The sequence below is a fragment of the Oreochromis aureus genome, linkage group 3 (assembly GCF_013358895.1).
Source record: "Oreochromis aureus strain Israel breed Guangdong linkage group 3, ZZ_aureus, whole genome shotgun sequence".
NCBI classification, from domain to species: Eukaryota; Metazoa; Chordata; class Actinopteri; order Cichliformes; family Cichlidae; genus Oreochromis; species Oreochromis aureus.
Genome location: NC_052944.1, coordinates 46,067,499 through 46,211,677, shown reverse-complemented (window position 1 = coordinate 46,211,677; position 144,179 = coordinate 46,067,499). Strand labels below are relative to the sequence as shown.

Genomic DNA, 144,179 nt, shown 5'->3' with positions numbered 1-144,179 from the left:
ATATTTAAAAGTGTGCATGAAATAAGGGTGTATTGTTTTTAGACGAAGATTTAGTAGAACTAAAGAGGGTTTATAGACTGTGAATATAGAAAACAAGAGTTTGATTAATCTGTAGAAACAGGAAAGAGAGACAGAAAATACAGACTGCTGTGTGTGAGAGGAAGTGGTGGTTGTGAGAGGAACTTTGCATGCCCATAAAAAGGAGCTGACTGTGTCAAGACAGCTGACAGAGAGAAACAGACGAGTTAAACTCGAAGAAGATGAAGTGAATGAATGTCTTAAGAGAAAGTAATAAAATTATATTAATTATATGTTTTAGAAAAGAGAAAGACCGAGAAAATAAATAGAAGAACTAACAATTACATTAATGAATTGGAAACGCACGTACACAAATTGTTACATGTGAAATTATTGTTGGAAAGTTTAATACACACATGAAATAAAGAAAGCAGTTTACACTCCTTTAATTTCCAGAACCAGTGTGTCCCCTAACCTGATAACACTCTTGCCCATTTGGCCCCTGTATCAGGCGAGTATGGAAGGCTGGATAGCCCATGACGGGTAAGATCCCACCTGAAAATCCTGGGACAACCTAAGGCAGGCACAGTCACGACTACTTGACCTAAGTCCGTGTGAGCTTGGACTCACTGGTGGAGACGGGACTTTAAGGGTAAAGCCGCTGGGCAGAGGCAGAGGGGAAATGTCATTAACAATGACCAGTGATGAGCCAAAGAGAGAAAACACACCCTGTCTAAAAGGAGTCTGAAACACTGGAAAAGAAACATTTAAAAAAAAAAAACCACACATACAAACAGAAAATGCACTAACCTTACAGAGACAAGCTCATGAAGATTAATGCATAGATAGTGATTAAATTTGGCTAAGAACACAAACACATGTAATTAAATCAGCTTGCTAATTTCATGAGTGTTAAAATGGTGTGAATGTTGAAGAAAATACACTTGGATAAAATAGAGTTGAGGAATAACTCAAAAGAAGCTGTATGACAAGGGAGTGAGTTATGGAAAAAACAAAAGAAAAGTGATTAAAGTAGTTTAAAAGAGTGACTTAGGAGTGCTTTTGCACTGATTGATCAAAGCAAGTGATTAGTATAGAAAGAAAATGAAAATAATTGAATAATGTGATAAGTTTTAAACATGTATTTCTCTTGTCAAGTTGACTTGTTGAGATATGACTCAGTATGCAAATTAGCTGGAGTGAGTGGTGACGAAGACACTTCCTGTGTGCGTGTGTGACTGAGGCTTTCAGTTGAGGAAACAGAGCAGTGACTGAGGAGGATTATTGGGTGACAAATATAATGGTAAAGTAACAGGATAATTGATTACGGTGGTCAGGACTGTTCAGAGGTGTAGATTTGGACAGGAAATTTATAATTTAGTGATGATACGTTGTTGTAATGGGCTTATATCTTATGCTGAATCTAAGTATGGCACAGTGCTAAAGGGGGACATTGTTGTGTGCAGAACGGTGCAGCTTTTGATGAGGTACAGGGTGCATTGAACGGGTGAAATTTAAGATTGTTTCAGATTTTTGAGGCTGTTGTTTTTGGTAGAGGGAGTTTTAATAAACCCGGACATGTCTAAGAGGGGCCCATTGGTTTTGTAACAGTGCACTTAAAGAACCTGTCAGGTGATTTTGCTTTGTACTTTGATGAGCTAATAATCAGCTCTCTTTTCTCTCATTTTTGTTCTAAGCAGGCCTGGAAGAGAGTGAACTAACAGCGCTGACAAAATCTTGGGAGAACAAACATAAGGTGGGCTTTACAGATTATAATTGGCTGAGGAGGAGACCGGATTGGCTGTGAGTCTCTGTCTAAAAGGATTGTAGCGATTCAATCCAGTCAAAACCATAAAGAATTATTTTCTTAGAAGGAAAAAACAAAATAAAACAAATGAATGAGCTCAATTTGCTATTGTGGAGCATCTGATTTTGCACAGGACGCTCCGCAATTAGCAAAAAATCTTGTGTGAATGCATGGGAGCGAATGTGTGTGAGTGGACCAAGGTGAGGATTAATAAATATCGACAGACAATTCACCCAGGCGGTAAGAGAAGAGTGAATGTTTTGTCTTGCCTTGTTTTATAGGAAGATAACAGAGACTGGAGGGTGAGAATGTAGCTTCACATGAGAGTGTGGAGCTGAAGACTTAATCCTTTAGTTGCTAATTTTGAGTTACTGATGGTTGCATTAAGAAAATTGTGTTGTATTAGCTGTGTTTCGATTAATGTATCACATTATGTTGTTGGGAATGTTAAATGCTACAGTGGAGAAAAGGTTTGATTTTACTAATGACTGAACATGTTATTATTAACCATGGTAGGTCACTGTAAAAAGTCAATTAACGTTTATAGTGAAAAAGCAAAAAACTTTAACAATATCTATGAATAACAGGGAAATTGAAGACTTAACATTTAAACGGAGATATGTAATAACACACACTGGTCCATGTGAATTAGGTTCTTTCTTGAAACGGTCAGGAATTTAAAAAGTAGAATATAGCCGACAGGGGCATATGATAGGATGTGGTACTGGAAAAGGACAAGAGCAAAGTGAAGAAAGAAAACCTATTGTGTTTTGTGTATTTTAGAAATTCAAATTAAATGGTACCACTAGACTCAGAGGATCAATATGAAAACATGATATATGCAAATTCTGTATGAAGTACATGACTGATGACTGTTCTGTCCTGAGCTTTTGTTTCCTATAGCGCCCACTTGACCACACCAACAGCTTTTCGCCAACAAAAGGAGGGTAATTGCGAATATTCGAGGGAGAAATATTATCAGTAATGGGAAAGGTAAGCCCCGATGGGGGTGATAACACCATAGCTTTCATTTAAATTATTATAATTTGACACCAAACAAAACTTCTCCAAAACTCTGTCGTTGTTGTAAATCTAGTTTGTCTTGGATCTGAACTGCGCAAACATAGAAGTTATTATACATGTGGTCCACTCGTTAAAGGGGGGACCGAGGGCCTTAGATTTAAGAGGAAATACTGTTGTACTAGAAGAGAGCAGAATATACCGGAGAGGTTTCCTGGCTCATGTCATCAGGAGGAGATAAAACGGGAGCCAGGGCCACTACTTAGGCGCCGTGTGAGAGAGAGAATGTGCATGTTTAGGCTTTTACGATGGTTTATGCTCAAAAGTGTTGTCCTTGCTTTAGCCCAAAGACTGAAAGAATTGGGAGAACTTAACAACTCAAGATTCTTCAAATCTTGACAACAAGCATAAAATTTTCCAAAATGAAGAGACAGAGTGGAGATCTAGATAAACATAATTTAGCGAACCACAGAAGGATGGAGCGTTAGAACCTATAATATGGTAAAATAACACGCAGTAAAATGTGGACCATGTGGAGTATGTTTATACTAGTGTGCAGACATTGGCTAATCTGACCAGAGAATGCAGTAAAACAGGATTGTCGAAACAGTCGGCGTTAAAGTCACCTTTCACAGTCCAGACTAGGATGGCGTTGGACATGCTAAGGGTGGAGAGAGGCTGGAGTGATCAAGGTATGGTTATGTATATTTCAAAATGATACAGCTCTGGATAGCCCAGTTACCAGGGCATGGAAGGATGATAGACATTATTAAAGGAGGAGAAGAAATTTTCTGGGATTGAGGATCCTCTGGGTAAGTGGTTAACTTAAACATGCATAAATCAAAAGCTATCATTTTAGTATTGAATGTTAATTGATTGATAATTGGCCACGTTTACAGCTGTACTGACTTGTTATAGACACAGTCTAGTTCATGTTGAAGAACTGTAACTAACAGATTGAAAACAGTGACACTAAGAGAGGAATATGCAGTGCCACACCATCACATGCCAGTGACGGTTGGGCTCAGTGATGAATCAGGTGAGCTGGATTAATGGCTGAATAAAGACATAGATTCCCCTGATGTGGTCAGTGAGGGAAAACCAGGGGGAATAAAAAAAAAAAAAAAAAAGGGTGTTTTTATATGTGAAGTTCATATTAGTATAGGTTTTGTTTCCAGGAAGTTCCAAGGATCCAGACTTTGAAGGGAGCAGGAGTTCGAGGAGATGTGACATGATGATTAAATTGATTTTGTTCCTAAATACAGGTTTCGGGCTCGGAGCAGAGAGGAGGATTGCTGAGCTGTTTTGAGAAATGATATGACTAACTTTTTTCCTTTAATTTCCTAAGCTTGGGTGAAGTGTTTTGAGTTTTTTGCCACATGAGATGTGTCAAAAAGAGAGGGGTTTAAGGTTTAATTTGTTTAATTTGAAATGGGTTTTAGGATCATTTAATGACATTTTGTTTTTTTTTTGATAATTTAGATATGGTAAAACTGAGCCAAGAATGATTATTTTCATGTTTAAGCTAAAGGATTGAAATGAACTGAATTCTATTCTGAAGATAAAATGCTGGTGTTCATAAGATGCTGTACACCAAACTTAAAGGGAATTGCGGGACACTTTGAATAGAAGACATGCTTTGGGGAGAAAAGCATATGTTATGTCCAAGCAATTTATTGTGCAAGATGACAGAGAATGGGAGGCCGTACACGCTTACAGGCATACAGTTCATAAACACACATGACAGTATTGATTCCAGGCCAAAGGCCTCAAATCTCTTTAGCTTCTAACTGAATAGGAGTTTCGCTTGTAACTAAATTGTGTGACATGTAACATATTGAGATAACACATGCAGCTCCACATGAGTCTTATTATATAAAATGCAGTTACAGAATAACGAATGCTTGTTGAAGTGACCAAGATTTTTCTTTCTTGCTTTAAACCAGGAGCAAAGGGGGGAAAGCTTATATATATTTTGGTTAAGTCTGATAAAATATAATTAGAATGTACCATTACATTAAGAGCAGTAAAATGAAATAAAATGCTATACCAAAAACAGGTTATAACACTGGAAATGTGAGTTCTAAAATGAAGTTAGTGTCAACACACAGAAGTTGTTTCTAGGGAGCTTTTAGCTATGATGAAATTTGTTCAGGAGTGATTGATTATATGCTTAAACTTAGTTGATTAAAATGGTTGTTTTTCTTTGATCCTTTAGTAGAATAAGTGTTTATGATGATTTTCTTGTTAGAGGTGACTTTAGGTCAGAGCTACGTGCAGCTGAGACAGTACAGGATGTTGAATAGAGTGAACAACAGGAAACGTGTGAAACCAGCGCTTTAAGACTGTCAAAATGCTGTAGATTGAGATGAGTGAAGTTTAAGACTGTATATGAACAGAAGTCAGAAGTTCAAAACATAATTAGGTTCATGCTTTTGAATAAAGAGAACAATTGAGGAACAGAGTAAGTTAGCGAGCCGTAGGAGGAAAAGGTGTTTTGTTTCCTTTGCAGGAGGCCTGATGGACCACAAGAGAGGGATCGAGGAAGAACCTAACCTTATGCATGGAGTGTTCTTAGGGGGGAGCTGGCATTTTATTACTGGCTCACCTAGATGTCATGAGGTGGTTGTTTGATTTGCTGAGCCAGAGGACGGCTAGAGAGGGTCAGAGAAATGACACAGATGAAGTGTGGTGACCCTCAAAGAGGGTCACCAAGAGAGGGTGTGTAGGGTTAGATAAATAATTTTACTGTTATTGTCCATATTACTATTGCATTAATAATTAATATTGATATTGCATTCAGATGTTTAAACATATTGGCACCCAATTAAGCTTTATTACAGGTGCAGTTATAACCACTTTAAACTGTTGAGTTGGATTTATAATCTTAAATGTTTATATGCAGACTGCATGGTGAAAGAAAAGGCCTAACGCAGAGTAACTCTGTGCCAAAATGAGACAGGAAGTTACATGTTTTTGAAGTTACATGCTTTGCAGGAAGTGAAACCAAACCCAGAGTCTGAGTGAAAGTTATTCTGAGGAGCTAGTCGGTGAGGTGAAATGGGGTGCGATTGTGGTTAGCACATAGACACACACGTAACCACACACATACATACACATAGTAGTAGGCTCATTTTGCGGTAAGGAGTTCAGATTTAATTCTGCTATAACTGCAAGAGTGCCTGCGTACGTGACAGTTTGTTCCAGACGATAAGCGAGCGTCCGGCAGTGACAGGAAGCACCTGGCTTCGAGGCGAAGAGAATGATCTTTTTAAACTGTGATAAAGTCATTGTGGTTTTGATTTGACGTATCCATGTAATTTACGCAAGAGGGGGCGTTCTAATACCCCGATGTATAAAACTGTGTTCTGAAGTTTTGGAGATAGAGATCAATGCTGTCTGCGTACAGGATTTATCTCTCCACGTGTCATTAAATCATTCGTTGACTCCAACTGACTGGGTCAGTGTGTTATTCTAATCTCCACCATCTCTCTCTCCTCAAAATGAACCTTAACAGCGGGGATGCTTCTTGTTCCAAATAAACTCTCTGATTAATGATGCTAGTTTGGTAAACAATCCAGTAGGAGGAGCCAGTGGGACATTCTGAAACATATACAAGAGTTTAGTTAATGCATTCATTTTAAGAACACTTATCCTTCCAGTAACAGATAACTTATCAAACACTCCAGATCTTTGGAAATTTTCTGTAGAATTGTATTATAGTTAAGTAACACCACATTTTTTAATGAAGGAACTATTTTAATGCCTAGATAAGTGAATTCAGAATTAACAGTAAAGCCAGATATATTCTGACTTACGTTTTGATTATACGCTTGTTTAAGTAACATTAATGATGACTTTGTTACATTTACTTTATACCCTGAGAAGGTCCCAAACTGGTCTATTAAATGCTTTACAGCAGGCACAGAAGTTTTTAGTGGCTTTAAAAATAAAATGACATCATCAGCAAATAAAGCAATTCTATGCTCCTTTCTACCAATCTTAACACCTTGTAATTGTCCACTGCTTCTTTTGCCAAAGGTTCAATAGCTAAAAGGAATAAAAGTGGAGATAATGGTGAACCCTGCGGGCACCCTCTTTTAATGTCAAATGGTTCAGAAATTATCTCATTAGTCATAACCTGAGCAACAGACTGACAGTGTAGTAGCTTGATCCAATGCAGAAATGATTTACCAAACCCAAATCTAACAATGACATAAAAGAGATATGGCCGTTTGATTCTATCAAAAGCCTTCTCCGCGTCAAGCGAGAGAATGGCTGTATCTTCCTGTTCACTTTGATTATGAAGAATGTTGAGGACTCGTCTTACATTATGAAAACCCTGCCTATATTTAACAAATCCATTTTGATCATCTCCTATAATAACTGCAAGAACATTTTCTAATATTTAATGTAATGTACAATAATCCATAAACTTAATTTGATGGGCTCTTACTTTAAGATTTTTAGAATAAATCTATAGTAGCAACATTTCTGCATCTAAAGCAATCTTTGTATTTAAAATTTGGTTATTTTGGTTAATTTTTTCATCTAATTGAATACAATCTATTTGTGTATGATTGTCAGTCCAAAGAGGGAGAGAGGAAAGAGGGGAACGTGAGGAGAAAGGTCAAGAAGAACCAGGTAAGAAAACAGACAGGGAACAGTGACAGGCAAAACAGAAACTGTTAAACTGACAAAGAGAAAAAACCTGATTTTACTCATACAGTCTGGAAATTGTGTCCTCCCTATATTAAAGCTGCTATACAGAATCTGCAAAAAAAAACTGGGTTGAAACATTTTTGACCCTCTTTAACAACATTCCAACATAACATTATAATTGATTGGGGAGATTAAAATTAATGATATATTTTTATGTGGTTCAACCACAACTCTACTAAAACCTCAGCCAGTAATAGGTAGGCCAACCTTTGGACTGTCCAGTTGTCTGTATGACTGCAGTACATGCACCACATTTGCACACTATCAGAAAGTGCCAAACAGCCCTGGTGGAGTGATGAGCTGTAAAGAGAAGCAGAGTGCTCTGTTTATATTCTAAAAATGTTTTAAGCTAGCTTGTTTCAAAGATTCTGTACAGCAGCTTTAAATGTTTTCCAAAAGCACACATACACTTATCAGTGTTTCTCAGACTTTTTACAGTGTGTACCATTGGGAAAATGTCAAGCTCTCCCAAGTACCACTAGGAATGTATGAAACTCATAAATCTTACAACACAAAATTTGTATTATTAAATTAGTAAAATTAGTATCTGCAGTAAAGATTTTTTCATACATTGTATACATTCTACCACAGGCAAAGTTGCCTCCATTTTATTAATATTTAGTAATAATTTATTTGTAATAACTTATTCTGTTTTGGGAGTATTTTTTATGTATGTATTATATTAGAAAGAGTAAAACTAAACACGATGAACACAGGAACACAAGATCTCTTCAAAATAAAACAGGAAACATAAGTCGCAGACATGACAACCTGAACTTGACAACGCAAGACACAGACAAGAAACACATGAAGGGCAGGGGAGACTTAACAGGGGTTGGAAGACACAAGGGGAATCTAATAACAAAGAACTAGAAAAACTAATGAGCTTAATCATATAAACATCCAAATAAACTAAACTCAAAACACTGGGTCATAAGACCCAGGAACAGGGGTTTAAATGCACCAAGGAGACAGTCATAGAGAACTCAGGACAACTGGAGACATTTCAGGATGCAGGGACTGACAGAGACATCGTGATATGTAAAGTTTATTTTGCCTGGCTGGGCAGCTCTCTGGGTGCTCAGCACCCCCAAAGCTCTGATCCTAGAATCGCCCCTGATTTGTGCCACTCCAAATATTTCTGTCCACTATAAAGGAGAACATCACAGCCTGATACCTGCAGGTCTGACAGCAGCAGGTGTATCACTCCTGTTTTCTACCTGGAGACAGCAGTCGCCTCATTGTTCTGACACACAACACAAAACTATCCACAACACTACACACTAACTACATAAGACAAAACATTAACTACACACTCCAAACATGCTAAATGTCACAAATCTCACAACATCTCAAAACTCGCTCTCACACCTGGACAAGATGACGCAGGACCACAATCATCCCTGGATGAACAACGCGTGGTACAGATATGTATACAACCGCACGACAGAAAAGAACTGCTTTGTTTGCTCACACATGCCTGCAACTTCTGTCCATGCAACTATTTATGGGAAGGTTCCGTCACTTGAAACGAGCATGTGCATTCACATGAAAGTCATAAATGGAACTTGTTCACATAGAGACATGTTTATAGTGAGAGCCCTAGCGTTTTCACTGCTGACCTACGACGTGAATAACCTAACAGCTACAAACTGGACGTGTGACGAAGCGCACTGGGTGAACGTGAACGTGTCAAACAAAAGAATAATGACATTTCCAGCTTTCTTGCAGAGTGAAGAACGTCACCCGATATGTTTCGACTTCTCATACGGAAGGACAAAACTTGGTCGAACCAAGAACTGCAGTATAGTCTGGAAGGACAATGCCGATGCAGCTATGACTTTTAAGCGTGGCACATACTGGGTCCAGGGGACAGCTTGGGTGTGTGGACCAAAAACGTACTACATGCTGCCCCCCAACGCAACAGATGACGGCATTCAACTGACACCGGTCCAGAACCACACGATCGAATATGGGGCTCCGATGTCCCACAGGAATTCAAACTCTGGACCACTGGACAGAAAGTGGTACATGCCCTGTTCCCATGGGTCGGAGTTGGGAAACATGCCCTGCGTATCGAGACGTTGGACTATTGTTTTGGACTTTTTCTGAACGCTTCATGTAAAATCAACGACAAACAGAATCAAGAAATTGACGCTCTGCGCATTGCAGTAATGCAACACAGGGTAGCATTAGACATGATTCTCGCTGAGAAAGGAGGACTATGTGTCCTCTTTAACAACACATGCTGCACATACATTCCAGATAATGTACACTCATCCAACATGACTGATGCTCTGAACACACTTAGACAACTCAGGGATGCACAACAACAAGACTATGTTACAAACAGAAGACTGGCTCACGTGGTTTTTAAGTGGCTCTTGGAAGTCCCTGCTGATTAAAGGACTTGTTTTTGTTAGTGTTCTACTATTGTTATTGTGTCTTTCCACTTCATGCGTCATACCTTGTTTGAAGAACATGGTGTCAAAAATGGTAACTGCTTCAATTAATGCTTACATCACCCTACCACAGAATGAAGAAGATGATAATGAGATAGACATTTGGATATAACATATTCACAAAACCCACTAATTAATGATGTCCTGGCTAAAAATGTTTTACAAGTGGCCATAGACTGATACAGTGTTAGTGAGTTGTTATGTATATATATAGGAGAAAAGATCAAACAACAGGAGGGAATGTTGAAAGATTTTATTATGTTTATGTTTAGAAGTACATTTCATTTAAGGTTTTCTAGATGTGTTTGCTCTTTTTTATTAGGGAAGTTACGTTGTGCAAGCTCAGCAGGAAGCCTGCACACTGTGCAGGCTCAGCAGGAAGCCTGCACACAGCACAATGGTATGTTATCTCTTCCTGTATGTTTCAGAGACGCAAACATGCTTGAGTATAAATAAAGGCTGACGACTGCTCCAGGGTGTGTGAGTCTCCTTCGAGCTCTCACCCGTGTGCACGTTAATTTGTAAAACCTGTCTGAGTGTCATTTATTCCAACCTGAGTTGTATTACAGGGAAACTCCTCACACACACCACACCAACTTCAAACATACGTCACAACAACTTTGAACTTCGCCCTAAAATTAATCACAATAAATTTTGTCAAATATCCCCAAACTTTACTTTTATTTATCCCCAATTACCCAAAATTATCATGGACATGTCACCTGAAATCTACTTAACAGATTTTATAATTTACTTTAATTTCCACTACTGAGCCAATTTAACGGTAACGATCATCAACTCGACGGACAAATAATTTAGAATTCATTCAATATGCACAATTTTGCTTTTTCTTTTGTTAAGGTTCAGAAAGTGAGGAGGAAGACCAAAATAATGACCACTGATCCTGCCGGGTGCAATTAGACGACATTTTAATGAATACACATGTGGAGTCCAACACTGTGCAGATTCAGTGTTGAACTGTCTTACAATTGTCAGAACAAAGGCTTTATAGGGGTAAGATAGTACAGCCCCCTTCTGTTGCCAGGCAGACTCAAGATCTCCTACGTCAATCCAAAACCACAACCGTTCAGTTAACTTTTGACACAGTTTAAAAGAACATCGTCTTCGGCTCGAACCCAGGTGCTTCCCCTCAGCTCGCCTTCGCTGTCGCTTATCTCTGGGACATCTGGTGTACTTCCTGGAACAAACTAACACGTACGCACCCAAACTTTGCAAACTTAAGCAAAACACATCTTAACTTTTACCTGTTAAATGAGTCTACAAATGTATGTGTATGTGTGTGTCAGCTTCTGCTGCCCTTTATTTCACCCTTCACTTCATCAGCTAAACCTTGTAACCTTTCCACCAGACAGAAGGCCAGCACGTACACAACTGAAACTATGTGTGTGTATGTGTGTCTCGTCCTTAAATGCTCTCTCATCTCACCCTTTGCACTTCTGACCTTTCACCAGAACAGAGGCTCATCCTTACATGTAATACCCCAATTGGAACTATATATGTAATATGTTGAGTAAATGTTTTAATCAAGAGCCTCTACTAAAAGCTTAATCCAAAGATATAAATGCATAATAAAATAACCTGCTCTTAGCTTGCACTCAGACTCTGCTTTCAGTTTCACTCTTGCAAAGCATGGCGTTTCCTGTCTCCTTTTGCACAACAGGCTTGTGCTTACCTTTAAATCTTTTAGACCAGTCTGTTGTCCGCCTCATACCAGATCGTACCTTAAGCTCTGAATTAGTCCCCTCAGCCGCAAAAGAATCCGGGTCACGGCACCAAGTATTAAATCCCAGTTCTTTGTATTCTTTACGGCCAAAAAAAGACACGGCTCAAAGTGGTCTAATTCAAAAAATGATCTTTAATTTTACATATTCCGGAATATGGAGACTGAGCACAGAGAAGAAGAATTCGCTCCCGGCAGCACGAGGTATTTATATTCTCATCAAAACTATGATTTGGGAGGTAAACTGGTCGCTGGAAAATGTCAAATGTTAGAATTTTTCAGAAAACACAGCAGCCTTGAAGAGCATGTAGAGAAGGCCAGCCCACATCAGCAGCAGTTAAGATATGCTCTGATGAACGGCCTTCACTCACCCATTGCTGATTTTATTAGGAAACAAAATGTTAATCATAACTCTGAAGTGGTCCGTCGAATGCATTAACTGGACCCGCTGTGTGCAGGAAGGAATTAAAGAAACACAGAAGAAGTCACAAAGCTCTGCAGTCGCCGCTTCCTTAGCAGATGAGATCTTTTTCCAGGAACAGGCTGGAAGAGGGCAAAATAGGGGCAGGAATAAAAGAGGTGAAGGCCTGCGGAGACCCAGGTGGAGACAGGGCAGAAGAGATGGTAAATGCTATGCATGTAGAGAAAGGGGTCACTATGCTAGAGAGTGCCCTAACCACAAGCCTGAGTAACCCCAACTGTACCTGTCAACACTGCCAATACACGCATGTTTAGATTATTCTTTAGATTGCCCTGATCAACAGCAGCCTGCGCTCCAGACCATAGATTTAACTGAGGTGGATAATTGTTAAAAGTAATCTGCATTAAGCTTAGGGTTGCTCAAATCCAATGCAATGACATATGAGATGAAGACTACAAGGAAAATAGTTAAACTAATGAAGTGCATAGAGGCACTTGACCTGTTTGAAAAACGGCAAAGCACGCAACCACTGTGTGAGGTTGCGTTGCGGTCTCTTCTGAGCTGATGAGCAAGCTACACATTATCAGAGCAGGAGCTGGCTGAGAACTCATCAGAGAGAGGGAAACAGAACTATGATAACTCGAGTATGCAGCTATCTGTGAGTTCAGCTTCTTCCTCACAACTCAGATGCGCAGCAGTTTTCCTGCATCTTGACTCATGTGTGTAGAGTGTTCGTAGCATCAGCATCATGTTTTTGCTTATTTGTTTTGTTGGGTTGGAAAATAACTAAATAAACTTGTGATCATACTTATGGATCACCATGGCACATACCATTTGCCATATATTTATTTATGCAGATGAAAAAAGTGAGTGTGAGCACTGTTTAAAAGTAATTGTCTCCAACTGTGAGAGAGGTGATTCTGCAGGTCACCAGCTATCGTAGTGGAAAAACGAATAAAAAAGAAACAAAATTTACATTATAGATTAAAAATAATAATAGGGAAACGGTTTTGTTTCTCAGCCAAGAACAACTACAATCTCATTTTCTGCTTTTAAGAAAGGAGAGTTCAAAAAACAGAAAGAGAGATGTGTGTTGTTTTAAGCAGTGATGATAATAATGAAAATGTCTTAGTTTGTCACTTTCAGATGAAAAGCAGACCTGAATCAATTTTCCACATGCAGCGGTCGGAAGACAGTTATAGGTTAAGATCATTGGAAATGTTCAGGCCAAGTTTCTGGCTGACTTGTTTACAGCGCCATGTGTCCCTCAACCTCACAAGCGAGCTCTCACTCCTCCCTGAAGACAAGGAATGCAGTTCCAAAGAGCAATAACATGGCAGATAAAGAGACAGCAGCAAAGTCCTGAGCAAAGAGTCCCAGCAAGCAGCAGCAGTGTGGACAAACAGCATCGGAGAAGAAAAGCAAACCCATCATCCTGACTGATTGGATGAATATGGCACTGTGTTTCCAACAAGCTGCAACTTCACACGGCCTGTGAAGAAAACTTTTGAGGAGACTGTTGGAGTTTGACTTTTGCCACGTTTGGAGTAAAATGGCAAGAAGAGACAGTGGAACACAGGACAAAGCTGAAGAGAACTGTTTGCCATTGGACTGCAAAAAGTGGGAGAGGAGAATGGAGTGAAAGAAGCAGGTGAGAACACAGAGGAATGCTGTTGTTTAAGGTGGGAAATCAAAATTTGGGTTAGCAATCCTGGGAAAAAGAAAACTGACTGCTTAAGTGGGAAAATTGTGAAGGAGTCTGAAACACTGCATAGAGAAACATACACAAAATCACACACACACAACAGAAAATGCATTAACCCTACTAACACTTACAAATACAACAGAGCTCATGAAGATTAGACAGCATGTTAAGCATGTGAGTCTGTTTATCATCTTGTCCAAGTCACTTAGTGTGATGAAAAGTGATGCAAAGACCAGTGGACTAATAGCAAATTAGTTTAAAAAAAATGATCAAATAATAGCAGAGAAGTGTGTAGGAAAGGCAGCTTTAAGAACATGCCCTGCTGGAGATGCAGCTCCACAGACATTGATTAAACCTGCCTAATAACACAAACACACATGCAATGAAGATCAGCTTGTTATCTCTCATCAGTGTTAAAATAGTGTAAATTTAACAGACACTTGTTATCAAATGCTGAATTTATCCAATGCTGACAGTTAACTCTCTGGGTTACAGGACAACAGTTTAATTTTTGTGGGAAAAAAAGATTCTGGTTTGACCAACCAGTGATCAGACAATAAATTTAGTTGTTAATATAGTAAATTGGGAGATGCTTTCTGCTTGATTGATGCAGCACAAGTAATTTACTGTATGAGGGAAATTCTATTTTTGTGATAATATTTTGAACATGCATTTCTGTTGTCCTGTCAACTTGGTGGGTTAATAGCTGATATGCAAATTAGTTGATCGTTCTTAGATTAAAGAAAGGTGACTGAATTCTAGCACGAGTGAATGGGATGTGTTGGAGTGGAGACACTAAAACACTGAGTTTCCTGTTTTGATGTGCAAGTGAATTCTGCACCCAGATACACAACTCTGAATACATAAGAACAAACTTATTTTGTGAAGTACATGATGACATGTCACATGTTTTAGGATGACGGGGAAAAAAGGAAAACTGAATAAAATGGGTCTGTGGTCTAAATGAGTGAAAAGCACAGATCTGGGGATTAAACTCATATCTAATAAGACATTAGGGTTATGTTGTGTGTTGTGCAACTGATGGATGGATGTTTTGAAATTAATTCAGCTGGTGGTTTTTTGTTTTGTTGCAAAGTTGAGCCTACCAATTAGGTTTGGTATGATTTACCCTCCTGAGATGAGGAGAATGTGTCATGACTTAACAAGGCCTTTTTATTTTGTCACTTTCATAGTGCACTGAAAGTTTTGTTTGATGATCTCTGTCGTTTGAGCAGATCTGCATGATTAGAACAAAAGCGCTATACGACTCGTCGGGAAAACCGTTGCAAGTAAGTTTCTCCAAATTTACAATGGGCTCAGGAGAAAGTCACTTATTTGGGACAATTAGAAAATGAGTCCCTGTCCAAAAAGGATTCAACGAGGTAATCCGATCTAAAATTGTTCTTTTTCTTTTTGAAATGACGTCATTTTGCTGAGGGTGGAAATGAAATGTGACGATAAGTTCCACTATCAGCAAAGAAAGAAAGAATGAATGAATGAATGAATGAATGAATGAATGAATGAATGAATGAATGAATGAATGAAAAAAAAACAAATGGGGAACTGACTGACCGGTAAAAGTTCACAAAAGCTGACAAGACTTGCGAAGTTAACCCCCACCTGACAAAGGTGTGGATGTATATCTGTGTGTGTCTTCTGTTGCAGGAGCAGGAGGAGACCACAGGAGGAAACTTGGGTCACATGACTATGTGAACTCTGCAAATTTAACCTTTTGCTGTAATTTTCCTGGGTGTCTGAATTTACCAGCAGTGTGTTATTCATGACTGAGTGTTGCTCACAGAGATCACTGTGAGAAAGTGTGTATACACCTGCGCAGCGCTAACATTTCCATTTTCTTTTCTACAGCATTACAGTTCTTCATGTGAGTTGATCATGTGATTTATACCAGGACACAACTGGTTAATGTTTTTCTACCACAGTATTTCTGGGTTTATGTGTGAAGGAAACTATGTTTGCGGGCTATGTGTTGGTAATGCTGTTACACTGTGTTGCTGGGAAAATGTTGAAGATTACTTTAACTATGAGTATAACATGTAAGATGCATACTGTGTTGAAACCAGTGTCACTCCATTTCACAGCTACAGATGACTAACTTTATGGCCTTTTTACAGCACCGCGGGAATCTGTTGCTCCAGGACCGACCTCCAGGATGCTTCATGTGTTTTGCTAATGGTTGTTTTTGTTTTCTATGAGTGCATGTAGAGGATTCAGCAAAGACAGACAAGTGACATGAGGAAACAGCTGAGAGGTGCAGTGTTTCTGGAATAGTTTAGTATGGGGCTCATTAGATGACCACTATTGAGCTCGTAAGTGATGTAACGTGTGAGTGACATTACTTAGGGAAAAGTCACCGATTACTGTACTGTTAACTAAATATATGGGATGATCCATGTCTGGGGCAAATTATGGCAATAATTATGGTTTACTGATTTGAGAAACCTGCACATGATACTTGTCTTTGATGCTGAATACTTTATTACTCTTATGATCTACAATTGTTTGCAAGTGTGAAGGTTGATTTCACTCCCAGATCTTGTTTTCCAGGCCATGATGGTGTGTATGCAGGCTCCTGGCAGAGCCAGGTGTTAAGCAAACTTAATATGCAACACACACTGACATCTTTTATTGCAGGGTTATAGGTCCAGAGTGGTGCTGCTCCAGAGGAGACGTCCTGATGTTGCCTGGGAAATGATCTAACTAACCCTTTCCTTTAAGACAGGAATCTAGGTTTGATGAGTTGACTAATGGGACTGTCCATGCGTCAAGAGGGGTCCAGAATTAACATGAAACTATGTTTTCTATGTCTTATATGATTTTTGCAGTGATTTGTGGGATTAACAGTTCATTTACAGGTATTAAGCCTATGCAAGTGGTGCATCCATGTTCAGATGAGGCTTTGATGGCCTATGAGTGAAGTTCACTGAACTAAAGGGAAATGTGGTTTGATGATGGTTGACATGCTTTCCAAATAGAGGTTTTTCCTCCTAGTAAGGAGATACAGGTGCAGCAGTCAGAGTATTACTGGAAGAAATCATCCCAAAGGTCGGAATCTCCTGAGAAATCTTCAGAGGCCCGGTGAGAAACAAGAACCATTTGTCTCAGTTATTTTAAAAAATCAATAACTGAGAGAGTCACTTACATTTTAAATGAATGTTGACAGCATTTCTAGTAAATAAGGGCAGATGGCATGAAGATGAACTGAGGACGTGATTTTGTGATGGCCTCAGTGGGCGCTACCTGTGTCTCCCATGCCAGGCAGATCCCCTTCCACTAATATGAGGCGAAAAGGGGGAAGGAGGGCCACGAAAAACTGTGGTCCCACTCCTTAATGTCGGATAATTTATGTCCAAGTAATTAGAAATAATGTTGTGTAACAGAAATGTATCTAATTTTATCTTTGTTTACTGTCTTATCATCACATCCTGTGACTTACCTGAGCTTGGTCCACCTTGGTTGGTCTCCTTGTTTTTGTTGCAGGTCTCTGTAATGTCTCAGCATAGATGAGGTGATGTTGTTGAATCCAAGCTCTTTTGAACACAACAGAAATTAGAAGAAAGACGTTAGAACACATGATCTGTTGTGTTGTTTATTGGTATTTCTTAAGTTATTATTATTAATAATTTATTACTATGTGGGTATTGGGAGAAATCAGATCAAAATCAAAACAGGGGAAAATCTCCTCTTTCTTGCTGGTTCAATCTCAAAAAGACCATTGAATAGTTTCAAAAGGTTGATTGTGTTCCTTTGGACATTTTCAGTGGGAGAAACGTTTCGTCACTCATCCAAGTCACGTCTTCAGTCTCAGCTGACTGCAGGTTTCCCCAACCTTCACAAAAATCTTCCTGGATTACTCAACACACACTTTGAAGCCTCTAAAAGTGACGTGTGATACCACTGATGTCTTTTCTGAACTGATACCAAGTAAAATTCAAGGTAATGTCGGTGTTACTAATCTGATACTTTGTGCAAAAACCTAATGTGTTCTGCAATTAAAAATAAAATGTAGTGTATTTAAAAATATACCTTCATAATGAATGCAAGACATCAGACTACTTGTTCTTATTGTTTAATTATGAATAATTCTCATGCAAGAAATAAAGAACCTGAAAAGTCAATGCCAACATTTTAAAATATTAATTTAACAATCAAAAGCAAATGTGACTGATTAAAAATGATACTACAGCTGAGAAACATTTTATAGATATAAGCTATTATTCATCTTATGTATGATATATTTTTGAGCTGTATTTGTATTTTTAAAAGCCTGCAGTGACTGTTTTACTACAAGTATGCTGTACATTTTTATGATACCTGGCCTATTTAATCCACTTTAAATGCTCTATGCAACCTTACCTGACTAGGGATCTAGGACTCATGTGTTTTGTTCTTACCTCGGGCTGGCAATCGTCTCGTATCCTCCTGCCCGGGAGGTCCTTATTAATATATTTATTTTCCATGTTATTTTCCAGGATTGTCATTGTTCTCTCTCCCTTTTTCCTCCGTCTCCCCCTGTGTGTGTTTGTTCCTTCGCGATCCCGTAAGGGTTCCGCATTGGAGGCTGCCACACCTGCCACTCATCAGCCATCACCAGCTGCTGCTGATAGCCTCATCAGGAGCGCTTTACTTAAGGGTGTAGCAGAGCTCTGATCATTGTTGTTCAGCTCCAGCCTTGCAGCTGGCCCCGATGTGGTAGCCGCTTGAGATGATAGTGGTGTTTTCCTTTAGTGCAGGGGTCCCCAATCCCAGTCCACGAGGGCCGGTGTCCCTGCAGGTTTTAGATGTGTGCTTGATCCATCACAGCTGATTTAAATGGATAAATTACCTTTTCAACATGCCTTGAAGTTCTCCAGAGGCCTGGTAATGAACTAATCATGTGATTCAGGTGTGTTGACCCAGGGCAAGATCTAAAACCTGCAGGGACACCGGCCCCCGTGGACTGGGATTGGGGACCCCTGCTTTAGTGCAAACAACTGCATGTCAGTTTAACAGTTGGTCTAATTCTTTATTTGTTAAAGAAAATGCAGATTTAAGACACTTTACCATGGCTTCATTTTCCAGACCTGTCAAGTAGATTAATCTTTTTTTATGCAATCGAGGGTTTTACCAGAATTTGGTTGCAAGTAATTCTGAAAGCAAGCTCTAGTTTTGTTTTCATATTAATATTTCACCTGCCGATGTTGTGATTGGAGGCTCCATCTTTGCATTGATCTTTCAGCAAAAATGTTTTTGCTTGACAAGTTATTTTTCTACAAGTGTATAATACGTATAAGGCATGACAAAAATTGAGTGAATTCAAGTATGTTTTTTTAAGTATATATTTTCTAGTTTTGTACTTGTTTGTTGCTTGTTTGTTGCTTTTATTCTCTGGTGTCCCGCTTCAATAATGTTTATCTGACTCTGATATTTTATTGGATCACAGATTCAGTCTTAACTGTATTTACTGATTGCATTAAAATTCATGTTGTCAGTTTTAGTTATCTTGTTTCAAAAGGCAACATCAGTTGTTAAAATGACCAATAATGTTTTTTTAACAAAAAAATATGGCTGCACACATATTTCTCTTTCTTTTAACAATGTGTTTTAACATGGTTTTAAAATATAAATACAAATAAAACCTGTAACGTGATCAACGAGTAAATGAAACAATGATGATTGCTTTAAATGGTCCATTTTGCTATAGAATCAATTATAATTTTAAATGTTCTTAATTTACTTTCAGTGAAATCGAGCATTTAAATACTTTTTCAGAATAGTAGTAATAAACTGAAGAGTGACTTTTTACTGCTTGCTTTATTCTAATTTGTTCTCTTAGAATTTCTCCACCATAGCTGATTGGGGATTTGAACAGTGTACAATCGTCGATGTATTGCATTGCATCTTCTGAGTGACCATCCAATAGGGTCAGTGTGCCTGTACAGGGTACAGCAGCTAACCTCTGAGCACATTCCAATGTTTTGACAGTTTATTCATTAGAGATACTAAATGAGATATTTGCTCTTTTGAAATGCTGTTTCATGGTCAACCTTAATATCCAGTCAGGGCTCTAGAGTGCGACCAATTTGGTCGCAAATGCGACCAAATTTCTCAAAAGTGCGACTAAAAGAAAATACTTGGTCGCACTGGTGCGACCAAGTATTTTCTCGGGAAAAATAAAAATAAAAAGTTTCCGCAACTCTGAAAGTCTCCGTGTGTTCAACAACAGACACACATTGTGCCCATGTCGTGTTCTAAACCAATCAGATAGTCAGAGGCGGGGACCTCTGTGATTGGCCGTGGTCCAGATATTCCTGCAGGCCTACGTATGTTTACGTTTGAAAGTGCGGGCAGATAGAGAAGGGTGAGTAGCCAGGTCCGATAGAAGTGTATGAAGTTGGTATTGAGAAAATATGAAAAGAACAATTGATAACTTTTTCGTTAAGTTAAGGCCTGATCAGTCCAAAATTCTGAGCCAGCGCTCTGACACGGAGCCATCAACCTCTCAGTTTTTGTCAAACACTGGTCCGGAGACGGCATCAGAAAATGAGCCACATACGATCGACTCCCAGCCAGAGCCCACTGAAAGTAAAAGTGAGAAAATGTATAAATTTCCAATCGAGTGGCTTGACCAGTTTCCCTGGCTAAGATACAGCCAAGCTGACGCGATAAATGCACTGCCCAAATGTCCCCTCTTCCCACTGCCTTTCAGCGGCAGGCAGCAGTAAACAGGTCATCGGAGGCCGAGATGATCATTAAGTTTAACATCGCCTACAATATTGCAAAAGAAGAAGTTCCATTTACTAAGTTCAAGTCAGAAATAACTCTTCACAAGAAAAATGGCTTGGACATAAACCCCACATACAGCAATGATGTTGCATGCGCCCAGTTTATAGGCGTCATCACTGACACACTGAAAAAAAAGACGTCAGTGGAAATTGCGAACAGTGCATACATGGCATTCCTGATCGATGGAGACAGACATCGCCACAAAAGAATGCGTCATTGTGTACGCTCATATCTTGCAAAAAGGAAGACCAGCGAATATACTGATTGGACACATTGAGGTCGAGCATGCCCATGCCCAAGGTAAGCCATGTCATGTCACGTAGCCTATATAGGTAAATAATATGATCAATAATATTACGTCTTTTTACTGCATTAACCATATGTAGCATATTCTTATCATTGAAAATTAAACATAGCAATAATACATGAATACAGAAACTGAAACTGAAAAAGACTGCATTGTAAACTCTTGATCTGACAAGTAAATGGTATTTTTTTTTATTCGTTTAGGAGTTTATGCTGCCTCAAAGAAAGCATTTGCTGCTCTTGGGGACCAGTGCAGTAACTGGTTGGAGAAAATCATTGCTATGGGGGCTGATGGTGCTGCTGTTAATTTGGCCAGCAAAGGGGGTGTCATAGTCCTTCTGCAGCAGGAGGCAGGTGACCACATTGTGCCATTCCACTGTATGCCTCACAGGTAAGACTAGAAGACAAGAAATGACTGACACTCTAAAGTCACTGTGGGTTAATTTCTTTTATAGAGCAGATATATCTACATTTAAAAGTTTACTATCTTTTCAGATTGGAATTGGCAATGTTGTCAGTTCAGAGGGACATTCCAATGATCAGGCAGTTGTATGACCTTCTCCATTTAATTTGGAAGACGTATCGTTTCAGCCCAAAATCAATGAGAGAGCTCAGGGTCATTGGGGCTGACTTGGGAGTAAATGCGCTGGTGCCCAGTGGGGTGAAGGGAACAAGGTGGCTCCCACATGTTTCAAGGGCCCTGGAGACCTTTCTGAAACCAGGGCAGTTCACTACTGTGTACCGCCACATGGACTATTTGGCAGGTTCCTCTGCCAATGCAGACATTGCAGGCCAAGCTACGAAGGTCAGTGCATTATTTCTGAATATTCTTTTTATTTCAGCAAATTACGCAATTGTTATTGACTTTATATTTTTTAAGAATGTAGTTCATCAATGTTCTAGGTGACTAATTTTTATTGTTGTATCATACAGGTTAAGAAATCAATGGAAGATGCCACTTTTGTGGCCTTTTGCCATTTTATTACAGATGTGTTCAGTGGCATTAGTAAGTTTAGCCTCCTACTTCAAAGGAATGATGTCATCCTACCACAGGTAAGTGAGATAAAGTGGGATGTGTATATTTGAATTGTGTTTGTGGTCATCTTCAACTTTTTTAAAAATACAGCACTGTTATACCCAAACAGGTCGTTTGCAGCCTGGAACAACTGCTGGTGACCACAGAGGTAATGGTTGCAAGACCCAAGCCTCATGGAAGACTGTCAGAGTTCCTGACTCATATGAGGCTGCAGAGGAGGCAGCAGGATAAAGAGGGTGAAATGGCAGTGTACAAATTCCAGGTAGACCTACATATAGCTGTGTCTCGTATTTAAACAGAGAACACTATTTATTATTTTATGATTATTTCTTATTTATATTTGCACAAATATTTCTAATATCAATATCACAATCTCTATTTATCGTTTATGCAATACACAGACAATAACACTTAAAGGAGAGGCATCAAATCTGGCTGAAGATGGTGTTGCTGCCACTAAACTTAAAAAAGTAATGGATGCAACAATCAAATCCACTGTGAAAAATCTAAAAGCAAGATTCAGTAGTCTCCTAGGCAAGTGTATTAAATACATGTAGATAAGAAATATTTTTATTATTGTTAACAGCATTGTTATATTTTTATTTTCATTTATTAAAATGTATTTGTTCTTACAACAGAGGAGAGTGCTTCTGAGTCAGCCACAACCAAAGCTGTCAAATGCTTCAACATTTTCAATCATGATAGCTGGCCAGAGAACAAAGAGGATTTAGTGGACCATGGTGCTGATGACCTTGCTTTTCTCTTGGATCACTTCTCCACAGTGCTGAGAAGGTAGCTGGTGGATTGCTACGATATCATGTGTGCTGGTCGTATATATGTTGTTTATGTGAACACCGATTAGCTGTGTAAACCACATCATTTTCAGAAATGGTGTAAACGCAGAGCTTGCAAAAGAAGAGTTTGTAAGTTTGAAGCTGTTAATTGCCAAGATGTTCAAAGACAAGACCTACCTCAGCCTTTGGGAGCTCATGTTGACCAGAGAGCCGTACTGCTCAGAGCACAAGGTCAGTTTTGGTTGATGTTCTTTCCTAAGATTGTGTGAGTTTTGCTATCTAACACACATTGGTTCAATAAATCTCTTGAATGTATTTTTCTCTCAGAACATCCTGCATCTTGTACACATTATGCTGGTCCTACCTGTCTCAGCTGCGGTATGTGAAAGAGGGTTCTCTGCACAGAAGAGAATTAAATCAGACACAAGAGCATCCCTTCATTCAGAGACAGTGGATGACCTGATAAGAATCAGTGTGGAGGGGCCAAGTCTGGAAGATTTTGATGCTAGAGAGAGTGTGGCAAGCTGGTTCACCCAAGGTGAAAGATCAAGAAGGCCAAATTACAGGAGCTGGCCATCTGAGGGGCATGTGCCTGCAATGGAGGACAGTCCATAAGATATCAAGTTGTTCGGATATTGAAATGTTCAGATTGAAACCTTTGACACTTTGAGTAACTTTTTAATTTAGATGGGTTTTTTTATTTAATATATCTTGAGATGTTTTAAATTTGTTTAATGTTGAAATTTCAGCTCAGTGAAGCACTTTAAGCACAAGCATTTTTAAGTAATCTTTCTTGTAGAACTTTGCTACAAATAAAGAGCTTTGTGTTGAAAGGTTGTTAGTTAATCATTTACAAATCAATATTTACAAATCAAAAAAACGTGAACATGTAAAACTGCGGTGTTAAGCAATGCAGTTAAAAAATTTGGGTACGCCTAACTTTTGTGCTGGTGCGCCTAAAAATAAAATTTAGGCGCACCAGTGCAACCATGGCAAAAAGTTAGTCTAGAGCCCTGCCAGTGATGAGAGGTGGAGGCACCAAGATGTCTTTTCTCGGATGTAATTCTTTGCCTTGTTTCATAAGCAGTCAATAAGGTAGACAGAATTCCAAATAAGGTTTGAATGTGATCACAAGTTCTCTGTAGAGCCTCTGAAGAACAAAAGAATCTGTAGCTTCTCTTTGAAAGTATTCAATACTTTCGAATAAATTATTTAATTAATTGAATCATTTCTGTAACTGTGAGACACTTGCTGCTGCTTATCTTGGCCACGTCTCCTTTGAAAAAGAGGTTTTTAATCTCAATGGGATCTTCTTGGTTAAATAAAAAATTTGAAATGTTCTAATGTCATTTTCATAACTACTTACTCCCCAAATTAAAGACAATATTAATAAAGAAAATGCATGACTTTTAAAAGCTTAATTGCTTGGTTCATCTGGTTCAGGTGAAATAAGTTTTCCAAGTGTATAATATTTCCTGGTTTAAAAGTGATTCCTGCTTAAGGGGGAGCTTCCTGTGCTAGTAAATGCATACATGAGAATGCCAGAATGCATGTGTGTAAAGGATAAATAATGGGATTGTATGTGTATATGAATATAGGAGTACAGTCGTCCCTCATTATAACGTGGTTCACCTTTCACAGCCTCGCTGTTTCGTGGATTTTTTTTTTTGTTTTGTGCAATTTTGGATGTTTTTTGTTGTTGTTGTTTTTGGTTTTTTTACAATGCATTGTGTTCTGCGTCCTGATTGGCTGTAGACCATTGTAGATCAATCTTGTGCCGTGTCCCCTGTACTGTACAGAAAGCGTTCAGCTTGTCAAATTTACATAAATCTTCGATCGCTAGCAGTGTGACTCTGAAGTGCTGCACTGTATGTTTGTAAGATTTCTCCCCAACAAACACAACAATGTTGCTGCTTCACTCGCAGTTTCTACTTGATATCTGTTGATTGTCTGAGCACTAAAGTTGCTGAGATTCAAGTGAACATCTCATGATGTGTTTTCAGTGCTCTAGTCTGAGAGTAAAACTATATTTAAAACACATGAAGTCAATCACTTATGTAACAGATTCATCCACCAGTCCTAACAGCATCATTTAAAACATTTCAATAGAAAATGTTTTAAAAACAGAGACTATTATTTTCAACACAGAGCAGAATACAGGAGGGATATGCACCATAAGCCCAACCCAGTGTGAGGGTCCATGTTTCCACAGTGAGTAAATAAATGCAGTACTATATGCTGCTCAGCTAATAGAAAAGTTAGTTTAAAATACACTTAATGACAAAAGATACTTGACTGTTGATTTGGTTTAGCATTAATAATCTTGGAAGTTAGACGACCACTGGAAGATGGAGAAGCTTTAGATGAAAACCATTTTCATGTCTCTCCTCTTCTGCTTCTTTCTAACAGCAGACGTCCTTCAGGATCTCTCTCCACCCAACCAACATGGAGTCTTCTGCCTTTAACAGATGCTGCTCTGCACTTAGTTTCCTTATAAACTAAGTGCAAAGTGACCACTGCATGAGAACCATGAAATACTCTTCAGCCTATTACACAAATTTCACTCCAGAATTCACAATGTTTAGTTGCATAAGTATTATATGTCTAAATCATATAACACAGATATTCACTTTTTCATTATCCACAAACATGTCTGCAAGACAAATGTTATTTTCTGCTCTCCCTTTGTCTCACTGAGCAGCCATTTCAACTCTACTACGTTAGGAAGATACACAAAAAGACCAAACAATAGATGTAGGGCGGGCAAAGGCACTTCCATGCTCACAAACAATTAGAGACAGTAAAGTGAAGATAATACTTAACTGAAATCAGGAAGGCTTCCAGAAGAGCTTTGGAAAGAGAGACAAGAGGAAGAATGTGTGTTTATTAGTGTATATGTGTGTGTGAGAGAGAAATGCAGAGATAAGTACAGGAATGACTCTTAAAAGAACCGTTTGTGTTTGTACGAAGAAGGAACATGTGGAGGCAAAGGGACAAAGGGGACCTCACGACAGGTGATGTTTGTACAAAGAAGGAAAAAGAAGGAAAGAATGGTTATTTTCATCTAAAGTATTGCATTATAAATGCAAAACCAAAACAAAATGCAATATTAACTTATATTAACTTTTGCAGTTATATCTGGAATTACATGTACAGACACTGCTGATTTTAGAGCTCTCATCTTGTTACAGCATCATCTTTTCCTTCTTTCCCCATCAACACACCCATTACCACTTCTCATTGGTCCTGCAGTTACCTGGCTCTAAAACTGCTCCTCTTCCTGGAGTGAAGCACAGCCTGATAACCCTCCCTCTTCTTCCTGCTCTTAAACACAGCACCTCCTCTCTGTCCACGTGTTTCCTCGTTCCCTCCCCTTCAGATCTGCAGTTTGAAGATGGGTGTAACCAACATGTGGTGACGTGTAAGAGCTGACAGGCTCCATTCACTGCAGAAACATGTTGTTGAGATCAGAGCTCAGACTAGTTTCAGTTATAAGGAAGAGAAACTCACACAGTCACTGACACTGAGAGGAGAAATGGCACAGAAAGGAGTTCAGCTGGACCGAGAAACCTTCTCTTGTTCCATCTGTTTGGATCTACTGAAGGATCCGGTGACTATTCCCTGTGGACACAGCTACTGCATGAACTGCATTAAAGAGTTCTGGCATGAAGGGGAAGAGAAAAAGAAAATCCACAGCTGCCCCGAATGCCGAAAGGGTTTCATACCGAGGCCTGTCCTGGTGAAAAATGTCATGTTTTCAGCTTTAGTGGAGCAGCTGAAGAAGACTGGACTCCAAGCTGCTCCAGCTGATCACTGCTGTGCTGGACCTGAAGATGTGGCCTGTGATGTCTGCACTGGGAGGAAGCTGAAAGCCATCAAGTCCTGTTTAGTCTGTCCAGCCTCTTACTGTGAGAAACACCTCCAACCTCACTATGATGCAGCTCCATTAAAGAAACACAAGCTGGTGGCCCCCTCCAAGAAGCTCCAGGAGAACATCTGCTCTCGTCATGAGGAGGTGATGAAGATTTTCTGTCGTACTGATCAGCAGAGTATCTGTTATCTCTGCACAATGGATGAACATAAAGGCCATGAAACAGTCCCAGCTGCAGCAGAAAGGACTGAGAAGCAGAAGGAGCTTGAGGTGAGACGACTAAACATCCAGCAGAGAATCCAGGAGCGAGAGAAAGATGTGAAGCTGCTTCAACAGGAGGTGGAGGCCATCAATGGCTCTGCTGATAAAGCAGTGGAGGACAGTGAGAAGATGTTCAGTGAGCTGATTCGTCTCATCCAGAAAAGAAGCTCTGATGTGAAGCAGCAGGTCAGATCCCAGCAGGAAACTGAAGTGAGTCGAGTCAAAGAGCTTCAGGAGAAGCTGGAGCAGGAGATCGCTGAGCTGAAGAGGAAAGACGGCGAGCTGGAGCAGCTCTCACACACAGAGGATCACAACCAGTTTCTACACAACTACCCCTCACTGTCAGCACTCAGTGAGTCTACACACTCATCCAGCATCAATATTCGTCCTCTGAGCTACTTTGAGGATGTGACAGCAGCTGTGTCAGAGACCAGAGATAAACTACAGGACATTCTGAGAGAGGAATGGACAAACATCTCACTGACAGTCACTGAAGTGGATGTTTTACTGTCACCACCAGAGCCAAAGACCAGAGCTGGATTCTTAAAATATTCACATGAAATCACACTGGATCCAAACACAGCAAACACACATCTGTTATTATCTGAGGGGAACAGAAAAGTAACATTTATGGAACAACAACAGTCTTATTCTGATCATCCAGACAGATTCACTGTATACTGTCAGATCCTGAGTAGAGAGAGTCTGACTGGATGTTGTTACTGGGAGGTGGAGTGGAGAGGGGAAGCAGCTGGTGTAGCAGTCGCATACAAGAATATCAGCAGAACAGGGAGCTTCAATGAATCTGTATTTGGAAACAATGACAAATCTTGGGCACTATATTGTGACACAATCAGTTTTCAATTTTGGCACAACAATGTCCAAACTGTCCTCTCAGGTCCTCGGTCCTCCAGAGTAGGAGTGTACCTGGATCACAGAGCAGGTATTCTGTCTTTCTACAGCGTCTCTGAAACCATGACTCTCCTCCACAGAGTCCAGACCACATTCACTCAGCCGCTCTATGCTGGACTTTGTCTTTCATTTTCTGATGGAGTTACTGCAGAGTTGATTAACCCTCTGGGGTCCACCGATTTAAGACGGCACAGCAACAAGATGCAGCGGCCAGAGTCTCCGTTTCAACGTGTGTCGAAAGCCCAGACTTCAAAGTATATACCAGTTTTTAAATCGTGTTGATTGGCCATGTAAAACCAGAGTTAATTACGATCAAAAATAAATGCAATGTTTTTTCTGAATAAAACAGTGGTGTTTACTGCGGGAAGAAACAGTAAAAACTGTGTTTTCTACGGACATCGCTAGCAAACACTCTCCACTTGCGAGCAAAAAAGAAATAACACCCCTTCTCTATTGGTGTTGAAGTGTACCATGTCAACCAATCAAAAAATTATATCGCAACATGTGGCATTTGGTTGTTTAGGTAGAGGGGGAAGATTTAGGAGAGAGAGCAAGTTTTCGCATGTGAGACTTTTAGCATGTTTGGAGTCTATAGTTAGTGTGTAGTGTAGACATTGTTTTGTTTTGTTTTGTGTGTCAGTTATACTGCTGAATGTCACAGTTGGTGCAAAAAGGCAACCAAAGACAGACTGCAATGTGAATCCTGTCTCCAGCTAGAAAACGGGAGGAGTGATACATCTCTTGCTGTCAGACCTGCAGAGTTTAGGCCTGTGGTGTTCTCCTCTGTCTTATAATGGACAGTAACTTTTTTTTTGGAGTGGCACAAAAAATGTCTGTGCCTTCTTATTTGATGTAGAACACCTATTTGTCGTGTTAATAGTTATGGTTATATAAAAAACACCTGAGGCCTTGGCTGCATTTTTAGCTAAATAGTACCATATAACTTTGTTGTTTGCAAAACCTGTGCATAATTTTTCAAAATGCACAATTTCTATTTGCATTTCAGTGAAATTGATTCATTAACATGTTTGTGGTTTTTACAGCAAAAATTTGTACTTTTTTCTACTCGGATTTTATGGGGTTTTTTGTCTGAATTTAGATCAATTGTGTTAATACAGTATGTCAAAATGAAAAAATAACTCCTAATTCAGATATTTGAGGTTGTGCTGAAAATAATGATACCAAACAAGGCAAGATGAATAGTTTTTAAACATGAAATATAGAGGTCAAATCAAAAGTAGGGATGGGTATCATTTAGGTTTTATCCAATACCGGTGCCAAACCGGTAGTTTTGAAACAGTGCCGGTGCTTAAAGAATGGAGAACACAAACTTTGTCCAAAAACCTCTCATGTTTAGCTGTTTTCCACTTTTTCTTTGGTCATTTTAGCCTTTTTGGCCAGGGTGAAGGGAGTATCTGCCATCAAACAAGAAGACAGCCGCATGTAACTACGACGGTGTTTGCTAGTTCACCTTACATGCATTAATGTAATAATGTGGTTAGCCTACTCAACATTAATTACACACGAACAACATTAAGCTACTGACCCAGAGAACAACGGCGTCTGCTGCCATCATCATCCGTCATCATTTCTGCTACACTGACAGGGCTAGGGGCCAGGACTCTCCTCTTCGGGTTTTTGGGGGATGTTGCTAACTCCGGGGCTGATAACAGGCACCACACCCGCAGTAGATGTGCTCAGTGTGAGGTCTTGCGGCAAGCTATCAAATACGGTGCATTTCTCAGCTTTTAAAAAACCGCTATGCGTCGCCAGGTGTTTCATCAGATTCAAGGTGTTACCTCCTTTGACAGTATCACAGTATCACCTTAAAGCACTTGTTGCAGGCTGCTGAGTTTTCATCTTTTGCTGTGAAGTACAGCCAGACTTTTGACCGCTTCGCCTTGGGCATTTTTAATCTGTAGCTCTGCTCTAAAAGAACGTACGTACCTGGCCCCGCCTACTATCCTTAGAAAGGTAAAATGATTGGCTAGAATCCAAAGTGTATGACATCTAAGGGAAAAAAAAGCACCGAAATGTGCGCTGCTTTTCGGTCTGGTTACTACTGTTTATGTAAGAACCAGTGCCATAATGGCACCGGATACCGGTACCCATCCCTAATCAAAAGTAGTAAAAAATGGCCAATTATACCCTGGACCCCAGAGGGTTAAAGTCAAATAGACACAGAAGACAGGTTCATGTTGATCCCTGACCATTATATGTACTTGTGTAGTTTCTAAATGAGGCTTTACATTTTAGAAGCTGAGAAGTTCAGTGGTCCATTGATGTGTGAAAATAATATTGCACTGATTCAAACTGTACTTACATTTATATACCTTACATCAATATAAATCTGAATTTGTTCTTATGGCTGATAATCATGTGAGTTTAAATGATACTACTCTTCATATTCAGCATGTTTGAAATCTGTCATCAGTCTGGTTAGTGGTTTTATTCTGTAGTTGCTGTAGTGGGTTGTCAAATGCAACAATATATTGGAGCTGCAGTGATATACATATACATATATATATACAAAAAACTTGAATCTTACAGTGTTTATTTATCGGATAAAATAAGTTAAATGTCACCGTTATTATTGTCCGGGGGTGTCCAAATTCAAAGGCTGCATCCACCTGAGGACCTTGCCTTCGCGATCTAAGTGGGCTGGGTCCTCCGAAAGCCGGGTAGACCGAAAATGAGTGACTGTGAAATTCTGAAATTGGACGGTCTAGCCTTCAGAATTACGTCACGAGCTCTCTCAGTGGAGTGAAACTTAGCCGCCTGCTCCTTGCTATCTAAAATATAACCGGATGCTTATGGCGTTATTTTTGTGCCACTATTCTGAGTGCACGTAAAAAAAAATTGAGCGCATATAAAAAAATTTTGCAGGTGCAATTTATTTTGAGCGAAGAATAGGCATCTCCGAAAACGTCAGAGCACTTTTGCAAATATGTGATGTCTTGATAAATCGAGCAGATATCTGAAGTTTACACAGCTACATTCTCGCATGAAAATATCTTAAAAGTTTAATTTGTGACCCAGAAAGAGTAATATTTCAAACTCCGCCACTCTGTGTTCCTCCGCCACTGCCTCGTTTGAGTTTTGGACGAAATAGATTCTGGGATATTGCATTTCGTCATTTCGAGCTGTTTGGAGACCAAAACAGCCAATCAGATATTTTTGCATCCAAGTCTGTGATTGGCTGGTTTTGTGGCACAAATATAACGGTGTGCAGAAAGAGTTGAGCACACACGGGCAGAAATGTTGAGAGCGCAAGCAACACATTGCGAGCGAGCGCAAATGCAAAAACTGAGCGAGAGGGGCTGCTATTGTGTGTGTGTATGGATAATAGACGCACGCAGCAATTAATTTTGTTCACTCAAATTTAGCTTTTCTTCACTCAAAATAAATTTCTTCTCAAAATGCAACACTTGCACCTGCAATTTTTTTTTTACGTGCACTCAGAATAGTGCACGATCTGATATCGTCGTGTTGGTGTTGTTCCAGGATCAACATTGCAAGTGACCAATCAGAATGTAGTGATGTCATACTTTTGCGACTTCGGGAAAAACCGCTGTAAAACAAAAAACTGTACTTAAGCTACGACAAACCGCCTCTGTCCGCCGATCAACGGACCCTAACCCTAACCCTTTAATAAACAGTAAGCAGAATTGATATTGTCCTTGCAACATTGGAATTTCATAAATGCAGGGATGGCTTGGCGCGCAAAAGAAGAACGTCACAACAATGTGATTGGTCACTTGCAATGTTGAACCTGGAACAACATTTTCATGATGATCTGGGAACAACACCAACACGACGATATCAGATCATCCCAGAATAGTGGCACAAAAATAACGCCATAGACACTGGCGTAAATTCTCGACTATCTCACACTTCTGTTTAATCAGTTTTCTGTTTGACGTTTATTCAGCTGTGTGAAAACCCCAGAGGAACCCTCCTGAGGGATTAATAAAGTTTTATTTAATCTAATCTAATCTAATAACTCAGCCAAACCGATTTACTCACAAACAAATAAAACACTGAAAAAGGCCAAACAATAACATGTTTAAGTTATTTAAGTGACTTATATATCATGTTTAACCTGAGTACCGAAAGACTGCGGCGGTTTGAAAACGATGTGCCGGTGTTCCAGATTAACTGGCGTCGCAGATTAACTGGCTGTGGTCGAACAGATGTGTGGCAGACTTGCGTTTCAGGAGCTGCTACCGACAAACCACCAACAAACGCCAAATGTGTCATCTGTGACACTTGTGAGGTTATCTCAAACACACTCGGTCAGTCTTGATGCTGTTGAACAACAAAATGTTTAAAAGTGTCGCGAGTTTACCTGGTGATATTTTCATGCGCGACGCGATCGCAAAAATAGCAAACAATTAACACCACGCCGATGTTGTTCACAGGACAGCGACGATCGGGAGAATCTTGTCGTCGTTATCGTTCCCCTCCTACGTTTGATTACTCCGATTTCAGCGTTTTTACTTCACAACTAAAGCGTGCAGTTTACTTTGTGTTCACTCAAATGGAGTCGAGTCAACCAGCGCCACCTCTGGCCAAGTGCCACAGCCTACAGCCAGATTAACTTGTGACACACATCTGCACCACGTTTGAATTCGTTTCATGCACAATACATTTGTAACTTTCAATTGTGTCTATTTATGCGTCATGCAGATAAACTTTTGAACTGAATGAAATGATATCATGTATTTATTTTTGGCCTACATCAGTGAGAAATGCCACATTATATACACAAAGTCATAGAAATCACCACCCCTGTTGTTCATCATGATTTTAATATTTTGGTTGTCCATAACAATGAAATACGCCTTGGACAGATATGACACATCAATATTTCATTAGTGTTGTCCCATCACATCCTGTAAGCATCGTCTGCCTGTGTCTTTTCTCTGGAAATCAATATTTCCAGCGAATATAGGCAATCCACCAACATGGCTGGAGACGGTAGTTATATACAGTCTGTAAGTGTGGTTAATATAATAAACATTTGTAAGGAGATGGCAGTTACTGTGAATTTACAACAGTTACACAGTGATTAGTAATAAACAGAGCCAGTGAGAGTGAGTGGAGCTTGTGAGAGTGAGTGGATTTAAGAAAGTCAGTGACTCAGGTGTGTCGATTGGTTTGTCATCTGTTCTTGAGTCTGGAGGAGACGTAGAAATCTTTTGTTGTAAATCTAAGTTAGGAAGATTCATGTTTTAATACAAGCACTTTTTGTCAGAAATGCAAGAAGTACATCTGCAGAAAGCACACAGTTACATTCTGTTTATCATGTGGACAAAATTGAAAATGTTGAACATTGAAAAATTGAGAACATCGGGCAAGTTAAAAAGAAATGTTTGTATGAACGAAAAACCATTACTAAATTGTTCCTAAACCAGTTAATCTGCAACGCCAGTTAATCTGGAACACCGGGAGTTCGCTGTTCTCGCCGGCTCAGATATTTGAAGTTTACACAGCTACATTCTCGCCTGAAAATATGTTAAAAGTTTATTTTGTGACCCAGAAAGAGTAATAAGAGTAATATTAAAACTAAGTAGCTGCAGTAGTAGTAGCCATTGTTGGAAACTGGAATTGGCTGGGCCAATCTGGGATAAGGTTTTTTCAATTTTGTTGTCCGGGTGGAAAATCGGGAGAAATTGGGGAGAATGGTGGCTCCGGTAGATTTTCGGGAGGGTCACTAAAATTCGGGATTCTCCCAGAAAAAATCGGGAGAGTTGGCATGTATGGCCTAGCATAGCCTGTAACGTTATTATGACGGACACATTATATGAGTGAACCTGACTTACAGTTTTCTTTGAAAAATACTTTCTTATATCCAGGTTCTTCCCTTTTGCTGCCATCCTCCTCTCCTCCTTGCAGGTCCTCACAGTGCAGGCTTGCCACTGCTAAAACTAAACAGAGCTCCCTGAAAGGCACAGCCAATCACATTGGCCATATTTGTCACATGAGGTAGGACTCCAGTAGACAACGTAATTTAACTCTTTCTGCACCGCTAGGTGAATGAGATGTTGACAGATCGTTTTTTTGCTTTCTATCGGTTTTGTTTTTCTTTACTCGAAGAGATCAAATTATTGGTGGGGACAATTCAATAATCGCTGAATATTGGTGGGGACATGTCCCTTCTGTCCATGCCAAATCTACGCCCTTGACACTCAGTCATTAATATATTACATATAAAAACTAAATTATACAGGCCTGTATATTGTGGAGGATAGACGTGTCATTGCTTGGAGCTGTGTCTGGCAGGCAGAGCGTCTCCACACTCCACAAATCTGATGCTTCTGATTTGGAGAAAATGAGCTGAGGGAGACACCTGGTGGACAAACACAGACATGACAAGAAGAAAGATTAAAGTGCAGAGGGGAGACAAACAGCTGGAAACACTTGTTGGAAAGGATTGTCATGCTTCAGAAAAACACGCAGCACACACTCTAACAGTCCTTTATTTGCACTGAAGGAGACACGTGAAGAAACCAAATCACACAATAATGAAGTGAACACATTTATAGCCAGTGTTGAAGATGATGGATACAAATGAAAATCATGGAGCATTTATACATTTTTAGGTCTGTGTCTTACAGCAGATACAGCATTTACATGAACTCAATGGCCAATTTATTTGAGATGGCTTAAATTAGAAAAACTAAGTATGCTGAAAATTTTACTTTTCAGTGGTGACATATAAATAAGCACATTTACTTTATGCTGTATTTAAGTAGGCTACAAGTCAAAGTTAGCCTACTTGAATTAAGGTTTTTGATAACCTTTTATCCCTCTCTCCATTCCTATAGGTGAAGGGTCGATGAGAGGATGGTGATGGCTTTTTATTTTTAAAATTTTTTTGTAATTGAATTTCAAAACAAAACCAATCAGAAATACTATGATGCCAATATTTTAGGGCTTTTACATCCATCCATCCATCCGTCCATCCATCCATCTTTGTCCGCTTATCTGGGGCCAGGTTGTGGGGGTAGCAGCCTAAACAGAGAAGCCCAGACCTCACTCTCCCTGGCCACCTCCTCCAGCTTGTCTGGGGGAACAGCTACATGTGCAGCAGGTGGCAGCTGTCCTGGAATCCCTGAGGCAGGCGGGCTCACAGCCAACCCAAAGAAGTGTGCTATTGAACAGAGGGTGGTACAATATTGGGTTCCACTTGAGAGACAGGCAGGTGTGTCCAAAGATGGATAAATCAGCAGCCATCGCATCCCGTTTACGCCTCCAGATGAAAAAAGTGACAAGGCGGTTCTTGGGGCTGGCTGGTTACTACAGCCAATGGTCCACGTTTTGGACCTTGCCATCCCCTCGACTGACCTAACCTCAAAGGTTGCCCAAGATCTGGTTTGTGCAGGTGAAGAAGGCTCTCTGTGGGGAACCCCTGCTCTACATGCCTAACTTTTCTCTCCCTTTTGTTTTGTAGACAGAAGCCTCTAACAGAGGGCTAGGGGTCATTTTGTCCCAGCAGGTAAGGGATGGGAAACAAAGCTGACACTAGGGAGATTTCATCAGTCGATAAAAAACTGAAGAAAACCATGAATCAACATATGAACATTACCTGATGCTGTTGAAGTGAAGCAGAGCAGAGCAGTGAAGCAGAGGTTTTATTAGAGACACAGCTTAGCATTTTGTAATTTGGCATAATCTGCAAAAAATAAAATTTCTTCAGTATTGAACACCAGAAATTAGACTTTCTTGTCGGAGGTCATTTTTGAAAAAAAAAACAAAACAAAAAACAAAACAGCCACCAACAACAGTCTGTACACAACAGTAGACTGGTCTGTAATAACCAAGCAAATAATGCAGAAAACAGATATTTTTGATGAAAACTGGTCTTAAGGTACACTGAGAGAGAGAGAGTTGTACAGGAAGTGTGATTTCATTGTGGTGGAAGCAAAACAGCAAAAGTAAGAGGAAATTAATGATAATGTTTTTCAGACGTGAAGTGTAGTTTTGATCTTCTTTTGCTGCTGGTTCAGTGAATTTTGGTCACAGACTGATGAAACCTGCAGTTTCAGAATCTGTGAGATTTCAGCTTTAGACAACTTTAGTGCTTTAGACGATCAAAAGATATCAAGTAGAAATTGAGTGTAAAGCAGCAAAGTTCCCATCATATTTTTTGAAGTGATTGAACTTTAGCCTCAAAATCTTTTTGATGTTGACAATGAAGGCTGCTCATTTTGAGCAGCACTCACCTACATCAGAAGGCTTGCTGGCAGCATCACGACAAAAATATCAGAAATGTCTTATGGCAAAAAATATGGGTAAAATATCAAATATTCGTTTTCTTGTTTCTTATTCATTTATTTTCCTGGATGCTCAGTTGGAGTATTTGAATTTGAACTGTTTTGTCTCTGAAGACTAATTTGAAGACTTGACATCCTAAACTGTGGCATTATGTGATTATTATGTAATATTGTAGGTCTTTAGCCATGTGACTTAATGACTGACCAAAAATAAGGGGGGCAGTCGGGGCTTCTTTGCCTTCCTTGGAAAAAGCTTGCAGATGTTGAAGGGGGTTCCAAGAGGTGTGCTCAAGCTCAAGTGCTCAAGCCAGGTTTTAGGACCAGATGCTGCTTTTCTGCTGGACAGTGTGCCAGAAGACTTGCCAGAGGATAATGCAAATCTTTCTTATGAAGGCTCAGAAGACAATGACAGTAATTCAGAAAAAGGTGTAAATCAGTTGCACAACTCATTTATGTTTAGACCACAGACAGTATAAAAAAAAAATACATTGAGATTCCTGGTCTGAAAAGCGAAGCCAACATGGAAGTGCATTAAACTATCATTCTTTTGAATGAGCACTGGTGGAACATACCCAGACTTCTGGTCCTGTAGAAGTTAAGAGCGAAATAATCATTTATGCTTAGAAGTATATAATTGTTTGTAGATTGGTAGAGGTTTGATCCTTAGCAGTCTGTAAAGACTCTAGCTGTGTCCCAAAACGTCGGCTGCATCCTTCGGAGGACCCGGCCTTCGCGGTCTACGTGGGCCGGGTCCTTCGAAGACCGAGAAGGAGGAAAATGCGAGGCTGTGAAATGGGACGGTCTAGCCTTCAGATTTGCGTCACCGCTGTGTCGGTGGAGTTTAATAAACTTGGCCGTCTGCTCCTTGCTATCTAAAATATAACAGGACACTGGCGTAAATTATCGACCGTCTCACACTTCGGTTTAATCAGTTTTCTGTTTGACGTTTATTCAGCTGTGTGAAAATCCCGGAGGAACCCACCCGATGGATTAATAAAATTTTATTTAATCTAATAATCTAATAACTTTGATCTCAGCCAACCCAATTTACTCACATAAAACACCGAAATAAGGCAAACAATTACATTTTTAAGTTATCCGAGTGACTTATATATCATGTTTAACCTGAGTAGCGAAAGAGCGGGGGTCTGAAAACGATGAAGCCGGGAGTCTGCTGCTCTCGCCGCTCTCGGCGACCATTGAACCCCCCGGCTTGCTATCGAGCGGGTGGGCAACAGACATCTCCGAAAACGTCGGCGCACTTTTGCAAATATGCGATGTCTTGATAAACCAAGCAGATATTTGTAATTTACACAGCTACTTTCTCGCCTGAAAATATGTTAAAAGTTTATTTTGTGACCCAGAAAGATTAATAAGACTAATTTTAAAACTTAGTAGCGACCGCCATTGTTGGCAGCTGAAATTTGGTTGGACCGCGCTATGAATTCTGGGATATGGTGGGCCACGAAGGACACACCCGACCCATCCTTCAAATTCGGGGAAATGAAGGACGCATTTGTCGGCCGCATTTGAAGGAGTCGACGAATTGGGACAGCCTTCGTCGCCTGGCTGTGACGTAATCGGCCTTCAAATGCGGCCTCCGGAGGATGCAGCCGACGTTTTGGGACACAGCTTCTGTGTGCCTTCCAGAGTGTTCTGGCATGCGCACACACACCCTAAGGTCATGAGAGAGGTCGTACCTTCTCTTTCTGATTCATACTATAGGAGGACACCTACTCTGTATCTGTTTGAGCATAAGAGCCCTTTGTTTAAGTGAACTGCTGGACTCCCTGGCGCCAGCAGGATTGGGGAGTCTTCACAGGGTCACAAAGCATCTTTACAAAATTCTTCGGTCTCAGGAATGTGTATGACACAAAACTAACATAGCAGGACTACCAGCAAACTGTAGCTGAAAAGCTAATGCTTCATCTTGCATTACTTTGCCCGAATGAGTGCTCTGCTAACCAGCGGAAATGTAGCCCGAAATCGCGGCAGATATTACAAAATGAAACATGCACACAAACTCCTCGTACTCTCATCAGACAGTACATGAACCTCTCAATAAACACAATATATGCTTAGCAAACCGCCATTTTACACAGTGGGACACTTATTTTTAAACAAAACCAATGCAGTACACCACTGACAGTGCTTACCTTTGCAAATCACAGTAAACACTGAACCAACATGGTGCCCGCGTCAACGAGAAATCTGAACTACGGTGTCCTGCAGAGGACAAATGGTCAAAATTGCTTAGATCTACCATGCATATGCAGCTCAACAGCGACACCTTGTGACTTATTACAGTTAGTAATAGAAAATATTACGCTTTTCATATTGAGCTGAAAAGGAACACAGTTTGTCCCATACTTAGGCTAGAATGGAAAAAGACACAAAGCTGGAGTTATTCTGTCGTTACCCTGCACAGCTGCCTCTTCTTCTCTCATTCTCTCCCCTCCCTCTCCTGTTGCTACTTCAATCATGAGACTGATCAATGATCAGCTGATCGGCTTTTCTCTCTTGTTTGTTTATCGCCCACTTTGCGCCAGAAAGAGGAAACCAGCGGATGTTGTGCTAAACAACAGCAGCACGTTTAAGCTTGATCAGCTGTTGTTAGAATTGATTTAATATTAATTTCTAGTATCAGCTGATGTTTGCTGGAGCCACAGCTGTAAAAGCTGCTGGTCATGATGTTGGTTTGGATATGTGGTGAGAGGGAAACATGCAGATGAAACCAGGAGATGTCCTTACTGAATCATCAGAGCTGAACAGGTGATGGAGAAACAGGTTTACCTTTTAGGTGACATGGATGAGTTGAAGGGAAGTTATGAACTGTTTCTGAGAGACAAATAACACCAGGATCCTTTTCTAAGTAGCTGACAGCTGGTAACTGTGCAGGGGCGGGTCTAGCAGGGAAACAGGGAAAGGGAAAGGGGGGCACAAAGAAATACTTTTCTTTCTTATTCTCATTTAAAATGTCTAGCTTTTAATAAATAATTATCTGAATATTACAACCAAAGTTTTTATCTGATGTAAAAGGTATAGAAATCATACATATACCAACAAGACTGTACATCACTGTCACAACAGCGTTTGTTTTCATTCAAAGGCTTTATGGCTTCTCCTATAATACCTGGTGGGCCGGTCTGTAGTCAAAATGCCCGGGCCGATTTTCTGTCCCAGTCCAGCCCTGGGCACGACACGCAGTGAATTAATCTGAGAAGGTGCATTAAAAAATAAATGGCCGGGCCAGCGGTGCACATCGCAAATTAGCTTGCATAGACACTTTAGTTGTGCCGCTTCTTAATGATGGCATCTTAGCTAACAACCCCAACTATCAGATTCAAGTTATAATTGGCTAAAAATAACTTAGCCTACCAGTGAGAGGGACGTTGCTAGCTTGCAGTTTTTTCAAGCGACGCTGAAATTTCCACATTCCGACACTTCAAATGCTTCAGGAGCTGTCCGCTCAGCGCAGCATCAGCACCACGGAAATATACGGATACATCCATAGGCTCGAGACAGAATTCACGATGTGTTTTCGGGACTGTCAGGTGGACCAATGTTTTCTTTTCTGATCCAAAGCTCCACTCTGTGGGGGTCAAAGTTTGCAGAACTACAGACACAGCTGGAATCCACAGCTGTGTGTGTTCATGGAGCTTGCATTTTCACCTGCTGGACATCACTACCTGACAAGTTTAACTGTCTTCAGAACATTGCAGAGGCCTTATTGACAGTATTTAGCTCTACATATCTGTGTGAGCAGGTTTTCTCTCACATGAGTGTCCTCAGGTAGCTGTCTGAACGCTGGACACTCAGAGACCTGTGTCTCTGAGTGGGAGACCAGAGATCACATTAACATGTGTATCCCTGTATTAACAAACATGCCATATTGGCCCAGTTTATTTTTCTTATCATTGTTTTTTTGTTTCACAATAGCTGATAACTATTCACTGATAGCTGCCAACATCTGCGAGCAAATATAATTCTTTAAAGTTGTTCTATATATATGTTCTCAGAAGAGGCAGCTGTGCAGCGTAAAGACACAGAATAAATCCAGCTTTGTGTCTTTTTCCATTCTAGCTGAAGTCCGGGACAAACTGTGTTCCTTTTCAGCTCAATACGAAATGCGTAATATTTTCTCTGAATACGGGACGATTCCATTTTTTAAGGAGCCGTTGGCAACTCTACTAACTAACCTTATGAATAAAATAAAGTTCACTATCAGTAACATCACAGCACCCACCCAGCTGTATAGAAACTCCGTCATGCTAGCTAGCACGCAGTACGAGTTATTGTAACTGACTGTAAAAAGTCAGCACAACAAAAATAAACTACACCTGAACTTGGTTTATATCTGACCCAGATAGACTGCAGGTCATAACTTCTTACCTGAAGTTCAGTTCACCTGACACTCGGACCGGCAGCTGCCTCGGGTCTCTCCTCCTCCTGCCTCCCCTTCCCTCATCCACCTGCTGGCCTCTGTGGAAGCTCCGCCATAGCCACCACCAAACAACTGGGTTATTTTTACACACCAGCCAGCATCTGGTATATCCACCACCTTTCATTGTTTATACCGTTACAAAAAAAAAAAAAAAAAAATCAACATCGGCCCACCGGGCAAATGCCCGGTATGCCTGATGGCCAGTCCAGCTATGGTTGTGCCAGCGGTTGCCGACCCCTGATATAGAGCATTCTAAGTGTACCTGTTCCTGTTCACTACATGTTCTCATCCTCAGTGTCCTACTGTCAGTTATGCCTGTGGTAAGTTCCCTTTGTTGTTTAGTGTGTCTACCAGTCATATTTCATGTCTGTCATGTGTTTTCTTTATTGTCAAGTTCATATCATGTCTGCATCTTATTATGGTTCCTGTTTTATTTTGAAAGACTCTGGTGTTCTTTGCTCATTGTACGCTGAGGTTCGCCACAGCGTCAAACCTTTCTGCGCCGTCATCGCCTCCCAGCTCGTAAGTCGTTGCTGCACCCAGAGCTGCCAGGGACTCCCACTGATCGCTCTGCCGTCCACCACTGTCAAGAGAAAGTGGCGTGCTCGTCGCCAACGCTCCGCATTCATGCCAAGCCAATATACGAGACTGAAAGTACTCCTGCCATGGTGCTCAGGAATAACTTTGTGCATCTATAGATGAGAATTTGTGTTTGTAAAAATAAATAAATAATAAAAAAAAATATTTACACAAGTTACAATAATAAAAGTGAAAGAAAACCTGAAAGTCAGGCTTCTGAACAAAATACAGCCAACTGTCACCAGATTTCGTCATGTACTTGATTGTAAGGGCTGAATGAGAGAGGAAGCTGTTAACCATTTCCACCTCCTCCCCTGCAGTCATGCCAACAACCTCCTGATTTTTACCACTCCAGATGATCTAATAATTAATTGTGAAACCAATATTTACTATAAAATGAATGTAAACAAAAAAATTCAAATAATATAATAAAGAATGTGTTGCACCTCACACTTGGTAGAACTTCTGAAGGTATGGCCAGTATTTGCAAGCAATATGTACAGTAGAACTGTCCATTTCTGTCTGGATAAAGCTTCTTCTGCAGGAACAGTGGATAAGCAAATATTCTCCCCTGTACATGTTAAGTAGCACTCCGTGTACAAACAACCACGTCAAAACCCTCTTCATCCAGTTTTCTTGCTCTTTTAGCAGTCTCACGTGCAGCAGCTCCCCTGACCGGCTCCACAGACCCCTCTGCCTGCAGTCTGCATGATAAAATATTTTGTTAAAAGTAAAGAAGCATGTATATTTACAGCTAAGTTGTAGCACTTTGGTGTGATTGGACACACTAAATGTTTACTTTCAAACTAATTATGCTCAGTATTTCAAATCTTTCCTCACAAACTGTATAAAAACTAAATGTGCAAAAACTATTTTATACAACATATATTTTACCGACAGTTTTCATTTCATTTCTTACGCCCTCAATAACACGGTGCACATCTGACCGCTGACTTATGTAACAGATTCATCCACTAGTCCTAACAGCATCATTTAAAACATTTCAGAAGAACATGTTTTAAAAACAGAGAATGCTATTTCCAACACAGACCAGAATACAGGAGGGATATGCACTACAAGCCCAACCCAGTGTGAGGGTCCATGTTTCCATAGTGAGTAAATACATAAATACAATACTCACTTTTTGGTGAGTCACAAACATGTCTGCAAGACAAATGTTATTTTCTGCTCTCCCTTTGTCTTACTGAGCAGCCATTTCAACTCTACTAAATTAGGAAGACTAACAACACAGACCAAACAATAGATGTAGGGCGGGCAAAGGTATGTCCATGCTTACAAACAGAGTATTTTTGACAGTGAGAAGAGTAATGTGAAGATAATACTTACTTTGGCGTTATTACATTTTTGCAGGAATAAATATAATTATCTGTGAAGACTGCTGACTTTAGACTGTTCAAAGCATTTGTTGCATTTATCTAGCTCTCATCTTGTTACAGCAACATCTCTAAAAGCAAAAAAGAAAGTTTGGACAACCATCATTAAAACAGGGTTATGTTAGCCAGCATATGTCTGCCAACCCTGTTATATATGCTTTAATTAATGCAGCAGCCTCTGCTGTTCTGACAGTTACGGGTTTAGAATCTGGTCATGTGACTACAACCATGAGGTATTTATGTCCAGTGTTCATTAATGCTGGATTTTTTTTTATTGATTTATGTATATAGAAGAAAGGATTAACAAGTTTAAAAGTTGAGGTAAGCACTAAATAAAAATGGTTAAACACACAGTATCGCTCTCAAGCTGCTCCTCTTCCTGGAGTGAAGCACAGCCTGATAACCCTCCCTCTTCTTCCTGCTCTTAAACACAGCACCTCCTCTCTGTCCACGTGTTTCCTCGTTCCCTCCCCTTCAGATCTGCACTTTGAAGATGGGTGTAACCAACATGTGGTGACGTGTAAGAGCTGACAGGCTCCATTCACTGCAGAAACACATGTTGTTTAGATCAGGGCTCAGACTAGTTTCAGTTATAAGGAAGAGGAACTCACACAGTCACTGACACTGAGAGGAGAAATGGCGCAGAAAGGAGTTCAGCTGGACCAAGAAACCTTCTCTTGTTCCATCTGTTTGGATCTACTGAAGGATCCGGTGACTACAGCCTGTGGACACAGCTACTGCAGGAACTGTATTAAAAGTTTCTGGGATGAAGAGGACAGGAAGGGAATCCACAGCTGCCCTCAGTGCAGGAAGACTTTCACACCGAGGCCTGTCCTGGAGAAAAACACCATGTTAGCAGCTTTAGTGGAGCAGCTGAAGAAGACTGGACTCCAAGCTGCTCCAGCTGATCACTGCTATGCTGGACCTGAAGATGTGGCCTGTGATTTCTGCACTGGGAGGAAGCTGAAAGCCATCAAGTCCTGTTTAATCTGTTTGGCCTCTTACTGTGAGAAACACCTCCAACCTCACTATGATGCAGCTCCATTAAAGAAACACAAGCTGGTGGCCCCCTCCAAGAAGCTCCAGGAGAACATCTGCTCTCATCATGATGAGGTGATGAAGATTTTCTGTCGTACTGATCAGCAGAGTATCTGTTATCTCTGCTTGATGGATGAACATAAAGGCCATGAAACAGTCCCAGCTGCAGCAGAAAGGACTGAGAAGCAGAAGGAGCTCGAGGTGAGACGACTAAACATCCAGCAGAGAATCCAGGAGCGAGAGAAAGATGTGAAGCTGCTTCAACAGGAGGTGGAGGCCATCAATGGCTCTGCTGATAAAGCAGTGGAGGACAGTGAGAAGATGTTCACTGAGCTGATCCGTCTCATCCAGAAAAGAAGCTCTGATGTGAAGCAGCAGGTCAGATCCCAGCAGGAAACTGAAGTGAGTCGAGTCAAAGAGCTTCAGGAGAAGCTGGAGCAGGAGATCACTGAGCTGAAGAGGAAAGACGGCGAGCTGGAGCAGCTCTCACACACAGAGGATCACAACCAGTTTCTACACAACTACCCCTCACTGTCAGCACTCAGTGAGTCTACACACTCATCCAGCATCAATATTCGTCCTCTGAGCTACTTTGAGGATGTGACAGCAGCTGTGTCAGAGACCAAAGATATACTACAGGACATTCTGAGAGAGGAATGGACAAACATCTCACTGACAGTCACTGAAGAGGATGTTTTACTGTCACCACCAGAGCCAAAGACCAGAGCTGGATTCTTAAAATATTCACATGAAATCACACTGGATCCAAACACAGCAAACACACATCTGTTATTATCTGAGGGGAACAGAAAAGTAACATTAATGAAACAAAAATGGTCTTATTCTGCTCATCCAGACAGATTCACTGGATGTTATCAGGTCCTGAGTAGAGAGAGTCTGACTGGACGTTGTTACTGGGAGGTGGAGTGGAGAGGGGGAGGAGTTTGTATAGCAGTTGCCTACAAGAATATCAGCAGAGCAGGGGGTGGCGATGAATGTTTTTTTGGATATAATGACAAATCTTGGGCATTATATTGTGACACAAACAGTTTTCAATTTTTTCACAACAAAGTCCAAACTGTCCTCTCAGGTCCTCGGTCCTCCAGAGTAGGAGTGTACCTGGATCACAGAGCAGGTATTCTGTCTTTCTACAGCGTCTCTGAAACCATGACTCTCCTCCACAGAGTCCAGACCACATTCACTCAGCCGCTCTATGCTGGACTTTGTCTTTGGGATGATGGAGACACTGCAGAGTTTATTAGATAATCATGTGAGTTTAAATGATACTACTCTTCATATTCAGCATGTTTGAAATCTGTCATCAGTCTGGTTAGTGGTTTTATTCTGTAGTTGCTGTAGTGGGTTGTCAAATGCAACAATATATTGGAGCTGCAGTGATTCATCAGTTAGTCAATGATTAGAGAATTGATTGTTTTATCATTATTTTAGTCACATTTAAAGCTGGTTCCAGTTTCTGAAATGTGAAGATTTTCTTCTTCATATAGGAACGCAAATGTAATGTGTTTGAGGCTTGAACTTTTAAATTGGAACAAAAGTTGAATCCTTGAGGTTTTTGATATTATATTGTTATTATTGTATTTAGAGTGATGCCAAGTAATGTCATTTTTCAGATGTAAAGTTTGATCACACTCGATCATTTATACATTAAAATACAGACACTAAATAACACAGGCCTGTATATTGTGGAGGATAGACATGTTTCATTGCCCTGAGCTGTGTCTGGCAGGCAGAGCGTCTCCACAAATCTGATGCTTCTGATTTGGAGAAAATGAGCTGAGGGAGACACCTGGTGGACAAAGACAGACATGACAGGAAGAAAGACTAAAGTGCAGAGTGGAGACAAACAGCTGGAAATGCTTGTTGGAAAGGATTGTCATGCTTCAGAAAAACACACAGCACACACTCTAACAGTCCTTTATTTGCACTGAAGGAGACACGTGAAGAAACTAAATCACACAATAATGAAGTTAAAACATTTATAGCCAGTGTTGAAGATGATGGATAGAAATGAAAATCATGGAGCATTTATGCATTTTTAGGTCTGTGTCTTACAGCAGAAGCAGCATTTACATGAACTCACTGGCCTTTTTCTACTGAACAAAAATCTCTAATAAAGTGGGAACGATGAACAGCTTGTCACACAGTTTGTTATCCTTGTATACAGTCTCTGCTGCTGTGTGCTGTGCTGCACTCACTCAGAGATAAGAGTACATGTACAGTTATCCCACTGACACAGAGAGGAGAAAAATATTTGGCTTCATTTAGAAAATCTGAGCTACGGATTAAAACAACAACAACAAATATGTAAATGAATCATATTCAAGCACCTAATTTGAACTGTTTTATTCCCCACATACATACTTAATATGGAACAATAAGGACATCCATTATAATGTTTTTGTTATCATACAAAGAATTTCTGGACAAATTCAAAAATATCCATAAAACCAAAAGAATCTGCTGTAGTTTTTGATGCTGTACCAAAAGTGTCCTCATACTGTTACCAAACTCTGCTGTTGATGATTCAGCCTTCAGGTTAGAAGAATTTGACAGCTTTATATATTTTTGTCACTGATGTGTTGAAAGAGTAATGCTCAAAGAACAATATTAGGAATATAATGAGTTATGTTACTGTCTCTGCTTCTAAACACTCCTGCTCTTCCTTCTTTAACGATATCCAGCAGGAGAATGCATGGAGGACCTGTGATAAATATTGTATCAACAGCAGGAGCGGGCGGGGGAGGGCGACGGTTGGCCGGTTAGTCTATGAATGGACAGCAGGCGGCAGAGCGAAGTGACGGAAGTTAAATGAGAACAGAAGTAGATGGCGGGAAAGATGATGTAGAGGTGAAATAAGATAAAAACAAAGCGGAAAAGGAGAACAACAAGCAGAGTGAAAGTAAACCTGTAATGTGGAGGAAACGGACAGTGAGCGCAGTGTAACCGTGACAACGAGACACGAGGACGGATTTAAAGTGATCATAAAATCGTCTTCAGACGGTCGTCGTTCGGTGAGTGGAACCAGATTCAGCTACAACACTGATAAATACACCTGTAGGGAGATCAAGAGTGCTAAAATCTGGGCCGGTGTTCCAGATTAACTGGCGTTGGTCGAATAAATGCGTGGTAGACTTGCTTTTCAGGAGCTGCTACCGACAAACCAGCAAAAAAAAAAAAAAAAAAAAAAAACGCCAAATATTTCATCTGTGACCAGGGGCGGATCTAGAGAAATTTTCTTGGGGTGGCATGAGCTGTGGCGTGTCCAGCGGGGTGGCCTGGGGGGGCACAGGCCACCCCCCCCAACCAGACTGGCCACCCCGAAGCCAAAACAATAAAATCCAATGAAATATGAAATGTACGATTATGTTTTCACAGTGAAGCTCAGATATCCGAGTGTAAGTGAATGCAGCATCGGCTTCTGCGCTATGAGCATCATGTTAGCAAAGGTAGGAGAGCCAAGCACGAAAGACAGCACCACAAACAGTTTTTCGGCGAAAGATTAACAGTTTAACATGGCGGAGCTTCCACAGCGGCTAGCAGGTGGATGAGGGAAGGGGAGGCAGGAGGAGGAGAGACCAGAGGCAGCCGCCAGTCCGAGTGTCAGGTGAACTGAACTTCAGGTAAGAAGTTATGACCTGCAGTCTATCTGGGTCAGATATAAACCAAGTTTAGGTGGAGTTTATTTTCTTTGTGCTGACTTTTTACAGTCAGTTACAATAACTCGTACTGCGTACTAGCTAGCATGATGGAGTTTCTATACAGCTGGGCGGATGCTGTGATGTTACTGATGGTGAACTTTATTTTATTCATAAGGTTAGTTAGTAGAGTTGCCAACGGCTCCTTAAAAATGAAATGGTCCCTCATTCAGAGACAATATTACAGGTTTTGTATTGAGCTGAGAAGAGACGCAGTTTGTCCTGTACTTAAGCTATAATGAAAAAGACACAAAGCTGGATTTATTCTGTGTCTTTGCTGCACAGCTGCCTCCTCTTCTCTCATTCTCTCCCCTCTCTCTCCTGTTGCTACTTCAATCATGAAACTGATCAATGATCAGCTGATCGGCTTTTCTTTTTTGTTTGTTTATCGCCCACTTTGCGCCAGAAAGAGGAAACCAGCGGATGTCGCGCTAAACAACAGCAGCACGTTTAAGCTTGATCAGCTGTTGTTAGAATTTATTTAATATTAATTTCTAGTATCAGCTGATGTTTGCTGGAGCCACAGCTGTAAAGCTGCTGGTCATGATGTCTGTTTGTATATGTGGTGAGAGGGAAACATGCAGATGAAACCAGGAGATGTCCTTACTGAATCATCAGAGCTGAACAGGTGATGGAGAAACAGGTTTACCTTTTAGGTGACATGAATGAGTTGAAGGGAAGGTATGAACTGTTTCTGAGAGACCAATAACACCAGGATCCTTTTCTACGTAGCTGACAGCTGGTAACTGTGCAGGGGCGGGTCTAGCAAAGTTATGCCAGGGAGCCAGGTAGGGCATTAACAGGGAAAGGGGGACACAAAGAAATACTTTTCTTACTTATTCTCATTTAAAATATCTAGCTTTTATTAAATAATTATCTGAATCTTGCGAACAAAGTTTTTATCTGACGTAAAATTGATAGAAATCATACATATACCAACAAGACCGTGTACATCACTGTCACAACAGCGTTTGTCTTCATTCAAAGGCTTTATGGCTTTAATACCTGGTGGGCCGGTCTGTAGTCAAAATGCCCAATTTTTTGTCCCAGTCCAGCCCTGCAGGTTAATACTGGCAGTGTCACCATGCCAGCTGACTGTATTTCATCATCAGCCAGTGTTGTTCTTTATACATCAGTATTACCAAAGTTTACCATAAGGCAGCATAGAAAGTATTTACTTGCTTTCAGGTTTCATTCAAATGTTAGTCTTTTCATTTGTTTCCCCACTTTTTTCCTGTTTCAAAATCAAACACCAGTTTGTGAGAAGATTATTTTCTTTTTTTAATAGGCAGATAAAGTTTTGCATTGGCTAATTTGGCAATTGTATGTTAAAAATGTTTGTATTTTAATATTCAAAAATGTTTTTGCCCAAAACATATGTGCATTATATGTTAGTAAAAATACTATGCAAATATTGCTGTCCTTGAATGCTGAGTAAACACTGACAAAGCACTGATTGTATCTCTTGTACTTCATCAATGCAGTATCTAAAAACTTTGCACCGTAGTGGTTAAAATCTCATTCTAATAAGAGTCAAAAGCAGATTCAGTTATTAGGTTTACAGGGTTATTGAATGATGGTTAACGGTTGGTAGATTATTTTTTTTTAACATTATCTGCCAATTACATCTGCCACCCTTCTCCAAATCTGTGCCCCTACCTGGCCCCCCCAACAAAAATTTTCTAGACACGCCACTGGGCATGAGGGTGGCAAAGAAATCAAATAGGGTGGCAAAATCAAAGCCTTTTTTTCCCCCCTCAAACACATATACAGGTGGTTACATATGGTTAAAATGATTCAAATGCAGTAAGTATACATGTTTTTCATATAAATATAGTCTATAACTTAATTATTGTCTGTAGCCAACATAATTACACACTTTAGTTACATAAAACATGTGAGTTTTGATCTTATGTACTGTATAGCCTGTATAATAAATAAATATGTAGCCCAATAAGTATAAAATCCAGAAAGCTACACAACATGGGGCGGTTCATTTACAAACACAAGTCTAACTTAAGTTTCACTGTTTTTTTTTTGTTAGAAAACAATCACATTGTTACAGCTTAAATTACACAAAATGTCAGATATCTGCACTGTCATGAACAAAAATTTAAACCTAATTTTTCATGATTTGTTGGATTAACCCACTGAGGTCTGAGATACAACCGGCCATGTTTGACTCCTTTTGAGTTTACATTTGTATTTCACCCTCAGATTGTTTCATTTGATTTTTCCCCCCTTGCCTTGTTTGGTATCATTCTTTTCAGCTCAACTGAATTTACTTGTTTTTTTTCACTGACATACTGCATTAGTATTACTGATCTGAAATCACACAAAGAACTTAAAATCCTAGTAGTATTTTTTACTGTAAAAAAAAAGCAACTCACAGACATGTTGAGTAAATTTTTATAACTTGAAATGCAAATATAAATTGTGCATTTTGTAAACATATACAACTATTTATCTAAAAATGAAGCCAATACTCCTGCCGTTTTTTTTTTCATTTTGTACAACCGTTTAAAAATATTATTAAAACTAAAATGAGAGAACAATCAGGTGTCACAATAAGATGCCCCACAAATGATGTGTGCCAGTAAAAAAAAAAAAAAGTTTGTCCACCAAACGACAGAGGAGAACAGCACAGGGATAAACCTGCAGGCCTGACAACAGCAGGTGTATCACTCCGCTGGTTTTCTACTTAGTGACAGTGTTTACGTTGCAAATGTGCCTTAGTGACATTCATTAGTGCCCTCACTGACACACAAAACAAAACGACTACACAACAGAACAACTACACAAGACAACACAACACACTAAGTATACACTCCACACTAAACGTCACAAATCTCCCACATCTAAAAACTCTCTCTCTCTCTCACTCGCTCGCTCTGTCTCGCTGCCGTTACCGTCACTCCCAAAACTCTCCCCTCTTCCCAAACAACCAAATTCCACATGTTGACTTTTTTTTTTTTAAATTGGTCGACATGGTGCATTTTTCCACCGACAGGAAAGAGGAGCCTCTTTTCCCCCCCTTTCTTTACTGTTTTCGCGCTGTCCTTAGAAAACGCTTAAAACACACACACAAAAACGTGACGACAGTATTTAGTAAAAAGCGTGGCTTATATATATTATCATAACTCTGGATTTACTGGCCTGTAATTAAAATTTAAAAACTTTGAAGTCTTAACTTTCAGTGTGGGCTGAAATAGAGACTCTGTGTGGCTGCAGCTTGTTGCTATGTCAGCTTAGATCAGTCATGTGATTTGTAGGTGCAGCGTGTCCGTGGACCACAGAGGGTTAATAACACTCACCTTCCTTCCATTTCCAGAGTGTAACATCCAACCACCTGTGCAAAATCCGAAATTCCCATGGTGTTGTTCAAAATGTGCTCTGGCACAATCATAAACATTGCTCACTACTGAAAACAAGAAAAAAGCCGGTCCTGCTATGGGCTGAACCATTTGTTAATGGTGCAGGGGGGAACACTATGCAATATATTCAGTTTTAGCATTTATATTCACTGTTGACTGTAACTACGCTCAAAGTGTTAATACTATCTTAATTTATTAAACAACACTGTCATATGCAAAACTGGGGTGGCACTTGGGGTGGCAAGGGATCATTTTAGGGTGGCACTTGCCACCCCATGCCACCCTTCTAGATCCGCCCCTGTCTGTGACACTTGTGAGGTTACCTCAAACACACTCCGTCAGTCTTGTTGCTGTTGAACAACAAAATATTTTAAAATGTTGCGAGTTTACCTGGTGATATTCTCATGCACGAGGCGATCGCGAAAACAGCAAAATAATTAACACCACGCCGGTGCTGTTCACAGGACAGCAGGAGTAAAGGTTCCGCGTTTTCGTTTCATAAGTAAAGCGTGCAATTTACTTTGTGTGGACTCAAATGGAGTCGAGTCAATTATCGCCACCTGTGGCCAAGTGCCAGAGCCTACAGCCAGATTAACTTGTGACACACATCTGCACCACGTTTGAATTCGTTTCATGCACTTTCAATTTGTAACTTTCAATATTGACTATTTTTGTGTCTTGCAAATAAACCTTTAAACTGAATATGATATTATGTATTTATTTCCGGCCTACATCAGTAGAAAAGACCAAATTATATACACAAAGTAATAGAAATCACAGCATGATTTTCATTTTCTTTACCATAACAAAGAAATACATCTTGAACAAATATATGACACATTAATATTTCACTAGTGCTGTAACATCACATTCTGTTAGCATAGTCTGCCTGTGTCTTTTCTCTGGAAATGAACATGTAACAAGGAACGCCACTGAAAAGAAAATAACATAACAGTTAACACATGGTTAAACCAACAACTAATAAATTACCATCGTGAATATTATGAACCCCACCACCCGTCCTTGTTGGAGGACGCTGAACAGACAGTGAAACTGACTTGGAGGGGCAGAACATGGCTGTGATGATGAATTGGTGCTTGTGGGTGGAGTTGGCAGACAGTACCAGGAGAGGATGCTTTAAGTGCATGTGATTATGCATAGCAGATGTTGACAGATGTTTGACATCTCTGCCTCTGCTGATTTGACTTTTGCACACATTACATATCACTTTGGTTTCATCTGCAGCACTGGCTGTAAAATGCTTCCACACAGAACTTGAGAAATTTTTCTTGCTGGTGGGGACCAAGAGATGGCTCAGCAGCAGCAACACTCTTTTCTATTTGGTTGCCCAAATCCATGTGGGGAGTTTCAGCTAAGTTAATGAATGATGGGAAGCTATGCTAAGGTTAACTAGCCTATAGGCTACATCTTGCTGTCTGCAAAACTAACTTAAACGTACCATATCACTCCCACAAGTGCAGACAATTTGACACAACTACACAAGCATTGTTTTATCCTTTTAAATAGAACGTTAACGTTACTCTTTCAACAGCCTATTGTCTAAATTACTGAGCTAACAGAGCTACTTAAACAGAGCGAACATGAGAGCACCCGACTGCAGGTGTCAATAGTGCAGCGCAATGGGATAATCCCCCAATCTTCGTGAAAGTTATAAACTACCTCCGGAACCCAGTTAAGATACAAAAAAATCTATGCAACAAAAATAGTGATGCAGTTCAGCCTTTCTTCACTCAGCCGAGCTTTCTCTGTTGCTGTGTGCAGCAGCCTGTGTCAGTCACCCCTTTCACACGTCACTCACTCATCCGGTCATGCACTGCGGTCTCATAAGGAAACTCAGCTTTTTGATATAAAGTTTTTCTTGTTCCCGAATACAAATATTTTTTAAAGTATTTGTTTGAAATAAGTATTCGTAAAAAACACGTTACGCCTTTCCGAATACCGTATTCGGGTTCACCCCTAGTAGTTACATCGTAAGGGTTTAAAAACTGAGCTTTAAAATGAACAGTGGTAATAAAAACCAATAGAGGCCGACAGTGATCACTAACTGTTTTTAGGTGCTTGTTCAGATTGAATTGAACAAGATACAAAGCATTAAAATATGTTAAAAACACAACAGCCTTAATAAATGCAGAGTAGCCTATATCAAATATGACAATAACACTTCTCACAAATGTCTTGATGCATTCTCAATCATCCAGGTAAGTAAATCTCCAAAAGTTGATTCTGTTCATCTGGACGTAGCGTTTTGTGGGAGAAATGTTTCGTCGCTCATCCAAGTGACTTCTTCAGTCTCAGCTGACTGCAGGTTTCCCCAATCTTATAAACAGTACATTTGCATAATGACTGAAACCAGCCCACTGAAGGAACAATGGGCTGGGAGGTCATTTCCTTCATCATAATTATGCAAATTCTCATGACCATTGATCAACAACCACTGACCAAAACCCACTGATCAATACCCAGATAGCAAGGAAACATTGAAACGATGTTGAGTCAATATCAGGCGACGTCATTGAAGCAACGTTGAAGTGCGACGTTGACACAACGTCACTCTTGCACCCATTTTTAACGTTGAAACAACGTCAGGTTTTGATGTTGAATCAATGTTGAAACCAGACATTGATTCAACGTTATATTTTCTAATACTCTTGACATTGAAACAATGTCAGACTCTGATATTGAAACACTGTTGAGCTATGGTGTTGATTTTCCACCTCTTTCGCATTTTTTTTTTTATTAAAACAACAGTTAAATCATGACTGGAAATCTACCTTGCTTTATAGTTATTTTAACCAATACTAAACTACTGCATGTTATAAAAATCAAATGTCTCACAATGTATCATGTCAATAATATCCTAAAATAAGAAAGCATTGCATGTGATGTAACAGAGAAAAAAAAAACTAAACAAAAAAGGTCAATAGACATGTTTTGTTTGCTAAATACTTTATTTAAACACAGTTTTCTATTTTACATTTATATTTTAATATAACTTTGTAGTTTTTACTGCTCCTCCGGGATGGGGACGGATGATGTGCGTCCTGCACCACCCAAACGGTCTGGGGCGTACCGTAGCCACTTCTGCACTGCCTGTGCAAAGAGAAACTCTGACATCGAGTTTGCCCCTAACTGCTGCGTCAGGCCATCTAGGACAAAAACCGGACATAGGACATGTGAAACACACCCAGCAGATCAATTGATCCCTTTATTGTTCACTTTAGCCTCATAAAACTACAATAAACGGTAAAACTTACCAAATATGCATCTGCACAGCGCAGTATCTTTAAATGCCCTTTTTTGCTTCGTGTGGTCCTTTGTTTTTTTCCCTGCCCAGTTTAGTAGTGAGGCCAGCTCATTTGTAATGGCATAAGCCATTACACGGCGGACTCGCACCTCAAGTGTTGTCCCTCCAATCAAGGCAAAGCGTCTCACCTATAGACACATTTTAAGAGATGGAATTAGCGTGTCTCATGTCTTAAATGTTTATGCAAGTGCTTGTGTGTATGTGGATGTTATGCATTTAAATCACATCTGACAGCTATTACACTTTATAGTTACAAAGTGTACATAAGCTTTATATACTTACCATTGCCTTAATTGCCTCTTGCGACGTAAGAGCTGCCTCTGCATGGTTTAGCTCCTCAATGCTGTTTAAGGGCAAATCCAAAGGGAGTACCCCAGCATCTACAGATTCATTTGAGCCGGTATTGCGGATGGCTCTGACCTCCTCACGCAGTTCGTTGACAGATCTCGTCAGGTTTGACAGCATTGTTAAAAACTTTTGTGCGGTCGCATCTGTTTCAAAGAACAATTCCAGAAAGATTAATGGCTTAAGCAGTGTGTGGCGAAACACTAATATATCCATAAGTGATGGTGTAACATTCGAATGTTACACCATCACTAACCATCAACTAATAATTGAATGCAGATCTGCATTCAATTATTAGTTGTTTTAACTGCTAAAAGTTTTTGCTAGTTTTTGCCTGTCACATATGGTAAATGGTAAATGGCCTGTATTTATATAGCGCTTTCTAGTCCCTAAGGACCCCAAAGCGCTTTACATATCCAGACATCCACCCATTCACACACACATTCACACACTGAATGTGTGTGTATATATATCTGATATTTGTATATGTAGCTTGCCATCACTAGTGCGTGAATGTGTGTGTGAATGGGTGGATGACTGAATGTGTAAAGCGCTTTGGGGTCCTTAGGGACTAGTTAAAGCGCTGTGCAAATATAGTCCATTTACCATTTATAACATGTAAAATCTGAAATTCCAAGATGTTCGAACTTGCCTTGTAATAGTGGCCTCACAGAGTCTCTGGAATCTACAGAAAAACAAGTCACAAGATGACATTCAGCAGTATAAACGGCTTTATATCTGCTTTTGAAGATAACTGCACAATGACATTGTGATTCAGCTTTAAAACAAAATTTAAAGGCATACCATCTATAGAGAAGGCCTCTACATCAGACTCTGCATGCTGGGGAGATTGTAAAGGTGTGTCGTTCGGAATGTTCTCCCGGAGTGGCGAAAGGTGCCGGAAGCTGGGAGGGGCATTATGATGTCTGCTGTCAGTGGGCTGGGGGGAAGACTGCGAAGCGTTGAGGGCTGTATCGAAAAAGATAAATTTTTTAAAGTATTTAAGAATACAGACAACTTGTCCAAGAACTTTCCATGTGTCACACACAGTTATGTACACAGACACTAGACATTATTTTATTACCTGGTATTTTCACTCGAGGGGCCTGGGGAAACCGTTTTTTTGTGGGCTGCTCATCCTCTGAGTCCGTATATGTGTACAGGGGATTTGTTCTAAAGAAATAAGTAGAAACAGTTCATAGGTAATTACAAATCTGCGTTTGGCATATTTTGTACACTTTGATTTGTAACAGCACACACACGGGAAACGGAGATGTGCACGAAGGTGCAGTATACAATGAATTTTTGCACAAGTGTACACGGCTTTGCATTTTTAAAAAGTTTACCAACTTACACTTTTTGGCCGCAGAGCTTTCAACTTTTCTGAAATTTCAACTACTGTTCGACTGGACAGCCTTGTTGCAAGTACTTTGCCCTTTATCCACAAGTATATGAGTTTTCTTGTTACTCCAAGACAACATAGATGCATATAATCCAAGGGAAACATTGTTATCATCTTAACCCTACCAGCTAAAGGAGACAATGTTTGATTCAAGTGGTGGTCTTCATCAGTCATCAACTGAAAATCTGAATCCGTTCTGAGCTTTGCATTAAGTTCAGGGTACGTCATTTTGTTCTTCCATTCACCTACTTGAACACATTTATCACAACCAGAATAACCATTATGAGCCTTTATGTTTTTAATGAAAGCTCTTGCAGGTGCATCACACACAAATGAACATACTTTAACAGTTATCTGGCAGCTATTGTAGATAATGCCATACTTCAAAATGTGCCCGAGGTCCTTCACAAATGGGTCCAAGAACTGAACTACACTTTTTGGCTTACCCAGACCACAGTAGAGACCAACAAGGAATGGTGATTTGGTGTAGTCAACATTTGCAATTGCAAGAATTGGCCAGAACTGAAGTTTACTGCTTTTGAAAAGGGGTAAACCATCTATATTAAACTGCAATTTTAGGTTGTTCAAGTTGGCAGGCAAGATCAAGGATTTTAGTCGAGAGACCAACCCTTTAGCCAAACCAAAATGATGGTATTCCCCACCATCCATTTTTATTGTGTTTATTTGACCTTGCGTCCGGAGAACTGTCCTGGCATCTTTTGGTAGGTCTGGGTGAAACACACGCAAAATTCCCAAGAGTGCTGTTACTGCCACCAACGAGACTGAAAATGTAGAAGCCCAGTATCTTAAACTTGTTATTAAGAATTCATTATTGGGCGCTTCGTCATCAGCTTCAGCATCACTAATATCAGAATCAAACGGTGGTGCATGGCAACCAAAGCTGTCAAAACTGAAGTCATAGTCATTATCCTTGTCGGTTGACACATAGGTCTCACATACTTCTGAAATGTGATCAGAGCGACTGGGAAATACAGGACTGTCTATACCCGGGTGACAACAGTGGGACACACCAGACTCTTCTGCAACCTGCGGTCGCTTATATTTAACTTGTGCATTGCTCTTTTGTTTATGTTTTTCAGCAACCATCTCATTAAAGTGCCTGATTATATCTGACTCTGCTGCCTCAACCATTTTGCGTAATTTGCGCCTCCTTGACCAGCGTGATGTCATTGTCAGTGTATATCAGATTAAACAAATATATTGCTATTTTAATAATATTGCTGTATTTGGAAATAGCCAAATAAGCAAAATGTTTAACAATAGGAAAGTTTTTAAGGACGTGAGTTTCTTACGTATTGATGGGTGGATGGTAGTAACCAAATGTGATCTGAAAAAAAGAGGAGAAATAAGGAACAACGTCAATAAAGAGGGAAAACTAGATACAAAGACAGCTCATAGAAGATGAATCGAGTCCTTTTTGTGAAGGGACAGTTACTGTGTGTGTAAATGTAAGCATTTAAACACTGAATATACTTAAATTAACAGTATTTTGTCTAAGGCTGCCATTGTAGGATTTCATAGCACCGAGACAAAAACGTAGCGCAGTGTGACGTCAAAATTGGCGCCGACCGTTGACTCTGCGGCTATGTCCACACGTACCCGAGTGTTTTTGAAAACGCAGATTTCTAAAAACTCCGGCCAGGGTGGATATTTTCTAAAACTCTGTTTTTGCATTTACGTGTGGGCGAGAAAAACGGAGAAAACGCAGCGTCAAAGATGTGCGCCTTTTTTGACGTAACAGTGTGCGCCACGTTATTGTTTCGGTGAAATGAATTTCTACAATACTGTTACTGTTAATTGTACTCTCTGCAGTGTTTAAATGCTTACATATACACACACAGTTACTGTCCCTCCACACATACGACTCGGTTCTGCTTTGTTTACTATTTCCCACCGAGGCTTCTAGACTTCTGATTGGCCAACATTTCTACACGGTTAGGAGTATAGCGCCACCTGCTGCTTTGGCATGTTCCTAGCAGCGTTTTCCTTAATTTCTGCCTTTACGTGTGGGACGGATTATTTTTAAAACGAAAACGGAAAATCTCCGTTTTCAAAAAATACCCGATGTGCGTGTGGACGGTTTGCTCCGTTTTTCTGGTCCACACATAAATGCAAAAACGGAGTTTTCGAAAATATCCACCCTGGCAGGCATTTTTAGACATCTCCATTTTCAGTGACCAAAAACGCTGTTTACGTGCGGACGAACGGTGCACACGCAATTGGTAGTTGAGCGTGCAACGTAAATTTGGGTGAGCGTGCAACGTAAAGTTTGAATTGAGTGTGAATTGAAGCGGGTGCTCTCCAGTCATTAAAAGTAACAAAGTCAAACAAAGCACACACTGGATCGACCTGCTTAGCACTTTTAATTTTAATGTTTATTTAAGCGTTGTCTGACAGTATGTTTTGCACTATGTTTTGCAAGTACCACAGCAATTTCCTAATGTTGTAAACCTGCTCAACATTTGGCAATAAAACCCTTTCTGACTCTGGAAAAAAAAAAAAAAAGTAACAAAGTCCTTGAACACATTTATAGAGTTACCATTACGTTTATCAGTCACATAAAACAGATGTATAATTTTTTGTAGCACTAGCAACAAATGAGCGAAAGTCTGGGTCAAGCGCCGAGGCAACGGCAAGAACAAAGGAAACCTCGAAGCGTTAAAGCTAGCTTTGTAAGGGAATATAAGGAAGAAATTATGAAACGAAAATGTTTTCTTTGTTGATATACTTTGTTCGCAGTGCAGTTTATTTGTTGCCGGATTGTAAGAAGTAGACACAATTTCGGGCTCCCACATTTTGTGGGAGCAACGTAAATAACAGTAAAAAACTTGTTAATGTACAACATTAACGAGTTTTTTAATGTTATTAAAATGCAAACATGGAAATAACGAGTAGAAAAAAAAATCATTCATTCTTACCTTATACTAATCGTGGTGCGGGCCGGTGCAGTGCATGAAATGATGCCTTCTCCGGTCAATTCCGTTGAGAGTAAATCAAATCTCCCGCTCTACTGTAGAAAACAATGAATACCTGGGGGGATGTACCAATGTGAGAGGGGTGCTGCGGAATAGTCCAAGTGATCGCTGCTTTAATTTCCCGGTCAACTATACATAAATTGCACGAGACACGATTTTTAAAGCTGGTGAACTAGACCAAGTCATTGATAACAAATGAACAATAAATCTACTTTCTCTGGTACTTTATACCTGATCAGTTGCAATGCAATTTAATGCTCAACTACAAATCGATGGTTTTGATGGTGACCGGAGCGAATGATCGTCAACTATAAATAGAGCGTTTTCTCGACGTTGTTGTTGTCACCTGGTCGACTATAAATAGATCAAATATCAATGACAAAAAAACAACGGTGAATCAACATCGTTACAACGTCTCTATAGTAAGACCGTCGGTTTACCACAGTATTTCAATGTTGTTACAACATTGGCATTTCAACCCCGACCATATACGACGGTTTGGATGAAAAATCAACATAGATTCAATGTCGTCTTGCTATCTGGGTAACCATGTGTACCATTCACAGAGAGTTGGGGAATGGCTGCAATCACAGCATTGTAAGATGGCGAAAGATGTACCCTTAGGCCCCCTCCTCGATTCAGAGATGGTCTTTCCCTTTTCACGTAAATGGCCTCCTTGACTCCGCGCTCAAACCAGCGTTCCTCCCTGTCCAGTATGTGTACATCCTCATCGTTGAAAGAGTGTCCACTGGCCTGTAGGTGTAAATAAACTGCAGAGTCCTGGCCTGACGAGGTGGCTCTTCTGTGTTGTGCCATCCGCTTCGCCAGAGGTTGTTTGGTTTCCCCGATGTATAAATCCTGACAATCCTCCTGGCACTTAACAGCGTACACTATGTCACTCCCTTTGTGTCGGGGGACCCGATCCTTGGGGTGGACCAATTTTTGGCGCAGCGTATTTTGGGGTTTAAAAGCCACAGAGACCCGGTGTTTAGAAAAAATGCGTCTCAACTGCTCCGATACTCCTGACACATACGGGATCACTACAAGTTTTCGCTTAAGCAGCGGTTGTCCTTCTCTCCTGGATCGGCTGGAGCTTTCTTTAGGTGCCTTTCCAGCTTTGACAAAAGTCCAGCTGGGATAACCACATTTACTCAGGACCTTCTTTATGTGCTGTTCTTCTGCTTCCCTGGCCGCTGTGTCAGTGGGGATGGTGTTCGCTCTGTGTTGTAGCGTCCTGATGACACCCAGTTTGTGCTCCAGTGGATGATGGGAGTCAAACCTTAAATACTGATCCATATGCGTAGGTTTCCGGTACACATCAGCTTTTACATGTCCCCCATTACTGATGGAAATCTCACAGTCTAAGGAGGCTAACCTGCCACTTTTCATATCCTCCCTGGTGAATTTGATGTGTCGGTCCACCGAGTTAATGTGATCCGTGAAATGTGGTACGTCCTGAGATTTGATTTCTCAGCCAATTGCCAATATTAACCAAACTATAAGGGGTTGGCCAAGTTATTAAAAAAAGTAAATTCACCAAATCTTGAAAAATAAAACTGAAAAATAGAATAAAAAATAAAATATAATATCCATCCAGATATTTACAACTAACAACATAAAATTTGACTTAATTGGATAGTGTAATTCAAATAAATAACCCCCTAACTAAAATCACTGTGATTACATCAGTGTATGAAATGAGGAAACTGAGTGCAGATCTTAAAGCTGCGACTGGGCTCTGTGTCGGGGTCTGACAGACACAGGTCCTCCGGTCGGCTCTGTGCAGCAGACAGACTCACAGTGCTGTTTGTGGGATCGAGAAAGAAACTCTTCTCTACCAGACTGAAACTGTGAGGAGAACAATGGACTAGTCCCCCTCTGACTGTACTAATATAGACGTATTTTTGAGTTTGTAGTTATCTCACGATTAACTATGTGGATGTGGTTCAGCAAGGTAAAGACACACGACTCAATAACCTGCTGCCTGATCCATAAGGTAATAATATGGTGTGTATTAATGATGAGAGGGGAAAAAGATATAATAGCTCACAGAACAGAGTGTTACTGATATAATGTGCATGTCAGCTGTGACAGCAGGTGTTATAAATGCAACTGATGATGAAGAAAAGGCTGAACTTAAAGTAAAGATGCACAGTCTGATCATTTATCTGTAACAGCTAAACAGAGCAGAGATGACGGCCGTGCTAAAAACCCAGAAGTGTGGAAAGAAAATCAGTGTCAGGAGGAGACCTTGACTTACCTTTGACTTTATTTCATTTAAACACACAGTCAGAAATGTTTTGAGGTTATTTAAATAAATGTACTATTTGTTTGTAATATTGATTAGTGTGTAATTAAATCTTCCAGTAAATTGATGCGTTCACATAAACGTGTTGAATGATTCCAGTGTGCATTTTAAAGACAACAGTAAACTAGTTAAAAACCCATCGTATTGTTGGGGAAGACCATGGAGAGAATGAAAACAGATGAAGATGATTTTTAGATACTAACAGTCTCTTCTCTGGGGATCAGAGTGGGTTTCATAAAGAAAGAGGGACGATGGATACTTTATTATGTTTGGAATCAGAAATCAGGAAAGCTCAAACAAATAAGAAAATGATGATAGCGGTCTTCTTTAATACAGCCAGACAACATGTTATGGAAAGAGAGACTCCTCATTAAACTCAGAAATCTAGGTGTAAATGGTAAATTGTACTATTGAATTATAAGATTGATGAAAGAATATAATTATACTTGTTTTTCCTGCTATTCTCCTGTTCACACTCCAGTCCAGGAGGCGGGATTAATGCACCTGTAAGCTGATTTGTCAAACGCCATCAAGCCCCGAAGAAGAACGGAGGAGGACAGCACTACTGTGGTAGAGGAGCGGTGTGTGTGCAGACATGGCTGCTGTTGATGAAGCGAACTGAACTTAGAGGAGAGACACAAACTAAAGTATCCATCCCCTCACGTCAGTGTGGATCTGACACCGTCTGTATCGCTTCATCGATGCTTGTATCGATCCGCTCAGCTGATTGTTGAAGCAGCAATGAGTTCAGTTCAGTATCTGAGAGAGTTCATCAAGGAGAGACTAACTGCTGTTTGTGAAGAAATCTTCTCAGAGGTTCAAAAAACCATCGTCCAGTATGAGGAGGAGATCAACCGTCAGCACAGACTGCTGGATATCAGCCGGAAACCCGACAGAAACTCACACATCACAGGTATGGACATGTTTTTAACTCTGTGCTGTTCAAGCTCAGATTCTTCAGTGTGACTGACTTTACTAGAAGATGTTAAACTGGGTATTTAACAGTGCTGTGGGTCAGTGTCCAGTGATGGACTATGTTGGACTGGTGCAGGTCCATGGTCATCAGGCGTCAGTGTTTTAGATCCTCTGTAAACACTGAAACTGTGCAGTAAAGATCTAGGCCGTTTCTCAATTCTCAAGTACGTGAGTACGTACTCGCGTTCTCGGTGAGTACGTACCCGCCGAGAACGCGAGCACGGACTCGCGATATGTACAATTGGAACACCTGCGTACGTGATGATGTCACAGGTCCAGAGTTTTTACTGCCGTCCCCTCTTAATTTAACTGTGAGTAACATGTTATGAAGCTTAACTTTAATCACAGCCAAACCGGTTTACTCAGGAACAAATAAAACACTGAAATAAACCAAACATTAACATTTAGAAGTGATCTAAGTGACTTATATATCATTTTTAACCTCAGTAGTGAAACCTCTATTAATAAAAATAGTGTACATGTACATACGTGTACATACCTTAATAAAAACAAGCAGGTGAGATGTTAGAACACTTTTATTTCTATTTTAGTGGACACTCAATACTATAGACAGCTGCTGGGGTTTCTTTAACCTGAGTAGAGAGAAGTCCGCGAGCGGGGGGGGGTTGAAAACGATGTGCCGGGAGTCCGCTGTTGAGTTTTGGACGAAATGTATTCTGGGATATTTAGCTGTACCAAGTCCACACCGATGCATGCTCGATAAAACGGGCGGAGCAAGAACACATCCGGGACTTTTTCGCGTTCTCGGCTTGATGCGTACTTCGAATTGGAACAGTACTTGGTCTCCGACTGATGACGTATCACGAGTACACGAGAACGCAAGTACGCACAAGTACGCATATTGAGAAACGCCCCTAGTTAGATGTCATCAGAAAACACATTTAACAAGTTGTTAACAGACTTCTCTGAAGTTGAAGTGAAGCTTCATTTAAAGAAGGATTTCACACACTGATGTTTTCATGGTGTCTTTTGTGTCTTTGCTCACAGTGAGGAGCTTCAATGCTAACATGTTAGCGTGTAGCTGTGAGTGTGCACAACTATTTCCCTGAGCTGTTGTGTGTCTGTGGCTCATAATGGGTCATATGACAGGCTGATCACCATTTATTCAGTTTTGATTCATGCTTTAAAAAATTCATTTTTTTGTATCAACACATTAGTGATTATTGTTCTTCTGTTTCTTTTTTCCTCAAGACCTCCCACAACAACATGACTGTGAGGAAGAGGAGGGTCTGGATGAGCAGCAGGTCTGTAACCAGGAGAGGAACTCCAGTGTGGACCAGGAGGACCCAGAGCCTCCACAGATTACAGAGGAACAGGAGGAACTCTGCAGCAGTCAGGAGGGAGAGCAGCTTGGACTGAAGCAGGAGGCTGAAGGCATTATTGTCTGGAGTGATGAAGAGCAGCTCAGACAGATGGAGACCATCTGGAAACCTGTGATAAAGTTACACAGAATAGGTATGTAAAACTCTGATGTTTTAATAAAAGTGAATATGACTCACAGGCGTCACAGTGGAACAGTCAACACTGGTTAGCACTGTTGCCTCACAGCAACAAGGTTTGACTCCAGCATGTGTCCGGGCCTTTCTGTGTGGAGTTTGCATGTTCTCCCCTTGTTCACTCTCCAGAGACATGCAGACAGCTGGGTTAGGTTAGTTGGTGATTCTTAAATTGCCCATAGGTGTGAACGTGAGTGCGAATAGTTGTCTGTCTTTCTGTGTTGGCCCTGCGACAGACTGGTGACCTGTCCAGGGTGAAGCCTGCCTCTCCCTATGGTAGCTGGAATTGGCTCCAGCCCCCCCATCACCCCAGACCCTAATAAGGTCAAGTGGAAGAGAATAGATAGATGGATGGATGTAAAATCCTAGCCACATTTTCTGATTTTCTGTTTTCATTTACATAAACACATTTCCATCATTAACTCATGCAGAATAGGAGAAAATTAGTGCATAAAAATGCAGCAGAATGAAAGACGTGAAATGTCTGAGTTTCAAATTTCCACCCACTGCTCAGACAAAATCTACAGAGACACAAAACCAACAACACAAGTTTTAAGTTAAAGAATTACATGTTTCCTCTGCAGCATTGAAATGGTTAGATTTGAACAGTTTACAGGTCTGGGTAAGTATGAATAAATATTTCTGTTCTGTTTTTGAAAATATTGAATTCAGAGTTTCTAAACTGAAATTTATCAGACAAGAGAGTTTTCATGGCATTTCAAGCACAGCCAAAACATTTACCACTATGTAATAGAGCTGTGCCCCAGCATGCCTTCTTATTACTGTAGCAAATCCAGACATCCACATTTATTTAACAAAAAACAACATCTATTTATTCCATACATCAAAGACTTTTACATATGAAGCTGAACTTTGAACTTTGCTAATAAGCAACTAAACATTTGCATCAGTGCCCGAATAATCTCTCAGATTTTACACTTTATATTTCAGTGGTATACGTGAGCAACATGCTCAATATGTAGAGACCTGCTAATAGTTCAGACCAGTAAACATTTTCTCAAATGTTTGTTTTGCTATCATTTTTTCCCTTTTGTGCTTTCAGATGTCCAACAGCAGCATGCTTTTGAGGAAGAGGAGGTTTTTACCGACCAGGAGGTCTGTAACCAGGAGAGGAACTGCAGTCTGGACCAGGAGGACCCAAAGCCTCCACAGATTAAAGAGGAACAGGAGGAACTCCGCAGCAATCAGAAGGGAGAGCAGCTTGGACTGAAGCAGGCGACGGATGCCTTCATGGTGACATCCGCTTGTGAGGAAAGTGCACACAGTGAACCAGAACCAAACAGTGAGCAGCTCCTTTCTCACAGCTCTCCTGAAGCAGAGAGCCAAGACCATAAAAAAAATCAGCATGTGGACTCAGGATCTATTAGAAATGCAGAGCTGAAGAAGAGACGTCACAGAAAGAGAATAGACAACACTCCTGTGTCATCGAGTCAAAGTAGAACGGACACAAAGAACAAGTCTGTACAATGTGACGTGTGTGGAAAAATTTTACAGAATAAATACTTAATGACTACACATCTAAGAATTCACACAGGTGAGAAACTGTATTCTTGTAGCACCTGTGGGAAAAGATTTACTCAGAAATCACATTTGGACTGTCATGTAAGAATTCACACAGGTGAGAAACCGTATCCTTGTAGCATATGTGGGAAACGATTTATTCAGAAATCAGTGTTGGACTGTCATGTAAGAATTCACACAGGTGAGAAACCGTATCCTTGTAGCATCTGTGGGAAACGATTTATTCAGAAATCAATGTTGGACAGTCATGTAAGAATTCACACAGGTGAGAAACCCTATCCTTGTAGCATCTGTGGGAAACGATTTATTCAGAAATCACAGTTGGACTGTCATGTAAGAATTCACACAGGTGAGAAACCCTATCCTTGTAGCATCTGTGGGGAAAGGTTTGTCCAGAGGATACTATTAAAGAAGCACATGAGAATTCATACTGGTTAAAATGTTCATACTTAGAAAATGTGGGAAAACCGTGAGTCATTGCTGAACATCTGAGTTAAAGGAGGATCCATATTCAAGTGAGTAATTTTCAGTCCAGAGCAGTAAAGTTCAGTTCAATTTATTACGTTATTCTATTAATTGTATGAGGGAAAATGTGATCTTACATTTCATGAAGGTTAAAGTTCAGCACCTGTTCTATTGGTTCATTGTTTAGCTCTGCTATTCATAGTATTGCTTGATATACTGTAATTTGACAAATGGACCAAAAACCAGTCCAAATCCTCTGGTTAAGATTTTTAATCTTTTGCTCAAGTGAGTTTTTGTCACAATAAAAATGAACAAAAGTGAGCAACAGTCAAGAATTGTGTTTATTCTTGTAAGGGAGCAAAAGTATCAAATACAAAGTTTTATGTTTGAAGGGCGAAGTCCCCAGTACATTTTGCCAGTCTCACCCTCCTTTATCTTAAAACTGTCACACAATAACACTTTTCCTTCTAGAGGTTTCTCACATGGACAGTTATGAGTGTGTGCAGTGCAATGAGCAATTTTTTTTCTTTTTTCTGCAAACTGGGAGTACTTCCAGGCACTAAGTGTGTCCTTGACTGTCATACAGCTAACACCAATTAGAACATTGCATAACATATTTTTACCACGAGATGTAGGGCTGTGCGATATGACGAAATATATATGATGATGATATGAAAACATCTATCGTTTGATATTATATACTTGTCATATTAAACACTGTCGTTTGTTTAATGGTGTTGGAAAATATACAGTTTCCTGCAATTTTTTTTCTCTTCTATCACCTACGTAAGCATCACGTGAAAGGTTATGGATAGAGTTTATGGATGAGAAGCAAAAATGAGCCGTCAAGTGCTCAAAATAAACCTTAGACTCAAATGTTAGCACAAGCTTTTCCCTGCAGCACGCCATATAATAAATACCCACAAAGAAAAGGTGGCCGTTACAACTTACATCTAAAAATATACAGTTTTAGGCATCGGTAAAAACACTCAAGGTACGTGATGCCCAGCCGAAAAAGATTTACTCAGGTCGATTTGTCCAAGATTCACAGAATTTACAGAAAATGCATTATTTTGTGATATATGTCATTATCGGGATATTAGATTTTGTTCATTGAGTGCAGCCCTAATCAGCTGTCAAATCCAAATAATAATTGGAGCTGCAGTGATTCCTCAATTAGTCAATGATTAGAGTTTAATTCAGCTGGGAAATATTAACTGCTGTTTTTGAGATGTAGTGTTTTTGCATAGGAAACATTGAAAGAAAATGTGGGAGAGAAAGAGCTTAGAGCTTTTCTGCGCCGGTTCAAAAACTTCCTCCTGTTGGAGCAGTTTAACTGCAGCAAACCAAAGGTGAATGCACACGGGCAGAAAATAGGTTTTAGTTTGTTAAAGTCAACCTTCCGGTTTAAAGTTCACCAGGAAACTGTTGTTCCTGGTTTATTGGAGCATTAAACCACGGTATATTTTAATCACAGCGAAGTATTTTATTGACAGTTATGACAGTGAACAGTGAGGAAACCTACATAACACTGTCTTGTTATACTTTTCCATGTGTTGTACAGTTCAGAGACTTGATTAAATACTGCATAGGTCAGTATCAGTATGAAAATGTGGACGTTCATACTGACTGCATAAAACACAAGTTAGCGCTAATGTTTGCAAGCCAGACTGAGCCAGTCCTTTGTTGATGTCAATGATGAACAAATGGTGAGCTAATTTCTAATCTATTTTAGCTGGTTCTGTAGAGGGTAAAAAAGCAGACAAGAGAGGCAATGGACTGGTGGTGTCCAAGAAGAAGGGAAGGTTGGATCAAAATCAATTCATCAATTTTTGTACTAATCCAGTAATGTAATAGATTATTGTACTAAATTCAGTAACTATATAAAACTTACAATTTTAATGGGACACGTGTGTTGCAAAGGTACCTCAGTCACACAGGACGGATGGCTTGTACTACAATCAGCTGATTGCAGTTTGTGTGCAGGGAGGACAGTAGTGGAGCGGTTACAGGTTTGAGGAGCGGAGATATGGGAATTATTTTTGTTTTTATTGCACATAAGGACAAGAGCACAATGGTAAATTACAGACTGGATCAATGACACAAACAGATTATGCTGCTAACAGAACTTTAACTCTTCCTCTGTACAGACGGCATGTTAACACAAAGCTAGTCAAGAACCCAGAGTGATGATGAAGCCAAGCGCATGCCGATCCCAGCCCAGCAGCCAGATCCTGATCCTGATCTCCAACAGGTAGTCAGACTTGCAGCCTCCATTTCTACCCGTTCATGTTTCCACAGCAGAGTCACCGTGGTGATTGCTCTGAAGTCTTGTTCAGCTTTGCTTTGTGTTCACGTGTAAACACTAAAAGAGAGATGTTGTGTGTCCTCATTAGGATAGAGATTTGTGTTGATGTGAACGACTGTAGCTTTAGGTATATATTGTTAACTGGTGATTATATGACAATGCATTTCAAATCATGTTACAGAGTAATGCAAAAGTAAGGTAACAAGCAGTGTAACAAATTATTTTCTCTGGCGAGTACTTAAGTAACGTACTGCATTAATGTGGTACACATTACTTTCTTTGAGTGGCAACACCGACACTGTTAGCAATTCATAGTTTAACACATTAAAAAAGCTCAGATCACTTTAAAGACTCTTTGTTAAACATCTGTAGTCAGATACAAAGATCTAAAAAGTGGCTCTTTGAAGCAGACGTCCAACCTGGATCTGTTTTGTCCATCGATCCAGATTTTAACTGATTTTCACAAATACCAAACAGAGTAATGTAAAAAAAAAAAAAAAAGAGAGAAAGGTCAGAGCCAGTCCATGGCAGATGAAAATAATCACAGCAGGATGACCGTGAGAGGAAAATCCACCTCTTAATCATCCAGTACGCAGATATCACGACCACAGACACTTCAAAGACGTCATCAAACCACCAGCATAATCAGAGTTGATTTTATTCTCTTAAAATGTTCAGTTTTTCTCACAAACACTGGATCAGATTCATGTGCGTGTCCGTGGGAGCACCAGCACTCCCTGTAGCATCGACAGGTCGGAGGTTTCCAGTTCCAGACCTCCAACCTGTTCAACAGAGCGGCAGCAAACAGCAGTTTCATTCTTTGTTTTCCCACATCAGCCGTTTCAGGATATCCCTGGTCACAAAAGTGAAATGTAGTTTTTAGGCACAATCCCATGCTTCCCGCCCACAACGCCCATAATCCACTGCTCATCCACAGCCTCCACCTGTGTGATAATGTCACCGACCTGCACAGTAACACAGAGAGAGAACAGACATGTTATTAACCAAAAAAATCAAGACCAAAAACTAAACACATGAAATCTGACAGAGTATTTTATTTAGATCTGTAAGTATTTGTCAGTGATATATTGTTTTCTGTAGTTTTTCCCGCGTACACCACCAGAGTGGATTTGAAATCATCCAGTCAAGATGTGATTGAAGTGCAGTCTTTCAGTCTTAATTTAAGGCGTTTAACAAAAACACTGGATTAACAACTGTTTTTATACTTGTGCCATAATTCTGAGGCTCAAAAATACCTGAATAGTTGACTGATAGTTTCATGGCCAGGTGAGGCCTGTTCTCTCATTATCCAAGGACAAACTCATCAGATAACTGGAACTGTCAACATGAAGTCTACAGAGGTATCAGTGCCAGTGAAGGAGGGATTATGTATAAAAACAGCACTTTGAAAGTGTACAGAGCCAAGACTACAGTGTGTTTGTGTCTAAATACTTATGGCTCCTCACACACCTTCAGTGTGAGCTCATCCTCGCTTTCTGCTGTGAAGTCAAACAGAGCTTTGGCCATTCCTTTAGCCACAGGCTGCTGGCCTGTGATTGGCTGAGCTGGAGAAGAGAAAAAAAAGAAAAGTTTGATACAGTGTGCGTGTTTATTTGTGCATTTTTGTCATGTTTGACAATCTCTCTCCCAGACTTTTGTACCTTTGCAGGGCTGTGTGAAGGCCACAGGGTAAAGACCCTCTCTCCCCTCCACTCTTCCTCTCCTCCACTCTGCATCGATGTGCTCCGTCACTTGGATCAGCGCCCCCTTGTGGAAGGACAGATCCTCTGGGGTCTGACCGGGGAAGTCAAACAGAGCTACAGCCCACTCCTCAGTCTGCACACACACAGTTTAACAAATCAATAACTGAGAGAAACACTTACATTTTACATCAACCATAAATTAAATTATATAATAAAACAATATAAAAAGAGCTTCTTGCATTATTTTAAAAATCTAAATCAGCGCTAGTTAAGACAATTTAAGACTAAACCACATCAACACAGTGGATTAAATTCTTAACTATTACATTGATGTTAATGAATCTCTGCAGACAAATTCAGCCTTTATTCTGATCCCAGTGCAGCTCCTACAAGCAAATATAAAGTTTTCAATCCAGCTGCTGATTAAAGTGAATAAAACCTGTTGCAAAGCACTCGACAGCAGTGAGACGCTTTTCTTTACAGCCCAGGTTTTACTGCTCAGGAAAAATAACTGAGCGGAGAACATGTTTGTCCAGTGTGTTGACTGTTTACCTGAAGCATTTGTTACTTATAACATTTATAATCACTATATCAACAAACGTGCACAGAAATGGATAAGAAAACATGTTAATCAAGGAGGTTATTCTAAAGATTAGGGACGTCCACCAAAAAGGCTCTTTTCTTTTCACTTTTCTTTGGCTGAATGTGATTGTGCTGCTGATTTTAGTGCATCTTAGTGAGCTGGATGTTTGACAGACGTGATGAACAGGATAGCTTTGATGGACGCCTGTGCTGATGCTGGAAGATTACTTTAGCTACCACTGCACTGAATTTTAGGTTAGTGTTGTGTTGTCAGGCTGCTGAATAGATCAGATGTATGTCTTTGCAGTGTAGACACGACTTTACAGCACTCTTTGCTCATGATTGGCCCGAATCCAAAGTATTTTCAAACAGCAGACGCAGACACGTCAGACACTTACTTGGCTCCGCTCGATTTTCTTTTTCAATATTGCTCAATCAGGTTCATTAAATTAATTGTGCAGCCCTAATATGAAACATGTTGATTAATTGCTGTTTAACAAAATAACAATAGAAAATGAAAATTCACTCACCTCTGAGTTTGAGCCCTGTGAAGTCTTTATTCCTGCAGATGATACGTGAAAGAGCATCATTACATTCACGTCCAAAACAGAGAACATTTCTGTCTTGTAGCAGTTTTAAAATGGCCACAAGGAGGCGTGAGAAGACTGATCAGAAGTTGTGCATAAATGAAAAAAAAAATGAAGTTCACTTCCAGCATATTCTAGTTCAGTCATTTGAAACCGTTTTTTTTTTTTTTTTTTAGAACAGCTTCATCTTCGAGTTCATCTTCCCCCTGAGAACAGGCATGAGTGTGCCTTTTTTTTTTTTTTAAACAGTGCACACAGAGACGCTGTTGTAGCTTGTTAGGAGTCTTACACCATCACTTTGATTCATTTATGTAACTGCTCCAAAATGTGAAGATAAAACCAGCACAAACAGATCTTGAGAAGCATGCATACTGCAGATATAAAATGTTGGCGTTCACCAAAGAGGTTTTGGCTAAATCACCAGGACAGTGATAGAAATGTTTTACCTTTTTAAGTGTTAATTTTGCCATCATATAACAGAGTCATTGCAGAGTCATGCAGACGGAAGAAGGAAAACCCAGAAAATGCGTGAAATTACCAGCATTTTAAGAAACCAGATACTAAGATTCACACCTTCTTTTAAAGCAAAGGTGACATTCAAAGCTTTTTAAAACTCTAAGCCCCCTTTGATTTAAAAAAAACAAAAAACTTTTGTTAGCAGTCATCCACAGCAGTGACGCAAGGAGATGTAGCGATTATGATAATGCAGCCTTCAGCTCACCGGAGTTTTCTGTCATTGCCATGTCCGTCAGCGCCGGTTTGTCAGTTTCCCCCAGTTCAGTCACTGACCTTGGGAGGGGCTCCACCACCTCTGTGAAGTTCAAGGGGAATTTACCGATTCGGCCGTGGATTTGTCCCCGCCCCCACTCCTGTCCAATGAGCTCCAGGAGAGCAATGACATCACCCTGGGAAAAGGTGAGCTCGTCCTCTTCCTCTCCCTCGTGGTCCAACAGAGCAACGCACCGAGGGCCGCTGCAGAATAACCGGCTGATTAGAACATGTGGCTCATAGAGAGAGAGTGTGTGTGTGTGTGTGTGTGTGTGTGTGTGTGTGTGTGTGTGTGTGTCTGACCTGACAGGAGGAGAGTCTGGTTGCGCCTTCAGCTCAGCAGGCTGCACCGGAATAATCGACTAAAGGATAAACAAAAACTTAAATGTCATTAATATTTATGCATTTAAAAACAGTTTAAAAACTTTGCAGTGAGTCGAAATAAAAAATTAATAACAAAAATAATTAATTAAAATAATATTCAATTAAATGCACCAAATATAAATATGTATGATGGCAATGCAAATGCAAATTATTCATTAAACTAATGTTATTGTGGTACCGTTCCAGTTTCCTATAATTCATGATTTTTTGCAGTTTTAGGCCTCCGTAATCCAGAGCTACAAATCTGTCTGGTCTGAACCAACCCACCACTCCTGACAGGTGACCTCTGAACCTTTTTCAGAAATGATTTGAATAATGAACTAAAAAAATCTGAAGCTGTACCTCTGAGCCTGACAGGCTGCGGTCCTCCAGGGCAGGTTTTGATTGGTTGTCCTGATCAAGGACGGACTCTGGCTTGGGGTCCAGGTCCAGCAGACACTGTGATGTGTTGATTAGGGGGGGGGTGGTATTCTGATTATGCCTCTCGCCTGGAGGATGCTCCGACGGCGAGGGACTCGGGTCATCCAGGACTATCAGCACTTCCTGCTTCTGAGAGATAAAGTGGAATTAGAAACGTAATCAGAACTGTGCTTGTATCTTTGTGCATGCATGTGTGTGTGCAGGTTTACCACGTAGCTGTTGTACAGAAGGTGCCCAGGTTTAGGGCGTGGAGGCAGAGGTGGTCCTCGCTTTGGTGCCTTTTGTGCCTGTGTCTGATTGGCTGTTGAAGGAGGAGGAGGACTGGAACTGGTCTGTGAAGGTGTCACCTGACTAGCAGCTGAAAGGGAGGGGGCGGGAGTAACCTTAGCTGGAGTTGGATTCTGGCTAGCTGAGGAGGTGGAGTTGATGGCTGGCGGCGGCGGGCGCCCGGGGATAGATTTGATTGGTGGTGGACGAAGGGGGAGGAGCTTCACACTGGATGGACTGAAGGTAAAAGAAAGAGTATTATTAGTCAGGTAAAGGGGCGACTGTGGCTCAGGGGGTTGGGAAGGGCACCTGTAACCGGAAGGTCGCCGGTTCGATCCCCGGCCTCTCTGTCCTGGTCGTTGTGTCCTTGGCCTACTGGTGTTGGCCAGAGGGGCCGATGGCGCGATATGGCAGCCTCGCTTCTGTCAGTCTGCCCCAGGGCAGCTGTGGCTACAACCGTAGCTTGCCTCCACCAGTGTGTGAATGTGAGCGTGAATGAATAATGTCATTGTAAAGCGCTTTGGGTGCCTTGAAAAGCGCTATATAAATCCAATGCATTATTATTATTATTATTATTATTATTATTATTAAAGATAAAGAGGAGGTGTCTTCAAGCGAAAACAGCAGCTGTAGCCCACCTCTAACACCTACTACCTTATCTTCTTAATTTTGCTGGACCTCATTTAGGTTCAGGTTCAGAGGCAATCACGTATGTAGACACAAAAATGCTTTAGCTCTGGATCAAATCCAGTTGGATTTGTTTGCATTCACTGTGAAATGCTGCTGCTTTATCGGTTTGCGTTATCTACAGTGAGAAAGTAGAACAAGGTGGAGTTTTGGATGTGTACGGCTCTGAGGGTCGACTGCTGTATGTAGCTGAAAGAAGAGGGGCTGCGTCGTCCTGCACCAGAGGTTAATCAAAATTCAACTGAAACCACTCTCAGTATGTGTATGTATTATATGTTTTGGGATTTTCAGCCTTTTTTTTTTTTTTTTTTTTTAAATTGTGGTGGACCTGAACCTGGGCCTCTGCATTAGCCTTACAGCATATGGATCACCTGCTCAACCCAGCGAGCTAACATGGTAACAGTCCTACTTTTGTCATTAGACCAAGAATTACACGTTCATGTCCAAACAAGTTTAAACAAAGCCAAACTGAGCCGTTTTTCTCTCTTCTACCTCTGCTGAGTTTTTCTGTGATTAGTATCGTCTTCTAAATATGTTGACCAAAATAAACTGCTGGAATTTCAATGATGTGAGAACGCAGCTCTGCCCCATCAACCCAGAGACACCACAGCATGGAAATTCATTGCTTTGCAGCAAACTTCCATCTTTCCTACAGCTTGGCTGCCTTTCTTACCGTGGAGGCAGAGGAGGGTCTGAGGAGTTTGGTTTTGTAGTGTTGGCAGGCTCAGGTTTGGTCTGGACCACAGGCCCCTTCCTCAAGGCCGGAGCTGGAGCCAGGCTCGGGGGTTTGGCTGGGGCCGGTCCAGAAGGTTTAGGGGCTGCTGCAGGTTTGGCCGGGACCGGGTTTGGATCCAGAGGAGTTGATGAGACTCCAGAGGGTTTGGGAGCCAGATTTGGGGCTGCAGGCAGAAAGCAAACATAATTTGCTTAAACGCATACATGAGATAGAAACCACTGAGATTAAAGCTGATCTAATAATCTGAGTGGTTCGATTAAACTGGCAACAAGAGCTGCAGTTTGTAATGTAGCACTTACATAAAAGAAGAGCTCACCAATGACCACGAAAAGGTGAACCAACATTACAGAAAACACACAAAAAAAATTCAAAATAATTTTTAGAATAATTTGAATAAAATCTTGAAATTTTTCCTACAATGTCAAGATTAGACGTTTAAGGACAATCTTTTTATTTTTGAATGACTTAATATGTTTTAGCCAAATTTTAGTGTGTGATGGTGCCATGATCACAACAAAAAACAAAAGCTAGACTTACTCATACTAAGCACCTGTCATAGCTCTCTTCTTTCTGGACATGAGCCTGGTATGATGGTATGATGATGTTTGTTGACACAGACATCATCTGAACTTTACTTGTTTACGTTGAGATGCTTCAGCAATCATTTTTCTTCAGTTTGCATTTCTATTTAAACCTAAATCAGGGATCAGTAAGGCTTTAAATGTCCTTTGTTGCCCTCTGCTGGCAAAAAACGTATGTGCTAGTATGTGTGCTTGAACTGAGAAACAACAGAAACATGGCAAACTAAACATGGTTAACAACTTCTAGAGGAAAAACAGGCACTAACATTTAATTTGCACAGTGCTTCAAAATAACTTCCCAGATAAATTCCCAAAGCTGTTTTTAAGATGGTTGCCTGGTGGTGAGTTTACTGTTGCTGGACCTCCATATAAAGTCACCGCCTCTTTATTAGCACACTATATTAATACTGAGTGATTCGGGCCTTCATTTGCTATCAAGCCTCAATTTCCCATCTCTTCTGCTGCTGTATCCCTTCCACGACAAGCTCAGACTAGTCGCTGACATGCTCTGATTATCTGAGTCACTCCAGCCAGTCTGCATTCGATTTGCTTCCTAAATAAGTTGTTTACATGTGCTGGCTTTTGTTTTTCCAGCAATCCAGAAGTGCTGTTATTGTTCCAAAACTCCAGGAAATCTGCAGTTTAATCAAACTACATGATGTTTGAGGTATGACAGATTCACTACAGCTATGGTCATGTAGTTAATGTATGGCATACACAGAAGGCGTAATGACAACCAAATTCATTTAAATTTAAGTAACACACACAGAAGAATCATACTGCTTCATTGCAACACAGCAGCAAACATCCTGAGTAAGGACGGGAGTCAAGAGGAGTTTCCAAATGGTTGAATAAGTCAGAATGCCTCCAAGCCGATGAGCTCCCTTTTCCAGTGCTGTCATGTGTTTTTTTCTGACAGCTCACTGCCAAACAGTGACGTCAGACTCACATCGGTGGAGCTTGTTCACACCTGAGTCACAAACGAGCCCTTTTTCTACCGTTTCTACTCTGTGTTCAGTCTAGTGGAGACAAAACGGTGACCAAAGGAAAACCGCAAGCAGTCTCATACTGGGTTTTTGTTTTTTTTGTTGTTTTTTTTTTTACACGTTTTGGTAAATAGAGTAGTAAACATTTTGCACTGTGACAAAAAATACTGTCGTGCCCTCAGAGACGAGCAGAACTGATAAGGGCGTCGATATCCCTCAATATGCACTCGTCAATCTGAGGCTCACAGCGCACGCGTTACACAGCTGAGAGAAGGATAAATATATTTAATGAAAGACTATTAACTGACCACTGGTTTGCACAACTTCATGCTGCAGCCAATATCATTACACACTTAAGCACACACACACACTTCTGGTGCATCAAACTCACAGCACACCACCACAACAACAGTGGGGTCTTGTTTCTCCTTACACAATCACAGTCTTTTTCTTTCACAAGGTTTGGATTGCATAATGCAACACCCTCCCTCCCTTCAGCACACACAGACACACACTCACATGCAAAAACACACAAACCACAGAAAATCTCTCTGAAAGTTTGCATATTTCTAAGCAGGACAGATTTGTGTCTCTAAGCTCTCAAACACTCTATTGTGCTTCAGCTCAGTGTCCACACACACACACACACACACACACACACACACACACACACTGTTGTGTCTTACCACTTGCTCTGCGCGGTGCCATCAGTGCTGCTGGCTTGTTTGGGACGCCTGGACGAGAACTTCCAACTTTCACTGAAATGACAAAAAAAATTAATTAATTAATTTAAAAAAATCAGAAAATAAACATGAAAATAAAGTTGTTGATGGAGATTTAATAAAATTCTGTAATTCTAAAACTGCTTGATGCTGAGACACATTCATTACATTCATGCAGTGCTTGCAGCTTGATGTGGGAGAATGTCTGCTCATCTTCATCCTGTGTTATTATAAATCATTTTTAATCATCAGGATTTTCTGGGTTCTGACTTGTAGATAAGCTAAAAGAAAACAACATATTCTGTCAGTTCAGTGTGGGCTGTAAGAGTCACAACAACTGAGAAAAAATATCAACAGATGAAAAGACAATGAAAATACTGACAAGTTCCAGCTCTGTAAGAGTGCAAGACACAGTGAAGAAAGGTGAGATTTGCTGTTTTGTTATATTTTACACGTAAGCGCTGTCACCATCAACCACAACAATAAATCCCTAATAACCTTCTATCACCTCAGTTCAGTGGACAAATAATTAAACAAGAAAACAAAACCATGTTACATTTTTAGCTGTTTGGATAATTTTTTCAGATTTTTCATGGTTCTGGACAAAAATTCCTGCTCCTGCCACCTTATTTTTGTTTTCATGAACGCAATTTTTCATGAAACCGGTCTCACATCTACCAATTCATGTTTAGATCATGCAAGGAGCAGAAGTAGTCAAGGTAGGTGAATTTAAATACCTGGAGGTCAAATATCGAAAACAGCAGACGGTGCTCAAGAGAGGTGAAGAAGAGAGTGCAGGCAGGGTGGGTGGAGATGAGTGTCAGGGGTGATTTGTGACACTAGGATAGCAACAAGAGTGAAAGTTTACAAGATGGTAGTGTGAAGGAAGGATGGTGGCCATATTAGACAAAGGATGAAGAAGCTGCAAAGCAGGAAAAAAAGAGGAAGACCAGAAGTTTGTGGATTTAGTGAGGAAGGATATGCAGAGGGCTGGTGTGACAGAGGAGGTTGGTAGGAATAGAGTGAGATGGAGGCAGCTGATCTGCTGTGGTACAGCAGTTACCATGTTTTTCACAGCACTGTTATCTTGGTTGCCATCGTTATTTGTGACTATTTCACGGAGGGTAATTAAATGTCTCCAGTCAGTCCTCCTAGAAAGTCCCAGGCATTCTTTATTTCACCAGTAAAACCATTTTACAAAGCAGGAGGAAACATCCTGTAAATGGTTTATATTGGAGCTTTGTGCGATTAGCACTGATTCCAAAGTCAACATCTGGGCTGATTTAGGGAATGTCTGCTCCCTCAATGTCTTGGTAGACAGTACATTAGGTTCAATTGGTGTCATTTAAAAATAGGTTAGTTAGTTTGTCTCCAGACAGGCCGAGACAGAAAGAACTTCACTGGTCCATGGAGGAGGAGTCACTTCCTCGAACGACTGGTTTTCTTCCAGGGTGAGCTGAGACGCTTGCTCGTTGTGAATTCTAAGATCACAATGAATATGTATTCAGCAGTCAGCGAGAAGGCACCACAAACACTGACGCCACTGTAAATCCCTGACGGAGGTTTCAGGGTAAACAGCGGATTGTATTTCAAATGTCAACATCAGCACAGGACTGGCTTCTCTTTAACGGATAATGCTTCAGCATACACAAAACCAGAGGCGTGCCACACACCTTCAGGTGCTCCTTTAAGTGTTCAAACACTTAAAACTTGATCAAAATACTGACCTCAAAAAGTTTGCAGAAATATATGACATCCCTAAAGTAAACGTAACTAAGCTGAGACTGATGGTTTGATATTAATTAGAGGCAAGAGCTGCAATACAAAGGTCTGGAGCCAAGGCAATAAAGTCTAATTTTACTGCAGAAAAATCTATAACTATGCAATTAATGCCCAAAAGGGAAGGGTTCCTCTCATTTACAGATGCCAGTACAGCAGCTTTGCATGATTCACACTTCAAAATAATCAATTTTTATTTAAATATATCAAATAAGCTAATTTAGCTCCTATGGCTTTTAAGCCAACTTCCTTCTGATTGGCTATCAGTGGCAAACAGAAGGGTTAGGTGGAGCTGCTGTGCCTGAAATTACATCATCACGGTCCAATAAACACTGCTTAGAGCCAGCCTGGCCTCACAATAAAGAAATCGATTCATCCCTGCTCATGGACATAAAGGTGATTTTTTTTCAGTGCAGCTGTAAGCAGCGATAATGGCAGAATATTCAAGAACGACAAGCCACGTCTCCCTGTCTGATCATTTCTTTCCTGTTTACAGGACACATATATAGCTGTCTACAGGTGCTGCCACCTGGTACCTGTAACATATAGTTTGTCCAGGCTCTTCAGAGAAGATGTGTCACCGTGGCAACCACAAAAATAGAGCTTTAAAACTTTAAAACTAAAATAATAACCTTTTTTAAAGCAAACCTTTTACTTTTAAATGCTGAAATTTATATTAGTATTTTATTTTATGCCCAGGCCTTAGCCTAATAGATTTTAATGTCTAAACCTAAACAAATAGGCACTCATGTGGTCATGAAACTGTTAGTCGTCTATTGTCCAATTAATTTTAAGCTAATGAAAATGGGTAAACTGTGTATAAAAAGGTAATTTCTAAACAGTTGATATAATGCTTTTATAAGAACCCTGCATTTCAGTTATATTTTGATGAATTTAAAATCCAAATTGGTGGCAAAATTGTAAAAACGTTTGTTTTATCCAAATACAGTCCTTAAACAGACCTAAATGTATAAGACTGAGAAACAGAAAAAGCATACAGAAGTTCCAGCTGCTTAGCTTTTATTTTCGCCCTGTTATCTTTGAGTCGTCACGCTTAAAACTGTGAGTAGAATTAAAAGGAAAATGTTCCCATTTACTATCAGTAACGGCGATAGCAGATTATCACAGTGTAGTTCTCAAGTTCAGTCAATGAAACTGAGCTTATCAGCCGTTGCTACACAATCGGGTTATCTAGTAGATAAGCAGCACGCTTCCCTCTTGTAAATATTTGTGAGCTGAGCTGCACTTCTGCACATGTGCAGAAACAAAGAGGTTTTTGTTTTGATTTTTTAAAGGACGAAGTTTCTGTGTTCAGTTTACTGCTGAGATATGTGAAAAAAAACAAACAAACAAACAAAAACAGGAAATGTAGGTCAGTACAATTTAAAACCTTTGGAGCAAAAAAACCTGTAAAACAGCTGAAGTGACACATGGTCAGTCCACACCTGTCAGTAGCTGGAGACTCTATTCATTTCCAACAAGTCATATATAACCAATTTCTGTAACAAGAATCCCCAAGTCAACGTAATGAGCTCAATTCATCAATCTTCTTAAATCATACCAAGCACTCATGCTGCTCCAACCATGATCTTTATCAATTACTGATTACCAAGAATTTTGCTACGACATTATGTACCCCTATGTACCCCATTTCTGTGCCAAGTATAGTTTTCCCACAAATATATTTTACTTTGGCAGGACACCCATGTAAGTATTTTTGGGCTCTTATTTTGAAGGTTTAGTGACCGATAACCATGTCATTTATTTAGCAACAGGTTGCTCCTGTGGTGGTCCTCCATATCATCTGCAAACTCATCCTCTGTCTGTGACTACAGAAATGTTTATTTCTGTTAGGCGGTCACTTCAACCAGAACCTGCACCAGACGGAGAACTAGTTCACCAAGACTGCAGATTAGTGCTATTATTAGTACATTCTTCTTCTTCTTATTATTATTATTATTATTATTGTTGTTAATATTGTCATCATCATCACAACCTATATAAGTAAGCATGGCTGCACGTCCTTTGTTTGCTAATAGCACAATTCTACTTTTATCTGCTTCCTTATTCACAAGCGGTCACTGAAGCAGAAAAGCTCTGGATGTTTACTTGGAAGGTTTCCTGACACAGCCTGGAATCGAACTGGGGATCTTTCGACTTTTTAGGCAAATGTGTAAACCACTACAGTATGGGGCTAATCTCTAGCTACTACCACAAATGCTAATACTACTATGTGAAATGTGAAAAAAAAAAAAATACAGCTGACATTAAGGCACCAGTAGGTCATTATTTTTCTGCCACAACACACTTCGGTAAAGAAATCGTAACAAAGAAACTAGGGATGCAACGATACCAATTTCTTCAAACCGATCCGATACCAATACTTGGATCTGAGTACTTGCCGATACCGAGTACAAAATCCGATACTTCTACCACACACAAGTTAAACTTAACCAGTAGTAAAGAAATGACCCCAGACAACTCTTTAACACAAACGAAACGTTAACTGAACGTAAGGGCAGAGACAAATACTGTACAACACATCCCTTTTTTAAACTCAAATGATATTCCAATTCCTTAACCAAATGAAATACACTGTATAAATGAAATAATTCCCTTTCAAATTATATTAAACAACCCAACTTATGTTATCACCTTTTGGTAAGTGACTCACTAATATACACTCCAAAACACGTTATATAAATCTACTAAACACACAATATTCACACATGGGCTCCACACACTCACATTCACACTTGTTGCAGGCCTGTTTGTTGCTCACGCCGGACGATGGAGAAAAATCCTCTTCTCCCCAGTAAGAGCACAAAAGTCTGACTTACAGTTCAGCTGATCGGTAGGTCGCCGTGCACCAGTCCCACACTAAATCCACTCCCTGCGGACCCGATGCTGTCTCTGCTACAGCACGTTAGCGAGTCACTGTCCAGCTCTCCGACAGCCCATAGCGGCTGCCTCCTTGGCGAAGCCAAGCAGTCCGGGCTAGCCTTTAGCCTCGGCGGTCGTAGCTGGAAACACAGCACGGTGGTGCGACCATTGAAACAAAAAGTCACTTCACCCACACTCTGTTGTGAAGCTCTCACACGGTCAGCTTTCTAGTCACACACTCTTTTGTGCTGGTTAACCTCAGTAAAACTAGCCGAGTCTCTCACTTTGGTTCAGCTAACCTCGTACATCTCTCCATGCAAGGTCCCGTTTTATGCTACCTTCACAGGCCTCCAGAAAATGAGAACTCTGAAAAATATTTTAACTCCCTTCAGAGTTACATACCATAAAATAATAATTTTTTATGATTAACATAACAGTTTGATTGCTCTAATTACCTGTATTTACCTTGCGACATATTACAGGGCAAATTACATTCAGGGTAGAGTTACATCACATAACATCAACTGTGAACACCTTATGTTACTGTGGCGTTCAAGTCCATGGGAATTATGAGTATCCACTCCCAAATTCCCATCCGGGCTACATTAGTATCGGTTCATGGTATCGGTTAACTTTTACGAGTACGAGTACGCACACATTTTACAGTATCGGCCCCGATACCCGATACCAGTATCGGTATCGGTGCATCCCTAAAAGAAACAATTATGAATTAATAGTTATTCATTAATAACAATTATTAATTTTTTATATTGTTTATAATAACTGTAGTAGTTCCTTGGAGCTGCCTGTAGGGGGCAGCAGATTGTGAATTGTGTTAAAAACTCACCAGTTTGGTTTGTGGCGCTCTGCGTCGCTTCACTTCCAGTCTGAGTCTCTGTCTGTGATCCACCACCAACTTCCACCAAGGGCCTCGGGGTTAGAGTTGGGGTACTGCGTCCATCGGTGGTGCTCTTATCTGGGTGTGTAGCACCCATACTGGCCCTGGGGGCGACTGGAGGTCTGGGTGGGGGTTTAGGGTCACTGAGACAGGGGGTTATCTTGGGTGGAGGGGGCCGCGGGGCTGGGACAGGAGCAGAGGAGACTGTTTCTGTGCTGGACTGGGGTTTGGGTGTTATTGTGGGTTTCTCTGTGGGTTTAATGGGCTGTGGCTCCAGGCCTGGTGCAGATTTCAGTGATGGTTCTGCCGCTGTTTGAGGTTTAGAAGAGGGGGCTTCAGTCGAGTCTGCTGTGAAACCTCCATCTTCCCAGAATAACTTGGTGGACGGTTTAGGACCAGGTGAAAAGTTTTTGGGTTTGGGGGCAATCGTGGGAGGGCTAGATTTGGCTTGTTGCCCCTGGAGACGAGGGCGTGGTCGAGGCTCTGGCCTCTTTGTGGGTCCACTTTGTCTGTTATTACCGTCTGCACAGCTCTCACTGCTCACCTGCTGCTGCTGCTCAAAGGCTTGTATCCTCGCTTTCAGTGTTGCCATGTCCTCCCCGTCGTCTTCGTCCTCCCCTTCCTCACTCTCTGATTGGCTCAGCCCGCTGGTATCGCCGCGGTTCTCTGGGAAGCCCCAGTCGTCTGAACTGAAGGCCTCGAGTAACTCCTGAGAATATTTCCCTTGAGTGACTTGTTGGTTAGCAGCGTCACTTGTTGCACGGCTGGCTAACGTGGCCAAACCGTCCTCCCGTAGCTTCACCAAAGTCTGAACTTTAACCTCGCTGCTGATTGGTCGAAGGCCAGGCTTAGAACGAGGGCGTGGTCTGGGTCGCTCCAATGGGACTTCAAAGGAAGTGGTGGGAGAAGTACGAGGAGGCGGCACATCCACAGTAGCAGAACACTGATCCCACTCGTCGGTCTGAACACCAGAGTTCGAGGTTGAAGATGAACTCAGATCAGTGAGGAGGTCACACGTCTGTGTGGACGTGTGCGTGTCACTGTCAATGGGGCCAAGTGCTGATTGGCTGGCAGTGCTGGTGATGTCATCAATGTGAGATGATCTAGGAGGCTGGGGGCAAGGCGGCCGAGGCGGTCTCACTGGTCTTCTTACTGCACACAGAGACAGAAGTTACTTCTTCATTACTTATAAAATAAGCCTAAAGGCAGTCATTACGGCTGGGTGATACAGACAAAACAGACAACATCCTGCTACTTTATGAAATGTAAAATAACAGGGGTATGCTGTTCTCTAGTCCCCAGGCACAGGCTGTATTGTATTGTACTGTATTTAAAAGATGCACATAGCTACGGTGACATTACCCACTGAATATGGCATTTTGGCTGTCACAATATAGGTTTTTTTTGTTGTTGTTGTTGTTTAGGGGTTTTTTTTGGATGAAATGGTGGAGCGCATCAGCTAAAGTTAGTGAACTTCAATGTAACAAAAATTTATCTAACAGACTAATAAAATTCTAGAAGTCACTAAAACTCAAGTACAAGCCTCTTATGATCTGCACCACACAGCAAACCACATTATTTGTCAGATAATACCATTAAAAATGTTGTCAAAGTCACCAACAGCATAAACATTAAACAGCGGTCCAGGTACATTCCACACTTGCTGTGAAAGATATAATAATAAATGAAGAATATATAAAATAAAACACCAAGAGCCAATAAAAGTGCTGAAAGCAGAGCAATGGTGCAGAAAATCATGAACCATACTCATTTATTTCAACACTTGTTTATGTCTAATATGAACAGACTTTACTGAAACTTTAAACATTTACTACGAGTGTGTTGACGTCTGACCCCACAGCCCAACGATGGAGATGTAGAAATCAGTTGAGTTTTTCGCTACAGGTGAAATTCACGCATAATAATTTTTAATGGTTTAATATTCTCCATAATAAATAGCTTACAAGCAGCAAAGGCCATCTCCCTGAGATTTTGTTGCAGCTGGAAGGTGGGGGCGGGGCAACACAAATGCAGATCTAAACACTGTTTAACTCTATACTGTACTGATATGTTATTGATATATTATTTATATTAGCCGGCTTTACCCAAAAAAAAAAAAAAAAAAAAAAAAAAAAAGCAAAACTCGAGTTTCCTCTTGCCTTGTGGTTCTGGAGGATTGGGGTCAGATCCTGGATCAGTCTGTGTGGAGATGGTTACTGTGGAAACAGGATGTGAGGGGGACGCAGAAGCAGAGGAGGAGGAAGAAGTGGAGAGAACCTGCTCTTGTGTCTTCTCCCTGATCACCTCCTCGTAGGAAGGAGGCGGCTGAGTGAGAGAAAACAAGCAAACATAAGACACATGCACTGAACCCACAGGTGGGATAATGAAACTTAACAAAGCCAATTATTTAATACAAAAACACCCCTGAATAAACACCTCACCTGTATGGCCGGAGGGATCGTGGGTCCCCAGATCTGTGCGGGAGGAGGAGGGGGAGGTGGGAACCCTCCAGAAGCTCCAGGAAACCAGGAAGTGGAGGTCAGCGGCTCAGCTGACAGGATGGTGATCTCCGGACGCCTGGAAACACGCCACATGTTAAAGGAAGGTTATAAAAAGCAAACTCTAAACAGGACAACAGCAGGCAGGAGGCTCTGATAGCTACACAGGTGCAAAGCTAAGATACAAAACAAACATTACCCACATTAAGAAGCAGGTATTGAAAAATACAATTCATCTTCACTAATTCAATAAATTCATTAAATATAAATGTATGAATTTTCCTGACACATGGAAATTAAGCAACTTCAAATCACAAAATAAAAATCTTTTCAAAAGGTTATCATTTTCAGTTTCACTGAATGCAGATGGTTGTTTCCCTAAAATGTATAAAAATAAATAAAAATCTATTATTTTTATGTTAATTTACAAAAAGAAAAACTGTTTTTCAAAAAACATTTCCTGATATTAGCTTCAGGATTGTAATGATTTTTTTCCTATATTTTTCTAAAATGATAAACTTAATACAGTTAGGTTTTGCAATTTTGATTTTACTTTTTATAGCATTTTATAGCCCACACTTTTTAATCAGTTAATTAAAAAAACAGTTGAAAGGTTTTAATTTCCCTATGGTCACAGCAAAGATGTCAATTAAAACATAAATGAAAACATAACTAACAAAAAAATGCTCATTGTAGCTTTAAAATGAGCCTTTTGAGACATAAATATAATTTTGTTTCATTAATTAAAAACCCAGATGAATCTCAGAATTTTAAAGGTTTTAAAGTACCTTGTTAAAGAACAAACAGGCAAACACACGCAGCTCAAAGAGTACACAACTATTTTTAAATGTTTACACAGGCTCAGATCCAGGAACCATCCAAGTGTTTAAACGTGACCCAGGAAGGAGCTCAGCGATGACTTCCCCTCACATACACACCCCTTACATGAAGCTCATTTACTCTAAAAGTGAAGACTAAAGCTTGTCTGTTGACTAAAGTGTTAACATATTATCCTGACTAAATAGAGTGACAATAACAACAGACTTCACAGCTGGATTGTACTTTTCTTTTCCCTGTTTCACTTCATGAAACATCTGCATGTTAAATATGAACCGGTGATGATGATGATGATGGCACAGTAGAGTCGTACCTCCTGTCTCTGTCTCTTTCCCGCTCTCGGTCTCTCTCCCGGTCCCGCTCTCTGTCTCTGGGAGTCTCAGACAGAGAGGTCGACCTGGAAGAGGCTGATAGGAAAACAGAAGCCAGTTTAGGAAAGAAAAAAAAAAAGCATGCAAAACAAAGCAGAAAAATTCCCACTGCAGAGAAGATAACAGTGTGGACACAATCAAAATAGTCAAACGAGCCAAGAAGATGCTTTTCATCACTGCTAAAAGAAAAAAAAAAAAAAAAGTGGATGACTCCAGCCCGACCCCCTCAGAATCAACTGATTTTTATTTTTCTGTACAAAAACAAACAAGAACTCTGTCCTAAAACTATGATTTATTTTTAGAGTTAAAGCCCTCAAAAAAAGTGGATGGAAATTTGGCACTTTTAGGAACCGTAAATCCGAGGTACAGGAAGTATCAACTTCACTCCAAACACTGTGCACACATTTTGTTTCATTCTTTCTCGGTTCTGTGTTCATTTGTGAGAGAGAATACTCACTTCTCTTGATGACTGCTCTGATAGATGACAGAGGACCCTGGCTGCACAGAGAGGACAAAAAGGAAACAGTGAGTCACTTTATTTCTCCTCCGCTGCTGCCACCTCCTCACTCTCTCCCTCTGTTTTCCAGTGACAAACATAGCTCGGTCATCCCAGACAGTCCACGCTACTGGAACTCCACACATGAGCTAAGTATTCGCTGCCTTGCTCCTGGGAATCGCCACAATACAGGCAAAGCACAGATCTAAATGATGGCTACAGTTTTCTGATTACAAACAATGCATCTGCTGTTTGTGCAGGAAAGAGGTCAGAAACCTTTGCCTCCCCGATGCTGAGCACCATGTAAAAACATTTCCACATTTGACCTCAATAATGAGTCAAAAAGAGTGAAAGATTGGGTCTTCTGGAAAGGCAGGATTTATGACTACAAGTTTGTTTTTCACATCAAAATCAAATACATCTGTAGACATTTTCAGTCCCAACAGTTCTGGGACACAGAGACGTATCAGTTAAAAAAAACACTGTTCGGGTCATATCTCAACTTTTAATTCCGATGTCATTTTCTTTTTCCTCCCAGAATTGTTAAACCCTACTATGACCTCTGATGTCACCTTTTCTACACACTTTGTGTTGGATGCTTGACTTTCGAACTTCTCATGACTTTTACGATGTACTTCCTCCATCAAACAAAGACGTGGTAAAACCTGGACTTCACTTATAGTTGGTTCGTCCTACTTTGTTTCATTTCCAAAATAATAATGTATACTTTATTGATCCCCATGGGGAAATTACTCTCTCTGCATTTAACCCATTCACTCAGTAAAGCAGTGGGCAGCCGCAAATCAGGCACCCAGGGAGCAGTGTGCAGGGACAGTACCTTGCTCAGGGGTGCCTCAGGGTAGCCGTTCAGTGGATTAGAACCCCCCACCTTCTGATCATGGGTCGACCACACTACCTACTGAGCTATCCCTGTTCCAAGACTAACATTCAAAGGTGCTGTTTGTTTACATTAATGTTTTACTAAAGGTTATGTCCATTAAAGGACTATAAAAAGTGTGTTTTAAGAAGTATGATGGTCTCCAGTCCCTCCAGATTGGGACCGAAAAGAGAAGTATGATATGCAGTAGATACCAGAACCAGAAGTAGGTACCAGAAAAGTTCATGTAGTTAAAAAGCACCTCTTTGTTGCTTACAGCACCTCAGCTCAGTTACAACAACACTGTCTGTGCTGTGATTAAAGGGACTGATCAGTTTGTGTTACTGCATGTGGATGTTTATGTCTCGAGTGTAAATGCTGCATCTGTTTTCTCAAACACTGGACGATGAAACAAAAGGACAGAATTCCATGATACTTCCTCCATGGCTTCAATAATTTGCTTCAGTGGCTCGTTCAAATATGCTAAAGCTTCCAAAAACAGCATCAGGTTATCAAATAAATGCAATGATTCTTACATTGCATTCTTTGCTGGCTATACTTTAAAGAGCCACATATCATATAGTCCAACTGTGCAGCTTGGGGGGTTAGAGTTGGAAACTCAGACCCTCTATGCTTACACTTACATAATAATGCATAATGATATGATTCAAAGCAAAACTATGTGACTCATCCCTCTGCTAAAGGGTGCAGAATCAGTCACTTTCATGGCAGCTCCCTAAAATGAATCGTATTTGTCAGTTAAATGTGTTTTTTCACCTTTCACAATCTTCTAGAGCCAATCAAGGACCCAGTCTGCACCACTGGATGGCCAGATGTGTGAAAACTGCAGCAAAATCACTAATAACTCCCAAAGTAAAAAAAATATATACAGTTATTCCTGCTGTGTGAATACTGGCATTATTACACAGTAGGGAGGATATTTGAAATTTTTCACTGTGATCCATACATTTCAATACAATACATTTACTGGACTCGCCCACTTTGAGGTCACATTGCTCAGATGAGATGTTGAGCAAAGACTTTGCTGAAGGCACATTTTGCTAAAATTCCAGTACAAAAAAATAAAAATTTGGGAGAATTCCTTGGTATTTCCAAAAAGGGAGTGTGTTTATCAAGTTGATAGTCCATCTGTCAGCCATCACATCTATCACAGAGGTCTCAAAGACGTTTCAGAGAAGTTGAGCCAAAGCTCTTCCTGTTTAAATGGAAAGGAAGGTTATTGAGCCAGACTCACCGAGACGATAACAGGACCCGAGGACTGTTCTTTCACTCTTTTTGTTTTAGATCACCCTGTCTTCTGACTCTCTCTGCTGCTCGCCCTCTCTCTTTCTGCCACGGAGCTGCTAACTATGAACAGACACACATGACTCACCCCTGACACTGCCCAAACACACTGCTTTACTTTAAACACTGGTGGAAAAAATGCTCCTTCTATCCTCCTCTTTCCACTTTCTCCCTGTTTACTCCAGAGAAAGGTTGAAAACACTACGCACTTATTAAATGTCAGTGAAATACGCCTCTGCTCAGCCAACTTTGTTTAGACCGTCAGAGGTGTTGGTTTGACTTGGAGGTCATTTTTAAGGCTATGATTTGTAGTTTTTAGGTCGACGGGAACAACGAACCTCTGTGCTAATGTAACTTTTCTACATTTCAAAAAAGTTTTTACTGGTTTTCTTCTTTTCCCATTACATCATTGTGGGGCGTGTGCGACTGATTGCTCAGCAGTTAAAGCCAAAAAACATGTAAATGCAGCAAGACAAGTGAACCACTTGTTGTCAAGCCAGCAAGTGTTTTTAATGGCTCCTAAGGGCCCAGATTCCTATGTGGATTTAAAAGCCTGCTGGCACAGAGACAAACTGCGCAATAAAGAAAATGACAGATACTTCTGGACAACAGCTAATTCATAGATGGTCGTCCAAAGGAAAGGTGACGATTAGGAGGATTTACTCTCACCCAATAAGACAACATTTGACAACCTCCCCGTGGCCTCAAAGACAAGTTTTGACACCTCAGTTTATACCAGTAAAGACGTGGTGTCACAACCATTAGAACATGTTCTGGGTTTTTTCAAGGCTAGCTATGTTAAGGTGAATAGGCAGAGACCGCCCTCGCCAACATCTGATGCACACCCACCCATTTTGTTCTGGAAGTCTGACAAAAAGCTTTGCAAATGTTTTAAGAGAACATCCAGAGGTTTACTGGCCGTCTTGAGCACCGTGAGGTGGGAGGTGCCCAGAGGTGATCTGATGTTATAAAAGCAAGCGTGCTTCTCTCTAATAATATAAGCCAAGTCCCCGGCATAACAGACGGTCTTTCCTGGTGATTTTATGGCCTCAATCACTAGTTCCAACTTGCATTGATGTTAATATAATGTTTATTTTGTAAATTATGGCCCTCTTAGTGTCTAGTAGGACAATAAAGCTCGAGGCTACATGTAGTGACAATAACAAGTCACTACTGTATGAGCATCCCATATCCTGTGTCTAAACTGACCTTAAGAGAAACTACTGTGTTTGGCACTTCCTTGGTTTTAAGTTTTTATTCAGTGAAAGTTTGAAAGACAGAATCAATTTTAAAAACTTGTTCTGCTTCACGTGAAGAGACTTGGCCAAACATCAGTCGGTCAAACACAAAATAAAGTCTCAAAAGTTACTTAATGGAGATTATTTGACTTTCCAATCGCTTCTGTACTCAGTAATAAACTTAACCTGCCATACATTTGTGCATTTGGACCTTGAATTCATTCATTCACAGCCTTCTCACAATCACTTTGGATTCTTTGTTCGACGTCTTTTAAGTGATACAAGCTCAACAAAAGCAACACTTTGTTCCCTCCGTGCGCACACGCCCGCGCACACACACGCACGCCCGCACGCACGCCCGCACGCACGCCTGCACGCACACACGCACGCACGCACACACTTTTTAAACCCGGTGACTCCCCCAGCTAGTTGCCATGCCCACCGGCCAACAGCCAAAATACTTTCAGGAGTGTGTCAGGACCACAGACGAAAGGGAAGAAAAGCATTCCCTGGAAGTCTGCAAGGATACTGAAGAAAATCCCCCAAAGCTGAGCCGTCAACCCAGAGACGTGCTGATTCGTACTGTAAGGTAAATCCTTTGAAAGGGTGAGATCAAAGCGATCAGACCATTTACCTGGATTCAACTTCAAACACACCTCTCCAGGGCAAGCTGTCTGTTACATGTGGGACAGATTAGACGCACCCTTCCTCAAAGCACTTAGTCATTTTTGAACACACTGCCAGCAGAGACAGTGAAAGGTGAAACCTCCTACCTGTGACGATGCTCTGGCTTGTGTCTGTCAGGACGACCTGGGGAGAGAAAGAGTGATTGTAAACCAACAGGCACTGTTTAGTCTACAGGACTCAGCAGTTCATGTGGGCAAAGAGCTGGAAAGACTTTTTTTTTTTTTTTTTTTTTTTTAGACAGTTACTGCCTAGTAAAGATAACTTTTTAAAAATTATATCTTATCTATCACAAATAAATAAATAAACAAAAAGCACAGCTGTGTCAGCACAGCTTTTTTTAAATTGTTATTTTAAACATTAGGCTGAATGTGCGTGCATATAGAGTTTATATGGTTACATGTATGCACATACTTATCTATGCATTCTTTCTGGTTTCCTTGTGGATCATATGACCACATTTACACCGACCAGTCAATTTATTGGGTACACCTGTTTAACTGTTAATATAAACATCTAATTAGATAAGCACATGGCAGCACCTCAGTGCATTTAGGCATGAAGACATGGTTAACACGGCCTGCTGAAGTTCAACCTGAACATCAGAATAGTGAAGAAAGGCGAATTAAGTGACCCTGAATGTTGCATGGTTGTTGGTGTCTGATGGGCTTCAGGTGGCTGCTTTTAGCAGGGTTAGCAGGCACCATGTCACAAACCTCAAATCATCTCAAACTGCTTAACTGAATGTGACAATATGTTCACTGTACTAAAATGAGCTCCACAGTCACCAGATCTATTCAATAGAGGACCTTTAAGATGTGATAGAAGCAGGAGATTCACATCATGAACGTGGAGCTGATAAATCTGCAGCAACTAAGTGATGCCAACATGTCAACATGGAACAAAATCTCTGAGGAATGTTTCCAGCAGCTTGCTGAATGTGAAGGAAAAAAAAGTGTTTACATTGATCAAACTACAGTATTAAAAGTATTAAAAGTTCCTCTGACTATAATTTAACGTGTCCTACATTGAAATAAGAAACAGAATTTAAACTTTGACCTCAATAACGTCGTTATGCATTCCAAAGTTTTAGGCTGAAAAGATGCCGACAAAACTTTTTCCATCTTGGTTGGAAAATACAAAAATAAAGAATGATTAATCGTGGTGGAGTGCAGACGAAAAATAGTGCCACCTACATAAACTAAGTGAAGATAATAAAAGGAACAGGATGTCACAATCATCCTGATAAGTCATGTGATCACTGCAGAAAAAGTTAAGGGAACATTTAAATTTGGAAAAATATGAACCTCCTCCTATAATGTCTTCAACAAGATGAAGAAAGACAGGAAAAAGAGAACGGAGGGAGAGAAAAGCCAAGAAAAACCAGAGCTGTATTTTTCCATTTCCTACCTCCGTTCTTCTTCTTCCTTCCCAACCCAAGCTGATAACCAGATCAGTATGACCGGTCCAGAAAAACTAGATGCTGACGTGTGTGCACAACTTGCTGCAGATAGTTCTTCTTTTCAAAAACTCAAAAGAAAAAATTCTCTCTTCTCCCTTCAGTGCTTTTTCTTCTTTTCCTCTACTTTCTCTGTCTCTGAACTCCAACTGGACAGCCCGTCAGCTCTGGCTAGGTTCTTGATTGGCAGAGGGCATCCAGGAAGTGAGGCTGCGATTGGCTGCAGAGGGATTCTGCTGGAATCATCAGAGTTTTAACATTTCCAGATGTTTGTCCTGCGCAGCAGGCTGGCTCAGCTTTGTGCTGGAGCTGCGTTCAAACACGCAAGATGCACACCGCAGCAGATTTCACTCAGTGTTCGTCATCCACTGGCTTTCTTGTGTGCCACGAGGAGGTCAGAGGTTAGTGAGGTATAAGGGATTTAGGGGGGTTTTTCCCCAAGGAAGCTTCATTAGATAGTTAGATGACAGCAATCAGCACTCCTTTAAGTGGACATGAAACACTAAATGTACTGAGCTCATTTACACCATGGAGCTCTATTCTAAAACACTGCCACAGATTTAAAACTGTCCATGAAGCTGGATTTTCAAAAAAAAGTTCAGGATGTTACAATCTACACCGACAGTCTCCAGTAAGGATGTTCTCAGAGACTAGTTAATTATGTTTAAACAGGAGGGAAAAACCAGACTAGCCTAGTAGTAGGATGTAGATGGTGTCTGGATCAAGCTGTTAGTGTGCAGACAGCTGTAATGTAGGCTGTAATGGCATTTCATTAATAATAATTTAAAAAAAAAGCTTTTAAAACATTATTTGGGGGCAAAGTTGCCAAAAGTTTGAAGCATTTTTTTATTCTAATTTGATCTTTGACTGTATTTAGGCACTTTCTTTCTTTCCAGGTGACAGCCTTCTTCCTATTCATTTACATCAGGGAGGCTTCTTCCCAAATAACTGCCAAAAGGTTTTGCCAAGATGGCTGCCAAGTGGCTGAAAATTCAGTTATAATGCCAGTTTAAAGTCTTCAAAAGGAAATGTTTATCCTTGAAAACTGGGACACTCACATGAGGCATTTATCACCTTTCACTCTCACAGATGAGCCTGTGTGGAAAACATGTGACTGCTCAATAAAGCCTTTAAAAATATGCAGCTCATTTTTTTTCCCTTTTCTTCCAAAAGGTCAACTACTTCCGAACTTATTCTTTTTTTTTTTTTAATATTTGCTGTTCACTTTAGCTTCTCATCTAATGTACAAAAACACCAAACAGTGCTGGTAAAGTAACTTCTTCATTAAGCTGCATGTCCCACAGCTAAGTAAAGGCTAAACACGATCCCTAACCTCAGATGCCAGAAAAATTATTAACAGACTGTTGTTAAACCCACAGAGAGACAATAAACCACAGTCCTGGAATGCTGCACAGACAGACACACACTGTATTTGTTGTTCTGACTGTAACTTAATGTCCCCATATTGTTTACAATTTTTAATAAACAATGTCTTCATGTTGCAAAATATTCCGCAATTCAAATTCTCAAGTTAGAAAAAAAAAGTATGTGAAACACATTTAATGAAAACCAAGTGAGCTCAGCTCATCAGATGGTTGGGTTTCATTGCACAACAATAACAACAACCAACTCAGACTCTCTCTAAACCAGCTCTTGACTCTCTTATGTGCTCCATGATATCTGCATTAGCTTATATTGGTTGATGAGTTGTGTGGGAATCATGGGATGTCTTCTGTTGTAGTTCAGTACAGAACACAATTTGGACCTTTGGATATGAACTTCAGTTGTGGCGCTGCTCATTCACCTGTTTCCTCTGACAGGATCTTATCTCACAGTTAGACTCCACCCCCATTTTAGACTCCAGCTGGCAACAGGAGGACCAGTCTAACTTAACCGCAGAGAACCGGCTCATACACCGCTATGCACAGCAAGCCTTCCATCACCAGCTGTAGTCCAAGATGGTCAATGCGTAGTTTAAACTCAGTATGCAAAACTCACTGATTTACAAAAAGTGGAACATGTGGGAAATACTTATCCCTTTTTTTACCCTACACACAAGCTGTTCACCTGCATGCAAACACAGCTTGCTCAAACATGTTTGGCTGATAAAACTACAAACACAAACCAGAAGCTTCCTGCACAAAAATCCTGTCCCTTGCATTCAGATATTTGTATATTAAAATTCAGAATATGTTCACAGAGATAAAAGTAATCCTAACTTCCCATTTTCTCTGTTGTTTCCTCTTCCCTAAACACCATGAACAGAACCTGAAGAGGTAGTAGCAGGCCTAAAAGGAAACTATTTAGATGAACAGTATCTGACAATCATCTCCTTAAGAAACAGGGGGAAAAAAATCCACCAAAGACCTGACACATGACCTGCAAGATGTCTTTTGGACTTTCAATTGATCCATCTACTGTTTAATTAAAATATCCTCAGTGGAAGAGTGGCTGTCAAGAAGCCATTTTTAATAAAAGGAAACAGGAAGACAGGGTTGAGATACACAAAACTACACAAGAAATGGGCTGAAAATCAGGGGCAGCAGGTCTCATGGAGGGACAAATCCAAAACTTGAAGTTTTTGTTTTCACCGTCATCAGTATCTATGGAGGAGGTCAGAAGGAAGCTACAACAGTCAGTGTCTGCAGCCATCTGTAAGACACGGTGGAGGCTCTGTCATGGTTTTCGGACTGCATTTCAGAAATCTTTTTATGGCTGATGGAATTATTAACCCAGAAAAACACCATCAGATTTTCATCCATCATGCTAGAAAACATTTGATTGGCTTCATCTTTTTCAGCATGATGATCCCAAACACACTGCCAATATAGTAAAAGCATACCTCCCTAGGGTGTGAAGTTCAACATTATTGATGATAACGGATGCAGTGTGGCTGTAGCTCAGAAGATAGAGCACTTTAGCTACTGATCAGAAGGAGAGTAGTTCAATTCCTGGCTCCTCCAGTCTGCATGCAAAGTATCCTTCGTCAAAATACTAACCCCAAGTTGTGCATGAATGTTAGTTAGGAACCACTAAAGGCTTAGAAAAAGTGACTGGGTGAATTTATTTGATCTTTGAATGTGGGAGAGCAGAAAAGTGCTATATAACAATCAGTCCATTTACCATCACGTTGCCAGAGAATGGAACAAAACACAGCCAACAAAGAAGAGCTCTGTCTTTCATGAAGCCTGGAGAACTATTCCTGAAGACTACTTAAAGAAACGACAATAAAGCTTGCCTAAGAGACTGTGTTGAAGAATAAAGGTGGTCACCTAAAATACTGGCTTTCAACAATTGTACAAACTCTGTTTTTGCCTTGTATGCTGTGTTTTCATTTTTGTTTCTACATTTCAATAAACTGCTGAATCTATTTCCCATTTTTCTAGGAAATTATAAAGAAATGAGGATGGTTCAAGACTTTTGCGCCGTATATGGATAAAATTATTCGGCCACACTTTCTGAATTCAAGAGTTTTCAGTCAGACTGCCACAGAAAAACAAAAATTAAATAAATGTGCCCTTACAAACATGAAAAGGATGGCTCGCTGTAAAGAGTTTAATGAATTTCTGACCGGTGATGTGATATGACGCCGCTTATGGAATAAGCCAGTTGCTTTCTAGATCTTCCATCATCAACTGTAAGTCGTGTTAATGCAAACTGGAAGTGTTTAGGAACCATAGCAACTCAGCCATGAAGTGGCAGATCAGATAAAGTTACAGGGCGGGTCACAGAGTGTGTAAAGGTCATCAGCGCACTGCTGACTCAGTAAATGCGGTACTCCAGTCTTCTTCTGACATCAACATGAGCACACACACTGTGCACTAGGAGCTTCATGCTATGGGGTTTCAATGTTCAAGCAGCTCCTGTATGTGTCTCACACAGCAAAATTGGTATAGCCCGGATCGGTCTCACACAATGTGCTTACACATGGCCCACATACCTCAAAGAATGATGGCCCTTTGGTGGCCCAGATCAGGTTTGCAAGTGGTGGCCCACACATGGGCCAGCACAAGGCCAGTTGCAGACACACTGCTGGCCCTGTGCTGGCCCAGAACAGTTTCAGCTCTGGCCCCAGATGTCAGCCTAATGTGTACCTTAATCAAGTCATGTAATAACAACATGTGCCGGAACATAATAGTGCAAAAGTAACATGACGAAACTCTTTTTAGATAGTAAATGGACTGATTCTTATATAGCGCTTTTCTACTGTCCCGGATTACTCAAAGTGCTCTATGCAACATGCCACATTCACCCACTCACACACTTTCCCTAAACTGAGTGCTTCCTAACTACATTCATACCCATTCACACTATTGACTGGAGGAGCCAGGGATCGAACCACTAACCTTCAGTAGGTCACCTGCTCTACCTCCTGAGCTACAGCCACCCACTGGCAAAGATGAGTAAACCGTCACTAGGTTTTGGATAAAGTGTACACTCACAAACCTGTCAAACCTGCATTTGAAACGTTGGCTACCATATCAGTATAGTATTGCAACATGGCATTTGGGTCTTCTAACTAAAATAGGAAACTAGGAACATAAATAATTATGATCACCCCATCCACCTTTTCCACCTTCTATTGCGTATGATGCAGCATAAGGCTGCTGATGAGGAATGTTTGCTAAATTAGGGCAAAAGATGGGATGATCTCACATTTAAATGAACAGTCTTGCTTTGTTTTGGTCACAGATTACAGTCACATTGTGCCAACACTTCCTGAAAGTACAGCATATAAAAGTTGTTTTGTTTCTTGTCTTTAAAAAAAAAAAAAAAAGGTATGCTATATATATTTTTAAAATCTAGGCCTTCTGGCTGTACACATACATAAACAGCCACTTCCTTGCCACAGGACGGTTAGAAAACATACAATTATCTATCCATGTACTATAAATAACCATCATTGTCATGTTAGTGAGTATTTAGTACTTTAAAGTCAAAACAACTATGTAATAATTATAATTACCACTTACAGCTCCGTGTTTAGCAAATGAAATCATAACAGCACCGGTATTCCTCTCTAGCCACCACAAAAATATCACCCAGGATTAACTCTAATCTCACGCCGTCTAATTTTTAAACCTGACATTACTCCCGGGATGACTTAGAAACTTTACATAACAACCAGAAAAAGACACAACACAGGTGGCATTGTGTCAGTTAATCATGTCAAGAAGCGGTGGTAATTTTCCCAAAAATGTACCCCGCCCTAACCACAGGGCAGAAGCGAATGCATCATCTGAAGAGTTTCTGAAGAAGACTCACTTTACTCACGCACTAACTGAGAAAAGCCTAGAAGAGTCAGGACAAGTTATAATTTAACTTCCCCAAGAGAGAGACAACGAGGAAGACTTGTTCATTAAACTAATGGTTGGAAGTCCTGGCACAGGCATACACAAACTTTGACCCCAGTGTCGGCAAGTTCACATCATGATATAAGAATTTACTACCCTGAGTTCAACCAGGCTACACACACACACATCTACATCACGGCTTTCTAAATATTACAAACCTTATCAGAAATGTGTTTGTGATTTCCCTCGATACACTAAACAAAAGGTGGTCTGGGGAAAAGGTGACAAAGCAGTCAAGAGCTGCCAAATCTAAACTGCCTGCTTGGTCTGAGATTAGAAACATAAAAGAAAGTTAGCAAATATACACATGTTCTAGCGTTTATGCTTTAAAAATAACTATCAAAAAAAGTTTCCAACTAATTTTCAATTTGATAATCAGCTCTAAACATTAACAAGCTTCATAAAACTTCTCTTATTTAAAGGTTTTAGACCTGAAATGTACACCAAGTATCATAAACACTGTCCACAATGGATCCAGGCTTCATATGTTGCCTCTTAAACCACTAGGTGAGCGGTATTTTGAGCCTACACTGCACATTATGTGCATGTCAAGGTGCAGTTTTATCAGTGCTGTGATAGATTTTACAGGGATGCTAAACATTCACAGACGAAGAAGGGAGGGGGGGGATCCGGGATCCCAGAGCTGCTAAACAGTATGTTAAGATACATTTAAATAGAGCAAAAGTGAAACAGAAACATTACCAAATTGTGAAAATAAAGAACAGCAGAGAATAAACCTGGCAGTTTGTTTGCTTTGAGCTTTATCGGTGGAAATGTGGTCATATAATATCAAACCTTGGGGCTTGTGTTTCCTTTCAGACTCGTGACAGCTTATTTCTTCCTTATGTATTAATGAACTGGATGTCTATCAGGTGGAAACAGTTTAAAACAAACACATAAAGATGATGTTTGTGGCTCTTTCTTTACCTCTGGAGGTGTTGGGCTGTCGTCGGACCACTTGCTCCCGAGTGTCCCTCATCACGCTTTCCTCCTCTTCTTCTGAGCGCGCCTCGGCCATTTCTCCTTTTTCTTTTACTGCCTTACCTTCTCACTTTCTGTCTTCCTTCTTCAAACTGATTCTCCTGAGTGTCTGTGGGAAACTGGAGCTGTGTCAGAACAGAAGCAGCGGCGGCGACAGGCACATTCTTTATTCTTCCTCTTGTTTTGGCTTCGTCGCTAACATGCACCGCGAAAACTCAAACACCGTCAACTTTAAAGCCCAACATGACTCCCAGGGTTAGCTGAACCCTTCCACTGCGTGTTCGGAAGATTTCGAGGCGAGAAAAAGCAGTCTGTAAAGTCTTATTATACAGACAACAACTATCTTTGCGGCGAGTTTCGGATGACACTTTCTCCAAGCTTCCCTGTTTTCCCTGGTCGCGAGCTCGCCGCTCTCCGGCGCCGTGACGTCACCAACAGGGAAAGAAACGCGGAGAAGAAAAATAAATAAATATGGAGGACTGAACGGTTAGTTTACATAACTTAACGTCATGATGTGCGGCAGTATGTGCTGGGAGAAGTACCCAGGTAGAGAGGCGGAAGAAGAGGATGAACATGGGTGGAGAAAAGGTTAAAAAAAAAAAAAAAAAGAACACCTGACCTAAACTGTAATATACCATCACGCAAAACGGCAAATATATAACTGCAAAGTAACAAAGGGGCCCAAAACAACTAGAGAAGCCTCAAAATGTCCTAAACGCCCAGAGACAAAAAGTGGGGAAAAATGTTCCAAAACATGTACAAAGAAGCCCAGAATTTGGACAAAGAAGCACAAAAATCATTCAAAGTGACACAAAATAATCTGAAACATCTTCAAGGGGGCTCAAAAGTAGTACAAAGTGGCACAAAATAAACCAAAATGTCTTAAAATAGAAACAAAACTTTGACAAAGAGATGCAAAATGCCCCAAAACACCTTCAAAAGAAACAAACAAACAAAAAATTACACAAAGTGACACCAAATGCTCTGAAACCCCATCAGAGCCACAAAAGTTGGACAAAGACACACTAAATGAACCAAAACTTCTTCAAAACCTCAGAAATAAAATCCCTCTGAAACAGTTACAAATTTACAAACAGATATGACACATACATTTAGACATAGGCACCATAATATTTACGAAAAGGCATAAATTGTTTGACAAAAGTGTGGGATAAAGAAATGCGAAGCACAAAAAAGAGAGACAGAATGACCACTGTTAGGGGCAAAATAACCTCCATGAGGTGCAGAAAATGTAAACATGCTCAAAAAGTCAGACATAAGAAAAGACTACAGTGATGTAAAATAACTACATAGAATGCAATGCTGCTACAGCTACGCAAACATCTACAAAAATAGTAAGTAAAATCAGTACTAAGACATGCAAAGCTGCCACTAAAAGTAGCTACAAAGATACCAAAAGAAAAGAAAGAGAAGGAAAAGACCACCAACAGCTGTCCAACAACATAAAAGAAGCCCAAATCACAAATGTGTAACTACAAACTTATAATGTTGAACAACGTAATCAAGATCCACAAAGTGACAGTAAAAATGTGGAAAATTGCGACAAAAGTTTAGGAAATAATATTAAAGAATTTAGCTGACAACAGCATACATACTCTAAATACAGTCATGACTGAATTTGAATTGGCACTTGGTTATACTTACTGGGAAAGTTTACTTACTATTACTCACCTACCTACTTGATTTCCACTTGACATCTGCAGAGACTCGTTGGATTGTTAATGTTTAACATGAATCCTGAATTTATTAGTGTTTGCATCATTAATTCAGTTACGTCATACTTTGATTCTTGTCAATGTGTAATTGGTTTCCAGTGTGCGTGTGGGCAGGAACAGTGTAAAGGTCTGGCTATAAATAAACAACCATGAGTGAGACTATTTTAGTGTTAAATGAACCATGTAGTGGTAAGCTTCAGAAATCTTATTGAATCCATAACATACACTTTTTCATTCACCGTGTGTTTATACATCACTCTACATTTAATGATTAGTTATTATTATGATGAGCCTGGCTCTGGCTGAGATTTCCTCCTTTTAAAAGGGAGTTTTTCCTTCTCACTGTCACCAAAGCTCTTGCTCACTGGGGGTCCTCTGGTTGTTGTGGTATCTCTGTATTATTGGAAGGTCTTTGCCTTACAATATTAAGCACCTTGAGATGAATTTTGTCATGATTTGGCACTATATACATAAAATTGAATTGAATTGAATATCTGCCTCTTAAAACATTATCTTAATAACAAGTACTCTGAACTCTCTACAACTTTCTGCTGGATATTTTTTTTAACTCACAAGACTCCAGTTACCATTACTTCATATTTGTGAGGTAATGAGTTTGCAACATGTTTGTTAATTTAGCCAACTTAGAAAATTTTACAGTGCTGTAGGATTGTAATTGCACAAAACCCCAGACATACAAATGACATACAAATACAGCTTGCAGGCCGGCTTTCGAATGAAATATGCAAATGAACACTACAGGAAGTTCTTTATACTGTAAGCGCCTGTGTGCGCTGAGCTTCGCTGCAAACAGAACCTTCTTTATGGACGGCAAATGTGAACTGAAGTAAACTGAAACTTGGCACAAAGCAGCTAAAAATCTCTCACATGACTAACACAGTGGAGAGATCAAGAGCCTGAGTCAGAATAACAGGTGAACACACAGGAAGTATGTAATCAGATATTAACAGGGTCTAGAATAGCAGTGAAGCTAATGTGTTTTCTTTTGTGCTTTGGGATTTTCAGAGATCTTTTCTATTTTCTGTCTAGCTCCATTGATCTGGTGACTGCCTTTCATTTAACCCTAGAACACTATCGCCGGGTGATTTACACCCGGGAAAATACATTTACATGATTTCTCTCTCCTGCAGCTGTTTGCGTGTCGAGGAGCCTGTGCCTTCACCAGGGAAGTCTCAAATTTCCCAGGAATGGGTGGACCAAAGACCAGCTATCCAGAGTCATTATTTTGTTTTAGGAGGGTTTTTTTTTTTTCATTTTGTTAGACATGGCACAGTTGAAAGTAAAAGAAGACCACTCTAATTTGTCATGTGTTGTCATATTTTGATATATTTGATTATTTTTTATTGGTTATATTATATCGGGTAAAAATCACCCGGGACTAGTGATTGTGTTACTATTTATAGTGATAGTGTTCTAGGGTTAATGAGGGTGATTTTCCAAGATGACAATTTAAATCATCACAATGAAATTTGTGTAGCAATTACACACTGCAACACTTGAGCAAGTTACTTTATTAAAATGCTGATCATTATCAAGAATAATACACCGTCAGTCCATAATTAATCAAGTGCAGTTCCAATAGTTTGCCACAAGAGGGCACTACTGATAAATGTAGAGGAATGTTTAACCAAGATATGGAACACACTGGTGTCAAAACTTTGGGGTAAAAGCTAAAGTATTAAAATATTTGCACGGCTTTAGCAAAGGTGCTCCTTAAAGGAAAAAACAAACAACAAACAGACAATCTATAAACATCAAGGTCTGCTACATAAGCCCAAAACTGCCAAAGTAAAACCTGCATAAAGAAAAAAAATGTAATGCAAAAATGCAACAAGTATATTATTGAAAATAAATATTGGCAGCAACACATCTATGAAATGTGATTCAATTTTTATCTTTAATTGTCATTTTTTATTTCCTCCATTTATATACTTTACCATATATTTATTTAATTAATTTATTTTCACTTTCTGTTTGTTTATTTATGATTTTGGTTGATTTAGTCCTCCATTACTGTCACTCTGTCAAGAAAGATCACACTTTAAAAAATTGAAAATAAATCATTTGATTCCTTTTATGGTGTTTTATGAAAGTGTCAAATAACCTTTGAGGTGTTAATAGCACCATCGTTACTACATTCATTCATTAAGCTTTCTGACTTAATAAACTTTTTACCATCTTATTTATTTATTTTAAATAAACTGCAAAGCATCTGATGTGGAGGAGGTTGGTAGGCTGGTTTGGATCCAGATGACCTGTGTGTGCATTGTTTTAACAGCTCAGATTAACACTTCCTGCTGTCCTCAAACACCCGGCGTTAAACTGTGGTGGCACGGTGATTAACGAAGCTTCATTAAAGGAATCACATGGGTGAGGCGGGAATACACTGTGTGTGTGTGTGTGTGTGTGTGTGTGTGTGTGTGTGTGTGTGTGTGTGGTGTGTCATTGAACGTTTTGTGTTCACGTTATTTGCATTTGAGGAAAAAAGCAGGTGGACTATTTTGACTTTATCTAATACTTTCAGAATTAAATTGTAATATTTATAATCCTACTTTAACAATTTAACAAGAAGACATCCCTAGTGACCGGCGTGAATAACGGGTAGAACAATTACATTCTCTTCCACTAGATGGCAGTACAATTACCAGCTCTAATTAAACGGGTTCCTAACTGCCAGTAAAACAGAGGAAGACGAAGAACAAATTACATAATAGTCATGCTGTGAAATAATGCAGCTCGTAATAGCAATAGATAAACATTTGAAGAGAAAAAAATAGTCAGTCTGACCTGGGACCTGGAAAAATTCCAACCTAGATGAAGGCCCTCATGAGTAGTAGTCAGAAGAAAGCAAAAAAAGGTATACTGGGGATAAACCGAGCCAATTCCACGCTGCCTGGTGCAGGGAAAGATTATCACTATGTATTTTGTGATATTTTTGTTTGGTGTGCCGTGGCTCCAAATGGTTGGGAAAACTGATTTAGAACAATAATTATTTGTTTTATTGTAAGAGTACAAATTGAAAATAGATAAAGTTAGTATCAAGATTTCAGTGACTTGCATGAACTGGCTGGACTTTTTTACTTTGCTATGAATATATCAAAGGTGCAAAAATGAACATTTAATATAAAGTTCTAAAGCTCCTATACAAAATGATGAATGCATTTGTCAGTCACTCACCCAAGATCATTAATACAAGCAAACAAACAAGATTACGAGACTACATTTAATAATAATTATGAATCAATTACTGAAATAATTATTTTAATAACAATTTATTTATCTATTGATTCAGACTTTCACTTATTGAGCTCCTTAAATTTATTTCAGATTTTCTTTTTTCCACTTTCCTCACCTTATTTAACTATTTTATTTTTGTAATATTTAATCGAACTATTTTGTTTTATTTAAGTTGTTTTATTATTGTTTGTGTTTAATGATTTAGCTAATGGCCACTTATAATTAGACAAACTGAAGCCTTTCATGGTTATTAACACTTGTTGACTTTATTCTTTATGTATTATTCATGTTATTTAGCATTTTAGGTTGTTGCAGCGGACACCATGTGAACCTATCACTGTGTAATATATTTCTAATGGATTTTTTTTCTCTAAATAGTAAGTTCTGCATTTTTACGAAGAAAAAGATGAACTGATTAATCAGGATTTCTTAAATAAACAACAGTGAAAATGGTGATTTATGTCATATAAATAACCATAAAGTAGTTGCCAGTAGTCCACAGAATGATACACAGAAAGAAAAAAGCTGCACAGACACGCATATGTATAGATAACCCTTTAAACATGTTATATGAGCTGTATAAAACCGGTTTAGTCTCTCGCGCGCTCTGGTTCTCTTCCGGGGGCGTGGTCGTGTAACGTCTATGGGCGTGGTTAAGTGCCACCTAGCGCCCAGCAGCTAAGTGATTGACAGCTGAGCCGCTTAAAGCCTCAGAAACTCCGCAGCGCTCAGAAACAGCACAGCCGGGCCGCTTTAAAACCGCAAACCTAAGGATTTACACACGTTTCTGGACAGTTACACGCGTTTTAACCGCTTTCCTTCTCACTTTGGGAATAACGAGCAACAGTTAGAGAGGCAGCCGAGGTAAGAAACGCCTGGTTCAGGTTAACCGACTAAAAGTGCAGAATATGTTGTGATTTCAGTGTTTTCATGCTGCAGTGTAGTGTAAACCCAGAGGAGGGTTTACTCTGAAAAGACTCTGGATAGACAAAATATAATAGTTAAAGGAGCGCAAAGTAGGTCAAACCTGGCTTAATAAAACTTAATAAAACTGCATTCATAGAATAGATTATTGCTTAAAAACTGTTATATGAATAACAAGAATTTTAAAAATGATTTTATTTTAAGGAAACAAGCATTTACTGGAGAGGAAAGCATCTCTTAAATATGAAGTCTCTTTTTAATGCTCTGTATGTGTCCAGGATTTATTTATTTATTTTTGTTTGTTTTTACCTGTTTTTAATGTCTAAGTAAGAACTGGTGTAGAAAACATTGTGGCCTCATACAGATGGATGAAGTGAGACGTGACACTGAAAGACAGCCTGAAACTACTTTTATTGAATAACTGTTAGCGTTAAAGATCCTTAAAATATCAATAGTAAATGCAGTCATTAAGCAGAATCATACATGTTATATTTGTATAATAATTATATATTTAATTATTGATTTATTAATTGGTGTTTCACGTTAATGTTACAGCTGGGGGTGATTTTATTAACTTATATACATGCTGCACAGTTTTGTTTGCAACAACCAGAGGCAGAGTAGCATCAAAAACTCAAAAAGGCAGCTAACTTATCTACACCCAACTATTTGATTCTGTTATTAGGTTTCATCCTAACAGGGACAATGCAACAGAAACATCTGAGTCATGGCGTCTGTCGTCTTCCTGGCAGTTTTAAAATCTTCCATGTCTAAGGGTGAGAGGAAGGAAAGGCCACTAACCTCCTTTGATGTCACTCTGATCTCTAGTTTCAGTTTATATGGGTGTGTGTTTATACATGTATTATATTTTTAATCTGTAAAGCAATAAGTAAGCAAAGCTTTAAAATAAATGGTATGGAGTACACAGTAAAACGTTTTGTGTCAAAGATGTAGTAGAGCAGAAGTAGAAACATAAAAGTAGATTAAAGCTGTACTTCAGTAGCATAATTGTGTAAATGTGTTATGGTACTTTGCACCTGTGGTCCGATCCATGCTCTCATCCAGTGAGGCTGCACGTTTTAAGATATAAACAGTACGCGAGTCCATTTGGATCGCTGGGATGAACAAGTTTGGACTCATTCGGAAATTACTGTTCAGGAGGCTGAGATGAATATTAGACACATTACAAGAAAGAGAGATGAGGTGCTCAAAGAATCCTGAATTGAATTTAATGCAAATTTCTGCACAAACCTCCAGGAAGAAAAAACGTTTCCAGAACCTTATTTCGGGGCAAAATCTACAAACCTTTTAGTTGTTTTCCATAAGATCTGACTGTTGATTCTCTGTATGCAGTTGGTGAGCATTTAAATTAAAGGAATATTGCCTAATGCCTTGACATAGCTGCCCAGAGCCACTGCTGGAATTGCTACAAAGTGGTGAAACTTGCTTCTGGAGGGAAGGGAAAAATATCCACCCGTGTTGCAGAGGGTATCCTGAGTTCTGAAGCTCTAATCTCACACATAGTTTCATATATCTGGTCTTGCATCTACCCTCCAGATAAGAAGGCACACAATGTGTGCCTGCACTGTGAAAAAGCAGCCAGGGTATCCTTGAAGCTCGTCGTAAATCCAAAACAAACAGAAGAGAGCTCATTGTGCTCCAAAAGGCTCCCCATCCTGTGACTTCTCTTAGGCCTACTTTAAATAATGTAACCTCACCAAACACAGGTGAAGCTTCACTCCTTTACAATGCAGGTATAAACAATGAGCAAAGACAGCCGCTGGGTCACAGATTACATTACATGACACTGTGTGACATCAGAGCACCTTTTTACACTCTGTCCATCAATGTTATCATTGTCATTGATTCAAGGGGCCCTACTCTGCAGCCCCTCATTTCATCTGCTGTCATGGAAACCAGCCATTTTGACTCCAGATTTTTTCTGATTGGCTGCCCCTCGCATAAAAGATGATGGTGACATCACTGACATCATATGAAGCCCTGATGTTTAGAGCAATCTGAGGCCTGAGCTTTTAGCTAGAGGTTGGCCATGTTTAATATGAACATTCACTCCTATAACAGCATATATGTGATAGGAAATAAGGAAAGGCATAAGAGCCCACCTTCTAATGAAGTTCAATGTTGGCAATGGCAAGTTTTAGAAATAAAACATGAATTCATTGGGAATACAGAAGAAAAAACTTGTTTCTGGGCCTTATTTACACTATGTAGAGAAAAATACTGGACCACTACACCTACAGGAGCTGCTCGGTTTGTCTTGATGTTGATGCCAGAGGAGGTTTGGAGCTCTGCAGTTACTGAGTCTTTGACAACTGTGCTGTGATTTCTGAATGCTTCCAGTTTGCAGTAATGTCACTTACAGCTGATCCTGGGCTATCTAGGAGGGAAGCAGCTTCACAAGCTGTTGTGAAATGTCACAGACTTTTTTAACGGTGGCCTCCTGTTACAGCACCACACTTGAATTCAGTGAGCTCTTTAAAATGACTCAGTCTTTTACACATGTTTGTAAAGACTGCATAGCTAGGTCCTGAAAACACCTGAGTGCAACAACTGAACTCAACCCGTTAAACAACACAGCGAGGTGTGTTATTTTCACGATTAAATCTCAATCAGCTAAATGCCTGAAATGATTTAAAAACCAGGTCAGAAAAGACTTCAGGTCAGTCTGCTTGTGCGTGTGTTTAATCCCTGGTTTGTGTGATGGCATGTGACCGTCTGACACACACATAAAGAGCCGGGCTGGGATTAAACACCACTGTCTCATCTGAGATTACCTCTTTTTTTCTGTCGTGCTCTCAGTCACACACACACAGACATTTGTTCTTCTGTCTTTGTGAGGACAAATGGTGAAGCCTTGCACTCGGCCTTGCATACACCAAACTAAACCTGACTCCTAAAATCGGGTTTGAAAGTAAACTGGAAACTCCAGGGCTTAAAAATGAAGTGTCAGAAACTGCATTTCCTCTAATGACCACTCGAGGCTCCAAATGTGAGCATATCTCCAGAGACTCCCATTATAAAATGCCCAAATTTAGAGCTTCAAGCTAATTTACCTTTCATAATCACTCTGGCTGTTTTCTTTTCTCCATTTATCTCATCCATCTGGATACTGTTAAAGTTAGGCGCGTGGCTGCTTTGATTGACAGGTGACTGACTAGGTCAGTACCTGCTATCCGTCACCTCTGTCTATCTACACTAATTCAACTCAGTGAACTGGACCTTTGTGCACATTTGTGCTATTGATGCCTTATATTTATTGTAAGAGCTACTTTTGGCCATTCTGCATGTTTAAGTTGGGAGATTTTTAAACTGTATTCTCTCAATTTATGCCCCCTCATTGAACTTATCTAGGGATGGTTTGCTTATTACACAAATTTCTAAGTCACCACATTATGGAGCCAACTGGAGCATTTTATTGTAATTATGTTAAAAATTATCTGTGTACAGTTTGTACATTTTTCCGTGTAAAGTTTATCAATGCACCTTGCTTGGTTTAGCTGGTAACTTAGCAACACACATTTCTTGACATATGGGTCGTGTCCAAATTCATGGGCTGCATCCTCCTGAGGACCTGGCCTTCGCGGTCTACGTGGGCCGGGTCCTCAGAAGGTCGGGTAGGCCGGAAGTAAACGGCTGTGAAATTGGACGGTCTAGCCTTCTGATTAACGTCACCGCTGTCTCGGTGGAGTTTAATAAACTCGGCCGTCTGCTCCTTGCTATGTAAAATATAACAGGACACTGGCGTAAATTCTCGACCATCTCACACTTTTGTTTAATCGGTTTTCTGTTTGACGTTTATTCAGCTGTGTGAAAACCACCCGGGGGATTAATAAAGTTTTATTTTATCTAATCTAATCTAATAACTTTAATGTCAGCCAAACCAATTTACTCACGAACAAATAAAACACTGAAAAAAGCCAAACAATATATTACGTTTAACCTGAGTAGCGAAAGTCGGCGGTGATCTGAAAATGATGTGCCGGGAGTTGTACCGTTCTCGGCGGCTTCAGTGACCTTCGAGCTCTCGGTTAGCTATCAAGCTGGTGGGTAACAGACGTCTCCGAAAACGTCGAAGCACTTTTGCAAATATGCAATACCTTGATAAACCGAGCAGATATTTGAAGTTTACACAGCTACATTCTCGCCTGAAAATATGTTAAAAGTTTATTTTGTGACCCAGAAAGATTAATAAAAGTAATTTTAAAACTTAGTAGCGGCCGCCATTGCCGGAAACTGGAGTTTGGCTGGGCCGCGCTATGAATTCTGGGATATTGTGGGCCACGAAGGACACACCCGACCCATCCTTCAAATTCGGGGAAAAGGAGGACGCATTTGTCGGCTGCATTCGGAGGAGTCTACGAATTTGGACAGCCTTCAGCGCGTCGCTGTGACGCAGTCGGTCTACAAATGCGGCCTCAGGAGGATGCAGCCCATGAATTTGGACACGACCATGGACTCTTCCGGCTCGACAAACGCAACACAGGAGAGACCAAAGTCCTTTATTGATTGTTTTTACCTTCTGCTATTGATGGTGTGATGTAGTTTTTTATAGGCAGGTTCAAACTAAGACTATGATTATTTCAGTGTCACACATTGAAGACCCAGATCTAAACACAAAGAAAAAAATAAGGTGTCACAAAATGTTTATTAAATGCATCAGTGTCTCCACAAAAAAAGAAAAATGTTGATACTTCAAAGGCACAAAAAACTTAAATGAGTACACAAAATAAACACACACACACACACACACACACACACACACACACACACACACACACACACACACACACAATAATATCAACTTGACAATCCAGGCCGGAAATTGGACCAAAATCCTGCTTTTCATCTCTCTCTCACACACACACACACACACACACACAGATTAGAGTCCCAGATGGTTAAGGATATAAACTGTGTGTTTACTTGTTTTACTCATGTTGTGAGGACATAAATCAGGCCCTGATAGTGTAAAGCGTTACATTTAGTACTGCTCTGTGTCACTGCGTGTGTTTCTCTCTCTCTCCATTAGGAGTGCAGACAGCAGGCTCGCTCATCCATGACATCACAGCAGCAGCAGCAGTGCAAAGGTAGGAATACTGCCGGGTGATTTCCTCAAGACCTCCATGGGAATTCACGGAATGTCCTGGAACGCCCAGGGTGGGCCTCGTTGTCATTTTTCCTGTTTGCTTGTTTCCACTGAAGAGCCTTACTTCCTGCTGCTGCTGCTAGTTTACACACACACACACACACACACACACACACACACACGCACGCACACACACACACACACTGACACAGAGTAAGGAAATAGCTCTGTGATTGTGAAAGTCAGATATATACACAATTAAACTAAGAGGATTTCCTCATGAAAAAGAAAATCCTCTCTGTTCAGCGACCTCTTGTTGGAGAGAATCAGTGCTTTACATAAGACATGAAGACTTAGACAAAAAAGCACACGAGTGGATGTTAAACAAATGGTTTTAGATCATCAGTCAGATGGGTAAAAAGTTGAAGACAGGTTTCTTGCAGTGCTGTTTCTGTGTTAACTTTAAAGTCGGACATCACAAATTTCTGTTACATTAACAGACATGGCTTTACTCGAGCTATGCAGCCAGCACAGCTAAAAATAAATGTGGATTACTTTCCTGCAGCCTCAAATCTCTGGGAGTTGATTGTCATAATGTAGAGAAATGAACAGAATCCGGCGTCTGCCTGGAAGGAAGAAAACTAAGCTAAAAATATTTGTATTCTTTGGACAATACGTCACTATATTTATTTATTCCAGCACCCTGCACATGTACAGCCTGTGTGTTTTAAGTTAAAAAAAAAAACATGTAGAGAAATCCACACTTTACACAGCTACATATGCACATACCAGGAATGGAGGAATCATAATTCCAGAGTGGAAAAACTGCAACTCCTTCCAGTGCAGCTGCTGTTCTTACATTGCAGTCCTTTTATGACCGCTTGCACTGGACCTTCTACTGTTTCATCACAGACAAATCACATTTTCATCACAAATTTGCTGCGCCTCAGGACCCAAACAGGAGCTTTTAGTCAGTCTGCAGTGTCCAAGCCCTGTGATGGAGCATCACACTGCCAATGCTGTCTTCTAGTTTAGCATCCTGAGTCATCTGAACATTTTGGAGGAACATTCAATGATGTTTGAGGATCATCACACATGTGAGTTGGTTCTCTAGCCAGAACTTGGAGAACCAAACAGAAACTTTGTAAAAGAAGCTTCATAGCCCAATCCTGAAGCTGGTGTATCAGCTCAGGAGCCTGATCTTAAAGTGGGTGTGCACCTTAAACGTGTCCCTCATAGTCACACTGTCAATGTAGAGTTCCACTATAATAGTGGTTCCCAAACTTTTTTTGCTGGGCCCCCCTTTGTTTTACAAGAAAAATGTTCGCGCAGCTAATATTGATCCCACTGATATGTTGGTCAGGCTTGGTACAACAACCCAAACTTAGCATCTGGCTAAGAGTAACTGCACTGTTCTCCAAAGAGAATATTCATGGTAAATGCATTCTGTGTGTAAACACTGATGGAGAGCCAGCAAACACATAGGTACAAGTGGTCAAGATGGGACTCCCAAAGTAATCTGAAAAGAGCAGCCACACTAGGAATTATGTATGTCATTAGGAGGGCTAACAACACCAGCAACAACTGTAGTATAAAGACAATTTATACGAAAGGACAATTTATTAAATTTAGACGAAAATACGAAATGAACAAACTTTCCACTCTGTCCAACTCCATATTCTGCAGGCTAGCGGCTAGCTGCCCACCAAGCCCGGGACCAGAGACTGATCCTGGGCTTAGGGAGCCAGGTAATGACCCTCAGTCCTTCCATCAGACAGCCTCCACGCATTGAGCCGGATCATGCTTTAGCTCCCTGACAGTCAGTCAAAATGATGGCCTCGGTGGTAATCGGGGGACATCGGAAGAAGTCCCTCACGTTGAGAGGTGTGGACCCAGAGACCTGCATGATCGTATTTAAGAACCACTGGGCACAGGTGATCTTTTTATCTACTCCTGCATCATCTTCATCTTCACTGGTCAATCAATGCTTTGCTTCACAGATAAAGTCACTACTGACATGTTTTTTTAGCTGCTCTTTGTCTCTTCTGCCTGTCTGGCCTGGCCTAATTTCACTTATAATGACTGTGTGACTGTCTGTGTGTGTATGAATGTGTGTCAGCATTACTGGCCAGACTCTGGCCCTTAAACACAGGATCCATTTAGTACAAATCACTCTCCACAGCTGCCAAGAAAACCCCCACACACTCTGCATCGTCTGTGTGTGTACAAGTATTTTGTGTGTGTTTGCAAGTGTGTGCATGTGGTCCTTGTCTGAAGCAGCCAATGTCAAAGGTTAACACAAGTCCAGAGAGTGAATTGCATTCTTGTTTCATTCATCTCTTTTTCATCCCTCCCACAGCTATCTCTCTGTTGTGGCATCTTAAATGTTTTACAGCAATAAAATTATTTTCTTTATTAGAAAAATTTAAAAAAAAGTTTAGTCCATTTTATGTGAGCTCCAGTTAATTTTCCTCCTTGGCGTGTTTCATATGTAGACTTTTCAACACAGTCATCGCACTTGGGTGAGGACAGATAATCACACTCACATCCGTTGGCGGAGGTTGTCTCGGTCTAGTTCCAAACAAACTCCCAAGCGGTTTATTTATGATGAGAATGTGATCCCACCTCAATCTGCACATCGTACTCAGCAGGTTTCAGCTGAGTTTCAGTTTCAGAAATTACGAAGAAATTAAATACGATGATTTTAGGAGTAAATTCTCCATGTTATCCATTAGTCTGCAATGCAGCACCCTCTTCCTGTATTTCTTTTCTTTGCTCCCGGCACAGACACATTCTGGCAATATATGGACTGAACAGCCTTGTGTGGTTTGTAGCAACACATTTTGGTTTGCTTGGAATTTCTCTGTGTTACAAAAAGCAAAAGTACAGGAAATAAACTCATTAACTGATTCAGACTAGAGTAAATAAACATAACACCCTTTTTCCAAAGGCTGATCGAGATAAGCTCAACTTTGTCCACAAATTCTAGGGAAATGAAACAAATATACACAGGTCAAAATTGCTCAGAATTACAAAATTACTCCTCAAATAGAACATTGAAATTGCCACTCCATGAGTTTTGTGGTACCTAGTGGTCATTAGAGGAATTGCAACTGTAGTCCTTTAATGTTCAGCTGAGAAGGGTCCAAGACAGCTGCATATGAATATTATTTATAATGCATTGAGGTAAAGAGGTGATGGCAGTAATGATCCAGTTTGGTACCATTAGAAACTAAAGGAAGCCAAAATAAAAACACGATATAAATAATGCGTTTCTGTTTTTTTTTTTCCCCAGTGATGTTTCTAACCTGGAAGCTTGAGAGATTATTAAGTGACATGCATCATTTATGCCATATTTCATTTAATAAATCTGTCTCCAGCTGTTATGTTTGTGTTTGTACCAGGATAAGGCTTTGGTTTAGTTAGTTTAGTTTTTTAACTTTTCCATGCAGAGTTTTAAATACATTCATTGAAAATGTACTTTAAAAAAATCTGATCACGCTTTGATAAGACAGGTATAAAGTCTGAGTATCTACTGTTGTATAGATTTGTCTATTTCCTTTAATCACTCTCATTTTAGGTGTTTGTTTTGCTTGCCATATAAAGATGGCTGTAAACGCATTGTCTTTTACATCCTTGTGTTTCTGTTGTTTTTCAGGTGGTGAAGATCCTGGAGAAACACGAGCCGAGTCGCAGCGGCACCAGCGCACTGAGTTTCCTCACAGGTCATGGTAGCAGCGGCGGCAGCAGCAGCTCCGGAGCGCTACGTCTAGGCCCAATCCCGGCCGACGAGGCCAGCGCCGTCCAGAACTACGTGGAGCACATGCTCTTTCTACTGATGGAGGAGGAGGTGGGCCAAGGTAAGAATAAAGAAATCATCCCTAACTGTGCAACCAATGCAGTAGTATACTGGGACTCAGGAGTGTTTGTGCACCGGTACCAGGGGGAGCGATGGGTCCGATCCTGGAGTTTGTGGTCCTTGAGGGCGTGATGGAAAGGCTGTTTCTGTGGAGCCTGAGGAGGCAGTTCACTGAAGACATGAAGCTAGAGCAACTCAGGATGTACCAGATGCTTTTGTCTCAGGCCAAACAGCCTCTGCTGCACCATAAACCGGTTCTGCGGCCGCTCATGATGCTGCTCGCCTCCTGTGCCGGAGCTGCAACCGGTGAGTCGGAGGTGAAAGTGTTGAAATGTTTTAAGGTTTGACTTGCCAGGCCAAATAAAGGTTTTGCTGATTACTACACCATCTAGTGGTACAATGTGGTATTAAATTACAGTGCAGCCCAGCCCAAGTTCAAGTTCAGCTGTTATCTCTTCCATACAATACAATATATATATGTATATATATATATATATATATATATATATATATATATATATATATATATATATATAGATAGATAGATAGATAGATAGATAGATATATATAACAGATGTTTCTGACATAAAGTAGGGGCAATTGTTTAACTGATAGCTTCAGTTATTAAGGGTTTAGATTGGTTTAGATTTTTACATTAAGTACCTGAAGTGTCACTTGAAGCCTTTTGCAGATACCATGAAAAATAAAAGCAGCAGTACACAAAGTGTAACCACAGCAAACAAAGAATGGTATTTCAAATAAGGTGATTTTTTTCCCCTCGTCTTTACTTGAACTCTTTCTGCACCCAGTCCTGCAGCTTGTTTAGCTGTCTAATTACATCAAAATGGGTTTAAGTGGTTAATTATGAGGTCATTTCTCAAGCTGGAGGTGTAACCACTAGCCAGTAAGACGTTTAATTGGTTACCTGGCCCTTTAATCACCTGCGGCCCCCTGCAGACACCGGCGGCGTGGTGGAGGCGGAGCTAGTCCTCCTGCTGAACCAGCTCTGCGTGGCTCTGGTCAAGGATCCCTCAGTGCTTGAACTGTTCTTTCACACCAGCGAGGACCAGGGAGCTGCTAACTTCCTGCTCTTCTCCCTGCTCATCCCGTATACACACAGGTAGGTACACACACACACAGGTGCATACACTCTGCTGGATAAAAAAGGGTAACACAAATGTACACAGGTAATGTATGTACTTCAGAAGTGCACAAAACTCATAGCCTGTGTTATCTCTGTCTCTCAGGCAGGGATTGGTAGGTCAACAGGCCCGAGATGCTCTGCTGCTCATCATGTCTCTGTCTGCCTCTGAGCCTCGAGTCGCCCAGCACATTGCAGAGAACACATACTTCTGTCCTGTAAGTAAATGCACAACATAAAAAGATAACTGTTTAAGAATTGCAGACATTTTCATACACAGTCCCCCATTTTCAGAGGTTTGTTTTTAATACTTGGATGAAAATTCTTTGTGGTTAATAACCACCTGAAGTCTAGAGTCCATGAACATCACCAAATTTCGTGTTCCCTGCCTCGAGCTGCTCTGCTCAGTCTTTACTGCTGCCACCTTCATCTGCTGCTTGTTTGTGGGTCAGTTCTGTGTTTAAAAGATTGGGTTGAGATAATCTGAATTACTTGGCCAACGAAGATTATTCCATGTCTTTGCCTTGAATAACTCTTGGGTTGCTTTGGGTCATCAGCTGTTTGCACTGTGAAGCTTCATCTGTGCTGTTTTGCAGCATGTGTCTGATTCTGGACACTTTACACTTCATCCAGCTGCTTTGATCAGCAGTCACATAATCAGTAAACATTAGTGCCACTGGCAGCATACATGCCATCACATTACCTTCCATATATCTTACACACTGTGTAAGATACAGTGAGATGTAGGGACAGTGAAAATGTAGGGAACAGGAGTAAGATACTTGCTACTATGTGTGTGTGTGTGTGTGTGTGGTAGACTTGTAGTCAAGACCACCTAAACCGAGACCACGACAAGACCAAGACCGAGACCAAGTCGAGACAAGACCAAGACCGAGACAAAAAAGTCTTTAAACTGCAGCCAGATGCTGCTTCGTTTACAGGTGTCAGGCATATTTATGTGTTTTTGCTTTCGCACAGCCCTCCTCACCGCTGTCTACTGTCTCACTCACTTACTGAGAGGACAGACACATGCTCCACTTGACTGTCACGTCCATCACCCTCTCTGTTTTTCACATAATGATATTATCCTATATCCTCGCATGTGATTGGCCACAATATGGAGGGATTGGAGCACAGCTGAGCCACTGTGTGAGAGCTGAGCAGCGAAAGGAAATTAAGTGAGGGTAGAAATGACTGAAAGATTAATAGGCTCTGTTTTGAGTTTTGTTCAAAAAAGAATGACTTCATATAGGAAAAAAATATATATCACATCTGCAGGACACCTTAAACTAGTTTTTAATTAAGCAGCAAGGCAGAACAAAGTCGGGCTGTATCAAGACACGAGGACTGAACCCCAGTTCAACCAGACCCAGAACTGATCCGGAATTAAAACAGGACTACAACAGTTCAAAATCAGGACTACTTAGGATTTAACCAAGACAGAACCAGAATCAAAACTACATGATGCACTAAAAACTAAAAATCATCATAGACCTGCACTACACTTATTTTTTTAATTCTACACTATTTAGATTCAGAAACGTTTATATAATTATTTAGCCTTGTTGTGCAAACAAGCCTGCAAAACTTAATAAATATAGAATTTGAAAAATAACAAACCTAAAAAGTTACACTAGGTACGAGATACATGTTCTGATGAGTTTTGGCAAACAACCATTTGACTAACAGGTCTGTGTCACCTGCTCTTGTTCCATCTCTGTTCTGTCCTCATTCTCCTCTCTCTCTCCCTCTCTGCTCCTCTCTCTCCCTCTCTGTTCCTCTCTCTCTCTCTCTGTTCCTCTCTCTCCCTCTTTGTGCTGACAATCAAGCCAAACACCAACATCATCAAATATACAGTTGAAACCAGATATTTAAACACTCTTCAGCTCAAAACACAAACACTTTTTTAATTGTAACATCAAATCAGACTAAATGTTTATTTTTTTTTAGATTGATAAATATAAAAAATATATTTGTTAACTTTAAGAGTAAAGAGAGAAATTGTCTATTTCTTAATTGCAAATGGAACCAAATTCAAAACTGAGCCACACTTATGGAGCTCCACAATTCTTTTCCTGGTGTTTTGTTGACATCTCTTGTTTTTCCCATGTCAAAGAAACAGGCTCTGTGTTTTGCCTTATATGCATCCACAGCTGTGCCACCAATTTACTCACATGGACTCTACTAACCTATCAGAAGCTTCTTCAGCTCAGAATGGAATCGTCTGGAGTTTTCTTATTAATTAACAATAAACTTAGTGTATATGTACTCCTAAATTTGATGAAAGTGATAGACGGCTCTGTCTCTCTTTATTCTGACATTTAACTAATTCAAAAGATATTTCAATATTTATTTATCCAAAACAAAACAAGTTTACCCTAAATTGATGTTGTACAGTAAAAAATTTTTTTTATGTTTTCTCCCTAAAGTGTAAATATCCAGTTTCAACTGTGAATATACTGCTGTGTATTGAAATTCCTCTTGTTTTGCATAGAAATATACTGAACAACATACAAAGCATAATATATAAAATAACATCTACCTGAGTTTTTTCTTTGAAAGAAGCTCCTTATGTCCATTCTTGTATATCAGTGCATTACTGAAACCGATTTATTTAGCCGTGAAGGGAAACAACTGAAAATATGAAATAAACACACATGTAAGCACAGACTCTCTAAAGAAACAGCTTTGTTGTTGTTTGACTTTTCATTTCGCCATTTGTTGATTCACTCGAAGAGCAAGTAACGTAATATGGGCCAAGTGATCAGTTTGATATCAATCTTTTGTGATACACCGTCATATTTACATTATTTGTACAGTACGAATGATTTGCTTTGGTATCTGGTCGAACTTAAGCTCTCCTCTGTCTGCAGCTAACTCGCAGGCAGCAGCTTCTCCCCCCTCGCTCACAGGCGTAAGTGCTGTGCTCAGTCGCCTCATGCCTGAGCTCAGATCATACCAAAATTAGGGGGAATTTATGAGCGCTATGTGCTTCGAATATTGTGTGTAGTTTTTGTTTTATACAGTTGTCAGTCAGGCATCTAACTATGAAACAAATTACACTCCAAAAGGCCCCGGGCTTCTGAAAAAATGACCTGGTCTTAAGCCCAGTAAGCTACTCCCCCGCTCCACCGATGGTTGAAATCTCCCGAACACTATGTCGATCTGAGAGGGCAAGACTGAGACCAAAGTCCGTCGAGACCAAGACCACGTAAAAGTGGTCTCGAGACATCCAACTCTAGTGTATGGACATACTTCCTGTTCTTGAGTGGAACCGGTTATTTGCACATTGTTGTGAGCCTTCTGTGGTTGTACTTGTGAAGGCGTTTCCTGAATGTAAACCATAATGATGACACACCTACCTGTGTTCTTGACTCGGCTTGATGTTGTGATGGGATCACAGTTTTCTTTTGGTGTTTCAGCCAAACGATGACCTCATTCACTGAGATTGACACCTGACTGACAATCAAATGGAGAATTCCAGTAAAAAGCTAACACATACAAGTTCAACTCTCTATTTTTTTTATCTGTTTTAAACAAAGGAGCAGGCCTCACCTGGCCATAAACTGCTTGTCAGTCAACTATTGAGTTATTTCTGGGCCTTTGAAAATGACAGACAGTGAAAAAAAATCTCTGACTTTTGTTAAATCCTTTGAATGAAAGTCTGCACTTTGATCACATGTTGATAGTTTGCTGTGATCTTTGGTGGTGCTTTGAGGCAAAACTACATAAACTGTGTCTTTGTCAAAAAAACGTATGGACTTAACTGGATGTGTACAAGTGTCAAAAATGTAAATGACGGTTGAATGTGTGTAAATTTTAGATAGAAAGCACTTAAGTGTAGAAAAAGGTGCTTGTGTGAGTGAGGCATAAAAAGCTCTAACAGAGCTCAAAACTGCGATATAAGAACCACTTCATTTAACACTGAAGAGACGACCAATCAGGGTAAAGGATACTGCTGATTAACGAATTACAGTGTAGTTAATATATTACAGGGGTACCCAGGTAACCAGAGCCTGTTTTCTCGGTTTTCTCAAAGACATTGTGCAACATTTGTGAATATGATGAAAATAAAGTGGTGTTAGGTTAAGACTTCTGTGTGTGCATTATGCTATGAAACTTTAAATATGTGAGATTTATGTCACATCTGTAAAGTGTTTAAAGGTGTTCTTCACAAGCTGAGCAACCAGTTTACCTCACATAGACCCCCATTAGCCCAGCTAAACTGGGTTAATCTCCACATGCCTTCCAGCCTGCAGAGAAAAAGGGCGTTTATTCCTCTGCTGAAGTGAAGCAACTGACTGTTTTCTGTTTCTCTGTTTGTCAGCAAGATTATGCACACACTTCATAAAACTTACTTGAGAGCACAAACATAGAAAGAATCCAATACATGTTTCTCACAGATCTGGATAACTTTCATTAAAAGTGCAAACTGCACGGATAAGAAGGGAAATGAGAGGAATTAGGAGAATAAAAAGGCCCTTTAACAGCCCGACCCTTGATCATTTAACAGATTTTTTATGAACCAGATGGTTGTTTAATGAATACAATCGGTAGTTTTTCAGCCCAGTGTATGAGCACCCCCCCCCCATTCATCTCCCCTCTGTATTGTAATCTCATTAGCGCAAGTTATGCAATAAACTAATGAGCTCATACTGCTTCCTCTGGGACTGTGTGTGATGGATACAGAGAGAGAGGAGAAGCAGATAACTGAGGGAAAACTACTGTGGAAAGTGATAAAGGGGGCTTAAGAGGGAAACCCAAAGAAACAGCAAAGAGAAATAAGAGAAAACGAGAACATCTGAGGAAAAATCGTGTTTCTGAACCTTACTATTAGTAAATGATTAATTAAGGAGTCAGTAACTTGAAAAAACAATTAAAGTAATTAAAGAAAATATAAAAACATATTTATATGTGATAAAATGTCATGACAATAAAAAAAGACCCTTAAATGTTACAGTAATGTAAGAACATGTTTGTGTGTTTCAGTGTTTATCACTGCGTCAGCCATGTTGGCCCCAACCCTCCCAGTTCCTGACTGTGTGAGAGAGAGACCCACGGTGGGGGGTTTCATATGTGAAAGGGCGAGCAAAGACATCTGAGCACGTGCCACCTGTGTGCGTGTGTGTTTGTGTTTGTCCATGTGTCAGATTTAAGCCCATGTGACCACTAGCTGACCTCAATCTTTATGCATAGAGCAGCTTAGTAAATCAGCGTGAGATTGGCCCCAACACAAAGAGGGATTAGCAAGTCTGCACATGATTGGATGCCTGCCCGATTGCTAACGAGACCCGAGACTGCAGCTGTTGACGACCAGCGCCGCCACCACTGCTGCTGTTTATACTGATGTTGATCTCTCCTCTCCTCTCCTCATCTCTTCTTCCTTTTTCCTGATATCATCCCTGTTTTTTTGTCTCAAATGAAACAATATCTTTCTTTTCTTTTTAGAAACAACTTCTTGCTCCGCAGGCTACTTCTTCGCTCACCTCTCTGTTTAAAGGACCAGTTCGTGAAATGCCATTTTTAGTGTGAGCCATTTACCATTTAGCTTAGCTTAGCATAAAGACCTGAAACACAAGGAAAGGCCTCTCATGGTTTTGTCTAAAGGCTGCAGCTCTTGGACTCATTTACTAACAGCTATATCCATTTTCTTAATGTATGATAAATCAAAAAAGACAAATAAGTCCCACTGAAATATTTAGACAAGCCATTACCAAAGTAAAGAGCGCTGTGGCCCATTTAGAAACCAGAAGCTCTGAAATCTTCACTTTAATCATTATATAGGAGAAGGTGGTGTATTTCCTTGAAATTTTTATTGAAAAAAAACACAAGTAACACAGAGCGTTAGCTATAAATTGCTAATGCTAACCAGTTATATGCTAGCGTGACCAACCGTCCTCTTTTCCCCGGACATGACCACTTTTCACGTTCTGTCTGAGGCGTCCGGGGGGATTTTTGAGATGGATGAAAATGTCCGGGTTTTCCTATAGGCCTACAGAGGACCCATATCTGCAACGTCATCCCCGAACTGCTGTGTTGTAGGTGGTTGTTCCGTGCTCACAGATGGGACAGAGCACAGAGCGGCGCGCTGAAAAGATGCCAAAAGATGCCATAGCGCAAGTGTATCTTTTCAAACAAACTGCAAAAGAAGTTTCGGCGTAGTGCATGGTGTGCAGAGCTGGCACATAATGTTTGTGTGTCTAACAAAGGTGCCGGAGATGTTGTTGCTTACATAGACACAGAAAAACATAAGAAGGCTGTGCGAGGCGAAAATTCATCTAGTAAGTTGACTGAGTTCTTTGTTACACCTGGGAAAAACGAGGATGCTGTTGTATCTGCAGAAGAAGGTTGAGGTTGAGGTTAGAAACACCAAATGAGACAGCAGTAACCATTGCACAATACCTCACTGGTACCTCACTGGTAAGGTTTCTTATACAGATGAGGCATTATTTCTGTAACATTCTTTAATTCCACAGGTTTTTAAGTTATTTTTTTGCACTTGTTGACTTGTAAAAGCCTATATGACATTTTTTATTTCGCCATTCATTAACCGCACAGAGAAGGCATCTTTTAAATATGTTAAAATTTTCTTTAAACAAATGGTATTATTAAAATTCCTCATGACTGGGCCAAGTGTTCTCTTTTTTGGAAATCAAAATATGGTCGTCCTACATATGCAAAGTGTCATGGCCAATGTGTGACCCAAACTCATCCTGCAACAGAAGAGCAGCAAATTTCAGTCAGAATAGTGAGTACTATTACAAACTAACCTCCTCTTATTAACAGTTTAAATACACATGTTGTATAAATACATACTATTCTATAAATATGCAACAGTACATAGTTTCTATGAGTAATTTTCAAACTGAACTTCTGTTGTTACTGCAGGCCACCAGGGGGCTCCGGTCCCTGATTTACAGAAAGAAGGGAAGCAGAGAAGGCAGGAGGAAATGAACACTCTAGAAACACAAAGAATCATGAGAAAAACAACAAATATAACACGGACCACGACAGTGTTTGCCACAATCCACTTCCACCTTTAGTCAAAAGCATCCAGTAATTCGCCAAGTATTTATTTTTGTTGTGTTTCTGGATGAAATCAAAAAAAAAAATCAGCATCGGTAAAATAAAATTTCAGCAGGAGTTGTGGCTCCAAAGTCAGCATGGATTTTTGGGATTAGGGAACTAATGTTTTCAGGGACACAGTAGTAGTGTTAAATAATAAATAAAAATATGCTAAAGAAATGAATAATTTGAGTGAACTTATCATTTAAGATTGATAAACCCTTATAAGCCAACTTGGGGTTACCCCCACAGGCATCATCAGGGCCGATGCCCGTGCAGCTACCATTTGGGAAACCTGAAAACTATTCTAATTTAAACCATGCCTGTTGATTTACACTGAGGGGTTAAAATTGGTCGTTAAGGATACGGCGAAAGTCTTCAAATGTTGTCTCTCTTTTTGTTTCTTTTTGACCAAATCTGCTTCAGAATGTAAATTTTGAACACCTGTATGTGTGTGTTTGCTGCAGGTGCTGGCCACGGGTCTGTCCGGTCTGTACTCGTCTCTTCCGGCTCGGCTGCAGGTTTACAGCGAGGACTGGCACTCTCTGGACCAGGCGGACTGGCAGCAGGTAACAACCAGAGAGAGAAATCAAAAGTAGTGACAAAAAGGAGGAAGGATGTTTTCCTGTCTAGACTTGTACCTTTGTGTGTGGGGGGTGTATTTGTATTGCTGCCTGGGAGGTTTCAGTTTTAAACTGATACTTTGTGGTTTTTCCTCATTACTTCAGAGGACTGAAGATGAAGAGCTTCCACTTTAAGTACAGTTAATCTGTACTATGCTCAAGCATGAATGCCTTCCTTCCTGAATTGGCCAGACAACTAATTTTCCAGTATATCAATGGAACACTCGTGTACACAGTAACAGCTGTGCAATGGTAATCTTAAATCTAAAAAGTGATATGTGCAGTATATATGCACAAGTATGAATTAGATAAACGTATGAAAAATAAAACAATATTAATTAATTAAGCAAGTTAGTAACAGAATTAATGAGAATAAATGAATGAACACCTTGTGTTTCGGTCAACAGGTTCCTGCTCTGGTCCACTTTTTGCACTCTCTGGACTTTTGTAGTGCTGTTACCAAGGTAACACACACACACACACACACACACACACACACACACACACACACACACACACACACACACTCCTTTATTTTTACTCTGTAAGTGTACATCTTTGTTTCCCTCAGGTGGCTCATCCGTCCATCCGCTCCCAGCTGCTTGGTTACATCTACAATGGCTTCCTGGTGCCTGTCCTTGCTCCGGCTCTGCACAAGGTATCACATTTCATCACGACACTGTAAAAAATGTCCCTGATAAAGTGCAGTAAAGTACAGGCAGCAAACCAAAAGAAATCTACAACAGGAATAGTTGCCTGTTATATAACACAGAGTTTTAAAGGATGATACTGTCAGAGGGTTTTGGTTACCAACCACAGTTATGTTGGTCTTCCTGCTATAATAACCATAAATACTTTATTTATTCATGCAAAAACATTACACTTATACTCTATAGAGTGTAAGTTTGACCATACAGTAATTTCAGCTGTTTTTGTAGCCACTAAAGTTATTAAAGTGACCAGACAGGACATTCATTTCCTCATCTTTTACATTTAGTCACCAGTAAACATCTCACAGGAAAGCTTTTAATACATCATTTTTACTGTAATTCCAGCAGAATAAAAACACCTGCATGGAATAGCTATTACTTAATCACATCCTGGTGAATGTAATCATTTGTCTGTCTGTGAGTAGCTGACGGTGGAGGAAGTGATGACTACCACAGCATACTTGGACCTGTTCCTGCGCTCCATCTCTGAGCCCGCCCTCCTCCAGACCTTCCTCTCCTTCATCCTGCTGCACACACACGACAACGTTCACATCCTGGACACACTGGTCAGCAGGGTCAACACACCTTTCCAGGTATCCACACAGTCATCTAATACAGCTGCTTCATGCTCTGTCATGCAGTAAATGCGATGACCTTTGACCTTTTGCATGTCCTTCAGTTGGGCACAGTGTCGCTGGCTCTGTTCAGGACTCTGATTGGGCTCTTCTGTGAAGATGTCATGCTGCAGCTGGTCTTCAGGTCAGTCTAACAGCAACTCACAGACACACATCTTTTAATTAGTGCTAATAAAATATTACAGTTTCACTAAAACTGGAACTTCACTGCAGAAAATGTATTATTTAGACGATCCATTTAAAACACCAGGAGCACAAACACTCTATGATGGTAAGACCTCACTGGTCATTGTCAGCTACAGCTTCCTTTATTGATAAAAGTGTCCAAGCTCCCAATTTTACGCTGTAAAATGTTTACCCACAGAAATATCCATCGAGGCCACGACTTTTTTTTGTGTCAGACTGTAAACATGATTTTCTGTCTACAAAGGATTTTAACATGGGGAAACTGCACCTGTATGCCAGTTGTGTACAATATGCTTGGACTGAGTGTAACTGCTCTGTCTCTCCTCAGGTATCTGATTCCCTGCAGCCACCTGAGCAGGAAGCAGCGCTGCTTCTTGAAGCAGAGGGACTGTTACTCCTGCAGTGCTGCCTCCTTCCTACTGCTGATGCCCTCCTGGTGTCCTGTGCAGCTCCAAAACTCACTCACACAGTCAGAGCACATCCACTGGCCCAAAGGAACCGGTCAGTATGTTAGAGGGTAACTGCTTATTTATACATTAGCTTTGGTTGTACTGATCTGTTCCTCCTGAACCGTCTGTCAGATCTGTCAGTGTCAGACAGCGTTGGTTACTGTCGTGGGTCAGACTTCCTGATGGATGTAAACTACCTCCATTACCTCTGGGATGCCCGCCAGGCTATCTCCACTGCCCGCAGGTTAGTGTGCCTTTCTTCTTCTTCTACAAAAAGAGTATGGTTCAGCCTGGGTCTGATTACTAAAATTAAATGTGATTTGGGGGGATCTCATAGCTGGTGTACATGGTGCATTGCACCACTTACTGGGAAACATGCAGCAAACCAGAGTGTAAAACAGTGAAAGTGGTTCATAGTGTTATAGTGGCATCTGCTGGTCAACATATGCTATTACATTTGTACTAAAAACCCAAATGAAAAGAATGAATGAACTTTGATTGTTGTTATTGTATTCACTGGTGGTTTAAAAGTTCATAGTTTTGCTTTTCAAACTACAATTAAATAAGCGCGTACTGAACACCAGCAAGGCACATCTAAGGTAGGAGGAGTGAGACATTTGTGGTAATAGATAAATGTTGCCACAATAATGAGTTCGGTCTTTTATCTGATGGTGAAACCAAAATCAAACAAAAAAAAATGCACTCCTTATCGTTGTAATCTTAGGTGCAGGAAACAGACTAATCAAAGAAACGAGAACAACAGCTTACAACCACGCTAAGACTGAGCAACACTTTAAGTTACATGCTTGCTTAGTTGTTTATACTCTTTGTTTCTTAGGTTAGCATGCAAATATCTGATAATGGTTGGCTAATGGGAATGCCATTATTGTTTCAGATCTGAAAGTCTTAGTGTAAAAGTTTGCATAAATACATACTTTTAAGCTACCTGTCACAGTTTGCGGGGGCAGACCGTGTGTGGGTGTGTGAGGACCCAGGAGCAGACACAGGTGAGGAGACCAAAACTAACTTGAACAGAAAACGAGCCTTTTATTACAGCTGATAATCAGGGCAACAAAACAAGGCAGTAAGCACAGAGGCAAAACTAAACTCGAACCTAAACTGGGGAAAACTGAAAAAACTCAGAAAACTTCACTATAAAAACCAGGAAGACAATGACAAGGGGACTGTGATGACTATGAACAGGACATGAAGGAACTATAAACTTATACGTGAACAAGTAACATTACCTGCACAGAGTCCTGAAACCTGACAGGACATGAGGGGTGACACACAGACGGAACTAAAGAAACCTAGAAGCTTATACCAAAAGAATGAAACATAATGAATATCAAAATACAAGGAAAACACACAATCCTGGGTCACAGGACCTCATCACAGGATTGTGACACTACTGACTTTTAAACTACCATCCTAATGTTGTTTAGGCCCAACTCGGTACGCTCAGGACACGCGTGTGTCCCTACCTTTACCAATCAGAATATGGGCTGAAGGTCATGGACTGCCTTGCACTGGGTTTCATCACTTTGGGCCTCCATCCATGATCAATCCAGTGAATGGATTTGACTGGGATCTTAGTATTTATAATGTTAATGTAGAGCATTGCTGTGACAGAGCCCTGTGGTTATGATTTGGGGATTTTTCCAATTTAAATAAAAGTTATACACTGAGTAATTTCAGAGAAGTTTATTGAATCTTTATATTTTTTTCTTTGTTGGCAGGACTTGCCGTTTATGGTCGGCTTCTTATGATGGCATCGACCCTCCACTTCAAGAGTATCGATCTGATACACCTGGTAACAACATGGAGGACGAGGAAGAGTTCATGCAGCGAGTCAAGAGCGACTCCATCTGCTCACTGGTTATCAGTCCTCCGCCCTCTGCCCTCTCACCTACACCATCCTCTTTAGATAACAGCCAAGCAGGCAGGGCCGGCTCCGCCCTTGAACTGGAGTGGGATGACATTTTTGCAGATGACAATCCCTTGCCTTCAGTTGTGGTAAACGTGGTGCTGGCGAATGGCGATGTATCATTGGAGGCAGATACATGCACTTTTCCACCAGCACCTCCCCCACTGCCTCCTCGACACATCCAGGAAATGCGGCGCAATGCAACCAAGCTGGTGCGCGGCTCTTATGTTGAAGAATCCGAGTTTCAGGATGATGTTCTTGTCTATGATCTCATTGCTAAAAAGGACGCAAAGGCAGCCATTTTGGATCGGATCATGCTGACAAATCGCCAATCCCGTGGGAGCATCTCGAAAGGACAGCGAGTTTCAGCAACAGCGACAACATTAACAACGATGTTAACAACAACAGGAAGGACGGTGATGGAAACTGTAAACAGCATTATGTCGACGAGGAGGAGGAGCGAGGATGCAGGAAAAGAAGAAAGAAGAAGGAGTGAGGACTGTGAAAAGGAGATAGGGAGAACAAAGGAAGACGAAGAACAAGAAACCAAAAGGATATTTGGACACAGAGGGTCACTGGGAGATCAGCTCTTTACCAATGGCTTTAATGTAAACAATGACATCATCGACGAATGTGATGATGCAGATGATGATATAAAGTCTTTAAAGCAAAACTGTCAAGTGATTGACATTACAGCTCATGTCAGCCATACACCTAGAGCACATCAGCAACATGAACATGAAAGCATACAATCACCCTCAACATGTTTAGTAAGAAACACTTTAACCAATGGCCATCATGAATCTGAATCATTTGACCGTCCCATATCTCCAAGTCTGCCTGACAACAACACAAACAACAATGACTTCCTGTCCCAATACTGTGAGCTCATGCTGTCATTAGGGGTAGAACCAGACTATGAGGACATCACAGATGATATTGACACATTCAGGAAGCGTGTCGAGGTGCTAAGGCAAAGACTTGAAGAGGACGAGGAAGAGCTTTGCACTGACTTTGGTTTTAGCTCCTCCGGGGATGACATTGGGGCAGAAGAAGAGGAAGAGATGATGCGAGAGGAAGAAGAAGTGGAGAAGAGCAGGAGCGACACAAAGAAAGGCGGCAGGAGACATCAAATTCCATTTACAGGTCTGTGCTTGTGTAAGATTTAAAGCAGCTTCACTGATTTATTAACCTCACTATACACATTTTTATAAGACAGAATGAGAAAGTTCCTTTTGTGTCAAATATTCATAATTTTTTCTAATTGATGCTTAACGTAATGTAGGTTTGCAACATGGTAACGTGGTCAAAAATAAATGTAGCCACTGAAAATTGAAAGTGATGCTTAAAACTGTTGGTTGGAGGTCAGTTGTAAGACTAAAAGACCCCTCCCCCCCATTATTTTACACCTGATGCAATGCATTTTCTCTTGACGTACACTAACCAGGTCCATTCATCAGTGTGCTGTTGTCTCGGCTGGAGAACCTTCTCGAAAACTCTATTGCTGTAAACCTGCTTGTGACAGGCATCCTGGCCCAGTTGGCATCGTACCCACAACCTCTCCTGAGATCCTTCCTGCTCAGCACAGACACACAAAACCAGCCTAACGTTCGCACACTTTACCAGGTAGGAGTCATACATCTGACACGTCTCATACATGTCAGATTGGATTTCGTGAATAAAAATGTTATGTTCACTTTCAATCTGTAGGTGCTGGTGTCGGTGCATGCTCAGATAGAGCGCTATGTGATGGCCAGACCAGACTATCCAGCTCTAGTCACTCAGGCCTGGAGGTTCTTGTTGGCAAAAGACCAAGATGGCAAATTCAGAGGTTAATAAGTACACATATAAACAGGATACAAAACAACATATGTTAAAGTTAAAGAAACAAGTTAGATAGTCTGCTTTAAATGGACAGTGTGATGGACAAGAGCAGGCAAGAGTCTCCGTCAGCTATGCTGTTTGCAGATGACATAGAATTGAATTGAATTGTATGGAGGACAGTGGAATATTGAATGTAGATGAGTTTAAATAGTTATAGTCAACCACTCCAAGCAACAGTGGGTGTGGAAAAGAGCTGAAGAAGATAGCTCAGAGTGGGCAGAGTGGGGTTTGTTTGTGGCAGAAAGGTAGCAGGAGGAATAGAAGTGAAAGATTCAGGGCAGACAGATTCAGGAGTAAGGATATGGAGAAACAGCTCAGGTTGGACAAAGTAAGAATGACTGAATGTCTTTAAGCAGCTGAGGAGCTGTGATGACATGACAGAGGATAAAAAAGACAAAGAGATGATCCACTGTGAAAAGTTGTACTTAAAAAAACGTAAAAGAGTTTTTAAGTCGAGAGCTCTTAATTTCACCAACTTATTCTGGCCATGCCAACAAACATCCTAATGTTTCGGCCTTGTGGCCTTCATCAGAGAATATATGGACTAGAATACATTTGTGAAACTGAGATTTGTTCATTTTTTACTTTTTGGTAGTCAACACTGGAGCCACAGATGAGTACATCTGCTTTTCTTAGCACTGATAGCGCTGGGCAAGCCTCTAACTAAGCTTGAAATACAATAATTTGTAGATGTTGTCAGGCCACATCTGAAAGTGTGAACACAGTCATTTATTAAATTGTTGCTATGTTAACATTATTGGCTTTACAACTCAAAAAACAATTATTGGAAAGTTACAGATAAAAAGTTTTTCAGTTTATGATACTTGTGTGTGTCCCTCAGAGTGCCTCCAGTCTCAGGGCGGTGACATCATCCTGGACCCATCGCTTCCCAATGGCTCTGTGAAGAACGCTCTGCCTTTGCCTCCTTTCAGTGTCTTGCCCCCCTGTCCTACTATTCCCCCTCAAGCCAAGAGCCGAGTCTTCGCCATTATCCTGTACGCCGAGTTCCTGAAGGAGTTGGCTGCCTTGGCCCAGGAGCACAGCATTGCCTTGGACTGTTATTCTGAGGAGTAACAAATGCAAACCCCTAGTTTAACTGTAAAAATCTGCCTCCCAGATTGCTGCTGATAAGATCAAGGATATGCTGTGACCACCAGCAAAAGACTAAGCTCAAGGAGAAAACATGTAGCATGAACTACTTTCCTCATCGAGGATTAATATAAGTGAATAATTTAAGTAGCTATAAATATTCAGATGTTGTGTATGTTCCTGACAACACTTGAAAACGTTGATGCTTTCTCCATGTGAATATGACTGATATTTATAAAATGATTTTGAAGGAGATGATTTTGAAGAATCAGTACTAAGTTTTATATATTTGTGGGATCCGTGAAAATAGTTTTCTACCATATTTTCTTAAATCTTTGCATGGTTTTGTTGAGATGGAAAACACAAAGACATTGCATGCAAGACATTTTTTTCTTACTTTTAACACCAGCAATTTTTTTTCTCTTATAAAAGGAGGCAGTAAAATTTAACCTTGCTTATATTCCCAACATTTTCTTCTTTTCTTTTTTTACGTGTATGGTAGTTCAAAGACATTTCTAAACCTCAAATATCCATCCAACATCTGACATAGCAGTATGAAAAGACAGAATAAAAATGGACAGAGCTTCGGAGTCTGAAGCTAAAGCAGACCTCTCTTAAATCTACATTCTTTTTACTGACCACCAGGGGGCGGTGCATGTGGTTGCAAAAGGATTTCTGCTCCTAAAGAAATCTATGGGAAACCAGCTCTTCGCCCTTATTTCACTAAACACTTCCTAATGAATTTATGGTAAATGGTAAATGGCCTGTATTTATATAGCGCTTTAACAGTCCCTAAGGACACCAAAGCGCTTTACATATCCAGTCATCCACCCATTCACACACACATTCACACACTGGTGATGGCAAGCTACATTGTAGCCACAGCTACCCTGGGGCGCACTGACAGAGGCGAGGCTGCCGGACACTGGCGCCACCGGGCCCTCTGACCACCACCAGTAGGCAACGGGTGAAGTGTCTTGTATTTATAAGCTCATTCACTAATTTGTTGTGATAACGAGTAAAGCAGTAAGTTCCTTTTGCAAATTATTGTTATTATTATGGTCAGAAAAGATGATTATGGATGTTAGTTTGCTCATTTACTAATGACTAGTCATTTTTTAAAGAGTATGTGATGTTCCTTGGTTTTATAGTCATAGCCGCATCCACACCTTTGGTTCCTGTGATTAATTATAAAACCCTGAAGCACTGACTTTGAGGCTTCTCAAACTGATGGGCAAAGTCACAGTGCTTACATTTATCTTTTATACCATCTGTGGTTTGTCAGTGGCAAACCCTCATCTTGAATCAGAGACATAGATCTCATGAAAGACAAGTGCAGACAATGTGGTCTGTAAAGTCCCAGCCTTGAACTGACTGTATGTACTGTCATCATCTGGGTGTTTTTCAAACTGTATGTGATAAACGAGGGGTGGATCTGACTGAGAAAGAGTCAACCTGTCAACAGGTCAATCATAAAATGCACTTCATCTTCTATTCAGTATGACCTGATGACCAGCGATTGTGACAATAAAGTCATCAGGGAAGTGTTCCCAAGGTTACAGAGCAATGAAGCCTTTCCCATAGATGTATACTGTATGCAACCAGTTGCCTGAAGGAACTGCCTAGTGTGTCACCACAACAAGAAAAATGGAAGAGAAGGTTAAAGGATGGTAGAATTTTTACTTGTTTTTTTAGTGATGTTTTTCTAAACCTGATCATGAGTAAAAATGAAAGATATCTCACCTATGTCAAGATTAAAGGCCTCACACAGGATGGAAATCCCAGGCAGGAAAGTATAGCTCATGAGAGAGATTATATCAGATTTTTCACTTCCTGATGACACTTATCTATAGCACGATCAGTTGCACTACATAGCATAGTGGAAAATAAGGCTATAGTGTTAAAATGAATAGATGTTTCATCAGTACTGTCTTTATTATTCTCATTAGCATCCAAAATATCATTACTAATATACAAGACACTGAGTGTTGTGAGATTAAGCACCTTATTTGTCCTTTATGTTGTTTTATTGCTGTTTGTATTTACCAGACTGGCTCATGTGCCTGACAAAGACATTCTAGGTGTACAGTAATTCATTTTAGTTTTGCTTATGTGTATTTTTTGAACATTTTGAACCAGATGGAGGAAATTTTAATGCTGAAATTCAAACAAAGTGAGTGACAATCCTTGAAACAGCATCTAAAGTGTCAGGGTTGCTCTGATCAGTTGTGTCTTCCTGTTTATGTGTTTTTGCTGCTGTCTTCATATGCAAACAAACACACAGGTAAAGTATCAAAAGCCTTACTTCAGCTGACTAAAATATTAGTGCAATATATAATGATGCAAAGACAGTGGATTTTGATTTCCCATGCAGATATCAGATGTTATTTTTTCTTTTAAACCTCTGTGAATGTGTTTTGTTGTTGTTAATATAACATTTTAAACTTCATGTTTGTCTTTAAGGTGAAATTTTTTCCACGTTGTGATGCTCCTGTGCTTTTGTCTTTGCTGTGTTGTTAGTTGGAAGAAAAAGAGATTTGGGTTCCTGCTTACATAGTTTTCAGGTGGCAAACACGGTCACCGATCTGACTTCAAACACTTAAGTCACAAGTAAGAAACCATGTTTCTCTCTATTTATAAGCAGTAATGGATGAGGTCTGTATGTAGAAGCCACAGTTTCACCCATGTGCACACTGCCTGTGAATGCATCTATCAGATTCTCCTCCAACTGAGAACTGTTATTCAAAACCTATACTAATAAGTATATTGACAAAAGTATTCCCTCATCCATCCAAATTATTGAATTCAGATCTTTCAGTCACTTCATGGGCACAGGTGTATAGAATCAAACACCTAAGCATGCAGACTGCCTCTACAAACACCTGAGAAAGAATGGGTTGTGAAGCGAGATCGATCAACTGCAGACCAGAAAACAAACGACGGAGGCTCCAGAAAAGTGCAATCAAACGATGAGTTTATTAACACAGGAGAACAACCATCAGCATATGGCTTATTTGCTCTGATAAAAATACACTGGGTTCTGGTTTTATAGCATAGAGGATCACACCCCCACATACACGTCAATACAGGTCAAAAATACATTATGTCCAGTCATTGTTTACAGACAAGGGTACATCTTGTACATCTCTAATAACTATAAACAGACATTTAACTTCTCTTTTCTATAACACCTGCCTTTTAAGGTAATAAACTTCAAGCTTCAGGGCCTCTAAGGGCTAATAATGGACCCTCGTCCTCAATCACTAAGTAGACAGAATTGGCGCAGGTCTCAAAGAAAAGCAGAAGACACTTGGGCCTTCGCTCAGGCCTGCTACTAGATTTATGTGTATTGTAAGCATGCATGCAATTAACCTGCTATGTTCTCATCTTCCCTCAACATGTATCACCTGGACACTCTCACCAGTGAAGCTTAAAACCCTCTTGGATGGAACATCAACTCTAAACAAGCACAGATATGCATTGTGTATAGAATGAACTAAACCTGTGAACAGAATGAATGTGATGACAAACATATTCAATGCAATATGAACCCTGTAAACAATATTACTGATAAAATAATACTGTAAACCATGTTATTAATGCATTCATCATAAGGCAGAGTATATGGCAGCAATAAAAGAATCTCTAAATCCCAACAGTTGCTCTCAGGAGTTCAGTGAATTTCAGTGTAGTAGTGTGATAGGATGCCATCTGTGTAACAAGTCCAATTTCCTCACTACTGAATATTCCACAGTCAACTGAAAGTGATTGGGAATGACAGAAACACAGTCACAAAGTGCTAGGCCACGTAAAGTCAGTGGGGTCAGGAGATGCTGAGGCACATAAAGTGAACTGAGGACTCCAACTTTCTGCAGAGTCAATTGCTGCAGACCTTCAAATGTCATGTGGTCTTCAGATTAGAATGGGTTTCTATGGATGAGCAGCTGCATCCAAGCCTTACATCACTGGATGCAGTGGTGTAAAGCACACTGCCACTGGACTAGCACAGTGGAGAGGTGTTCTCTGGAGGGACAAATCACATTTCTCCATCTTTCAAGGTGATTGAGGAGCCTGGGTTTGGTGCTTGCCAGGAGAACAGTACTTGTCTGACTGCACTGTGCAAAGTGTAAAGTTTGGTGTGGAAGAGCCTGATTGACCTGCACAGAGTCCTGACCTCAACACAAAAGAACACCTTTGGGATGAATTAGAGTTGAGACTGCGAGCCAGGCCTTCATCAGTGTCTGATCTAAGAAATGTGCTTCTGTAAGAATTGTGAAAAATTCCCATAAACAGAATCCTAAACGTGGGGGGAAACATTCCCAGAAGAGTTGAAGCTGTTTTCATTGCAAAGGGTGGGCCAACATCATATTAAACCCTTTCGGATTAAGAATGAGATGTTAGTCATGTGCCTGTGAAGGCACATAAGATAATACTTTTGGCAATATAGTGTACCTGACTGAAGTCTGACTCTGAAGCTGCTCTGCCTACTGTGTGATGCTGATTTACATTAATGCTGGAACCAGCTGGTGAACGTTTGCGCAGATCTTATTCTTCTTGTCACCAGTGTTACATCATCTGCTTTGAAATAAATTATTACCAAGATGATACAACTTGACACAGAAAAGATTTTTGTTTTACATCTTGGTCATTTCTTCTTGTGGTATAGATAATGTTTGCATTTTAGTTTTTGCAATCAGTGATAAAGTCTGGTGCCTAACCCAAAAGAGAGATTTTTGCACTTACATTGTGCAGCAATCAGCAGTCTACGTTTTGCTGTATTATCACATTATCAGGTCCTGTACATTTATAATCTGGCAACACTTAAGTCATGTACATATAGGCATGTATATATTTAAACTAATTACTCAACATGAAGCAGTGTTAAAAGGTGAGACCAATCAGGGAATCGGAGGAAGACAGACACAGGAAGTTAAACATTACACATGAGAAAAGCTAACCTTCAAAGTAAGATCTGTTGAAAATAAGTCATGGAAAAGTAGGAGGACCACTAGAGTAAAAAGCATCCTCTGGATAAACATGTGAAATCTGTACAAAAGACCTGTAACAAAAGCTGCAAATATCGACCTCATGGTGGCCCTGATGTGAAAATCTAAGCTTTACGTAAGTCTGCAAGCAATAACAAGTCAGCTGATGTAGTTGACTGTGGTTTAGCTAGTTCCTGTTTTTGTATATACAAGACTTACTGAATGAAGAGTTCAAGCAGACATCAAGGTGACAGCCGTCAGTCACGAGGAGAAGATTGGTTTGAAATTTTCACATCAAATTTGTCAGAGAAGAAGAACAAAGCATTAACGGATGATGCCAACGATGACACTTTGCCTGCTGTTGTGGGTTCTTGGTGAGTGAGTTAAAACTGTGCGTGTGGTTTACTGTTTTGCTTTTAAATGGCATCATGGTAGGGTGCGTCTCAGTCATGATTTGTATTGATGGGGTTCCAAGGCGAGATCTGGGGAGATGTTGATCATTAAAAGTACCTTTAAGCGTCGGGAACATGTAGGTTATATTTAATCTTTGCGACTTCTAAAGTTCAACATTTGAGCGTGAGCAGATCTTTTTTTGTATATTAGTGTGTAGTTTCAGATCTGCATAAGTTCTATCTCACTTTACCTGAAAGAACCACCTTAAAAATGCTTTAAAAGGTGTTCTTTTTGGCTCATTTGCAATACTTTTCAAACAGCTCAGACAAAAGAAACACTTATAATAACTGTTGTTAATTATTGGTGAATTAACATTTATTTAACCATTCATGTGGTTTACTAGTAAGAAAAACTACAATTCTAAATATTAATGCTTAATTAATATATGATAGGTTATATGTGTTATCAAAAATAATTATATGCAGTATTTTAGACATATTGTAGCTGTAAAGAGACAATATAAAATAAGGTACATGTTTCATACGCATAAAAAAGAAAGTAAAGGCTTTCTCAAGATTTTACATATCAGGGCATAATAAAAATCATGTGGTCCTCGGCAAGTCATAACATTTTTGAGACACATCCTCAAATGAACAACATGTGACATTACACTATGTCACTATTTATACAACAAAACCTAAACCAAAATACAGAAGTAGAGTGTGAGAAACAACCTCACTGAAAGCTAGGAGCTGTATATAAGCCATAAATAAAAATTGAAAGTAATCATTTGTTATTTTCAAAAACCCACATTTTATTCACAAGAGAACATAGAAAATATAAAATGTAGCATCTTAGGAAAATATACTAGCTTATTTAGAATTTGAAGGCAGCAACATGTCTCAAAAAAGTTGCAAAAACATGCAACAAACTAATAGAAAAGTAAGTGTTACTGGTAAATGGACTGGTTCTTATACAGTGCTTTTCTACTCTATCCCAAGGGTAGTCATCCTAGAACACTAGCTCCAAGGCGAGACTGTGCAGTGCTGAGAGAAACATACAACAGACACTTCTCAGACTCTATAGGCCACTGCACACTAGTGGTGGAGTAATGATTTGGCCTCGTTTCGCAGCCAAAGATAAAGTTTAGCTGAAACTGGGTCATGCAGGAGGAATCTGGTCCCAATCAGATCAGCAAATCTGCAACATGATGGCTGAAAAAGAAAAGACTCAAGTTCAGACCTTAACACAATTTAAATGCTGTGGAGGAACCTCAACAGAGCCGTGCATAATTGAATACCCACAAACCTCAATGAACTAAAACAACAATCTTAAAACGTGGTCCAAACATCCTCGACAGCAATGTGAGAGACTAATAAAGTTACACCGAAAATAAGTACTTCAAGTTATGGCTGTTAAATGTGTTTCTACAAGCTGATGAATCGTGGGGAATATTTGTTTTTCACTGCTTCTTCATTTCGTTTAGCGTTTGTTGCTTTAAATGATGAATTTTCTTTCAGCGAAACTATGCTGCGTCATGAAGGTTTCATTAATGACCTGTGATCCTTAGCGCCAGACTGTCAGACACCGGTGTTTAAGGAAACACAAAGCACCATGTACCACCAGTCCTGGGAGATGGGACGTATTTTAACCCAATTGCTGACTTTTATAAAAGGTTGACGTGACATGAAAATAGAAAAAAACAAACCCTTTGTAGAAAACACTGATATGCAGCCCTGTGACCTCATACAGATGTATTACTATTATGTAGTATCATGTATATGTTATTGGGTCATTATCATTGATTCATTCATTTGTCTATCGCTTTATTGTTTCGGCTGGATGTTATTTTAAATACGTTATAATGTGTACTAGCTTTATATCTTTAGCATACACTGTAATATATTAGCACATGCCCAGGAGACATGGTCAGTTGGCTGTACCAACTCCTGTGGCTCCTTTCAGTGTGGAGGAGTAGCAGCTTTACTCTGCGTCTCTTTCAAATGACCAAGATCTTCTCTCTGTTGTTATGCTGAGCCCAGGATTCTTCAGAGGAAACTTGTATCCATGATGTCATTCTTTCGGTCACAACTTACAGCTTTAGAATGTAGAATGACCTGAAAATCATCAACCTCAGTTTTCACACATAGGTCTCTCTTCACCACAGCAAACTGGTATAGAGTCGCACTGGTCCACCAGTCAGTTTCCTGTTCCACTCTCTGGTCATTCATGAACAAGACTCTGAAATACTTAAACTCCTCAGCTTGGGGCAGCAGCTATTTTTTTTTAATGTTCATTCAATTGTTTAAATGCTATATATATTTGGGGCTACAACTTTACTTGATCTGCTATTTTTGTTTTTATATCCCTGAAGGTACTGGAGTTATTTTATCAGAGGGAGATGATCCACCTTTTGATGATGAAGATTTTACTGATCTTTTTACTTATGGCGAAATAAATTCAACCTTAATAATAAATGACACTGAAGTGCTGCTTCCTCTACTGTTAGGTAATATCTGTCTCCTCTGCTCTATGTCTATAGTTCTAATTTGTAAATATCTTTACATGATGCTGACTCCAAACATACTGTACTTCTGACATACTAGTGAAATAGACTGCTTAACAAATTTATTGGACCATAAGTTTATGAACAGCATTTGTAATTACCAAAATAGTTGTATCTGTTTCTGCAGTGGTTAATCCATCACTTTGTGGATGCTCTTTAATCAAAATGATATTTTGATGGCAAAATCAAATCAGGTCCATAAATATTTGGACAGAGACAACTTTTTTTGTAATTCTGGTTCTGTACATTACCACACTGAATTTTAAATGAAACAGCTCAGCTATAAATATAAATATAAATATCCATCCATCCATCCATCCATCTATCAATTCTCTTCTGCTTATCCTTGGCATGGTCTCGGTGGGGATGGAGTCTATTATTACTATTTTTATTGAATGTTTAATGAGTAAATGTAACAGCTTAACTTCAGTTGTTATTTCACTTTCAGGTTATCAAAGTGTTGATAATGATTTTGGCAGTGGTGAAATTCCAGAAAAAGACAGGACACACTCCTCAGGTAATGTTAGCCTGCTCTGGCCTGTGTTAACAATTCTTGGTTGTTTAAGTCAGAAGTGGATGTTTTGAATGGGATTGGGGTTCAGTTTGAAGGCCTGAAAAAATAAAAACAGCCAACTAACCATGGTGTACTTATTAATTATAAGTAAGGGATGGAATGTAGTTTGCCCTGGAAATTATCAAGTTCACTTTCCATGCTTATTTCTCTCTTCACCATGACAAACTGGTAAAGTGTTGCACCAGTCTGTCAGTCAATCTCTGGTTCCACTTTCTGGTCATTCATGAACAAGACTCCAAAATTCTTCAACCCCCCCCCCCTTGGAGAACCAACTAATTTTCAACCTGGGGTGAGCACTTGACCCTTTTCTGAGAAGCATACACTCAGACTTGGTGGTTGTAGAAACAGGTCATCTACAAATCTGAATGTTGATCGTTTGTTCCCGAGCTCCCCCTATCTGGATATTGATTTATATTTGTGTTAGACACCAAAGACCTGGTTCCCCAAGTGCATCTACTGATTTTTGAGTGTCTGTGTTTAGGCTTGTACTAAAACGTGCTTTAAGTGCTCAATTAGAGATGAAAAGCCCTCTGCAAATACCAGTCCATTTATCATCTAGCAGAAACAAACAAGACTCAAGTTCTTCTTGAGTTTTTTCAAAAAGATTCAAGATGAACTGGATTTAGATTAAAAAGTTAATAAAAGAAGAATAAATGGCTTCTAAACTTTGCTTTACTGATATTGTAATGAGTAGCTGCTCATAAAAAAATCTGCATGACAGCATTTTCTTCAACAGTGGGGAATTTGTTCCTGTCTGAGTGTATTGTAGAAAAAAACTGCTTTTTAGTTGTTATTTATATAGCACCAAATCAAACCAACAGTTCCCTCAACGTGCTTAATATTATAGGCTAAAGACTCTACAATAACAAACAGAAACACCAACAATAACATAACCCCCCATGGAAACATTTTGGTGAAAGTGGGAAGGAAAAACTCCTTTTAACAAGAAAAAACCTCCAGCTGGACCAAGCTCAGGGAGGAGGAGCCATCTGACGGAATCATTTGAGGGTTGAGGGAAGGGAGGCAGGACAAAAGAACCATAACGTTACCAGAAACATAGAAGAAAAAACACAGCACAGTGAGGGTACAACACAACACAGAGCACGGCAAACACAGGCCTTAATACACAATGGAGTAATCAGGGAATGGGAGACAGGAGAAAAACACAGCTAGGAGAAATTAGACCTAACGAGACAAGGCAAGCAAAAATGGAAACACTGACATGAGACATGGACTTTCAATGTAAAACAGGAAACACGACAAGCACAGAGTGAAACTGAACAAAGGAAACACGGAGCACAGAGACAGGAGTGACATCAGACATGACAGGGGAACGAGATAAATTATAATAATACATAATCAGGGAATATAACTTAAACAGATACAAAACACTGGGTCACTGACGCAGGACCGTGACAGTTTCCTTGAAGATGTTTTCACCCCTCATTCAAGAAGCTTTTTCAGTTCAATGAACAATTTGTGCCCTATGGGAGTGTCCAAAGGCATTCTTGGCATGGATCATGCCAAATTTGTGCTTTTCACCTCAGTTTTAAAAATTTGGGGGAAATCAGGAGTTTTGAGATAACTAGAAAGGATTCACCTTGTAACCTTCCTAGAAAGGTGATGATATCTGATGCACTTAAAAGCAAATTTCTATCAAAGCCACATAAGGTTCTCACGTACCTACTTACCTAAGGTAGAATTGCACTTCCAATTTTCCTTAATTTCCAGTGTCAACGAAAGCTGCTTCACAAATTCTGGCTTACTGTCAGCTATTAGGTGATTCTCTGTGGTACCATTAGGTCTTTTGCATAACCTCAGAATTAGGCGTGCTAGCTGTTTTTCCTGCTAATGAGGAAATGTTGTTTTGCATGATTGCCTTCTGTCTCTCTTCGCAGCTCCCAGAAACCATGGACTGAAAACAGCTGGTGCTGAAAATGCTGACCTCTCTTCCCTTGGCCTGAGCTATGTTCTTTTAGCTTTGTGTATGCTAGTATAAAAAAAAAAGTTTGTTTGTTTTTTCTTTTGAAAAGTGTGAGCTGCTTGTAAATACACAGGAAACCTGTTCACCCCCCACCTGTAAGTTTTATCATCCTGCTCTTACTAAGCTGATTAGTGGTTTGGTTGTTAAAGTGATTACCTCTGTGTTTCTCGGCACATGATCATATCACACATGTTTATGAGCTACTGATATTCAGCATCTGCAACCACAAATCCACTGAGAGCGAGGTGTTCCGTTTTATTTTCAGATGAATAAGCCATTAGAAATAAAACAATCTTTATTTTTCATCAATTCTAACCAAGAAAACTTCAGATTAGCACATAAGCTGCAAACACCTGACATATAAACCATGAAAACTGTGCCTTCTTTATTGGTGCAGTCACCTTTTCTAGGTACGCAAATTTCGGGGTTGAATCCCCCAGTTGCCATCATTGTAATTACTCATGCATGCATGTGGTATATTTTAAAGAACTCACTGACATTTGCGTGTGTGCAATCATCTTGGACTGGCAAGGGTTTGAAACTCAAGTTGGTCCTCAGAGTACACAAACTGAAACCTGCTAGTTTCAAAGTGCAGGTGAGCTGCTGTAGAAGCAACAACATTTACCCATTGTTAGGTGTAGATGAAAACAAATGAGAGAAGAAGATGTGTGACCTGTAAAGCCCTTGTAAACTTGTAGTAAGTCTAAATTTAAATACATACAGGGTTTAAAATGACTTTAAAGTTCAAATTTCCTCAAGACTGGCCTGCACAGAGTCCTGACCTCAACCCGATCGAACACTTCTGGGATGAATTGAAGCGGAGACTGTGAGTCAAGTCTTTATATCCAACATCAGTGTCTGACCTCACAGACGCACTTCTGGAAGAATGGTGAAAAATTCTCATAAACTCTCCTAAACCTAAGTTGAACATGTTTGGGCCAACATCATATGAAACCCTGTCACTCAAGTTCACATGCATGTGATGGCAGAGAAGTAAATAGCTTTGGTTATATAGTGCATGTACATCTGACCACTGCGCTGTTAATACTCATATTAAATAAAGGAACAGCTCAAAGAGCAAACAGTATAAATTCACTTTGTTCACTTTGTGTCAGGGCTGGCTCTGTGACTCAGCACTTTCAGTTGGTTTTGATCTCTTGTTATATTTTGAAGATAATGCGGAGTTTGGGATTATTAATTGGCTGTGAATTTTAGTTTAGTCTGTTTCACCCAGGCCTTCTGTGCTATTTGTTATGTATTTCTTGTCAGCGTGTTTCATGTTGTCAAGCCTGTGTCGTCACATCCACGTCTCTCCATGTTTCCTGTTTTATTCTGAAAGTCTTGTGTTTCTTTGTTTAACGTGTTTTACTCTTCTCCTGTGATGTCCTTATGTTCATTTGAGTCAGCTGTTTCCCCGTGTGTTTCCACTTCCCCTGTGTGTATTTAAGTCCTCCTTCTTCCTTTGTTCAGTGTCAGGTCGTCAGTTTTCCTGCCCTCCGTGTCACTTCAGGTTTCCAAGAATTTCATGATTTTGTTCAGGGCACGTTCATGTGTCTAGTTCGTGTTTGTATTTCACAGTTTCTTTCATAGCTGCACAAAATCATGTTCATAGTCATCATAGTCATTTCTAGTGTTTCCAGTTTAGGTTTTAGTTTAGCCCTTTCCACTGTTCATGTTGTTTTGTTTTGTTTTGCACTCTTGTCATAAGCCCTATTAAAGTCTCGCGTTTTGTTTAAAGTTCTGTACCGTCTCCTCCCGTCTTCTGCGTTTGGGTCCACTATTCTGCTCACAACTCACAGTCAGCTCCCGCTGGCCGTGACACTTTGTCCTACTTCACTTATTCAACAGAAGAAAAATTCAACATAGTAAATGTTTTATACACAATTTTTCATCACAAAACAGTTATATGTCTCATACTGTGTTTTATTTATAAAGAAGGAAAGCTTCATATGTATTGCTGTTGTTATTTACGACATCACTGCTTTCCATCATCCTCACTGCTGATTTTTCTGAATGAATACACATGAAAATTGGAATTATGTGCTGAAAACACAAAGCTACTGTGTGTCAGCAACATGACTCCAAGCTTCTAACTCTAAGCACAATTCCACTGATCCAAACACCGCTTTAGCAGCAAATCAGCATAAAGGTCATCATTTAGCACTCGTCTTTAAAATACAACACAGTGGTTTCATTAGGTCTCAGTCATATTGCACCTGTTCAAACTTGGAAGAACAACTCAGTCACGTGTCAAAATATTAAAGAGACCTCAATTGACTTTTGCAGGTGTTAAATAAAAAAACAACATAGCAGGAAGAGGAAGAGGAAGAATAGGGTAGGAGTAGGGTAAGGGTAAGAGCAGACCTAGGAGGAAGAAGATCATTTACAATATTTCCCTGTTCAGCTGAACACTTTGAATTGCTCTAACTAATGTTTCTTTTAGTACCTTTTTACAAATCTGGTTTTCTTTGTGTTTCTAATTTTACTTAAATTACATGGGTGGGTTTTGCCACATACTGTGTAAAAGAGGTAACATCTGTGCTACACATTGAGTTGGGAGCTCCCAGCAGTCCTGCTTAAATATTAGTTCAGTTCATTAATTTTAGTTTTGGGGAGAATCCTGGGTCAGATGGTGGCTGTCATATGATGTTCTTCCTCTTTTTTTTTCAACTGTGGGTCCTCTCTCTTATTTTGTCAAGTACATTAAGTTTCTTGAACTATAGTTGTGTTTGATTAAGGCATGGTGTTTAGCAATTTGGAGACTCAGCTAACAGAACTATGAGAACTGTGCGTGCTGGATGTTTGGTGCTTGCAAATAAGCCAAACACATGGCAGCAGCTCAGTGAATTTAGGCATGTAGACATGGTCAAAGAAACCTGCTGAAGTTCAAACTGAGCATCACAATGGACAAGAGGGCTGATTTAAGATGGACTGTCTGAGTATTTCAAATAGTATTGCTAATCTGCTGGGATTTTTTTCACACATCCTTCTCTAGGGTTACAGAGAATGATCTAAAAAAGAGAAAATATCCAGTGAACAGCAGTTCCTTTCAGAGGAGAATGTCCAGACTGTCACGCTGATTAGAAGGCAGCAGTAACTCAAATAACCACTCGTTACAACCAAGATATGCAGGAGAGCATCTCTGAATGCACAACACGTTGAACCTTGAACTAGGTGGGTTATAGCAGGGGCTTGTAGCCAAACCGGATGCCACTCCTACCAGCTAATAACAGGAAATTAAAGCAAGAGTTTCTACAAGATAGAAAAATGTTGCCTGGTCTGATGAGACTCAATTTATACTGCAACATTTAGATGACAGGGTCAGACTTTGGCCTAAAATGAATGAAAGCTATGCACTATCACAAAACTTGTCAACAATTCAGACTGCTGCTGGTGGCACATTTTTAGTCTGTGGTACCAATGCAGCATTGTTTACTTAAATGACTCAGCAGTCATCAGATCTCAATCCAATAGAGGACCTTTGGGATGTGGTGGACCATGAGATTTTCATCATGGGTATGTGTAACCGTGTGATGCCATCATGTCAATATGAACCAACATCTCTCAGCACGGTTTCCAGGACTCTGTTTTTATTAGTGCCATGAAAAATTAAAGCGGTTCTGATGGAAAAAAGGGGGTTAAACCAGTTACAGTATAGCAAGGTGTGCTTAATAAATTGGCAGGTGAGTGTAAGTGGTTCAGGTTTAGTATAATAAATCCATATTTCTACATAGTTTCCATAGCTTGTGGGGATAGGTTAATTGGAAAATCCAAATTGCCACTAGGTGTGAATGTGCGAGCGAATGTGAGTGTGAATGGTTGTCTGTCCCTGTGTGTTAGCCCTGCGACAGACTGGCGACCTGTCCAGGGTGTACCCCGCCTCTCGCCCTATCACAGCTGGGATAGGCTCCAGCGCCCCCCGCGACCCTGAAAAGGATAAGCGGCAGTGAATGGATGGATGGAATTTCCATTGGATGAACAGAAGAGGAACAGAAGATACTGAATCTGGTTGTTGACCGGTAGTCTCAGTAATAACTCACAAAGAATAAAAATTAATACAAGACTTTCAAGTTAGCTCTCAGAACTGTGCCTTTCTAGTTCGTACAGTCACCACAGGTATGTAAAGGTCCATCGTTTGAATCCCCCAGTTTCTACCAGAATAATGATTCATGCGTGTGATATTTTACAAAGTGCTCGTTGACATTTGCGTGCCATCTGCTCGGACTGGCAAAGGTCGAAAGCTGAGTTGGTCCTCAGAGTATGCAAACTGAAACCTCTTGGTTTCAAAGTGTACGGGAGCTGCTGTAGAAGCAACAGGTTCTGACTGTGGTCAGCTAGCCACAAATAGGCCATGTGTGTCATTTTCACAACTAGTGAAGAAAGAGTTAAAATGTAGTCATGGTGAGATTCAGTTAGTTACTTTGTCCGGTTTTCTTCATACAAACCAACAAAAAAATGGTTGCTTTATATTCTTTCTACATCTCATCAGCTGTATATGTCTCATAATATGATTTATTTATTTTTATAACTACTCATTGTTATGTACACCTCTGTCTCCTGAAATATTTACCATCCAGCTACTGAGCTGACTATCGTTCTTTTTAACCTGCTCTCTCCTCTCTGACTCATGCCTTGTGCTGATTGGTTGCAGGAAATCATGTTCATGCTGGTTGGCTCACCTCCATCAGCTCCAGCATTATTCCTCACTTGGTCTTTGCTGTCTTGTTTATCAGTTATGAGCTGAGCTGGGACTTACCAGCAGTACTGTTTTCGTTGATGGTTGTCAGTAATATTAGTTGGGGTAGACGTCTTTAGCCACAAACCATTGTGTGGCTGTTCTTCTTCCTCTTTTGCTTGATTTACCTCAGGGGTCCCATCTGGCTTGATTTTGATTCAGTGGCTGAAAGCTAATATGTTTGTAGTATTATTTTTAAGATTTCAAATGTTGCTGAAAATGAAAGCGAGCTGACATGATGTACCGTTTTTAATCTTTCAGTTTCCTCCTCAAATACCGAGTCATGACTGCATCTGTTTCCTGGGGGCAGTTGTGGCTCAGGAGGAGGTATAGTGGGTTGTTTATCAAATTACATTGCATGCATGTTAACGTATCCTTGCAGTGCGTGTGTGTTAAGACA

General features: G+C 40.2%; 6 protein-coding genes and 1 long non-coding RNA gene across 8 annotated transcripts; 6 read left to right on the top strand and 1 right to left on the bottom strand.

The window, feature by feature from the left end:
* Positions 1-20,861: 20,861 nt before the first annotated feature.
* LOC120433824 (zinc finger protein 862-like) lies at positions 20,862-23,061 on the top strand. Its single transcript, XM_039600761.1, has 8 exons — positions 20,862-20,979; positions 21,190-21,376; positions 21,481-21,790; positions 21,919-22,038; positions 22,131-22,283; positions 22,423-22,555; positions 22,660-22,813; positions 22,908-23,061. Exons 1-8 carry the CDS (start codon positions 20,862-20,864, stop codon positions 23,059-23,061), a joined length of 1,329 nt encoding a protein of 442 aa, XP_039456695.1.
* Positions 23,062-26,268: 3,207 nt separating this feature from the next.
* On the top strand, positions 26,269-28,875 carry LOC120439409 (tripartite motif-containing protein 16-like). Its single transcript, XM_039610364.1, has one exon. It carries the CDS (start codon positions 26,351-26,353, stop codon positions 28,139-28,141), a length of 1,791 nt encoding a protein of 596 aa, XP_039466298.1. The 5' UTR covers positions 26,269-26,350; the 3' UTR covers positions 28,142-28,875.
* A 14,263-nt stretch (positions 28,876-43,138) lies between these two features.
* On the top strand, positions 43,139-45,743 carry LOC120439417 (tripartite motif-containing protein 16-like). The gene has a single exon (XM_039610378.1). The coding sequence runs from the start codon at positions 43,192-43,194 to the stop codon at positions 44,857-44,859; it is 1,668 nt and encodes a 555-aa protein (XP_039466312.1). The 5' UTR covers positions 43,139-43,191; the 3' UTR covers positions 44,860-45,743.
* Positions 45,744-46,178: 435 nt separating this feature from the next.
* Positions 46,179-66,505, top strand: LOC120439423 (zinc finger and SCAN domain-containing protein 31-like). The gene is made up of 4 exons (XM_039610394.1): positions 46,179-46,625; positions 61,541-61,972; positions 63,247-63,510; positions 64,615-66,505. The coding sequence occupies exons 2-4, from the start codon at positions 61,801-61,803 to the stop codon at positions 65,529-65,531; spliced, it is 1,353 nt and encodes a 450-aa protein (XP_039466328.1). The 5' UTR covers positions 46,179-46,625; positions 61,541-61,800; the 3' UTR covers positions 65,532-66,505.
* Positions 66,506-67,588: 1,083 nt separating this feature from the next.
* LOC116335541 (SH3 domain-containing protein 19-like) lies at positions 67,589-98,460 on the bottom strand. The gene is made up of 17 exons (XM_039610345.1): positions 97,896-98,460; positions 90,245-90,281; positions 86,013-86,053; positions 85,498-85,591; positions 84,291-84,426; positions 84,009-84,174; positions 81,799-83,001; positions 76,254-76,325; positions 73,938-74,163; positions 72,520-72,814; positions 72,233-72,439; positions 71,810-71,868; positions 71,460-71,710; positions 70,682-70,713; positions 69,528-69,702; positions 69,337-69,431; positions 67,589-68,831 (listed from the first exon to the last, which is right to left on the bottom strand). Exons 1-17 carry the CDS (start codon positions 97,984-97,986, stop codon positions 68,724-68,726), a joined length of 3,288 nt encoding a protein of 1,095 aa, XP_039466279.1. The 5' UTR covers positions 97,987-98,460; the 3' UTR covers positions 67,589-68,723.
* A 5,145-nt stretch (positions 98,461-103,605) lies between these two features.
* On the top strand, positions 103,606-129,332 carry LOC116335545 (protein FAM160A1-like). 2 transcript variants are annotated; one of them, XM_031759273.2, is made up of 18 exons: positions 103,606-103,807; positions 108,918-108,975; positions 110,661-110,908; positions 112,633-112,834; positions 112,918-113,139; positions 113,791-113,953; positions 114,081-114,192; positions 121,507-121,608; positions 122,070-122,126; positions 122,234-122,320; positions 122,798-122,965; positions 123,052-123,131; positions 123,522-123,694; positions 123,775-123,886; positions 125,382-126,715; positions 127,017-127,195; positions 127,280-127,400; positions 128,295-129,332. In XM_031759273.2, the coding sequence occupies exons 3-18, from the start codon at positions 110,804-110,806 to the stop codon at positions 128,525-128,527; spliced, it is 3,450 nt and encodes a 1,149-aa protein (XP_031615133.1). In that variant the 5' UTR covers positions 103,606-103,807; positions 108,918-108,975; positions 110,661-110,803; the 3' UTR covers positions 128,528-129,332. The 2 variants fall into 2 exon arrangements, with proteins under 2 accessions (XP_031615133.1, XP_039460963.1); XM_039605029.1 differs by lacking the exon at positions 103,606-103,807 and adding an exon at positions 104,611-104,643.
* A 4,425-nt stretch (positions 129,333-133,757) lies between these two features.
* On the top strand, positions 133,758-140,785 carry LOC116335544. Its single transcript, XR_004200652.2, has 4 exons — positions 133,758-133,901; positions 136,295-136,429; positions 136,935-137,003; positions 138,959-140,785. It is a non-coding gene; the product is annotated as an uncharacterized LOC116335544 (long non-coding RNA).
* Positions 140,786-144,179: the final 3,394 nt, after the last annotated feature.

Excerpts from the sequence above, each read along its gene's own strand:
- LOC116335545 (XM_031759273.2), top strand. The coding sequence starts at position 110,804 with ATGATGGCCTCGGTGGTAATCGGGGGACATCGGAAGAAGTCCCTCACG. Across the intron at positions 121,609-122,069 it reads ACCAGGCGGACTGGCAGCAG|GTTCCTGCTCTGGTCCACTT; the intron begins GTAACAACCAGA and ends TTCGGTCAACAG. Across the intron at positions 126,716-127,016 it reads ACATCAAATTCCATTTACAG|GTCCATTCATCAGTGTGCTG; the intron begins GTCTGTGCTTGT and ends TACACTAACCAG.
- LOC120439423 (XM_039610394.1), top strand. The coding sequence starts at position 61,801 with ATGAGTTCAGTTCAGTATCTGAGAGAGTTCATCAAGGAGAGACTAACT. Across the intron at positions 61,973-63,246 it reads CAGAAACTCACACATCACAG|ACCTCCCACAACAACATGAC; the intron begins GTATGGACATGT and ends TTTTTCCTCAAG. Across the intron at positions 63,511-64,614 it reads GATAAAGTTACACAGAATAG|ATGTCCAACAGCAGCATGCT; the intron begins GTATGTAAAACT and ends TTGTGCTTTCAG.
- LOC120439417 (XM_039610378.1), top strand. The coding sequence starts at position 43,192 with ATGGCGCAGAAAGGAGTTCAGCTGGACCAAGAAACCTTCTCTTGTTCC.
- LOC120439409 (XM_039610364.1), top strand. The coding sequence starts at position 26,351 with ATGGCACAGAAAGGAGTTCAGCTGGACCGAGAAACCTTCTCTTGTTCC.
- LOC116335541 (XM_039610345.1), bottom strand. The coding sequence starts at position 97,986 with ATGGCCGAGGCGCGCTCAGAAGAAGAGGAGGAAAGCGTGATGAGGGAC. Across the intron at positions 72,815-73,937 it reads GACCCTCCTCTGCCTCCACG|TCCATCCAGTGTGAAGCTCC; the intron begins GTAAGAAAGGCA and ends TTTTACCTTCAG. Across the intron at positions 69,432-69,527 it reads CTTCACACAGCCCTGCAAAG|CTCAGCCAATCACAGGCCAG; the intron begins GTACAAAAGTCT and ends TCTCTTCTCCAG.
- LOC120433824 (XM_039600761.1), top strand. The coding sequence starts at position 20,862 with ATGGAGACAGACATCGCCACAAAAGAATGCGTCATTGTGTACGCTCAT. Across the intron at positions 22,039-22,130 it reads ATGATGTCATCCTACCACAG|GTCGTTTGCAGCCTGGAACA; the intron begins GTAAGTGAGATA and ends ATACCCAAACAG. Across the intron at positions 22,284-22,422 it reads TGGCAGTGTACAAATTCCAG|ACAATAACACTTAAAGGAGA; the intron begins GTAGACCTACAT and ends TGCAATACACAG.